General features: G+C 42.2%; 7 protein-coding genes and 2 non-coding genes across 11 annotated transcripts; 2 read left to right on the plus strand and 7 right to left on the minus strand.

Moving 5' to 3' along the window:
* Positions 1-6,385: 6,385 nt before the first annotated feature.
* anapc10 (anaphase promoting complex subunit 10) lies at positions 6,386-15,974 on the minus strand. Of its 2 annotated transcripts, none has more exons than XM_072458599.1 (6): positions 15,855-15,974; positions 15,315-15,429; positions 14,773-14,863; positions 14,148-14,268; positions 8,352-8,405; positions 6,386-7,546 (listed from the first exon to the last, which is right to left on the minus strand). In XM_072458599.1, exons 2-6 carry the CDS (start codon positions 15,427-15,429, stop codon positions 7,367-7,369), a joined length of 561 nt encoding a protein of 186 aa, XP_072314700.1. In that variant the 5' UTR covers positions 15,855-15,974; the 3' UTR covers positions 6,386-7,366. The 2 variants fall into 2 exon arrangements, with proteins under 2 accessions (XP_072314700.1, XP_072314699.1); XM_072458598.1 differs by having other exon boundaries at positions 15,315-15,432; positions 15,855-15,960.
* A 49-nt stretch (positions 15,975-16,023) lies between these two features.
* abce1 (ATP-binding cassette, sub-family E (OABP), member 1) lies at positions 16,024-27,154 on the plus strand. The gene is made up of 19 exons (XM_072458597.1): positions 16,024-16,156; positions 19,391-19,526; positions 19,619-19,704; positions 20,696-20,793; positions 20,871-20,988; positions 21,483-21,620; positions 22,098-22,167; positions 22,250-22,346; positions 22,434-22,523; positions 22,609-22,730; positions 23,138-23,262; positions 23,439-23,535; positions 23,657-23,716; positions 23,797-23,855; positions 24,240-24,350; positions 24,469-24,611; positions 25,091-25,213; positions 25,932-26,043; positions 26,477-27,154. Exons 2-19 carry the CDS (start codon positions 19,424-19,426, stop codon positions 26,522-26,524), a joined length of 1,800 nt encoding a protein of 599 aa, XP_072314698.1. The 5' UTR covers positions 16,024-16,156; positions 19,391-19,423; the 3' UTR covers positions 26,525-27,154.
* Positions 27,155-28,258: 1,104 nt separating this feature from the next.
* otud4 (OTU deubiquitinase 4) lies at positions 28,259-53,476 on the minus strand. The gene is made up of 22 exons (XM_072458641.1): positions 53,051-53,476; positions 50,565-50,648; positions 50,191-50,241; positions 50,002-50,048; positions 48,973-49,045; positions 48,796-48,877; positions 47,991-48,144; positions 47,336-47,375; positions 47,154-47,256; positions 46,262-46,326; positions 45,432-45,535; positions 45,251-45,339; positions 44,152-44,299; positions 43,935-44,058; positions 41,943-42,020; positions 40,727-41,203; positions 39,290-40,256; positions 38,334-38,374; positions 36,140-36,815; positions 35,845-35,912; positions 30,577-30,975; positions 28,259-28,921 (listed from the first exon to the last, which is right to left on the minus strand). Exons 1-21 carry the CDS (start codon positions 53,189-53,191, stop codon positions 30,610-30,612), a joined length of 3,978 nt encoding a protein of 1,325 aa, XP_072314742.1. The 5' UTR covers positions 53,192-53,476; the 3' UTR covers positions 28,259-28,921; positions 30,577-30,609.
* An 8,423-nt stretch (positions 53,477-61,899) lies between these two features.
* Positions 61,900-80,369, minus strand: LOC140371517 (uncharacterized). Its single transcript, XM_072458687.1, has 11 exons — positions 80,219-80,369; positions 77,542-77,588; positions 75,984-76,112; positions 75,647-75,914; positions 73,560-73,772; positions 69,785-70,414; positions 65,979-66,039; positions 65,827-65,897; positions 65,432-65,480; positions 64,376-64,570; positions 61,900-62,883 (listed from the first exon to the last, which is right to left on the minus strand). Exons 1-11 carry the CDS (start codon positions 80,367-80,369, stop codon positions 62,217-62,219), a joined length of 2,481 nt encoding a protein of 826 aa, XP_072314788.1. The 3' UTR covers positions 61,900-62,216.
* Positions 80,370-82,020: 1,651 nt separating this feature from the next.
* On the minus strand, positions 82,021-94,132 carry LOC140371473 (uncharacterized). 2 transcript variants are annotated; one of them, XM_072458639.1, is made up of 11 exons: positions 94,066-94,132; positions 93,544-93,695; positions 93,158-93,286; positions 91,495-91,597; positions 91,344-91,407; positions 88,941-88,984; positions 87,516-87,700; positions 86,070-86,156; positions 84,688-84,914; positions 82,650-82,754; positions 82,021-82,117 (listed from the first exon to the last, which is right to left on the minus strand). In XM_072458639.1, exons 1-11 carry the CDS (start codon positions 94,127-94,129, stop codon positions 82,102-82,104), a joined length of 1,176 nt encoding a protein of 391 aa, XP_072314740.1. In that variant the 5' UTR covers positions 94,130-94,132; the 3' UTR covers positions 82,021-82,101. The 2 variants fall into 2 exon arrangements, with proteins under 2 accessions (XP_072314740.1, XP_072314741.1); XM_072458640.1 differs by having other exon boundaries at positions 82,023-82,117; positions 93,544-93,632.
* Positions 94,133-116,770: 22,638 nt separating this feature from the next.
* On the minus strand, positions 116,771-132,880 carry slc10a7 (solute carrier family 10 member 7). Its single transcript, XM_072458649.1, has 12 exons — positions 132,706-132,880; positions 131,755-131,837; positions 131,173-131,309; positions 125,684-125,759; positions 125,565-125,603; positions 125,022-125,057; positions 124,518-124,601; positions 123,538-123,703; positions 121,711-121,762; positions 120,526-120,599; positions 119,502-119,647; positions 116,771-116,956 (listed from the first exon to the last, which is right to left on the minus strand). The coding sequence occupies exons 1-12, from the start codon at positions 132,803-132,805 to the stop codon at positions 116,930-116,932; spliced, it is 1,020 nt and encodes a 339-aa protein (XP_072314750.1). The 5' UTR covers positions 132,806-132,880; the 3' UTR covers positions 116,771-116,929.
* A 1,001-nt stretch (positions 132,881-133,881) lies between these two features.
* Positions 133,882-141,792, minus strand: ttc29 (tetratricopeptide repeat domain 29). Its single transcript, XM_072458688.1, has 10 exons — positions 141,734-141,792; positions 141,594-141,653; positions 141,353-141,516; positions 138,650-138,826; positions 137,490-137,687; positions 136,454-136,539; positions 136,294-136,385; positions 136,072-136,192; positions 134,784-134,873; positions 133,882-134,058 (listed from the first exon to the last, which is right to left on the minus strand). The coding sequence occupies exons 1-10, from the start codon at positions 141,790-141,792 to the stop codon at positions 133,882-133,884; spliced, it is 1,224 nt and encodes a 407-aa protein (XP_072314789.1).
* Positions 139,698-139,912, plus strand: LOC140372262 (small nucleolar RNA U3). Its single transcript, XR_011928597.1, has one exon. It is a non-coding gene; the product is annotated as a small nucleolar RNA U3 (small nucleolar RNA).
* LOC140372240 (small nucleolar RNA U3) lies at positions 140,554-140,768 on the minus strand. Its single transcript, XR_011928575.1, has one exon. It is a non-coding gene; the product is annotated as a small nucleolar RNA U3 (small nucleolar RNA).
* Positions 141,793-144,179: the final 2,387 nt, after the last annotated feature.

The following is a 144,179-nucleotide window of genomic DNA, read 5'->3' on the forward strand; positions in this document are numbered from 1 at the left end:
ACACAAGCTGCTAAACCAATGACGACTCCAATCAAGAATCCACTTTTAGAGCGATGAAAAAAGCCCGTTCATTCCAACGTTGCGGCTCCTTCACCGCTCTGACTCTTTTGAGCCGCTTTGTGGACAAACTGCCTCTGCTCGAGTTACTGTGAAAATCAATGTCTTTTTTTGTCTTTTCTCTCCGACAGAGCTTTTAATTCAGACGTGTACCGGAGGTGGAGGTAGAAGCATTTGCCAAGGGAAGCGAGCAAAAGGAAAACGCAACCTATGACCAAATATTCACGAGCGAAACTTCGAACGTCGTCGAACGCTAAAGCTACGTCGGATTTTTTTGAACGTCCGGCGCTTAGGTTGGTCACACTTTGCCAAAGGAGCTGCGGTTTAGTCACGTTTTCGAACAATCGCGATCGGTCGATGCGTAAAAGTGTAATCGTAGTGGTGTTTTAATAATCGCGATCGTTCTCTGGACTCTTAAACTCGTGCGAAAATACCAGAAAACCGCAGTATTAAATCAAAATGTCAAAAAAAGAAAACACTTTTTCTGAGTTTCGCCAAATTATCCACTTTATTTGTGAATACGATCCATCTAGAAATCCAGTTTGGTTCAAAAAAATTGTTTAAAAATGGTCAATATTCAAAAGAAATGGATGTTTTTTTTTTTAAACTAGTCGACTACTAAATTAATCATTAGTTGCGGCCCTGATTACGACTCTTATTTTCTATTATAAAACGTCTTCATCTTCAAAATACAGAGCGGCGTGTCAGTTCACGGTTAAATGTGTAGTTGTGCCAAACGTGTGCATAAAGCCAGCGTCACAAAGTATCTCTATATTTGTATATTTGTACATTTTTTGTTGTTTTCTGGAGTGCGGAACAACTTTTTAAAAACGCCAAATGCTCTTCCAAGCTCGCTCCCCTTCACCTATCTCCGCTCGGCACTAGATAACGCTCACTCTCGACGCATCACTGCCAGTTTATTGATCACAAATCCTTCCGCCGCGATCTACTTTCTCCATCTTTCTCCTGTTTGGTCTAGAAATCGTGTCTTTTTCCCGCTCCAACAAAAGGTTAGACTCTGAATAATTAAAACCTACTTTCTGTTTGTTATATTAATGCCGACTGCAGCCGCTGCAGTTTCTAGGCAACACCCGCTGCTGCCGTCGCCCATATATGGTCTGCTCTGGTCAGCGCTTCCCTTGGCATTTGGAGGTTGTGAGTAAATGGTGCAGAGTTTTGGAGAGAGGCGGAGTCTAATGGGCGCTGTAATCATGTAAAGTATTGTAAATAAAAGCAAAGACGATGTACATATCCTGTTTTATAAAGAGATACTATGGTCGTGAAGAGGGGGAGGGACAGCAATTGTTCAATAAAGATGAGTTTTATATAACGAGTGTGTGTGATTTTCAGAATGGAGAGTGGGCTCATGTTCTTTTCTCAGATGAGGACGAGAGACGATGTTTTGAAGGGCAAAATACTCAAAATGTGCGAATATTGAACACGAAGCAAAAGCTTCTATGAACAGACTGAAAGCTCTGGTGTTCCTGGTCTGCAGTGATTGTATCTTATCAGAGGGGCTTTAGACCTGGATTGGACCTGGTTTAGTCCTGGTTTAGACCTGGATTAGTCCTGGTTTAGACCTAGTTTAGACCTGGTTTAGTCCTGGTTTTAGACCTGGTTTTAGACCTGCTTTAGACCTGTTTTAGACCTGGTTTAGTCCTGGTTTTAGACCTGCTTTAGACCCGTTTTAGACCTGCTTGGTTTAAACCTGGTTTAGTCCTGGTTTAGTCCTGTTTTAGACCTACTTTAGACCTACTTTAGACCTGCTTTAGATCTGCTTTAGACCTGGGTTTAGTCCTGCTTTAGTCCTGCTTTAGTCCTGTTTTAGACCTGGTTTAGACTTGGGTTTAGTCCTGCTTTAGACCTGTTTTAGTCCTGTTTTGGACCTGTTTTAGACCTGCTTTAGACCTGGTTTGGACCCGTTTTAGACCTGCTTGGTTTAGACCTGGTTTGGACCCGTTTTAGACCCGTTTTGACCCGTTTTAGACCTGCTTTAGACCTGCTTTAGACCTGCTTTATACCTGGGTTTAGTCCTGTTTTAGTCCTGTTTTAGCCCTGGGTTTAGCCCTGGGTTTAGCCCTGGGTTTAGACCTGCTTTAGACCTGCTTTAGACCTGGGTTTAGTCCGCTTTAGACCTGGGTTTAGTCCTGCTTTAGCCCTGGGTTTAGTCCTGCTTTAGCCCTGGGTTTAGTCCTGTTTAGACCTGGGTTTAGTCCTGCTTTAGACCTGGGTTTAGTCCTGCATTAGTCCTGCTTTAGACCTGGGTTTAGTCCTGTTTAGACCTGGATTTAGTCCTGCTTTAGACCTGGGTTTAGTCCTGCTTTAGACCTGGGTTTAGTCCTGCATTAGACCTGTTTTAGACCTGCTTTAGACCTGGGTTTAGTCCTGTTTAGACCTGGGTTTAGTCCTGTTTAGACCTGGGTTTAGTCCTGTTTAGACCTGGGTTTAGTCCTGCTTTAGACCTGGGTTTAGTCCTGCTTTAGACCTGGGTTTAGTCCTGTTTAGACCTGGGTTTAGTCCTGTTTAGACCTGGGTTTAGTCCTGCTTTAGACCTGGGTTTAGTCCTGCTTTAGACCTGGGTTTAGTCCTGCTTTAGACCTGGGTTTAGTCCTGTTTAGACCTGGGTTTAGTCCTGCTTTAGACCTGGGTTTAGTCCGCTTTAGACCTGGGTTTAGTCCTGCTTTAGCCCTGGGTTTAGTCCTGCTTTAGCCCTGGGTTTAGTCCTGTTTAGACCTGGGTTTAGTCCTGCTTTAGACCTGGGTTTAGTCCTGCATTAGTCCTGCTTTAGACCTGGGTTTAGTCCTGTTTAGACCTGGATTTAGTCCTGCTTTAGACCTGGGTTTAGTCCTGCATTAGACCTGGGTTTAGTCCTGCTTTAGACCTGGGTTTAGTCCTGCATTAGTCCTGCTTTAGACCTGGGTTTAGTCCTGTTTAGACCTGGATTTAGTCCTGCTTTAGACCTGGGTTTAGTCCTGCTTTAGACCTGGGTTTAGTCCTGCATTAGACCTGTTTTAGACCTGCTTTAGACCTGGGTTTAGTCCTGTTTAGACCTGGGTTTAGTCCTGTTTAGACCTGGGTTTAGTCCTGTTTAGACCTGGGTTTAGTCCTGCTTTAGACCTGGGTTTAGTCCTGCTTTAGACCTGGGTTTAGTCCTGCTTTAGACCTGGGTTTAGACCTGGTTTAGACCTGGTTTGGTTCTGGTTTGGTTCTGGTTTAGTTCTGGTTTAGACCTGGTTTAGACTTGGCTTAGTTCTGGTTTAGACCTGGTTTAGTTCTGGTTTAGTCCTGGTTAAGTTCTGGTTTAGTTCTGGTTTAGACCTGGTTTGGTTCTGGTTTGGTTCTGGTTTAGACCTGGGTTTAGACCTGGGTTTAGTCCTGTTTTAGTCCTGTTTTAGCCCTGTTTTAGCCCTGGTTCAGCCCTGGTTCAGCCCTGGTTCACAGGAGCTGGGTTTACTGCAGCTCGTGCTTTGGTCAGATCTATAAAAGCACATGTTGTAGTTTATTCTCCTTCTTTGCTTGGCTGCAGCTCACGTGAAGGTAAAACGTAGAAGAATCTCCCCAGTGATGGCCCAGATTCAAGGTTTCCATAACAACTGCATCCGGGTCAGGAGCTTCTACGTCTTCTACAGCAAACTGGACATCAGCCGCTTATTCAAGACTTATAGGGTGCATTCATTTAGTCTACTTCTATCAATATTTCTGTTTTAATATGAAAATAAATAAGCGAAAAGGGTCAGAAGTTACTTTGATTTGAATGATAAAACGCAGCAAGAAAAGAAACGTTTAAGTGGAAAAATCAGTTTAGAATGAAAAGAGTAGAAACTGATAAAAAGACTGATTTATTTGTTTTTAATCTTATTTAAAAGTGAAAATTATGGCACAAACAGCCTTCTGACTAAAGTAACCAAGTGTTAATAGCTGTTCTTTCATTTCGTTTTGTTTAATCTTGCTTATAGAATTGTCTTTTTTGTGTTTTCATTCAGTATTTTATTTTTTGATTGGATAGTTGTTCTCTTGGTTTAGCTCTGGTTTCTTCCCTTCATTGAAAAACACACAGAAAAACACCTCCAAAGTGAATGAGGAATGACAAATTGCCTGTATGTGCTGATTCTAAAGACTGTATCTGAACATCCATGGGTTTCAGAGTGTTTACCACCGTTTCCATGGCAATTAGCTCTTCAAAACTAAATCTAAGATCTTCTGAATGGGCAAAAGTCCTCAAACTATCAACACGCCTTGCTATTTCAGTACATTTCTATACTATTAGTCAAATTAGTTGATATTAGTCTCTGTTAATTTAGGTTGTGTCTCGCGTAATAGAGTTCAGGTACTCATTACCCACTGGCTCCCTCTAGCGGCTTCACAGCAAATTACAGTATTCTCTTTTCCACCATGTTGCACCTTTTCACTTATGATCCATGCTCTGAACAAGCTGGACAATTATCATCTATAGTGTGGAACGTTTAGATAGTTAAATTAAAGTTAATAATTCTATTGACCACTGCAAACCGCACGCATAAAACTACTGTAGAGACGCTCAAACAAATATAATTAGATGATTTTCTAATTTGGACTTAAATTGGTGTATCTATTGTAAGAGAAGATAAGGCTTTATTTGTCCACACAATGGGGGAATTTTGGTGTTGCAACGCAAGTAGATACAGAAGTAAAAGAACAGATAACTTATAGAAAACTTAAAAAAAAAAAAAAAACTTTGTAGAAATGCTCTTATAAAAAAAACTCTTATAGACAAAACCTCTTATATTCTTAATAAGTAAAATAAGATAATAATAGTAACACTCTTTACAGCAGTTATATATACGGAGAATATTGCACATGAATATGACAGTATTGTGTATGAATATGACAGTATTGTGTATGAATATGACAGTATTGTGTATGAATGATAGTATTGCACATGAATATGACAGTATTGTGTATGAATGATAGTATTGCACATGAATATGACAGTATTGTGTATGAATGATGGTATTGCACATGAATATGACAGTATTGTGTATGAATGATGGTATTGCACATGAATATGACAGTATTGCACATGAATATGACAGTATTGTGTATGAATGATAGTATTGCACATGAATATGACAGTATTGTGTATGAATGATAGTATTGCACATGAATATGACAGTATTGTGTATGAATGATAGTATTGCACATGAATATGACAGTATTGTGTATGAATGATAGTATTGCACATGAATATGACAGTATTGTGTATGAATGATAGTATTGCACATGAATATGACAGTATTGCACATGAATATGACAGTATTGTGTATGAATAATACAGTATTGCACATGATTATGACAGTATCGCGTATGAATATGACAGAATTGCACATGATTATGTCAGTATTGCACATGGGTATGTTCAGGGCTAATGGTGTTAATAGTGTTTGTTGTAAAGAAAATGAGTCGCGGGTCGCAAGAATGGGAATCTTGCATGATACCACTACACCAGCGGCGCATGTAGAAAGCATTTGAATACTAATCAACACATTGATTGTGGAGAAAAAGTTTAAAAATATGGAAGTGACATCCCACTAGGGACTCAGTTTATGCATAATTTACACAAAGAAACCACTTCTTTGACTCTAATTATAACTCAACTAAATAAAGTCGCTCTCATTTATATTTGTCAAAAAGAAAGTGACATTAGATGAGTTTTGTCCTAGTGTTTGCTGGATAATTTCCAAGTGTAACGTCATCAAGTACAATCAGGAAGTGAAATTATAAACCTTAATGTGCTATTCTGTGATAAGATCTTTTTCAATTTTAGCAAGATTCAAAGTATATTTATCTTAACTGTGTTTTAGTTCAATGTGTCGTCCGACCTGTAGGGGGCGCTGTAAACATGACCACAGTTAGTCTTATACTTCTTAATTAACTGTGTTCAAGTTATTTCTTGTGTGCACCAATGACATTTTGTCAAAGTCTGAGAACTTTTTTTTAAAACCAACAAAAACGGTGTCGTAAATGGTCTGTAAGTCCCCGTCTGACTGGAAAGAAGTTCTTAAAGCGTGGCCCCAGTCCCTAGTTCCTACTCTGCATGAACACATAATAAACAGAGAGTAAACACCAACAACAAAGAGCAAAAAAAGCCTTAAATGTGGAGACTTTTTGTGTTCATCAATGCTGCTGCTTTCACTTTGCCCCAGGTCATCTTTAAACAAGAGGTTTCAGTGGGTTTTACCTGAATAAAGGTTCATTATAATAAAAATAATGTTATATGTGCCAAATGAATAGGAATAAACAACAGTTATCGTTAAAAAAAATCTTGGTAACTTTATTTCAAATTCACAAAACCCAAGACAAACAGGCAGGACATGTGTTTTAGCAGCGGTTTAGGACTTTTGACACAATAATATTCAGTTACGAGACGAAAGGCGAGGACACGATAAACGGATATCCGAGGATCAAACTCTGCACTGCTGATTCTTAAGGCTGGCACCACTTTCAGCGGACGACAATTTTCCGATTGAATAACGCCGCCGTCGCCTTAAGTCTGAACGCGCCGACAGAAAAGACGTCAGACATTGTCCCAGTTTGTGTTTAAATACAGACCAGTCACAATCATCACAATATCACCTTCAATATTCATCGTGTACACGGATTCTTTGCAACTGTAAACACATTTTTGTTCTTTTTGTTGGTAATACGATAATATTTAAGCTGTAGAGGCAACGTTTATGACTCATTGACACTAACGAACTATTTAAGTTTAATTCTGCCATTTATTTATGTATTTCCGTCACATTTTTAGCGATATTTTAAAAATTTTAAACAGGTTTTTGGGTCTTCTTTTGCGTTAAGTCGCATTAAGTAGTCTGTACATTATTGTGATCATTTCTATACCGTATTTTCTGGACTATAAGTTGCACCTTTTTTCATAGTTTTGGCCGGGTGCCACTAATACTTATATTTATACTTATATGTGATATTATTTGTTATTTTCACACTTGCAACTGCATTTCTTCTCTATTATGCACTTTTGGGCTGGTGCGACTTATACTCCAGTGCGACTTATAGTCCAGGAAATACGGTATTATCTTTTTGTGACAGGCCAATGTGATTATGGCAGTAATGTGACAGAATAATGTACAAAACCAGGACAAAATCTGCAATAGGACCAACTCTACCGTCCTCCACATCCGTTTTAAACCACGACGAAGTTTAAAAAATGAGCCGCATCATCTTCGTGTGTGGAGCGCGGGACTTGGAAGAGGCACGTTCCGGTTCAGTCCAGTTCTCCGGTCGGTTTCCCCGTTTTGGGGCGGGGGCGGGATCACCTGATGGTCCGGTACATCATGAAGTCGACCGTGGTGCACCGCGGGAACTTGCCGATGGAGCTCTCCTCCACCGGCGTGTAGACCTTGATCTGGCGCATGTGCGTGTCCCGGCCGTTCTGGTGATTGGCCAGGACCGCGATCTGGATCATGAAGGTGCTGATTGGCTCGTTCGTCCGCTTAGGGTTACAAAGAAAGCGACCGGCGTTGGAGCAACAGTAATAGAACTAGTAGAACGTGAAGATGGCTGTAACGCTTGTCTCAAATACATGTACCGTATTTTCCGCACCATAAGTCAACTATGCGTTTATTCATAGTTTTGGCCGGGGTGCGACTTATACTCCAGAGCGACTTATATGTGATATTATTCGTTATTTTCACACTGACAGCCACAAGAGGGCGCTCTAGGCTCTAAGCAACACAGAAGAAGAATCTGCACTTCCTCCTCCTCTGGAGTTTGTGGAGTTGTTTAGAAGTGACACAGAGGAAGAAGAATTCAATGGATTGAGTGATTTGGGGTAAAACTGATGCTTTGGTAAACTTGTTAGCATGTTCTTTGTGCTATAGTTATCTGAATAACTGCTAATATGTTACGTTAACATACCAGACACTTACCACAGTTCTGTCTGTGCCTCATGTAGCTGAAGGTGTTAGCGTTAGCATACGTACACCTATTCACCATGTTCTCTCATCTGTTATTATTTTAAACTGCATTTCAAAATGAAATGTCTGTTCTTGGTCTTGGATTTTATCAAATACATTTCCTCCAAAAAATCGACTTATACTCCAGTGCGACTTATATATGTGCCTCGTGTTTCGGGGCAGCTCTAACCATTAAAACAAGGACATTAAAGTTGTAAGTATTAGAACGTATGTATCCACTCCTCGGGACAATAGCAATGACTCAAAGGATAAATGTTAACGGTGGTAAATGAATTAAATGAGCACTTGCAGCTCTCTGGCGATCTTAACGTGGTTTTGTACCTGATTGAGGAGAGAAATGTGAATCCAGCCGCTGGGCTCCACCATCTCCAGCTGCTGCTCAGAGAGAACATGCAACAAGAACATGTGTCAGAGAGAACATGTGTCGGAGAGAACGTGTGACAGAGAAAACGTGTGTCAGAGAGAACGTGTGTCAGAGAGAACGTGTGTCAGAGAGAACGTGTGTCAGAGAGAACGTGTGTCAGAGAGAACGTGTGTCGGAGAGAACGTGTGTCAGAGAGAACGTGTGTCAGAGAGAACGTGTGTCAGAGAGAACGTGTGTCAGAGAGAACGTGTGAGAGAACGTGTGAGAGAACGTGTGTCAGAGAGAACGTGTGTCAGAGAGAACGTGTGTCAGAGAGAACGTGTGTCAGAGAGAACGTGTGTCAGAGAGAACGTGTGTCAGAGAGAACGTGTGTCAGAGAGAACGTGTGTCAGAGAGAACGTGTGACAGAGAAAACGTGTGTCAGAGAGAACGTGTGTCAGAGAGAACGTGTGTCAGAGAGAACGTGTGTCAGAGAGAACGTGTGTCAGAGAGAACGTGTGTCAGAGAGAACGTGTGAGAGAACGTGTGAGAGAACGTGTGTCAGAGAGAACGTGTGTCAGAGAGAACGTGTGTCAGAGAGAACGTGTGTCAGAGAGAACGTGTGTCAGAGAGAACGTGTGAGGGAACGTGTGTCAGAGAGAACGTGTGAGAAAGTGTGTCAGAGAGAACGTGCGTCGGAGAGAACGTGCGTCGGAGAGGACGTGCGTCGGAGAGGACGTGCGTCGGAGAGGACGTGCGTCGGAGAGAACGTGCGTCAGAGAGAACGTGCGTCGGAGAGAACGTGCGTCGGAGAGAACGTGTGACAGAGAAAACGTGTGTCAGAGAGAACGTGTGACAGAGAAAACGTGTGTCAGAGAGAACGTGTGTCGGAGAGAACGTGTGTCAGAGAAAACGTGTGTCAGAGAGAACGTGTGTCAGAGAGAACGTGTGTCAGAGAGAACGTGTGAGAGAACGTGTGTCAGAGAGAACGTGTGAGAGAACGTGTGTCAGAGAGAACGTGTGAGAGAACGTGTGAGAGAACGTGTGTCAGAGAGAACGTGTGTCAGAGAGAACGTGTCAGAGAGAACGTGTGTCAGAGAGAACGTGTGTCAGAGAGAACGTGTGAGGGAACGTGTGTCAGAGAGAACGTGTGTCAGAGAGAACGTGTGAGGGAACGTGTGTCAGAGAGAACGTGTGTCAGAGAGAACGTGTGTCAGAGAGAAAGTGTGTCAGAGAGAACGTGCGTCGGAGAGAACGTGCGTCGGAGAGGACGTGCGTCGGAGAGAACGTGCGTCGGAGAGAACGTGCGTCGGAGAGAACGTGCGTCAGAGAGAACGTGCGTCGGAGAGAACGTGCGTCGGAGAGAACGTGTGACAGAGAAAACGTGTGTCAGAGAGAACGTGTGTCAGAGAGAACGTGTGTCAGAGAAAACGTGTGTCAGAGAGAACGTGTGACAGAGAGAACGTGTGACAGAGAGAACGTGTGTCAGAGAGAACGTGTGTCAGAGAGAACGTGTGAGAGAACGTGTGTCAGAGAGAACGTGTGAGAGAACGTGTGTCAGAGAGAACGTGTGTCAGAGAGAACGTGTGTCAGAGAGAACGTGTGAGAGAACGTGTGTCAGAGAGAACGTGTGTCAGAGAGAACGTGTGTCAGAGAGAACGTGTGTCAGAGAGAACGTGCGTCGGAGAGAACGTGCGTCGGAGAGAACGTGCGTCGGAGAGAACGTGCGTCAGAGAGAACGTGCGTCGGAGAGAACGTGCGTCGGAGAGAACGTGCGTCGGAGAGAACGTGTGTCAAAGAGAACGTGCGTCAGAGAGAACGTGCGTCGGAGAGAACGTGCGTCGGAGAGAACGTGCATCGGAGAGAACGTGCGTCAGAGAGAACGTGCGTCGGAGAGAACGTGCGTCGGAGAGAACGTGTCAGAGAGAACGTGTGTCAAAGAGAACGTGTGTCAGAGAGAACGTGTGTCAGAGAGAACGTGTGTCAGAACGTGTGTCGGAGAGAACGTGTGTCAGAGAGAACGTGTGTCAGAGAGAACGTGTGTCAGAGAGAACGTGTGTCAGAGAGAACGTGTGAGAGAACGTGTGTCAGAGAGAACGTGTGTCAGAGAGAACGTGTGTCAGAGAGAACGTGTGACAGAGAAAACGTGTGTCGGAGAGAACGTGTGACAGAGAAAACGTGTGTCAGAGAGAACGTGTGACAGAGAGAACGTGTGTCAGAGAGAACGTGTGTCAGAGAGAACGTGTGTCAGAGAGAACGTGTGTCAGAGAGAACGTGCGTCAGACAGAACGTGCGTCGGAGAGAACGTGCGTCGGAGAGAACGTTCGTCGGAGAACGTGTGTCAGAGAGAACGTGTCAGAGAGAACGTGTGTCAAAGAGAACGTGTGTCAGAGAGAACGTGTGTCAGAGAGAACGTGTGTCAGAGAGAACGTGTGTCGGAGAGAACGTGCGTCGGAGAGAACGTGCGTCGGAGAGAACGTGTGTCGGAGAGAACGTGCGTCGGAGAGAACGTGTCAGAGAGAACGTGTGTCAAAGAGAACGTGTGTCAGAGAGAACGTGTGTCAGAGAGAACGTGTGTCAGAGAGAACGTGTGTCAGAGAGAACGTGTGAGAACGTGTGTCAGAACGTGTGTCGGAGAGAACGTGTGAGAGAACGTGTGTCAGAGAACGTGTGTCAGAGAGAACGTGTGTCAGACAGAACGTGTGTCAGAGAGAACGTGTGTCAGAGAGAACGTGTGTCAGAGAGAACGTGTGAGAACGTGTGTCAGAGAGAACGTGCGTCGGAGAGAACGTGCGTCGGAGAGAACGTGCGTCGGAGAGAACGTGCGTCGGAGAGGACGTGCGTCGGAGAGAACGTGTCAGAGAGAACGTGCGTCGGAGAGAACGTGCGTCAGAGAGAACGTGTGTCAGAGAGAACGTGTGTCAGAACGTGTGTCAGAGAGAACGTGTCAGAGAGAACGTGTGTCAGAGAACGTGCGTCGGAGAGAACGTGCGTCGGAGAGAACGTGCGTCGGAGAGAACGTGCGTCGGAGAGAACGTGCGTCGGAGAGGACGTGCGTCAGAGAGGACGTGCGTCGGAGAGAACGTGCGTCGGAGAGAACGTGCGTCGGAGAGAACGTGCGTCAGAGAGAACGTGTGTCAGAGAAAACGTGTGTCAGAACGTGTGTCAGAGAACGTGTCAGAGAGAACGTGTGTCAGAGAGAACGTGCGTCGGAGAGAACGTGCGTCGGAGAGAACGTGTGTCAGAGAGAACGTGTGTCAGAGAGAACGTGTGTCAGAGAACGTGTGTCAGAGAACGTGTCAGAGAGAACGTGTGTCAGAGAACGTGCGTCGGAGAGAACGTGCGTCGGAGAGAACGTGCGTCGGAGAGAACGTGCGTTGGAGAGAACGTGCGTCGGAGAGGACGTGCGTCGGAGAGAACGTGCGTCGGAGAGAACGTGTCAGAGAGAACGTGCGTCGGAGAGAACGTGTGTCAGAGAAAACGTGTGTCAGAACGTGTGTCAGAGAACGTGTCAGAGAGAACGTGTGTCAGAGAGAACGTGCGTCGGAGAGAACGTGCGTCGGAGAGAACGTGCGTCGGAGAGAACGTGCGTCGGAGAGGACGTGCGTCAGAGAGGACGTGCGTCGGAGAGAACGTGCGTCGGAGAGAACGTGCGTCGGAGAGAACGTGCGTCGGAGAGAACGTGCGTCGGAGAGAACGTGTCAGAGAGAACGTGCGTCGGAGAGAACGTGCGTCGGAGAGAACGTGTCAGAGAGAACGTGCGTCGGAGAGAACGTGCGTCGGAGAGAACGTGTCAGAGAGAACGTGCGTCAGAGAGAACGTGTGTCAGAGAGAACGTGTGTCAGAGAACGTGCGTCGGAGAGAACGTGCGTCGGAGAGAACGTGTGTCAGAGAGAACGTGTGTCAGAGAGAACGTGTGTCAGAGAACGTGTCAGAGAGAACGTGCGTCGGAGAGAACGTGCGTCAGAGAGAACGTGTGTCAGAGAGAACGTGTGAGAGAACGTGTGTCAGAGAGAACGTGTGTCAGAGAGAACGTGTGTCAGACAGAACGTGCGTCGGAGAGAACGTGCGTCGGAGAGAAAGTGTGTTGGAGAGAACGTGCGTCGGAGAGAACGTGCTTCAGAGAGAACGTGCGTCGGAGAGAACGTGTCAGAGAGAACGTGTGTCAGAGAGAACGTGTGTCAAAGAGAACGTGTGTCAGAGAGAACGTGTGTCAGAGAGAACGTGTGTCAGAGAGAACGTGTGTCAGAACGTGTGTCGGAGAGAACGTGTGAGAGAACGTGTGTCAGAGAGAACGTGTGTCAGAGAGAACGTGTGTCAGAGAGAACATGTGTCAGAGAGAACGTGCGTCGGAGAGAACGTGCGTCGGAGAGAACGTGCGTCGGAGAGAACGTGCTTCAGAGAGAACGTGCGTCAGAGAGAACGTGCGTCGGAGAGAACGTGTCAGAGAGAACGTGTGTCAGAGAGAACGTGTGTCAAAGAGAACGTGTGTCAGAGAGAACGTGTGTCAGAGAGAACGTGTGTCAGAGAGAACGTGTGTCAGAACGTGTGTCGGAGAGAACGTGTGTCAGAGAGAACGTGTGTCAGAGAGAACGTGTGTCAGAGAGAACGTGTGTCAGAGAGAACGTGCGTCAGAGAGAACGTGCTTCAGAGAGAACGTGCGTCAGAGAGAACGTGCGTCGGAGAGAACGTGTGTCAGAGAGAACGTGTGTCAAAGAGAACGTGTGTCAGAGAGAACGTGTGTCAGAGAGAACGTGTGTCAGAGAGAACGTGTCAGAGAGAACGTGTGTCAGAGAGAACGTGTGTCAAAGAGAACGTGTGTCAGAGAGAACGTGTGTCAGAGAGAACGTGTGTCAGAGAGAACGTGTGTCAGAGAGAACGTGTGTCAGAGAGAACGTGTGAGAACGTGTGTCAGAGAGAACGTGCGTCGGAGAGAACGTGCGTCGGAGAGAACGTGCGTCGGAGAGAACGTGCGTCGGAGAGAACGTGCGTCGGAGAGAACGTGTGTCAGAGAGAACGTGCGTCGGAGAGAACGTGCGTCAGAGAGAACGTGTGTCAGAGAACGTGCGTCGGAGAGAACGTGCGTCGGAGAGAACGTGTGTCAGAGAGAACGTGTGTCAGAGAGAACGTGTGTCAGAGAACGTGCGTCGGAGAGAACGTGCGTTGGAGAGAACATTTAAAGATATTAATATTAATAAATGCTAAACTAATTTGAATGAATATCGATAGTGAAAAGAATCACATAAAACGTCCTGAATAGTCCAATAATCCATATCAGGACTAGTATAAGAGTGCGTGTAAATATGAAAGAAAATGTGAAAATGACATTTCACGTTATTGTATTTCATAGTGTTGAGTCTTTTCCTCAGTGCAGAAAGTTATGTTTGTACTTTTTATATCTTAACTACTTCCTGATGATCCCACTGTATCTTCATGACAAATATACAAAAAGGAAGGAATCAAATGCACTCACATTCTTTTCTCATATGCTTTATATCAATCGACCAAATGAACTGCTCTCTCTCCTTCCCTCTTTCTCTCTCATTCTCACTCTCTCCTTCTCCGTCTTTCTCTCTCTTCTTCTCTCTGTCTTTCACTCTCTCTCCTTCTCGATCTCCTTCACTCACTCCTTTCACTCCTCTCTCTCTCTCTCTCTTTTTTTAAAAAGGTAAAACACATACTTTGAAGACATATGAAGTCTAAAGAATGACCACACACCAACACCAAAGAAGAAGAAGAACAGTAGGTGGCGGTGAATGCCATCAGCGCTTTACCCTGACTTCCTGCAGGTTGTGGAAGTTGTTCCCGACTCGGACTGAGATTTTACTGGGAGTGTAGCTCTCGTCGGACTTATAATCGGCGTAAATACACAGCATCTTCACCGTGGTCCTTCTCCTGAAAGCCAGAGCAGAGGATCAGATTAAGGAGCAGAGCAGAGACGACGACGACAACAACAGTCCTACAGAAACATACACCTCCCTTAAGCTACGTACACACCGCGGTGTCAAATTCGCGCCCGGCGCGGAAGTTGGACGCCTGTACATTTGAAGACAAACGCCCCGGACTCATGTCCATAAAATACACTCAGCAGCAGACGTGCGTCTGAGTCGTCCTGCACATGTTCAGTGGAGGAGTTGTGCTGTGTTGCTTTTCTCGTGGTGTAAATGGAGTTTAATGTTGGACCATGGCTTTGGTTTATTAACTTTACAAAGTCCAAAAGTGGAGGCGATGGGCTCCGGGGCCCGTCTGGGACCAGCATATACTTCAGAGCTGAGCAGAGTTTAGTCAATATCATTATTTGCTCCAAGAGCTGCGTCTAAAGATTTTTTTTATCTTGCGGGGTTTGTTTTAGGTCATCTGGAATGTCCCGTTTACCATCGCTCGGTACAAAGTCATCACCTGAACTGTATGTTGACGAGGTGTGGCTGGGATCCGTCCGACTGCCAGTACGTCTCCAGGTTATCGTCCCGGAGCTGATCTACTCCGAACCCTGAACAAAAAGATACATCAGTGAATACGCCACAAAGAAACATCAGTGAATAAGTTTTTGTCATGTTTATTTGTGCAGCGCTTAATGCCTTTGGAGATGTTTTGGTCCGGTCTGTGTTTAGTTCCGGATTGAGCCCGAGTTTAGTCGCAGCTTCCATGTGGTATGTGTCCAAGTTTGACTCTATCTTTAAAAGCACCAACAGTGTGTATAAAGTGCATGTAGAGGGGCAGTTCATTCCAAAATGTAGGAGAAACAGCTTTAAAAGATCGGTCCCCTTGCATTTTGAAACATTTGAAAGGAACCATCAAAAGATTTTGGCCCGCAGACCAACGTACGGCTTCATCAGATTGTATATATTTAAACTATTCTGTATTGAACTGTAGGAACGTGATGGCATTGGCCTCAGCAGCAGGAGTCTTTTGTTGTAGATGCTCTTGGTGCAGAGTCGGACCTGGTTTACACGACGACAGACTCCACACGGCCTGAGACCCGATCTCCCTCACTGTCCCGGTTCGCTCCAGTTGTTTTGGGTCGGCGCCGGGGGGAGTTTTACTGGGGGTGGCCATCTTCTGAAGACAATCAGAATAAGAATAAGGTTATTATTGATCTCATAATCATACACACAAAACACAGAGGTAAATACAGCAGTGTTCATATTCCTCAAGGACAAGTGTTTCCTTTTATCCTTAACAGAATAAAATCAGTACTGAAAGAACAGATAAATGTTATTTGTTGATAATTATTTTAACATTTATTATGTATTATTCAGCTGGGAATTGTGGAATGAGATTAACAATACACAGTATATAAACACATTTACATTATAGTACAATTTAGTATTTTAACTGTACAGAAATTATCTCATAATTCTTTTATTTGTTTCCAATTTGGGGATTTGTATTTTTGAATTGTAGCTGTATGTAGCTAACATGCTAAAAACAAGCACAACTAGTACAATTCATCATAAATAATTATTTTATGGACACCCTACCAGATGTGTTTATCTCTGGCGGCCCGGTGTTGTCCCGATGGGTTTAATCTTTGATTAGATCCATTAAAAACAGTTTAAAGATTGTTTTTTGCTTCTCTTCCACTTTGCGCCAAGTCGCCTGTCAATGACGTGCTGTCAGCGCTCTCCCTTCGTCGCGCTTTGATGACGCCACTCCCGCCATCTTTCCAACCGGCTCCAGAGGAACACGTTGCGGGGGAAAATAACTTTGACTCCAGATATTTGTCTCTAACTTGATCAAATAAGCAAGTTTCTTGTAGTCGATTGACGGGAATCCGGGAGGGGTAAGTTTACCACCCATTGACATGGATTTATGAACAAAACACTTGTTATTGTTGTTGAAACACGCGGCGATGCTAACTGTAGCAGTTGTCAGTGCGGGGCCTGGGCTAGCGCCATTGCTAACCTTTAGCCGCCGGATGAACGTACGCAACGAGCTTTTTTATGAGGAATATAACACAATCGGAAACAATGATGAACACAGTCTACGTTTTTGCCTTCATGGCCCTCAATGAATACCCAATATCTGCCTCTAAATCACGCAGTTTAGTGGATCTACTTCATCACTATCGTTAACATTCGACCAACGTTAGTCCTCTTAATAAAGTTGCACTGCCCAAACTTGTATCGACAGATTTAGCTCGCGTTTCATCGTGTCACGTCTCCATAGTAACACGCAGATGATGTAGACCGCTCACAGACCGTACAAGAGCCGTAAATGAAGCGGGTCATGTGAGGACAGGGCTCGCCTCCGCCCGCTTCACTGCAGCACTCCCGACTCAGGATCACAAGAAATAATCGATCCGCGACGCCGATATCTGCCGATATCTGCCGGTGTTTGTTGTGAAGTGAAACGTGCTCGTCACAGGTGCGTGGAGAGTGTTTGTTTGTCTGTGATGGCTCAGGGGAGGAAGGACAGGCCATAAAAGCTGCTCTGTGGCGGTGACTCATGATGTGGAGCTGTGGGAAAGGCCTGGACACGAATTTAGGACTTGAGTTTGGAGAATGAGACGTATTTGTTATAATTCACATTTGAGAAACTGCAGGTGTTTATATTCAGTAAGTGGTCAGTTTAAACGTCTGGACTGGGTAATTATTGTTAATACTAGCAATGTTTTGGTCATCAAATAGTCTTGCAATTATTATTTGGATTTAGTGATTAGTTGTTTGGAATGTGGAAGGCCTCTAAATATGACAGTTATACTCACGTTTCCACAGATAAAGCTGAACTGGGGGAGAATATTTACTGATCAAAGGGTGTTTACATCAAAAAAACAACATTTACATATTTGTCCGAGTAATAAAAGTGTTTTTCAGTCACTGTATGGACTGGTTTCTATACATTAAAGACACTGTTGTCCACTAATTAATCAATTAACTTGTTGCAGTGAAGGCAAACATTTAATGCATCGTTTTATTTTGATATTTTGAGTTCTGTTTGAATAAGTTAGTACGAAAACGTCACTTATGAACCAACAATTTGTGACAAAATATTGCCCAAGAATATTCAGAACTCTAACAAAGGACAAAATACTCTGTCAAGCATCATCCCAGTCTTACTTTTGTTTACACATGTGACTAATGTAATCCCGCTCCGTTAATGTATTCCATGTTATGATATTGAGTGGTAGAGGAAGGTCTGCGTGGAAGGGGACTCTGGATTGAGGTCTGCAGCCAGGTCAGGTAGAGTCGGGTAGTATGGGGAGGAAGAAGAGGGCTCAGGGCTGCGCAGTGGGCCGCCCGGAGGGACAAGAGATGGCGGAGGGGAGTGGCCTGATGGTCAGTAGCGAGCTGGACAGTGGGAGGAGCAACCTGCTGTCGATGCCGGTACCCGGAAACGTAAACTGTCCTTTGGCTCGTCTGTGTGGGATTTATTATGGTGGATGTTATAAACTGTGATGCTCAAACTCAAAAGAGAACTGAAAGGGTCAGGATCACTGCTGAAGCTGCAGGAAGATTCATTGGAACTTATAGGTAGAAATAGAAAGAGCACTAAACACGCTGCATGGGAGTCAGAGTAAAGGAAGTCTACTTTTGGATAATCAGAGTAAAGAAATGGAGGTGGGGGTGTGGCTGGTCTCCTGTCCACAGAAGATGCACAACAACAACAACGGAAGTAACTCCAGAAATCACAATTACAGTGGGTGGATGAACTGGGGAGGAAGAGGAAGTGGAGAAGACAAAACGCCAAAGAAGAAGAGGAAAAAGATGAGGAGGAGGAAGAAGAAGAATCTCATGTGCTTGTAATTTGTCTAAAGAATAAAGTCTGGCAGTAATATAACATTTGGACACCAGCCGCCATAAAACACCAGAGAAGAAGAAGAAATTTTCATGGCTTAGTAATATTTTATCTGGATAATTTCTCTATTTTTTTAATGAAAAAACTGGACCCATAACGGGAGCACCTGTTTAAGTCAAAGCTTTAGTTTTGAGATAAGCAAACGTCAAGGTTTAAACAAGAAAAACTTGACAGCTGGCCAAATACACATACACAAAACACAGAATAAACAACATCGAAGCCCTAGACATTAGACAAAAAGTCACTCAAGTTAAGAAGTGTTAAAACCAGTGCAAAAGCAACAAGAAATAACATTAAAAAACCTCTCAGTGTTGGAAAAAACGGTCTAATCTCTATTAGCAGCTTGCCAAATGTACTTATCTATGTCTGTACTTATGGTGCAACATAAGCAGCGTTAACGGCACAAAACTTGGGAAACACCACTACAACTCGCCTACACTTGTTTAAAATAGTTTAAACGTTCTCAAATAATTAACACTTGTCCATTAATAAAGGAGATATTCCCCCATCTCAACATGGACTTAAAATAACACCTTGTTGCTAATTGTGATCAAGCGCTTTGTCCCACTGCTGTAGTTTATCGCACACGGCTCGATTAAGAGGAGTAATATTGCTATTGTCGTGGAGGGCGAAGCGTCGGAGCCTTTTGTTGCTCGACGTGCGGAAGTGAATTGAAAGTGAGGCCTCAGCAAGAGCGACCCTCCGAGCGCCGCGCGAACCGGAGCAGAGGTCGACGACAACGCCCCGAGAAGAGTTCACAAACGCCCTGGACAACGGGTGCATATTTGTGCCGACGGAAAAGCAAACTGCGGCCTCAAACGTGAAGACGTGTTTTGTTTTATGCGTTTGCTTTTTGGAACTGCAGGAGATGTAACGTTTAATTTAAGAAAAAAAACTCTCTGGATCATTCTTCACAAGAACTCGTCCCAATCTTAATCGATATTACATCTAGATCCTCATTTTTCCTGAATAGTTTAAAAAGATACTTCAAAACTAAGATCGCGTGGAAGTATTAGAGAAACTTTCCTCGTTTTGGTCAACATTTTGATGATATTATATTAAAAAGAGTGGACTTACCATCGCTGCAATTGCATGAGCGTTGAAAACACTGCATTCTGGGATTTAAAAGATGATTAAAAGTGATACGTAAACAGCAAAATCCTCTGTTTTCTCTGATTGTGTTCCATGTCATTTAAATCATCTTCGTCCCGCCCTCCAGCGCGTCAGTCCCCGCCCCCGCCGCCTTCAGAAAATGGCCGACAAAAACACCAGGATCGCCATCGTCAACCACGACAAGTGCAAACCCAAGAAGTGCCGCCAGGAGTGCAAGAAGAGCTGCCCCGTCGTCCGCATGGGTAAACGCCCGCTCGATTTAACCATGACAGATGCGTGGGTCGCTCTGTCGCTAACGGAGATGGTTCTGACACGTGTTTCTTTTTGTTTGCAGGTAAACTCTGCATCGAAGTCACTCCACAAAGTAAAATAGTGCTGATCTCGGAGGGTCTTTGCATAGGCTGCGGCATCTGCATCAAGGTGAGAGCGAAAACAACTGTCCTTGTGTTTAGGGAGAGGTTTTGAAATGCTAAAAACGGCGTTCATTCATAAGTGTTCTGACTACAGAGAGAGAAGTGTATTTACACGAGTGACTCAGCAGTTTATCACGTCGTTCCATGGCTTTTCTGTCAGTTTTGTTTATATTATGTTATGGAGGATGTTTAGCACACCGGCAGATTACCACGGTAACGGTCCCGAGCTCAATCGCAGAACAGCTTATATAATAATCTATGGACCCTGTGATATTTTGCACATGGCAACATATGAATTGTCAAACTCGCACCTGCGTTTTAATAACTACAGTTCATTTGAAGGCAGCTAGTCTGACATCACAGCAGGACCTTTCACCCTTCAAAAAGATGGAGTATTTTGTTTTAAATTGTTAATTGCGATGTAAGAATCAAATCAGATGAATCTAAACCACGCACTCATTTGAAGGAGTATCGAATATCACATAAACTGGGACAAAATCTGACCTTTCCTGAACAGTTTTAAGACCATGTTGGCCTTTTATCAGAACCGGTAAAAGCAGCAAAGTTGAATCTGAAATAGGGATTTCGAGATTAACCGTTTTTTCAATTACTGCGATTATTTTTAGCCACGGTAGGTTATTTCGTGGGGGTTTTGGACCCTGCGGTGTACGACTAGTGCGAGCTGCAGTAGTTTAATGTCTCTGCTCTGTGAGTTTACACGGGGCAGAGCGAGGGGCCACTGTCTTTGTGTATTCTTTAATCCGTTTGTAGCAGTTATATTTGATTTTTAATATTATCTGCTGTATTAAATGGAAGATTTCCAAGTTTAGGCATAAAAAAAGTACTATATAAAAGTTTCCTCCTCATGACGGTGATGATCATTTACTAACTGTGGTACCGTGACTCTGAAACCCACAGATGAGCATTAGTAATAATAATAACTAATGCATGATCCTCCAGAACAAGTGGATTCCTCTGATGTGTCTGTGTTGTTCTAGAAATGTCCGTTCGGAGCCTTGTCCATCGTGAACTTGCCGAGTAACCTGGAGAAGGAGACGACCCACAGATACTGCGCCAACTCCTTCAAGCTGCACCGGTACCAGCTTTTACTCTGCTGTCACTTCTGTCCCACTCACGCGCCGGCTCTAACGCGCGGCGCCCCCTTGTGTTCAGGCTGCCCATCCCGCGGCCGGGCGAGGTGCTGGGGCTCGTTGGGACCAACGGAATCGGGAAGTCCACGGCTCTGAAGATCCTGGCGGGGAAACAGAAGCCCAACCTGGGCCGATACGACGTGAGTCTGTTTAAAAGTAGATTTAGTTTAGATTTAGTTACGGTTTGATCACATATAGTCATTTGAACTGGTTTGAGTCGTACTAAACAAGAACAAAGCTAAATACAGAACATAATAAAGAGAAGTCCAGCTGTAGTTGGTTTTAATCTTGTTTAATACCAGAATATCTCAAAAGATTGATCATTTAACAGGTAATGATACTGAAAATAAATGTAAAGATTACCATATGGTTCAAATTTTGCGTTATTTTGTGTTTAAAATCTCTTAAAAACCATAACTGACAGTGAAATTCTTCATTTTCTCTCATTCAAATTGATCTTTTTTTGTGACCGACTTTATGAACTCAAACGTTCTGAATGATAAAATGTGGAATAAACGGACAAAAACACTTTCTTCCCGTCTGTTTCGAGCAAAGTTTGATCTGAACTGGAGGAAATTGAGCTTTTCTTTGTCCCGACACGCGTCTGATGCCCGTCCCCTTTGCCCCTCCCCAGAACCCTCCGGACTGGCAAGAGATCCTGACTTACTTCCGAGGCTCCGAGCTTCAAAACTACTTCACCAAAATCCTGGAGGACGACCTGAGAGCCATCGTCAAGCCGCAATATGTGGACCAGATCCCCAAAACGGTCAAGGTACGACACAGGCACCGACCAGAGCAGCACCGCACGGTCTTCAGCGGAGCACGCTCGTGTTTACGTGGATTAAAAATCTAAAATAATCTCCGTTCATGTTTGGGATTTCATATTTAAGGCGAGGCACTTCATAAAACCTGAAGAGAAATCCATTTGAAACTTTAAATGTCACGTTTTCATTCATAAATTAGGAAATGCATGTGTAAAAGTGGCACATTTGGGCTTTAGTAATCATTTTTGATTTGTTAATTTTGTTGCCATTAGATAAAGAAGCATTTACTAAGGAGATTTTTAATTTCTTGTATAGTTTGAGTAAAGATTGTCGTAAAAATATTTCTTGGAGTTTAAAACGTTCATAAATCAGGTTTATAATGGGATGATTTAAATTAAAGAAACATATTTTTTAGGAACAGATTGGGCTCTTTTGTCGTCTGCCGCTTTATTACGTTCATCTGCAATTCTCCTTTTGCCCTGCAGGGGTCAGTGGGGGCCATACTGGGCAGAAAAGATGACACAGAAACGCAGACCATCATTTGTAAACAACTGGGTAAAGAAACAAAACTTATATGGTTTAAAAATGCGGGTTATTCCTTGTTTCCGGAGTGTTTTAAGTCTTTGTGCGTCTGCAGATCTGAGCCACCTGCGGGAGAGGAACGTGGAGGACCTGTCGGGAGGAGAGCTGCAGAGGTTCGCCTGCGCCGTCGTCTGCATCCAGCGCGCCGACATGTGAGAGTCACCATCGAGCGGGGGTTTAAGGGAGCGGTAACCGGGGGCAACGAGTAAGAACATGTGCCTGTTGTGTGTCTCCCGCAGCTTCATGTTCGACGAGCCGTCCAGTTATTTGGACGTGAAACAGAGGCTGAAGGCGGCCATCACCATCCGCTCGCTCATCACTCCAGACAGGTGAGGAGGACACGCCCCCACGCCACGTTCACGACACGGGCGCCACGTGGCATCGACGTGACCCGCCCGCGTGCTTGTGTTTCAGATACATCATCGTGGTGGAGCACGACCTGAGCGTGCTGGATTACCTGTCCGACTTCATCTGCTGCTTGTACGGCGTCCCGAGCGCGTACGGCGTGGTGACCATGCCCTTCAGCGTCAGGGAAGGTACGAGGCGGCACAAACCCGCGGACCGACCGGGGACGTTTGCCCACGCGGCGGAATCTGTCCCAGAGTGTAGCGCTGATGTGTTTTCTACAGTGTTTCAGTCCCAGTTTGTCCTCCGTGCATCTGATCTTATTTTATCTACATTTTTAAACAGATTAATGAGTAAAAATGTAAATGAAAGATGAATCCGGCTAAAAATATGTCTGTAACTTTACACAATTGTGTCACAAATGCGTTTATATTCCAGTGAAAAGTTAATTTGTGAATTGCACAATAATATGGATTATCGGCCACAGCGACAAGACAAATATGTCAATATATCTGTATCTAAATGTCAAAAAAATCCCTAAAACATAGATGATGTCAGTGTAAGTTTGTGTGTGTGTTCACTGTAGTTTGTCCTGCAGGGATCAACATCTTCCTGGACGGATACGTTCCCACAGAAAACCTGAGGTTCAGAGAGACGTCGCTGGTGTTTAAAGTGGCAGAAACGGCGAACGAGGAGGAAGTCAAGAGGCTCCGGCATTACCAGGTCTGTGTGTGTGTGTGTGCGTCATGTGTGTGTGACGTGTGTAACGTGTCATGTGACGTGTGGGAGGAGGATCTGTGGTGACCTGTGTGTGTCATGTGACCTGTGTGTGTGGGAGGAGGGTGTGTCATGTGACCTGGGTGTGTCATGTGACCTGGGTGTGGTCCTTTTCCGTGCAGTATCCGGAGATGAAGAAGACGCTGGGCGAGTTCACGCTGGAGATCAGAGCCGGAGAGTTCACGGACTCTGAGATCATGGTGATGCTCGGAGAGAACGGTACGGACTTTATCTTCACTTGCATCTCCATGACGACCACAACGTGTTTTAATGATAGAATGTGCTCTGGTTTTAAGGGAAAAGCTCAGAGTTTAAAACATTTCTGATGTTATTCCTTCAGGCACAGGAAAAACGACCTTCATCAAAATGTTGGCTGGAGGACTCACCTCAGACGGAGGAGGTGAGGCCACGTTACCCGCGGTTACCACAACGCACTGTAGAACGATTGTGGTCTGAATGTTTGTCTCGTGTGTTTTCCAGGTGAAGTTCCGATCCTCAACGTGAGCTACAAACCACAGACCATCAGCCCCAAGTTCAGGGTAAGAACTGTGTCATTCAGAGATGGTTGTGCTAGTTTGGTTTTGTATTAGTTTTAAGTCTCGTTTCTGTGACTTTTGGCAAATATTTATTTTAATTAAATCATTATTCAGACTCAAACACGTCCCAAAAAGACCATTTATGGCTAAAACAGAAGCGTGATTAAATAAACATGGCAAAAAGTCTGATTTTCATTAATAAAATACCTGCACCATAAATATTCTCTATCTAGAAACCTTCAATTATCAGATTTCAACAATTGGTTCTAAATCTTTTAACTATCACTGACTGACTGTAGTAATTGTCAGTTGCCGCCTTAAAGAGCAGATGTGTTTAGTCGACCCTGGATAACCTGGTTTGTTCTGAATCTCTTCTTCTGTTTCCAGGGCAGCGTGCGAGCTTTACTCCACGACAAGATCCGTGACGCCTACACTCACCCGCAGTTCATCACCGACGTCATGAAGCCCATGCAGATCGAGAGCATCATCGACCAAGACGTGAGACGCTTCAGTTCAGACGCTCCTGTCTGACCCCGTGTCTGACCCCGTGTCTGACCCCGTGTCTGACCCCGTGTCTGACCCCGTGTCTGACCCCGTGTCTGACCCCTGTCTGCAGGTGCAGAACCTGTCAGGAGGTGAGCTGCAGCGTGTGGCTCTCACTCTGTGTCTGGGGAAACCTGCTGATGTTTACCTGATCGACGAGCCCTCGGCGTATCTGGACTCTGAGCAGCGACTGATGGCTGCACGAGTCATCAAGAGGTCAGAGGTCACATTGTGAAGAGCTGAAGGGTTTAGGGGCAAAGCACGTGTGTAAAAGACTCATGTGAGGACAGAATCGGGTTCACACTGAAGTGACAGCACCAAATATGTAAAAGATATATAAAAATGTACTCTTACAACACTTATTGTTTTTGTGCAGCATTTTACAAAGGTCAAAATACACAATTCTCCATGTCATTTTGACACATTTTAAAAAGTAAGTTTAAATGTTTTTTACATTGGACAAAAACACTTTCAGATTGAAGTCAAACGTCTTCTCGTATTTTAAACTATGACTTTGTCCCTGTAAAAACCTGCTCTTGTCTCACTGAGTTCATCAGGTTTGACCCTAAACACACTGTAAACATGACACTGGAGTAGAACAAGTCCCATGTGTCCACTCGACCCGTCTCCAGTTCTAAATCCTCCATCTTTAACATCCAGTGCTCGGTGTAAATGTTTTAACCTTTGACCCTCAGGTACATCCTTCACGCCAAGAAGACGGCGTTTGTGGTGGAGCACGACTTCATCATGGCCACGTATCTCGCCGACAGAGTCATCGTGTTCGACGGAATCCCGTCCAAGTACACCGCGGCCAACACGTAAGAAACACGCAACACGCCAAAACACAACACGTAAGAAACACGCCAAAACACAACACGTAAGAAACACGCCAAAAACATGCCAAAACACAACACGTAAGAAACACGCCAAAACACAAAACGCAACACGTAAGAAACACGCCAAAACACAAAACGCAACACGTAAGAAACACGCCAAAAACATGCCAAAACACAACACGTAAGAAACACGCCAAAACACAAAACGCAACACGTAAGAAACACGCCAAAAACATGCCAAAACACAACACGTAAGAAACACGCCAAAAACATGCCAAAACACAACACGTAAGAAACACGCCAAAACACAACACGTAAGAAACACGCCAAAAACATGCCAAAACACAACACGTAAGAAACACGCCAAAACACAACACGTAAGAAACACGCCAAAAACATGCCAAAACACAACACGTAAGAAACACGCCAAAACACAACACGTAAGAAACACGCCAAAACACAACACGTAAGAAACACGCCAAAACACAACACGTAAGAAACACGCCAAAACACAACACGCAACACGTAAGAAACACGCCAAAAACATGCCGAAACACGCCAAGAACACAATGAAACTCATTAATGGAGCACAAAGAACCACACATGTTTGTATTGTGTAAGTTTTATTTCTAGCACGATAAGTTACAGTAAAGATGTTTTATAAGTTGTGGGTGAATCACGAGCGTTTGACCCGTTCCAGGCCTCAGTCTCTTCTGGCCGGGATGAACCGCTTCCTGTCGCTGCTGGAGATCACGTTCAGGAGAGACCCCAACAACTTCAGGCCCCGCATCAACAAGCTCAACTCCATCAAGGTACCACACGCCTTTCCTCACACAAGCCACATGTGTCTGCGACGCGGCCACAGCTCTTGTTACTAACGAACAAAACTGCCTGAAAACATTCTTAAAAACACTGAATAATATGAAAACTACCTTAGATTACAAAGGAAATTATTGGCATCCTCACAAAAACAAAAAGATGTGCTTGGAAGTTTATAAATTACTCTACACCTCGGGATAATAGAAAGCAAATCATCTATAATTAAAACTGCTAACTTGGTCAATTTGAACCTTAATCAAAACATTTAAGTACATTCCCGATGCAAATAAATTTCAGTAAGTGTGAACCTTGTGAACACTTTAAGCAATATTTGTCAGTCCTGAATTGAAACAAAGAACTATATTTAAACCTGAGCGTTGCTGTGAGTCCATATAATGCAGTGACCTGATGCTTGACCTTCCCCAGGACACAGAGCAGAAGAAGAGCGGCAACTATTTCTTCCTGGACGACTGAGACACTTCCTGTGAGACACAGTGACTTCCTGCGACATTGCCACACCCATCACCAGAGGGCGCCAACACGGGCTAGTTGGACGCCGGCGGACGCCAAATGAAACCGGAAAAAATCAAAATAAACTATCAAAGAATTAAATAAAATACTATATGAAGACGAGCGCGACGCGAACTGCGTTCAAAGCCAGGAGAATGTTGTGGAACGTTCAAGGTCTTTCGTATTCTGCACAATTCACGCTTTTTAAACGGCTTTTGGACACGTTAGCTTTTGGTATATGTTTTACAGTTTAAGTAACGTGTGGAAAAGAACAGAACAGCAGCGAATCAAAACTGTTGGAAGTCGAAGCATTTTTTAACACTAAACCGATCGAAACATTGGCTTTAAAAATGTAGTTAGTCGTTGACACCCACATGTTTCTAAGAATTTTGGGCCTAAAGCTTTTGATCTAGTTCAGGAACTTGAATCCATTGGCTTTAAAACTCGAGAGCTACGTAATGAGGTGGAACAGCTAAAAAAAAGGTGAATTTTGCAGAATACGGACCTTTTACTCGTTTGCTTTTCGTGAGTCGGTGTTTGTAACTTTCACCTAAACAATGACATCAGCAGGACATTTTAACACGCTTCACACCATTAAACGACTCAACTGCCTCTTATTGTCACGTGTTGTCCGTCTGCGGGTCATTTCTTATCAGTAAATGATTAAAGGTGCACCGTGTGTTTTTCTGCTTTGTCTGCCACGCCCGTCTGTTCCCATGGAGACGCTAGACCAGGTCCAGGTCAGAGCTGTGGAGAGGAGAACCTGCTCATGTTGTACAATAGTGGTATTTTTGTCCGTTCAATGCCTGTAATTGAGTAAAGAATGTTTAATGCCAGACTGGAGCTTTCATGGCAAAGCATCATCTCCATGGAGACGAGACCATCCAGAGGTTGCATTGTGAGTCTTTCAGAAATGGGTCAATTCATTGGGATTATATATGTAAAAGCAACATTGTCAATTTTTCCCATCAATAGATGAGCTTTAGTTTAAATTGTTCATTCCTATGGCAACGGTTCTAATGCCTCATTCTGATACCAAAGTATATATTATATTATGCTCTTTAAATGGTGTTGCAATTCTCAGTTAGTGGTTGTTTTGATCATTTTATCTCTTCAGACAGTTGAGGAAAAATGCTCAGGAATAGATAAAATTGTAGAAGCCTCAAAAATAGATTTAGGAAATCTTAAGAATTCAATTTATTTTCCTCAATGTTTTTAATGTTAGACTAAAAGGCGTTCTATGATTATTACATTCTAAAGACTAAGCGGTAAGGAAGGACAAAAAGGAGGCAAGGAAGGACCTGAAGGAGGTGTGGAAGGACAGAAGGAATGAGGTGAGGAAGGAAGGAAAGCGGTGAGGAAACAAAGGAGGCAAGGAAGGACCTGAAGGAGGTGAGGATAAAAGGAAGGAAGGAGGCAAAGAACGAAAGAAGCAAGCAACTGTGTTAGAGTTAGGAGGGAGGCGACTGGCAAATTTACACTCTTACCAAATATTTAGTCTTCAGCAGTTTTAAACGCAGGAAACAGTTCAAAAACACATTATATACACATTACGATCGTCGCGCTTTGTTAAAAACATGACAATACTTGTAGTGAGTAACCATGACGACATAAAAACTAGTTTGTGTTGCACGTTTGCCGTCTCAAAACGACGTGACGTTCAAGTTTGTGAACCAAGTTTTCTTTATTCAAGCGTTTACAAAGTTTACAGCAGTTTTATTTCAAATCAGAGAACTTTGCCCAAGGCACCAGGAAATCCAACAGACGTACAGACGACAGAACAGAACCGGAGGAAGTACACCAAAATAAAAGCACGCAAAACACACAGCGAAGACGACGGCTTCAAAATAAGAGAAAAACAAACAAATTAAGTGCTCGATTCCTTTTCGTACGAGAAAGCTCTTCCACTCCTTTTCCGTTTATATTTTTTCATAAACGTGGAGCGCGCTTACATTCATAGTCTGCCAGTTCATCGTCATGACAACACATTTTGGAATTTTATGCAGACGTTTTAAGGCATTTAAGATTTTACCCGAGATTATGATGCGTTTGTTGGGTAAAGCGACACGTAAAATCACCCGAATACTTCACTTGACAGAAAAACGAACGATTTTGCCGGTAAATATTCCTATAGCAGCGTTTTTGGGCGAACAGGAAGTGATGAACGTCGAGCGGGAGGAGTTTCAAAGTAAAACGGCGGCGATAAAAGCGGGGGGGAAACGGCGGATTATGCACAATAGTGTCTTAATGAAAGTAAAAGTAGCACGATGTGATACTACGGGACGATCGTGTGTCATGGGACCGTTTTGAAGACTTCGGATTCTTTGGTTGAAGTGGAGGACGACGCTCCGGAGACCCGATCTGTAAAAGGAGAGAGTGAGTGAGTACGTTTGTCAGGGAAAGAAATGTCACAAAAGGTTCATTTAACGCCATTTAAACTGAGCATTTTGGTTATTTAAACTGAAACGAGGTCTTTAATTAGTGTTGTCTTTAATTAGTGTTGGGGGAAAGTGGAAGGTAAATTCAGCAATAGACTTTTCTTGAACTTTCTACAGTTAAATTGGCAAAAAAATGACATAAAAACTTGTAGGTTCCGTTTTTTATCTATAAAGAAGTCAGTTTATGTGTGAAAATGGCCCAAATTGAACATTGTGGGGACGTGTACCGTATTTTCCGGACTATAAGTGGCACGTTTTTTCATAGTTTTGGCCGGGGTGCGAATTATACTTATATGTGATAGTACTTGCCATTTTCACACTTGCAACCGCATTTCATACTCCAGTGCGATTTATATACGTTTTTTTCTTCTCTATTATGCATTTTTTGGCTGGTGCGACTTATAGTCCGGAAAATACGGTAAATCAAGAAAATTGAGTCATATTTTTAGCCAGGAAAAAAATATTACATTTACCAAAAACGATGACAAAATAACCGACCAAAGGCTTTTAATCTGAGCTAAATTGAAAATGAACGTTTTATTTGAATGCAATTTAATTTCTGCTTAGTTTTATTTAAATCAACAAAAACATCTGCACTTTAAAACTAAACACAGAACGGTGGAAAAGGTTTACGCAGCGAAACTACGACAAATAAATACCAGTCGACATTATATTATGAGATTATTGATATTAAAGCAGCTCTAAAGGATTTTGTTGTCATCATAGTTGATAAAAATGTATCAGATGTATTAAAAAGTAGATTTTAGGGTCAAAATGAGACCGCTGTGTGCCGTCGGCCTCTAAACATGAAGCATTTTTATTGTCCGAGAACCTGGAAGTGTGCCGTTAGCATGCTAGTTACTGTTAGCTTTATTGTGGCGACTGAGGAGAAAACTGAGGAGTTTGGACACTTTCAAACCAACTTCCTGTTCATCTTTAAAGGAGACGTTACGCTGCCTTTAGAGTTGAAATAAAGAAAATAAATGAATAAATAAATGAATTTGACTTCTGCGTGTAACTTGGACCAGAGTTAATGCCGACAGTAAATTTTCAATTGGAAAAAGTTCATCAAAAGCATAAATCTAACCAGTTTTTTTTCCCATTTGTTAATTTTTGCTTAGTTTTTACACATTTTTATTCAGCCCATCTCAATTTTATTTTTGCTTTAATGGACAAAAATATTAGCTTGACCAAAATAATGACGCCAAAAAATAAACGTTAACACCGTCCTAAAATAACTGCAGGATTTTAAAGTGGATACACCGATTTTGTCCATGTAGTTGTCAGTTTTGTAAAAGTGGGGCAAAATGAGACCGCTGTGTGCCGTCTGCATCTTGTTATAAAGCATTTTTTTACCGTCCGAGAACCAGGAAGTGCGCTGTTAGCATGCTAGTTGCTGTTAGCTTTATCACTGGCCTCAGATTGCAGTCAAAAGCTCTTATAAACTCATTGTAATGAATAATTAGGACCCTAAGAATATGAGAGAAAGTGAGGAATGTGTTTAAAATGAACTGTTTGTCACGTTTTTACAGACAGTAATAACCTGATACGGTGCCTTTAAAGTGGAAATGACCTCACCCGTCAGCGCCCTCTGCTCTGATTGGCCGTTGCTCAGTAGCGCCCCCCGCCTCGCCCTCCTCTCTGTGAGTTCTGGTAGTTGTTGTTGTTGTAGTTGTTGTAGAATCCTCGGCCTCTGCTCTGGCCCCTGCCGCGGGCCCTGTACCCACGCCGGGGGCCCCTGTACGGGACCCTGTGCTGCTCCGGCTCTTCCCACTCCTCCTCGGTCCCGACGCTCACCGACATGGACTCCGCCGCCTGGAGGTGGTACGCGCCGTGGCCGCTCGGGATGTAGCTGTTGCTGTGATTGGAGGGTTTGTGGTGGTAGAACGGGGCGCAGTTCGAGTCGGACGAGTGCGAGGCCGGACTGTATAGAGCGGGCGAGCCCGGGCCGCTGCCCGACTTGGGCACCGTGATCACCTGCACAGAGGAGTTTACAGACTTTAAGAGGCAATATTCTGCATTATTCACCATTTCTATACATGTTCTTTTTTTTATTAGGCCCGAGCGCCACAAGCTGACGAGAGGCCTATTAATCTCATAAGGCCGTGCAAAGCACGGCTGCGAAAGTGCGCACGTAGTGCGCACGAAATCGAGCGCGAAGCGCTCGCCCACTTCCAAACACTCACTAACGCACTCCTTCACTCATGCACGCCCCGTGCATACTAATTAGTAGTAGGAAAATGGAACATTACCGTTGTAAACGGGCGAAGCCCGTGCAAAAGTGCACACTAAACGAGCACTTTACATTGTACTTATAAAGCACTCATTTGCGCCAAGTAGCTCACGAATACGTTCCCCATCTCTTGCATGTTCCGTGCATATAAGCATGTAATGCAAAAATAGAACATTATTACTGTTTAGAGGGCCAAAAACACAAAGTGGGCGGAGCCCACTCAAAATTAACGAAAGTACCCGTCAGTGACCAGGGACCCACACCATGAGGTAGGAAAGCGCGAGCGCTTTCCGAAAATGTATAGTTTATGATATTTGAAAAATGGGAAACATTGTTTTCGCATCGGAATATTATTAGGCCCGAGCCCCAGCAGGGCGGAGGGCCTACCCCGTCGCCCCTGGCAAGTACAGTGAACTAGCCCATGCCGAATGCATGGATCATGCATACTTACTCCTGCTATGACAGAAATAGTCAACAATTAGTGAATGGGCGTAGCCCATTCACTAATTGTTGACAACAGCAGCGCGAAGCGCTGCATTCCTCCAAAAACCCTCCTGGCATCGTCCCGTACGCGAGAATCCATGCCGCAGGCATGGGCCATGCTTGTATCTGCTCAAATCAATGGAAGTCTATGGGGAGTGGGCGGGGCATCCCGACGGAATAGGGAGTGACGAGCGCGTAAGCGCTCGTAATGATGATTCCACCCCATGGCGGCATCGGGAAGGCTTAGAGCTTTCAAACGATGTATAATTTGTTGTTATAGTGGAAACGGCTATATTGTTTTTGCTAAAAATATTATTTTTATTTTTTTTATTGTTCTTCTTCAGCGCTTTGAGCTCTAATTTGACCCCCTGAACATGCTCAAAAACTCACCAAACTTTGCCCAAAATTCAGAATCGGCGAAAAATTTTATTTTTTCTGTGCCATTTTTTTTTTCGTTAAAAAATGGCGCGACAGCGCCACAGACAAAAGTCAAAATACATTGCGCCTATGGGAGACGCCCCGAGGTCAACTTTGGCGTAAAGCTACGAAATTCGGGACACGTATTCCTCTCGTGAGGACAAAAAACAAAATATTATTGTGGCCACGCCCCCAGACTTACCCTATGGCCGCCATCTTCCTTTGAAAATGAAAACAAGCTGAGTTAGCCATTTTGTTTAGGTCAAACTGACGAACTCCTCCTAGGGCGTTTTGCCCACCGACTTCAAAATCGGCGTACGTCCTCTGAACAAGTGGGGCATCTAAAGTTATCCAATTTTTTGAGATACCTTTTACGGTCTGTGTGCGGCGCAGCCGCAAAGTTGGACAACTTATTTTGGAATATTGCAGATCTAAAAATTGCTCCCATTTGATCAAAACGAGTCCGATTAGGACCAAATTTGAATCAGTTGTTAAACTTTCTAGTTTGGACCAGTTTATGATGACAAAATTGAAATGGCCACGATAGCGCCCCCTACAGAGTGACCTTTAAATTAACATTGAAGGTCAAAAATTAGTTTTACAAAAATGTTCTAAACTTTACCCAAAATTCTATTTGGCCATCCCGATCAAAAAAGCCAATGAGACAAATGCCTTAATTTTTACGGCGTAGTCGTAGCGATGACAGAAACCTCCCATTTTATCCCTATGGGAAAACCGCAAAATCTCTCAAATTACCACATTTTTATGTTTTACACTTTAACAAACTCCTCCTAGTGCGTTTTGCCCACCAACTTCTAAATCGGTGTACGTCCTCTAGACAAGTGGAGCATCTAAAGTTATCCAAATTTTAAGGATAACTTTTACGGTCTCTGTGCGACGGAGCCGCAAACGTTTCCCTGAATTCTGACTATTTGGCCTTCAGAGTGGCCTATAAACAATAGAGTTTTTCCAAATGACATGATATTTTGAACAAAATTCTAATTTGCCATCTTGATCATACAAGTATGAGAGCCAAAGTCATATTTTGTACGGCGTAACCGTAGCGATGACAGAAACATCCCATGTTATCCTTATGGGAAAATTGCAGAATCGCTCAAATCACCACATTTTTACGCTTCACACTTTAACAAACTCCTCCTAGGGCGATTGTCCGATCAAGTTCATATTTGGAGAATATCATCTACACAAGCGGGGCATCAAAACTTATCCATATTTTGATTTTAAGTGCTACGGTCTCTGTGCTGTGGAGCTGCAAATATACTGTCACAAATGGGAAAACGCCAAATCTTTGAAATGTTCACATTTATGCTTCACACTTTAACAAACTCCTCCGTGGGCAATAGCCCGATCAAGCTTTACTTTGGGAATATGATCTACACAAGCGCGGCATCAAAAGTTATCCATATTTATATTCTAAGTGCTACGGTCTCTGTGCGGCGGCGCAGCAAATTTGACTGACACTTGTGTTCATTTGCACTGGATTGGCCATGTCCAATGTGTCCCTGTCTGTCAAGTTCTTTTTTAATTCAACACACAATAAGGGCGCCATCTTTATCAAGTCGAAAGCGCAGAGTCGGAAGGCCGGCGGCCCGCGAGGGCCGTTGGATGCCGCTTGCGGCTTTAATTCTTTCTTCTTTCTTCTTCTCGGGACCAACCCCCCTATTTTTCACCCAGTGAACATTGACGAAAAGTCACAAAAATGTTCACACCTCTAAAAATCGTGCCTCTCTACATTCTGGCTATTTCCCTTTTCTAAAACAAAAAAAATTGGCGCGTCAGCGCCCCCAAATGTACCAAAAATGCATTGAGAGATGGGAAATGACCCAAAAAAAATCTGATCGTAGGATCATGAAATTTGGCGCAGAGGTAGATGGTGACAAGAGAAGTAAAAAATATTACTACGGCAACGCCGTCCGCCCAACCAAATGTCGGCCATATTGCTTCAAAAATGGCTAAACATGACTTCGGAGTTTTTCCAAACGTCGTACTTTTACGAACTCCTCCCAGGGGGTTGGCCCTAAAACGCTGAAATTTGGTGAAAATGCTACTGAGGAGTGGGACATCAAAAGTTATTCAAATTACATTGATACCTGTCACGGTCTCTGTGCGGCGAAGACGCAAACTGTAGCTAGAATTTCAGAAATCTCCCAAATTTAAAATTTCTGCCGTTTGCGCAGATAAAGTCCGAATTGTGTCAAATTAGAATCAGTTGTTAAACTCTTTGCCCTAAACCTACTTGAAGTGAAATAAATTAATTTGGCGCCACAGCGCCCCCTACAGATTTTATATGGAGGTTAAATGTTTAGTTTTGCGAAATTTTATGAAATTTGACACCAAACTCAATTTTGGCCCCATCAAAAAAGTCAATGAGACCCATGTCATAATTGTTATGGTTTTGCCGTAACGATGACCAAAACCTCCCACGTTATTCCAATGGGGAAATCGCCAGAACATGTTTACACTTTATACTTTCACCAACTCCTCCCAGGGCGTTAGCCCTATTAACCTGAAATTTGGTGAGACTCATCTTCAGGACCATCAAAAGTTATCCACATTTTTATTCAAAGAGTCACGGTGTCTGTGCGGCAAAGCCGCACATTTTGCCAAGAATTCAAAATAAAATTGCTTTTTGATGGTAAAACAAAGGGCAGAAGATGTGACAGCGTCACAGATTCAGCAATAGGCGTAATAACCTCCTCTTGCGGCGTGGCGACGGCAGCGTGGCGAGGGCCGATCATTGCCGCTTGCGGCTTTAATTATTATTATTATCATTATTATTATTATCATTATTATTATTATTTTTTAACTAATAAAGAGAATAAGAGAAGGCCAAAGAAAGTAAAATGAAGGCACAAAGTCCAGACTAAAAGTATAATTTAGTCCAGTGTCAACTTGAGTCCGAATGTGATTAAAATAAACCTTTTCTGATTTAAACACATTTCCTCATCACAATTTCAATTCCAAACTCTGGGTTATTATTTCATGTTGTATAACTAGATTGATTTTTATAGAAAATATGTTAAGACATGTAAATAAACCATTAACATAAATCACACACGTTGATCTTTTTGTTCATTAAAACTGATCTAAAACAGCTTCATATTGTCATTTATGTGTAGCAAGCAGCAGATTCTAAATGACTGGAGTCTGAATCAAAGACTCACAAGAACAGAGTTGTGGGCGGGGACAGGTGGAAGGTGAAAATACATGATTATTCAAACATGCATGAATCACTCAATACAACTCTGAGTGATGATTATTGAGGGAAAACCATCAGAATAATAGTTAAAAGCTCTGTAATTGTGATGTTGCATAAAGTCTCCTTTACATTCTGTCCTAATATCACACAAATGTGATTTAAAATGCTAATAATCATTTACAAATTAAATTATGCATCATGTAACACAGTCAAATGCACAGAAGCCGTTATATTGGGCTCAAAATGAGACTGCAGTGTGTTTTTATCCTCTGTGAACCAGGAAGTGTGCTGTTAGCATGCTAGTTGTCGTTAGCTTTACTATGACGACACAACTCCAATCTGGACTTGAGAAAAACGCTTATAAACTCATCGCTATGAATAATTCCAACATACAAGGAATGACTTATGAAAGTGAGGAACACGTTTGGACCAAGTTTAAAATGAAAGTCGCATTTATAACAATTTGAAGACAAAATCAGTGGGACAAACTTACGATGGGTTTGTCCAGAGGCGGATCCACCAGTAACATCATGTTCTCCCCCACGTCCTGGTGGGCGTGGCCTGAGGAAGGAGATAAACAATGTCATTCAAAACTGGTTTAAAACTGGATTTAATTCCAGTCATTTTAAGTGACGACAGCTTTTGTATCAGAATCTACTCGATATCGATATTTGGAACGATCCGCTTTATTTCCGCCGTGTTTTAAACTCTTCATGAAATAAAGAGTTAAATCCGTTCATTCTTTGTCACGTCACAAACAAAACAACAGACTCTGAACACTGACTTACCAAAAGCGGCGACTCCGGGCGCCATTGCCATGTGCGCGCCGTTCAAATGGGCCACGCCCCCCACGCCGGCCGACGCCGACCCCTCCAGAGCGCCGGGGAGCCTGGCCAGCCTCAGCCCCAGCGCCGAGTCTCCGTTAGCGGGCTGCGGCGGCTCCATTGCCCCCTGGTGGCTCCTGTGCTGCGGCGGCGGCGGCTGCTGCTGCTGCTGCTGCGGGTAATAGCTCTGGCTGTAGGTCGGGTAGTTCACCGCGTAGGCCGGGCTCGTGTGGGCCGGCTGCCACTGCACGCTCTGGGCCGCGGCGTAGCTCTGGTGGTACTGCGGCTCGGGCGGGTGCGCGTGGTCCTGCGGCGGGTGCGCGTGGTCCTGCGGCGGTTTGTTGTAGGACGTGGTGTGGGCGTGTCTGTTGGGGTGATCGAACGCGCCGGGATTGAACGGGGAGTGGGCGGTTTCTGGGTTGGCGCGGGACGCGTCGGGGTGGTACGCGGCGTGGGGCGGCGGCGTGGCGTGCTCGGGGCGATACGGGGGCTGCGGCGGGGCGGGGTTGTAGGCCTGGTAGGGCTCTTGGGGGTGGCACAGGGGGGACGGGGAGCGGGACGGGGCTCGGGGCTGCAGCGTGTAGGCCTGCTGCAGCGGGTAGAGGTACACGATGGGAGCGTGCATCGGCATCGTGTACGCCTGAGGGAACAGGACAGATCACAGTTTATGTCAGAGTAAATCAGCTCCAGTTTCACACGTGAATATGTGCTGTACTTCAAATACATGTGGTACAATAAAGACAGATATACATTTTAAACACATATAACCACTTTTGTTGTGCGGTTTGATTTTATTTTTTGCCAATTCCTGATCCACCATCTGCTCAGGCCAAGAAGAAGAAATGGTGTGTTTCCTGTCACCCGACCGACCTGGATTTCAAAATAAAGGAAACCCGACTTAAACATTTAATCACATATTTACTGGCCGTACGTTTTGAGAATGTCAAAATGGGAGAGCGAATCCAAAAGCTGCGGGAAAAACAATCATCTGTGGCTGTGGGGATCGTAAGATATGAAAATTGCCGCACTTTTGACAGGTTTCATTTTACCTACGGGCGTTTCCATGTTTGCAGATGAAACCTGCGCAGATGCTCATATTTGGTCAGCGTGCAGAGCGGCTGCCATGGCGAGGGCCATATGCATGCCCGGTGTTTCAGCTGTGAAGTTATTTGACGTGACTGTCGACGTCGTCACGTGACAATGAGAAAAATAGTGAACGTAGAAGTTTGTGAGACATTTTTCAACGTTTTCAAAGAACATCATGGTGAGGCATCAGATCGTTGTGACGGCAGAGTGCGCCCCGGACTACAACAACAACGCTCACACTGTCACGCTGTGGGCGGGGCTAAGCAGAACTTCTGAACGAGGAAACTGAATTTGACAAACACATTAATCCTGTACTACTAAGCTGTTTTTTCAACCCACAATGGCAGGAGGAGATATCGATTTGGTCGAGGATATAATTATAACGCCTTTATCAAGACAAACTTTTCAAGAAAAGTGAGACATTGTAAGAAGAGGTCGTCCGACACCGACGCTGCAAAGCCTGAGCAAGTGATTCATTTAGTCAACGAGACTCCAAAGTACGACAAGGTAATCACAAGCAATGGTGCGTTGTAAAACATTTGGGGACGAGTGGATCTGCAGCTCAAGAACTCGCGAGCAGGGCGACAGTGCGGACCACATCGCGGGGGTCAAGAGAGAGGTGATTACTAAAAAGTCGTCTGCTAATGGCTCTTTTCCTGTGGTTGGACTAGTTTAGATGTAGAGAACTATTTTATTCAATATCTGTATCAAGCTATGAAGCCGATCTGACCAGTCAAGACACTAAATCAAATGCATGTGTCTGGAGTCTTCTATAGCCACACAAATCAGTTCGGAGAAAAGAAAACTGTGCAAAACCTGTGCGAGGATTTTAAAATATATATAAAAAACTTTTAAAAATCCGACCTACCGACCGGAAATCACACCATTATTATTTTTTGGCCTCATCCTCTACTAGACACAGTTATTCACAACAAAAACACACCTAAACTTAAACCGGTCAGACCCGTCAGATCAGGCCTTTATTAAACACAACTGTGATATTTAAAGTGGTGAAGACTGAGGCCAAATGGTGAAAAAGATCATATTGCAGAAGGAATACGTAAACTTGTACCTTTATCCCGAGGTTGTAGAAGAATCTTAAAAGGGTCGTGTCTGAAAGAGAGTGAAGTCATTAAACTCCATTTATATGAAGATTAACATCAGGACTAAAGCAGGTCCTAATCAGGTCTAACCCAGGACTAAACCAGGTCCTAATCAGGTCTAACCCAGGACTAAACCAGGTCCTAATCAGGTCTAACCCAGGACTAAACCAGGTCCTAATCAGGTCTAACCTAGAACTAAACCAGGTCCTAATCAGGTCTAACCCAGGACCAAACCAGGTCCTAATCAGGTCTAACCTAGAACTAAACCAAGTCTTAATCAGGTCTAACCCAGGACTAAATCAGGTCTAACCCAGGACTAAATCAGGTCTAACCCAGGACTAAACCAGGTCTAACCCAGGACTAAACCAGGTCCTAATCAGGTCTAACCCAGGACCAAACCAGGTCCTAATCAGGTCTAACCCAGGACTAAACCAGGTCCTAATCAGGTCTAACCCAGGACCAAACCAGGTCTAACCCAGGACTAAACCAGGTCCTAATCAGGTCTAACCCAGGACCAAACCAGGTCCTAATCAGGTCTAACCCAGGACTAAACCAGGTCCTAATCAGGTCTAACCCAGGACTAAACCAGGTCCTAATCAGGTCTAACCCAGGACTAAACCAGGTCCTAATCAGGTCTAACCCAGGACTAAACCAGGTCCTAATCAGGTCTAACCCAGGACTAAACCAGGTCCTAATCAGGTCTAACCCAGGACTAAACCAGGTCCTAATCAGGTCTAACCCAGGACTAAACCAGGTCCTAATCAGGTCTAACCCAGGACTAAACCAGGTCCTAAAGCACCTCTGATATCCACCACTACAGACCAGGACAAAAGCTGGAGTCATGGAGCTGCTCTCAGCATCTCTTGCGTTTTCCTTGTTCTAACCCGTCTGAAAACATCCAATCACACCGTTCCCCTGTGCTCACCTTGAGGCAAGTCGTCTCCCGATTGGCTCGTGGACATGGACGGAGGCGGGACAGGCTGGCCCTTGTCCCCCTGAGGAAAGCCGGGGTAAAGTGGATCCTGGAAGAAGTGAGCCAACTGCTGCTGGAGCGGGATGGTGTGGGCCCCGAGAGGCAGGAAGTGGTGCTCCTGTTTGGGGAGCTCTGTTTGGGACTGTGGGGCCGGCGGAGGGAAAGGCTCCTGGTTGGAAAAAGCGGCCGGGACAGAAGACTGGTTTTGGGGGCGAGATGGAGCGTAAGAGCTCTGGAGGGAGGAAGGAGCGAAGGCGTTAGTTTGAGTAGGAAAAGAAGGCATGGACTCAGTTTGAGAGATGCTTTGGTGGTTTGAGACTGGGGCAGGTTGAACTGGAACAGGAGCCGGAGTCTGGAATGTTCTCTGCTCTTGGATTTGCTCCTGGGTCTGTTGGTGGATCTGGTTGTGGTGGATCTGATCTTGGAGGATCTGGTCTTGGATCTGGTTGAGGTGGATCAGATCGTGGATCTGATCCTGGATCTGGTTGAGATGGATCTGATCTTGGATCTGGTCGTGTTGGATCTGATCTTGGATCTGGTCGTGTTGGATCTGATCTTTGATCTGGTCTTTGATCTGGTCTTGGATCTGGTTATGGTGGATTCGGTCTTGGATCTGGTTATGGTGGATCTGATCTTGGATCTGGTTATGGTGGATTCGATCTTTGATCTGGTTGGTTTGGATCTGGTTGTGTTGGATCTGATCTTGGATCTGGTTGTGTTGGATCTGATCTTGGATCTGGTTGTGTTGGATCTGATCTTGGATCTGGTTGTGTTGGATCTGATCTTGGATCTGGTTGTGTTGGATCTGATCTTGGATCTGGTTGTGTTGGATCTGATCTTGGATCTGGTTGCGGAGCAGGTTTTGTGGTTGATTGGTTGCTGCTACTTGAGACTCCGAGACTTCACAGTGAGCTGGCGTCTGTAAATTACCTGTGATAAATTAAATACAAAGGAACAATTTATGCACAAAACATTAACACGAACAAACGCTAGCTCCAACATGTTAATGTGAGCACACTGTTTAATTAAAACACAAATTGAGGACATTTGAAACAGAAGAAGAGGACCTTGTCAACAGAATGAAACCGTGTGAAGGAAGCTAAACACAAACACAACATGCGTAACATCTCAAAACATCATAAACATGTCAGTGTAATCCTCATTAATAAACATATTATGCAAAATGGTTTGGATAATGTGTTCTCTGATTCCCAGCAAATAGAGATCCTCGATCTAAGATTCTGTCATAATTACCTTTGAAAATGTGTTGTTTTTTAGTTTAGTTCAATGAGTGATATTTTATGATATTTATGAATATATTTACCTTATGTTTATCTAGTTTATAGAATATGCTTTAGAATTTAAACAAACAAATCAAACTGAACAAACATTACAGCTCTTACTTGCGTTAGAAGCTCGAACCAGAGTCTCTGTCAACACCGGAGGATTGTGGGTAATCGTAGAGGCAGATGAAGGAGGACTCGGCGTAGTTCGACCAATCAGATTCTGAGCCGCGACGGGCGACAGAGCGATGGGCGCGATGAAGGTAGGAGCCGCCTTAGGAACCAGCGAAGGAAACGAGGAGGAGGAGGAGCCTGAGGAAGCAGAGGAGTTGGACGCAGCCGGGAGAATGGGAGTCAAGAAAGAGAAATGGGACGCAGACGAGGGGACCATGCCGGACTGAGAGGGTTTGGAGGCGGGAGCGGTGGCGCAGGAGTGTGCGTTTGGTTTGGGGACAACCGGGGCGGAAGGGACAACAAAGGCGGCAGGGACAGTGGGAGACACAGAGGGAGGAGGAGGAGTGGAGGATTGGGGCCGGTCTCCACTAGAGGGCGACGCAGATTGGACTTCGTCAACTGGACTCTTCTGAAAAACATAAATTAAAGTATTTCAGGGCCGTTACCGTGGATCTATTCAAATATCTGCACAAGGTTCTGGTTCAAAAGAATAAAAAACTGCTTTTAAATGTGGAGGTTTCCGCTCCAGCAGCTCTCCCTCTGATTGGTCACGTGACGCTACTTCTGGGCTAGCTAACCTGGCTACATAGACCAGCGACACGGCCCATCCACTTCAGTGCCGCCATGTTTGTTTTGGTTCAGTTGTCTGCAAACTATTTAAACTAGTTCAGTTGTTTCTCACGTGTTTAAGACAAAAAATAAAGTACAGCACCTTTAAAACAGATTCTGACTGTGGGGGAAAACTTACTAATGCAAAACCGCAAAACAAAAGTAGACAATAAGCTGGAAAAATATTGACTTGATACATTGTAATTTCATTTAAAAGGTGATTAAGTAAACTATCTGGGGGGAGGGGCTCAAAGATGAGGTGAGCTTGTCTCCATGGTAGAGGTGGGTGATATTGACTAGATCATTTGTGATATTTTAAACAGGAATGTGCTAAAATGTGTATTTTTACCATTTTTTGATTCCTCGAATATGAACGTTGCACATCTACAATGATTCTGAACCATTTAATTACACGTTCCTGTTCATTTTATCTTCAATCATTCATTATTAATAATTACAGACAATACACATGATATTTAATGCCATACATTGGACCAAAGCCATAACATCTCCATGGAAACAATAGGTGTGTTTTTTACCCTGGTGGTGTTCTTCAGCGAGCGTCTCTTTTCTGCTCCTTTCTTCTTCACTGCTTCGCTCTGAACTCCAGACTGAGTCTAAGACAAACACAAATATTAATAACAGTCTGCACCACTGTGAGAATCCAGCTCACATTAGAATTGTATGAGTTAAAAAGTAATAATTGTGGGAATTTTAGAGGCAAAAAAAATTAAATGTTTGTACAATTTACACTCTAAAAAAGTCAACATAAGAGATTACTCAGCAGTGTTTCCGCCAGGATTTCAGAGGGGCGGAGTGGGATTTAAAAAAAAAAAAAGGGGCAAACCTCCCTACAAAAAGGGCACATAGGCACAAATAAAGAATACTATAACTTTATCAACAACAATGTATTAAATTACATGCTATATTTGGGGAGGGTAGTGCAACAAGTCAATAAGAGGTATTTATATTTCAATTCTTCTGTTTCTCTTGCATTTCTTTTTATCTGCTAGTGCTAGTAGTAGTAGTGCTAGTAGTAGTGCTAGTAGTAGTAGTGCTAGTGCTAGTAGTAGTAGTGCTAGTGCTAGTAGTAGTAGTAGTGCTAGTAGTAGTAGTAGTAGTGCTAGTAGTAGTAGTAGTAGTGCTAGTAGTAGTAGTGCGAGTAGTGCTAGTAGTAGTAGTGCTAGTAGTGCTAGTAGTAGTAGTGCTAGTAGTGCTAGTAGTAGTGCTAGTAGTGCTAGTAGTAGTAGTGCTAGTAGTAGTAGTGCTAGTAGTAGTGGTGCTAGTAGTAGTAGTGCTAGTGCTAGAAGTAGTAGTGCTATTAGTAGTAGTGCTAGTAGTAGTAGTGCTAGTAGTAGTAGTGCTAGTAGTAGTAGTGCTAGTAGTAGTGGTGCTAGTAGTAGTGGTGCTAGTATTAGTAGTGCTAGTAGTAGTAGTAGTGCTAGTAGTAGTAGTAGTGCTAGTAGTAGTAGTGCTAGTGCTATTAGTAGTAGTGCTAGTAGTAGTAGTGCTATTAGTAGTAGTGCTAGTAGTAGTAGTGCTAGTAGTAGTAGTGCTAGTAGTAGTAGTGCTAGTAGTGCAAGTAGTAGTAGTAGTGCTAGTAGTAGTAGTAGTGGTGCTAGTAGTAGTGCTAGTAGTAGTAGTGCTAGTAGTAGTAGTACATCATCATCTACATCAGGCCTCCTGCAGTAGCAGTGCTGGTGCATCATCTTTTTACCATCTATTTCACCTTTTGGTTTCCTATAAAATAACAGAAAATTGCATCAAAAGCTTTTTTCACATTACGTCTGAAGAAAGAACATTAGTAGCAGCTGTTTGAGAGCCTGGGTAACATGGAGTAGCACATTATTGCTCTTCTTTGTAGCTTTTTCTTGCTCAGCTTTCCCCTCGTCGTTTCCTCTTCGCTGTAGACATTTTGACTGATTGCATCATCGTGCAAAGCCACCTCACGACCGCGTGTCAGCGTCAACCACGTACAGTCCAATTGTGTTGACGAGTGGAGGTGATGAACTGATTAGCGCCCCGACCTCATCAGTTAAGACAGAATTTCTGGGATTAAATCAACAACCCCAGGCTCAATTTGATGAGATTTGATTGTTTTCTATGAATGGTGCTTTTGTGATTTTTGAGGTATCGGCCGCTACGCACAGCAGATAAATTAGGGCCGTGTCGCGGCTTTTGATTGATTCAGGATAAGGGCATATCGGCCCGCTACGCTAAATAGGGCTGGGGAAACACTGCTCCAGTACTAACAAAGTTTCCTTTCATAAAGCTGGCCACATACTAAAGGAATGGAGATATTATGGTGCCAATAACTGAGAATGACTGGAAAATCACTTTCTTCTCACAATAAATGTAACAGGGACATTTGATCCTGTGACAAAGAATCATCTATAGCCACAACTGACACACAGATCTCGTTATATACCGCTTCATCACGAGCATCAGACAGTTTAGGGTTTGGTGGTAGAAACTATCAGCAGACATAATGAACCCGATCAGACTGACACACACACATGGTTGGAACTCACTCCGAGCGCGGGGAAGCTCCTGTCGTCCGGAAACTGCAACTCCGCTAAAGCTGCGTTCCTTTTCGCTTCTTCTTTGGCCAATCGCTGCTCCGAGGTCAAACCGAACAACACCGGCTCCGCTTTACTGCAAACAAACAACCGGATGTTACGCTTTCCTCCCCTAAAACCAAACACTGTGAGCTTCAGTAAAAGGTAAACTCGACGACTCTTCTCTAACCTGCTCGGCGCGTCCCGCTCCTCCGCGGCCGGCTGCAGGGGCCACGCGGGCGGCTTCGAGCCTCGTCCTGTAGGTGGCGCTGTGGTCTGAGGGACGCCGGCGGGGACGGAGGCGGGCTTTCCTCTGCCTCGGCCTCTGTGCTCCCACTCTGAAACGGGAAAGGCGTTTCTTTGTGACGTTTCGGCTGTGGGAGTGTCTGTGCCGGGGAGCGTTCCGCGGTACGGCGTGTCACTTTGCGATCAGGCCGAGCTACAGGTCAGGTCTGCGAAGAGGCGGACCCATTCACGGTGAGGATGTTTTTCAAGGATGAATGGAAGTATTTGAGCAATAGAATACACAGGCAATTGAATAAATGCTTTGCCATACAGTGGAACATACTACGAAAACGGTAACATCGCTACGGAGACCGGCACTCACAAGAAAAGTTACATGAGAAGCTTTAAAGAGACAGATATGCATCAATTGTACTGGTATTTGCATTTAAACATACTCTTCAGTATTTTTACTTTGACATGTGTGCGTGTTTTAGAATGTAAAATAATGTATGTACTAGGATTCGGTTTTAGCACTCCATCTACTGGCAGTGGAGGGAATTACAAAGACAGACCAACCTAGCTTTCTACCTCAGGACTTAAACATTAATAAACTTTAAAAAAAAAAAAAAAAAAAAAAAAAGACAAAATGGGACAGTAATTCAGAACTAAATATGCTCCAATTCTTTTTATTTATTTCTGATGCCACTCCCATATTTTCTACTTTTACTACTTTACTTGCTTCATTTTCTACCTGGTCCAGCTCGTTCTTTACGGTATTTTGTTGTAGTTTTCCTCCCTTTTTTCTGTTGTTTTGATTGTATAGGTCTATGTTCTAAGAAAAAATGAAATAGCAATACAAAAAAGAAAAGAAAAAAAGGAAGCATCATCAAACGGCACATGTCACAAATTTGGGAAATGCGTTTTGTTTTGTTGATTCTCCGAGATGAAACGGCCTCAAAATCAGGACTTATTCATGAAACGATCGCGGGTGAGACAAAACACAACTGGCTTTATGCTTTTGACGCGTCCTTTATTTAGCTCGACTGCAGCGCGCGCGTTCTCACCTCCGGACCCGTTGCTGACACGTTTCTCGCGCACCACCGTGCTCCAGGTCGCCTCCGTGGGCGGGCGCAGTTTCCACACCGGGACTTTTCTTCACATAAAAACACACAATGGTTAGAACGGGGAGACATGTAACCGCCTGACGTGGTAAAGGCGGCGTGCGTGTGGCGTCGTGTCACGTACAGCTCTCCCAGTTCTTCGCTGTAAACCGTCACAGGGCCGCTGTTGTCGGGAGACAGCTTCTTCACCGTGGCAACAGTGACCAGCCCAGTGGAGTTAACTTTCACCTGACAAAGAAACACAAACGTCTGTCACCAAATGTGGATATAAAACAAAGGGCAAGATCTTCTATGACAGAACTAGAATTGGATAAAGTAGTTCCTTGTGAGCGACGTCAATAGTTGCTACAAAACTTTGATACACTTTTTCCATTAAATTCTGTATATTTTCTATGGGTCTTTTTCATAGAGTTAGTCAAAGTTTGGAGCAGAATTTGTAAGAGAAAATTGGTAAAATGTTGTGTTACATGGCTCTGATTACCGTATTTTCTGGACTATAAGTCGCACTGGAGTATAAGAGCCAAAAAATGCATAAGAGAGAGGAAAAAAACATATATAAGTCGCACTGGAGTATAAGTCGCACCAGCCAAAAAATGCATAATAGAGAAGAAAAAAACATAAGTTGCACCGGAGTATGAAATGCGGTTGCAAGTGTGAAAATAACAAATAATATCACATATAAGTCGCTCCAGAGTATAAATATAAGTCGCACCCGGGCCAAAAATATGAAAAAAGACTTCCGGAAAATACGGTAAGCAAATGTCTAGTTTATGTCCCTGAAACTAAGACAAAATATAATGTTTAATTGTTTGAATCAATAAAACGTGACTCATTTCCTGTCCAAATATCGCCAGACTGACTTTTGTGTACGTTCCTTTAGTGCAAGTACGACCTGTGCTGTAAACGTCGTAAGAAAACGCTGCATTCTGTCTCGTTTGGTGAATTGGCACAAACCTGGCAGCGGTCGCCCACATTGAACTGCATCCCAGAAGCGATGCAGAAGTCCATCTTCTGCTGAGCTAAAAACAAAAAACACAGTGAAGGCGATTTGAAGAACATGGACTTTAGCGCTGTAAAGCTTTAGTTGTTAAGTCGATTTTTCGATTGATAGCGTCTTAGTCAACAGTTTTATATGAGCTATTATTGACTAATTATGAAATTTTATTGGGATTGTAAAAGCTTTATTTGCACAACGGCAGAAAGGAGAAGGGACGAGTTAGCTGGTGTTTTTGTGGTGGGTTTAATCTTGTTTTTTACATCATTTACAGTATTGCAGAGCTGTTAATCCTCCATATTTAGGCTCCAAAGCTCAAAACACTTGTCATGTTTAAACGTCTAAACGACTGGTTTGAAGGTTTTACTATAAGAAACATGTATTTTGCTGCGTTTTTCTGGTATTTTTGCATCTATGACACATATATCACTATTTTGTTCATTTAAAATTGCGATGTTGATCCAAAATGGCTTAATAATAATGAATAACAATAGAAACTGTAAAAAAAATGTATTTTGCTGTGTTTTTCTGGTATTTAGGTCAAATCTATGACACACATATCACTATATTGTTCATTTAAAATTGTAATATTGATCTAAAATGGCTTAATAATAAAGAATAACAATAAAAACTATGGAACTGCTTCTGCCCCGCCCCTTTTTATTCGTAACACATCCGACTGCCACGCGCTGCAACTTTGTGCGTCGCCGTTAGTAACAGAGCAGTCGGTGAAACACATGCAGGGCTCTCTCACAATACTAGAGCTTAATACATAATATATTTAAATAATTAAGCCGGAATGGAGCTGTAAAACGAGGATATTACAAGAGTTTGCGCAGCGTTGTTCTTCACCTTTCTTGGAGCGTTGCCACACGTCGTACTCAACGTTTCGGAGCAGAGTCGGGTTCAGCGACCGCTTCACCCGGTCGGACAGCTGCCGGCCGCGACCGCGCCCCTACAAAGTGAACGAATAAACTACGTGAGCGGCACCGAAACGCAGAAATGTGACGTAACATTCTAAGAGCTTTTCTCACCTTCGACTTGACAACAGCGGCGCACGTCCCATTCTCTTGCCTGAACACAACACGTTTGAGAAAATGAGTGAAAAGTAAAGAACATTTTCAATCCTCGCACAAGAATAACAGTAACGTTTAATTTCCTTGTGCCAGTCCTCATAAAGTTTATTCTGGCCGTCTTTGGGTGTGACCTGGATGATAAAAGCCGGGCCAAGCCTTAGAGACACAGGCTTCTGTTCTCACAAACACGTCACACTTTTGATGAGATAATTATCCAACTGATTTAAGTGAAGGAGATTTTAGACTCTTATTTAGATCAGATACTAAAACTAACTATTAAAATGCAACAATACCATTAAATATTTGTTGGATAGAATGCACATATTTAGGCTAGAATTGCCAAATACAACAGTGTGAATCCAATTGCAATATAATTGTCACATTTTAATAAGACTTCTATTTTTTGTTTGTCATTAAATAAAACAATAAAAGTAAAAAATGTAATAAAAAATAAAAGAATTTCCTTAAAATTTGGATTTTGTAAGTATAGATACACATTATATATATTTAGGTAAATATGGATAATTTCAGCATAATGGCTCTCGAGAGGACAGTGCAGCTTGACATAAGAATGAGACTGGGGAATGACACGCAGCCAACTGTGGTAAGTGACCTGAGCGTGTCGGTGTCGGACTCCTCGCTGCTCGGGCAGGGCCCCATGCCGTCATCGATGAGCTGATCCGACGCCTTTGAGGGTCTTTGACAGACGCCCAGCTGATTCCGCTCCACGCCAAAGACTTTGTCATACAGCAGCTCGTACAGGACGGCTGAAAACCAGGATAAACAAGGATCAGCATCAAGTACAAGGATAAAGAGACGCGTTATACTCTTATCAGGTACTTAGTGTTGGACTATTACAGAAGAAGGTGATCATTTTACACTTTTGTTCATTGTAAACAACAGTATTGATCTAAAACAGCTTTGTAATAGAAACGAGTCCATTGACTTCCTGTTCAGAACTGATAAGCTCCGCCTCTTCAGAGTGACGTTTAACTCCAACAAGCAGTAGATTGTCATTTACGTATTTTTATTTTTGAAAAGTGCATACGTGACATTTTAGAACCTGAGGAACTTGGGAGGGGACAGGGGGTAGGTGAAAACAGGAATTTTCAGTTGCAGGACAGTACAGGAATGAATCAAAATACAATTTGGAGCAAACTAACCATGTCCCCTTTAATGTGGGGTTGAAAACAATAATAAAATCTTCAATTCAGCCGTGTGGATCAAACGTATGTGCAAAAATGTATTTAGGTGTAAACCAAAAGGCCAAAACAAACCCAAAAACTACAAAACGAGCCAAGCACATTTGTAGCTCTTTTCTCGACACGCGTGATCCAGTTTCACGCAACATTCAAATCCCAAAGGCCAAACTCAATCTCTACATAATAATAATAATAATAAAGCTGATGATCACTCACATTGGCACATGGCAGAGCCCTTGACGCGGCTGATGGGATAAACGCTGTCGTAGTGGTTTCCGTTGAGAAAACACAGCTGCACCTGAACCATAAACAGAGGAATTCAATTAACTTTCAGTCACAGAACACTTGTCACGTTATGCATGTTTTATTTTTTATATTATTATATCTTCTTGCCGTGTCTCTGAAGTTGTTGGCCGTGATGTTGACGGCGGCTTTCCCGGGCTCCTGGAAAATCCAAAAGTCCCTCCTGGCAGAAAACAACATTATATTTTTACAGCGAAACAGCGCGGACCACCTCACCTTTCTGCTCTTCTTTTAAGCCCCACGTTTCCCCGCAGCTTTAAACTCAACTTCTTTCTATGTACCGTATTTTCCGGAGTATAAGTCGCACCAGCCAAAAAATGCATAATAGAGAAGAAAAAGCATATATAAGTCGCACTGGAGTATGAAATGTGGTTGCAAATGTGAAAATAACAAATAATATCACATACAAGTGGCTCCGGAGTATAAGTATAGAAGTATAAATATAAGTATAAGTCGCACCCCGGCCAAAACTATGAAGAAAGGTGCGACTTATAGTCCGGAAAATACAGTATATAATCGTGATACTCCTCTGTTCGTGTCCAAACCTTCTCAATCTGGACACGTCCGGCTTCTAAAACGCCAAACCTTTCTATGCACCCATTCCTAATCCCTTAAACAGCGACAGTATTAATTAAATAAATACAAAATACGTTTAAATTTGTATTACATTGTCAAGTTTTTCTAAAGATATGCAAACTTTGAATATCCAGTACCGTATTTTCCGGACTATAAGTCGCTTTTTCATAGTTTTGACCGGGGTTCAACTTATAGGTGATGTTATTTGTTATTTTCACACTTGCAACTGCATTTCATACTCCATTGAGACTTATATATGTTTATTTCTTCTCTATTATGCATTTTTGGCTGGTGCGACTTATACTCCGGAAAATACGGTATATCGTTTGTAATATGAAAATGCGACAGAAAAAGGTGATACTTCTGCACTTGAGTGATTTGTCTGATAATTAAACCTCAACTAATACGTTTAAAGACATGTTTTAACACATTGCCGTTGGACTGACATAATATTGCCTGGTTACAGTTATCGGGATGCGCCAAAAAATCTCGAGAATGTCCATTTCTGTCAATACGTCCCACTTCTGAATAGATGTTACTCACTTGTACATAATGGCCAGCGCGTTGATCTCCACTTCTCCGACCCATTGCTGGAAACAAATGACAGAGGTTAAGTCAGAACTAGTGATTAACGAGTTACTAAAAAAAACATTGTAAAGCACCGTAACTGTGACCAGCAAACATCCGATCAAACGTGACATTTTCTAAACTCTGCAAGTGACAATAACTTACCTGTGGGTCCCGTAGTTTGTGCAAATACTCCTCAAAGTCTCCTTCGATGAACTAGGGACAGAAAGACGTCTGTTTAGTCTTCTTTAAAAGTGATAGAATATACTGACTGTGATGGGCGAAAAGATAACGTATTTTCCAGACTATAAGTCGCACCTTTTTTCATAGTTTTGGCCGGGGTGCGACTTATACTTATCTATACTTATATACTTATACTCCGGAGCGACTTATATATGATATTATTTGTTATTTTCACACTTGCAACCGCATTTCATACTCCAGTGCGACTTGTATATGTTTTTTTCTTCTCTGTTATGCATTTTTTGGCTGGTGCGACTTATAGTCCAGAAAATACGGTATTATAACTAGACACTTACAGCTTCATAGCTCTTGCGATTCTTCCTCAGAAACTCCACACATCTGGATCGGACCTGCGAGTGAAGACTTTGGCTGTGCAGCACCTACAAAGACATATTTACAGCTCTAAAGTTATGGATTTACGTGCGTGTATCAAGCGTTTCTTTTGAACTCTGAAAAGGTCAAACAAAAAGTGCGGCGAGATGAAAGTAAAGATCAAGAAACCGGTCAAACGAAGGTCCTCGGAGTAGAGCCGCTGCTCCGCTCTTCGATTACGTTATGAGTGGAACGTTTTAAGACGCACAGAAACGGACTTGACACATTACCACTTCCTCGTTTACCCAAAGAGGCTGTTTTTACTTCTTAAAACAAGTGTGTGCCTCATATATAAGGATCCAGAACCGTGTGAAACAGTCGTGTGACATTACGTTTCCGGTTAGTTCATTTTGGTGATATTTACGACCGCCCAGTCCCTCCAGTTGCAACACAAAGATTCTCAGCAGGCTTGAAAATGTTTAGACCTACAGCCGCCGCTCCTACAACTGGGGTACGATTCTAAATGAAATCTCTTTTGGCATGGAGCTCACGAATGGTGTGGCGTTTCCAGGGGGCAGTTCAAGTAATGGGAAACTTCACTCCATCAATTTGTACGATCGGAATCAGAAAAAGGTTTATTGCCAGTGAACAAAATTGACAAACTAAGAACTTGTTTCGGCGTTAGATGCAACATACAACAATGAATAATAATAATAATAGCAGCAAAGTATATAAAATAAACCATTACCAGGCGAGAGTTGACTAACGTGCCTTTACACAGGTCAATATCCCAATCTCCAGAAGTCTTTATCTATGGTCGTGCGCCATTGACCTTTATCTAACCAGGAAAGTTATGGTTATTTTTTAATTTAAAGCGCCCCCTATAGGTTGGACAACTCATTGAGCTAAAATGCAGTGAAGACAAATATATTTTGAATTTTGCTCAAAACTGTTTTAAAAATGTTATCACAGAATAGCACGTTTTTTTAGATTTATAATTTCACTTCCTGTTTGTAATTACCCAGCTAACACTGGGCAAAAACTCATCTAATGTCACATTTCTTTCATTTGACAAATAAATATATATGAGAGCGACTTTATTTTCGTAGAATTAATGTTTAGAGAGTCAAAAAAGTTGTTTCTTTGTGTAAATTCTGCATAAAATTTAATGAAATTTTATGAGTGTTCCTGGTGTGATGTCACTTCCTGTAATTTCCTACAGATTTTTCAACGTTTTCTCCACAAGTACCTGCTCGATTGGGGCAAAACTATAATTTATATGTACAACAGGTACAAATACACCAAATAAAGTCAACATTAGAACATCGTAAAACCCTGTCAGAGGCACTTTAAAGTTCTCACACTTATCGTCAGGATTCAGGTTGTTGAGCGCAGCACAAGTGGCTAAACTGGGTCCATTTAGTTTGTGTACAAATGAACTAAACGGGACCAAAGTGGAAACCGTCACTGTCAGTGTCTTAAAACTTACTGCTATGATGCACCAAGAAGACACCAAGAATTAACTACAGCATGTCACGTTACCTGTGAATTCCAGCGGGAAAACACAGCGGTTGTTAGTCCTACATTGACGGCGACAGAGCTTTTTCGTGTCTAAAGCTGTAACTTCAGCTGGGCTCGCCGCACGTTTACGTTCACACTGCACCACACACAGCGTTTGTTTGTCCAATCTCCAAAGCTGGAGTGTGTGGGCATCTACTCCGGCCGTGCCAGGCTTTCCCACGGCGCTGCTGGCGTCTGATGTTTGCCCCGTCGCCGGGCTGAGCGAGGAGTGACAGGAGGATACTCTGATACCTGGATGACCGACGGTGAGAACAGACTATTGAACAAATGTAGGACCAAGATTATCTGGAGAACGCCACAGGATTTACCCCGAAGGAAGAAGTGTGTGGAAAGGGGAAGTCTGGGCATGTTTTTAGATCGCTGCCCGGGCGGTTTCCAGATAAAGATTAGAGAATAGATGCATAGCTGTGAATCTTTATCAGTTTACAGCTATTTATTCAAACAGAACAGAAATAGAAAAACATTTAACTGCATTTTGTTGTATATATATATATATATATATATATATATATATATATATATATATATATATCGTTTCTGGCTATAAATGTCCAATAATGTGATGTGTTTGTGTAGAATTAAGGCCATAATAAAATGGAGCTTAGGCCTACATCTGGTCATGGACAACATTATATTGTGTTCCCCATAAAGTGAAAATAAAAGATTACGTTTTAGATACTTAATGTTTGACAGAGAATGTTACTGATTGAAAAAAAAAAACATTTAAAAAGTACAAACAATGTGTATAGAAGACGTCTAAACCCAAGGCTCATTTATTCCTTGTTGTGTAAGTTCCTGATGGGCGGCTTAGTCTGTGGAATGAGGCATTTTCATAATACAAACGCAGGTAGCGCCCCAAACTCAAAGGCTAGTTTCGTGTGCGTTTTACCTGCTCCGCCACGGCCCGGAACAGGCACGACCCGTCTTTGGCGATCTTTTTCCGCTGCAGGCCGATAGATTTGAGGTAGTCATCCATGTGTTTCTCGGCTCCCTTCTCCTCGTTACTTCGCATGTTTCCGCCGCCGTCCATGCTAACGGCTACAGGCTAACCGCACGCAACACAGTTTGACAGCGAATACCGCAAAACTTTACAAACACTCGGCTAAAGGGAGCGAGATCGCACCGAGTAATCATCTATTCTTCGCATTGACCGCGCCGGGGAGTCGCCACGGAGCCGCGCCGACAGTAATTAGTTTCGTTTCTCCGGAAGGCGCTTGTTTAGGCGCCAGGACAGACTCAAAGTGAAAGTACAAACTTTAGCATTTAGCATCGGGGCTAACAGCACAAGCGGCACCCGGATAGGCCACGCCCACTTCACAACAGATGTGACGTCATCACGTACGTTTTGTGTGCGTCAATTACAGGGGATTTGGTGCGTTTGACGGTTCTCTCTGGGTCTAACAAAATAAAGTCTAAAGCCTAAACAATAAAGTCTAAATAATAAAGTCTAAATAATAAACTCTAAATGATAAAATCAAAATAATAAAGTCTATAGAATAACTACAGTAGGTGGCGGTAAATGCATCTTTTCAGGTAGCTTCCAACAGCAATTAAATGTAACACAACAAATAAACTTAGCTTTTATAAAGAATTATCTGGCTATAAATAAAAGTCTGCGTTGTAAAATTATATTTTTAGTTAAATTGTATTCTGTATTATGTGGGAATTGTCATGACCAAGGTTTAGGCCAGAAAATAACATTATGAAGTTATTATTTGTTGTTGACCATAATTGGTAATCAGACAATCCTTCGTCAATTGTAAGAAGCATTCGATGTAATCTAAATAAGTAATTTATAAACGATCCTGGGGTGGGATATGTGTGCGTACAATGGTTCCAAAGTGGGGGGCGCGAGATAACTTGGAAGATATAATTTTGAAATTATGACACTGTATTGATCGTTTTGTTTTAATTGGAAACTTAATATTTTAGAGTAATTAGCTTTGATGGCACAATAAAATACTCAAATGCATACAATTCAATCTGATTTGAAATGTTTTAGATCTTAAAATAATCACAGATGTAATTTTCAATTTGAAAAGTGTGGGGACCTCTACAAACATACAGTAAGTATAAAGCAGCCTACATGATTCAAGAAGGAAAGATTAATATAGTTCACAGATCAGGAAAATACATCTATCTAGAGTCACTCCTCATCCAGACACATTGAGAGGAACCAACCCATGAAAAATAATAATATTGGACTTGATATGATGTTCTTGCTTTGCCCGAAATGTCCACATAATGCCATTAAACTGATTACATAGACATGTCCTTTTTGCTATATTCTATATTCATGTAACTTGGTCAGTTTGTGTCACATACTTGTCTCCATGGAGATGTATGCGTTTAATGCCATATTGTGGAAAAGACAAAAGAATGACATCTCCATGGAAACAAGCACCCTCCACTAATTAATAGAAAAATATTGTATTTGAACACTTATAATAATTATCAGTTCTGATGCTTCTTGGGAGGTAAAAGATAATTTTTGAAAAGTATAAAATCTCAGGAAACTATTTGAAACATATATTAAATAAAAGTCCTTTTAATAAGTCCCTAACATACAGTTAATAAAACAGTTAAAATGTGAACTAAAGGTCACCGTGGTTTGACATTGGACGGTGTGAACGTGCACATTCACACCGTCTGAACATGTCCGCCTCTTCTGATCTCTCGCTTCATCCTTCACCGCTGAAAAGACAATAGGTCAAAGGTCACCACTGCAGTATACTACAGAACGAGTGTGTCTGTGAGAGCTGCGACTGAGCGAGCCAGAGCTGTCTGTTCTGTTTACACACATGCATTTTCACGTTTGCAGCTTGTCAATACTGGCAAGTAATTCAATCAGATTTTTATTTGGATGCATTTTATATTTCTACTAGAGTCATTTTAATTTGAGGTGTTGTGTGTGAGTGAAGGGTTTGAGTTGATCCTAGCTTTAGAGCGCTGTAATTAGGGTTTTGCCTGGTAAACTAAAGGCTAATGGCTCTCATTTATTTCTTATTATTATTATTATCAGTCAAGTTGCAGTTTGTAATGAAAAAAAGTAGGGCTGAATTCTAAAACAGAAGTCCTCCGTCTATATCATCAATAAGCGACATCCCACTGAAGAAACAGAGACAATTTACACACAATTGACACAACGTTCTGACAGTTTGAACATCAATTAAACTATAAACATGTTGTCAGGTCTTGTTATTTGTGAGCTGATATCTATGGTGTAATTCGATGTGGTTTTGGCGCTGAAGTCCAACCAGGAAACACACACACCTCACAGCAAGAGGGTCCCACTTCAGCGAAGGATGTCCTGACCAAGCTTAGCACAAAGATCTGGAGAGAGATAGCGCGTTGAGGTCTAGGGACGGTCAAACATGGGAAAGAATCAAAATAAAAGCGATGTGCCCATCCCGGAAACGCTTGTCACGCTGGTAATGTCAAATAAATATGGGAAAGAATGCCTGAAGATGTGTCCCACTGCTGAAGGATGGGTCAAATGCAGAGTACCATAACCTCAACTTGACCTTACATCTGAGTGAAAGTTGTCGTTGAACCTGTCATATGCACATTAAATACATAGTGGTGAAGATTGTTGTCATCCAGGCCGAGGTTTCACCACCAACCACTCGGCTTCTTCAGAGTTTATGTTGGGTCACCGTGACTCCCAGTAGATTTACCCGTGAGCAGTGACCCGTTCTACTCCCGGGGATGCATCCTTTGAACGTCTCTGTCCCTGGTGGGCAAGAGCTGGAAGCGCTGTCCTCCGCGCTCAAGGCCAGCCTCAAATTTGCAATAAATACGGTTTAAACCAGGACTAAACTTGAAACTGAACTTGGACTAGATCAGGACCAAACCAACTCCACGTCAGGACTAAAAAAGGATCAATTTAGCACCAAATAACAAGCATAAACACACCCTTTTGTGAATGAGTGTTTTGTGTAAGTGACTGGTTGTGGTCAGAGACACAGTTGTTGCGCATTTGCAGCCTTGCTTTTGTCAGCCTTCCCCAGGGCGGCTGCGACTTCAGAAGCATCTGGAAGCAAAAGAGCAATGCCTGAAATTGTGGAACAACTTTGACGACCTGGGAGGGAGTAAAACAGCGTACATGACTAATGCATCGTCCCCGTCGTCAGCCAATGGGCGAGCCTTCTGAAGCTGTCGCCATGGAAGCCGCCTCTGTGTCCTTCACCCTGGAGTCTGTGGGGACTCGTGACCGACACATTTCTCGGCATGCTGCCCCCGCCATCCTGCCGTCCTGACCTTCACGTCCCGCTCGCACCTGGGAGAGAAGAAAAGACAACTCAAAGGTCAAGTGACATCAGAACACTAAAAGGGACGGCATAATTTCACGCTAAAAGGCATGGAATTTGCCTTTAAAGGTGCGCTGTACGTTTTCTTCTGCTTGTCTCTGTAGTCTCTCTTGTAGATGTTGTTGATCTGCTAAGGATGTTCCACAGAACAGCATTAAACCTGCTTAGCTCCGTGGTGTCAAGCAGGTGTCGAGGTCAGATCTGTGGAGATATAAGATACAAAAGCGCCACACATAAGGTGGAGGCGTCGATGAGAGAGTCGTGGTAAGAGTACATACGCTCAGCACAGATGTGTGCAGAGGCAGATAGCGCGTCGACGTCTAGGGATGGTCAAACATGGGAAAGAATCAAAATAAAAGCAATGTGCCAGTCCCGGAGACGCTTGTCATGCTGGTAATGTCAAATAAATATGGGAAAGAGTGTCTGGAGTGTCCAATAGATTAACAAAATGTATGATTTATGTCAGCAAAACTGTTAAATTGAATGAATAGAATTTTGAATAGAATTTTGAATAGAATTTTGAATAGAATTTTGAATAGAATTTGTCATTTCTGTCATGTCTTTGTGATTTTAATAATTTTTTTCCTGTTGTGTGAAGCACTTTGAATTGCCTTGTGTATGATTGATTTGTGCTCTACAAATAAACTTGCCTTGCCTTCTGGGGCGTCCTGTGAAAAGCCCGGCAGCAGAGGTTTGCACACGCTGAAGTCTGTTAAGAGCGGTTTCATTAAAGCAGGAAGTTTCATTAAAGCAGGTAGAAACAAAATTACAATAATCAAGCCGTGATGACATAAAAGCATGAATTGTCTTTTCCACGTCAGACTTTGAAGCCATTTTGAGCACTTTAGCAATATTCCTCATATGATAAAAGCAGTTTTTTTTAGCATTTTGAGTAGGCTTTTAATTGGCTTTTTATGTGTTTAATACTACCACTGGCAATTGAGTCAAAATGTTCTTTAATTCATGAACAGCAAAAGGCATTAAAAGAAAAATTGCTTCATGTTTTTTTGGTAAATGAAAAATCCTCTCACGTCAGAAGCATATGTAGTGTGTTGAGTAGGCAAATGTGCATAAAATATAAAGAAAAATGGACACTATCAAAGTTAAAGTGCCTCTGACAAGTTGGACGACCCCTTGAACTAAAATGCAGTCAAGATAAATATATTTTTACTTTAGGTTTATAATTTCACTTCCTGTTTGTAATTGATGACATCACACTAGGAAATTACCCCGCAAAAACTCATCTAATGTCACAGCTTTTTTAATATGACAAACACAATTATATGAGAGACTTTATTTTGTTAAATTCATGTTTAGAGAGTCAAAAAAGTTGTTTATTTTGTGTAAATTCTGCATAAACTTTGAATGGAATGAGTGTCCCTGGTGTGATGTCACTTCCTGTCATTTCCCACACATTTTTCCAACTTTTTCTCTACAAATACCAACTCGATTTGTGTAAAACTATAATGTATATGTTCAGCAGGTACAAATATACCAAATTAAGTCAAATTTTGAAAATCGTAAAAAAAAACTGTCATGGGCACTTTAAGGTTTTGGAGATGCACAAAGTCTGATTATCAAATATGGCTTATACGACAAAAAACATATATATATATATATAGATATTTCTGCACTTTTGTGGTTAACATTACAGTTCATTCACTTTAAACCTCAGCAAAAACATCTACAAGTACAATTCCTGATGAATTGCAAAACCGTTGCGATGTAAACACTGTTGATCGGGACGACAAAACCAAATGTAGAGATGTTTAAAGTTTATTGATCCCCGTGGGGAGACTTCTGCAGCAGCAAACAGTAACAGCTCAGGGGAAATACAAAACAAATGATGAACAGAGGGGTCTAAGAAGCTGTGGTTACGTTTTTCATGCTTCTCCCTTAATAAAACATGCAAAGAGTCCTCAGGCTCACAGAACCTAGCACCATTTATACATTTCAGATACATGTGCAGCGTTTCGCGAGGATTTACTCCCAAAGTCTTTTTCAAAACAAAACAACCTCACGACTTGCTATTCCTCTAACATAACTGTATCGTCTGCTTATATTTGTTAGTTTAATCTTTGATCTTTACAGCAATTCATTTATTTTATACTGGACAATTAGAGCGCTCTGTAATAATAGTGTTTCCAATAAATGTACTTTATTGCACAACAAAAAAACAGTTGAATTATTGGTGGAATTTGATCAAAAGTGTGATATATTTTAAAAACGTTATATATTCGGTACCATTGTGTGTAAAAAAGAAAAGAAAAAAAGGGGCAACGGTATCTTCAGCCACAAGAGGTCAGTGGTTTCAGAGTGATGAGACTCTAGCACCTTCGCCATGGCAATCAACAATTCGAAAAAAAAAATCTGTTGAATGGGCAAAAGTCCTCGAACATCACCTAAGAAAAACGGGGAGCTGGAACGCACGAATAAGTTCAAATGAGTTTATAATAATTGTAAGACGAAGTGGCACAACGCATTTACAACAAGTGTGGCAATTAAAGGTGCGCTGTGTCACTTTTTTTACCGCGGTTTGCCGGGAGCGACGACGTTTTTTAAGGTGATTTTGAGCGTAATTGCGATTCGGCTCGAGTTCAATGTCTTTATGTTGCCATAGTTTACATTTTATCGTTATATTTTAGTGTTTTATGTCGTATCACGTCGCAAATTCAACAGATTTGTTCACGCGCAACGGCGACAACCGAGTGGTGTCTCCTCCAGCGGGTCACACAGTGCACCTTTAAAGCCAGAACGGACGCTTTTTTTACCCCAATATAGTAAATTCTCTTTGGACCGCATCGTTACCTAGCTGCAGAACCAGCCAGTTGTGCATGTTTTAGGTTGATGAAGTAACCAGGGCTAACATTGAAACCCCCCCTTGGAGATCGCTAACCCCCGTGTCAAATAAAATACACTTTGCAAACACTATTTTTGCGACTTCATGAAAAAGTTGATTATTCCCGTTTCACGTTCAAACCTCTTCATTTTATCGCACATTTTTCGATTGCAGCATATTTTCCGTTGGAAGTTTTTTTGTTGTTGTTGGTTTTTTTGCTCCGAAGCTTAAAGTGCAGAGTGTTGAACCTCTACCTCTCTTCACAAACAGGAAATGACGTCAGAGCACGCGTTCAAAATAAATGTCGTCTGAATGTCGTCTGCGTTTCTGCCTCGAAATCCAAACGACATCCGGCGCGACTCGGGACGCTCCGAGCCTCGTGTAGTTAATGTAAACACAAACACGTTTTTTCAATTTACAACACAAATATTAGAAGTATTCGCGGCGTTGTCGGTTCAGAAACGCACTGCTTTAAGAAAACACACACTGGGGGTTCGAGCGAGTGCTGGTTCACGGTTCTGGTGGTAAAGACGCTGAACCCAAAGAAGAAGCTTGGGTATGATTGTGAGTAAATAGAGTACTATATTCTTTTAAGGTCAAGACTTGTGTGCGATTTTACAGCTACAGTGACACGTATTGTTGGTTCACGGTGACCAGAACTGAACAATATGCAGTTTTTTGGGGGGTTTCATGTGGATAATCGCTGCCAAATGTGAGCTACGTCTTCCGATCTGCGACAACAATAGAAAAACATGTCTCTGTCTGGTAAATAACCTGTCACAACATTGGGGGATTTTCATTTCGGATGTGGTTGACTGGGGAGGAGCGTTGGACATAATCATGCGTTTGGTTCATAAAGCTGTCTTTGGCGCACTCAAAGACGGCGTGCACGTTGAGATGTTCGTTCGCTCCACGGCGGGCGATGCTGCGCTACGACTAAGGATGGGCAACGGGTGAAATTTGAATCGAGATCGAGATCCAGTCATGTGTAATCGTCAATCGGGAGGGTTAAGACACGACAAGATCCCATCGTGTCGTGTTTAAATGGGTGTACCGTATTTTCCAGACTGTAAGTTTTCAGAGTAACTTATTTGTGATATTATTCGTTATTTTCACACTGACAGCCACAAGAGGGCGCTCTAGGCTCTATGCGACGCAGAAGAAGAATCTGCACTTCCTCTTCTTCTGGAGTTTGTGGAGTTGTTTAGAAGTGACACAGAGGAAGAAGAATTCAGTGGATTTAGTGATTTGGGGTAAAACTGATGCTTTGGTAAACTTGTTGGCATGTTCTTTATGCTATAGTTATCTGAATAACTGTTAATATGTTACGTTAACATACCAGACACTTACCACAGTTCTGTCTGTGCCTCATGTAGCTGAAGGTGTTAGCGTTAGCATACGTACACCTATTCACCATGTTCTCTCATCTGTTATTATTTTAAACTGCATTTCAAGATGAAATGTCTGTTCTTGGTCATGGATTTTATCAAATACATTTCCCAAAAAAATTCGACTTATACTCCAGTGCGACTTATTTGTTTTTTTCTTCTGTATTATGAATTTTTTGGTTGGTGCGACATACTCCGGAAAATACAGTAAAAAGCAAATTGCTGAGGCTAGTTTTTACCTAGCATTAAGCGCAGACAGCAAAATATCCGTTATTTTGTATAGAACTTGCAGAAGAGGGAGATATAGAACATTTTATAATATCACGATTGTTGTTTTGGTGATTTACAGTTAAAATATCTATAAATCAAACTATTAAAAATGACCTCAAAAAGCGACAGGAACGTCTAGTGTTATTTATGCCCTTTTGGGGTTAATCAGATCATCGTCTCATTCAGTTTTCGCACACTTTATACAATCTGAAAACAACCCTTATGGACACGTGTTTTCCCAAAGCAGTGATTTCGAACGGACAAGGCCGAGCAAGGCAATAAATATGTCACAAGTTTAAATAGCTAAAAGTTCAATGATTATACAGGCAGGCAAAAAACCGCGAGCAAAAAACAAAACCGAACCAAAAACAAAAGGCAGAAAAAGTTCAATAAAAATGTGTGTTGTTGGTGAGTTCAGTGCATTGTAACGGGAGCTGATTGACATTCTCATACGGTTCAGTGACAGTACGTCCGATTTACCATTTACATCCATCGCAGAGGAATAAAGGAATCAAAAAGTAAAAAAAACAAAAAAAAACAAAAATGCAATACATGGAAATAGGCCAAATTTTAAATAATTATTTCAAAGATCCCATATTAACTGACTTTTTTTTAATGTTTTGGTTTTTTTTTTAGATTTAGTTCTGCCATCTGCTCGTCTCCATGGAGATGTTGCTGCTTTGCTGAAATGTTCCACAATATGGCCTTAAACTCATTTCATCGTAAGAATGCCTGTTTCAAATGTGTTCTTGAGCAACGAAAATGTCTGTGTAATCAAACAAACTGTATAGCTATACTGTGGAAGACTCTGAGCAAAGCAACACCATCTCCATGGAGACAAGCTTCACCAGAAAGTTACACGGTGCATCTTCGTCAACCTGCCTTGAAATCATCTGAATTGAAACACATTTGAATCATTTTGATATCCTAACAACTAAAATGTGAAATGACAATAGCAGTGTCAAGTGTCTAAGTCCAGAATAAAGCAGAATATGGGACCTTTAAAAATACCTTGATAAAACATGATAAAAATGGACATAAATTTGACAGTGGAGATTTTTGACGGTAGGCAGTGCTTTGAAATGCCAGTAAAAGTCTCTATATTTGCATTGATAGTTTTAGTTGGAGACTATACCAGCAGCTTGGGCCCTGAGGCGGGTTCGACCTGCAGTGTGGGACATTCACGCTCACATTCACGCTCTGTGGGTCACTGCCTACAGTAAAAATCGAATGACTAAAGAGAGACATTCAGAGCGACGCCAGTCCGAGGTAACACATGTACGACTGTTTAGAGGAAGACGCCACAGCGGGACACGAGGGTTCTGATTGGTGTGAGAGGTCAGCGGGGCGGGGCTCTGATTGGTCTGAGGGCCGGGGCTCTGATTGGTCAGGCTGGTCGGAGGGGCGGGGCCTGATGTTGAGCAGGACTGTGATTGGCAGCAGAGGGGACAGCTCCCGCCACAGCGGCCGGTCCCACAGCGGGGGGCTTTGGGGCGGTAGAGAGAGCGACGTGTGCAGCCGCTGTGTGTGCGCGCGCTGATCGTCTCTGTGCACGTGGCCGGCGGCGTGCACCAGTCCGTTGGCGTGCACGTGGGCGGTGAGGGCGTGCACGGCGGTGGGGTGCTTGACCTTGCAGTGCAGCCGCAGACTGTCCCTCCTCTTGGCGCTGTAGGGGCAGAGCGTGCACGTGAAGGGCCGCTCGCCCGTGTGCACGCGCACGTGCTCCACCAGTTTGTTGGCGGTGCGCGTCAGGTGACCGCAGCGGTCGCACCGGTACTGGTTACCCTGGCGATGACCCTGGAAGTGAACCAGCAGCTCCTGTTGCCCTGGAAACGACCTCTGGCAAATCCTGCAGCGATGGGCGCTTGTCTCCGGGGCCGTCACCACGGCAACCACAGGAGAAGTGGGAGGGCATCTGGAGGAAAAGAAGGAAGATAAGATACGACCTCAGAGACATGCTGAGGTTTGTTCAAAATCACATGAAAAATCACAGCGTTAAAGTGAAGAGAGTTCAGTGATTTATCCCAAAGACCTTCAGCTGCGTGAAGGTGAACACAGCCCTGCAGCTACTGCGGAAGAGTATTTACACCTTATGTATCATAGTACATCTGACCTTATGTATCATAGTACATCTGTGTGGACCTTATGTATCATAGTACATCTGACCTTATGTATCATAGTACATCTGTGTGGACCTTATGTATCATAGTACATCAGACCTTATGTATCATAGTACATCTGTGTGGACCTTATGTATCATAGTACATCTGACCTTATGTATCATAGTACATCTGTGTGGACCTTATGTATCATAGTACATCAGACCTTATGTATCATAGTACATCTGTGTGGACCTTATGTATCATAGTACATCTGTGTGGACCTTATGTATCATAGTACATCAGACCTTATGTATCATAGTACATCTGTGTGGACCTTATGTATCATAGTACATCAGACCTTATGTATCATAGTACATCTGTGTGGACCTTATGTATCATAGTACATCTGACCTTATGTATCATAGTACATCTGTGTGGACCTTATGTATCATAGTACATCTGACCTTATGTATCATAGTACATCTGTGTGGACCTTATGTATCATAGTACATCTGACCTTATGTATCATAGTACATCTGTGTGGACCTTATGTATCATAGTACATCTGACCTTATGTATCATAGTACATCTGTGTGGACCTTATGTATCATAGTACATCAGACCTTATGTATCATAGTACATCTGTGTGGACCTTATGTATCATAGTACATCTGACCTTATGTATCATAGTACATCTGTGTGGACCTTATGTATCATAGTACATCTGACCTTATGTATCATAGTACATCTGTGTGGACCTTATGTATCATAGTACATCTGTGTGGACCTTATGTATCATAGTACATCTGTGTGGACCTTATGTATCATAGTACATCTGACCTTATGTATCATAGTACATCTGTGTGGACCTTATGTATCATAGTACATCTGACCTTATGTATCATAGTACATCTGTGTGGACCTTATGTATCATAGTACATCAGACCTTATGTATCATAGTACATCTGTGTGGACCTTATGTATCATAGTACATCTGACCTTATGTATCATAGTACATCTGTGTGGACCTTATGTATCATAGTACATCTGACCTTATGTATCATAGTACATCTGTGTGGACCTTATGTATCATAGTACATCTGTGTGGACCTTATGTATCATAGTACATCTGTGTGGACCTTATGTATCATAGTACATCTGTGTGGAGACCTTATGTATCATAGTACATCTGTGTGGAGACCTTATGTATCATAGTACATCTGTGTGGAGCCGTATGTATGTTTATTAGAGTACTTTTGTGTGTACATATAGAAGTACACAGCCTCTGCTCCGCGCGGCTCGTACCTGATCTGAGCCCTCGCATGTGCGTCGCGGTGCAGGTGGGTGTCGACGTGCGCCGTCATCTCTGGCTCCTGATTGGTGGAGAGGTCACACACGCAGCAGTGCAGGGAGAACAGGTCGCGCTCCCATTGGCGGTGCTCGGTCATGTGACTGTGGAAGAGACTCCGCCCCTCGGTCTCAAATCCGCACACATGGCACCTTAGGGAGCAGATGGGTCAGGGTTTCCATGGCAACATGAAGCTCCACACAGACTGAACCTAAGATCATAGAGGGCTGGTGCTGGATAGTACGCTCCGGAGGGACGATCAAGTGTCATTTGAAGTAATAAAGTTGAGTGAACGTGTTATAGTTGTTGAGAAACAGGGTTATTATTATTACTTTTAAATATTATTCCAAGGAACTATCAAGACCCAGGGCATGGAACCAAAGTGAAAAAGCTATAACCCAATCTGTAAAGAATCTGAATCAGTTTGTGCACCAAATCCACAAGTAAAAAACAAAACCTAATTTAATTTTGAAGTTTCAATGGCTCTTTCCTGTGCGTTCTGCTCGGGCTTTTATTTTGCGTGCGATATTGACTTCAATCAGTCATCAAACATCTCCCAACAGCAGCTTTACTCCTCCTGACACGTTGACATCTCAATGTACAACATAATAAGATGTAAAGCAGTCAAAAATATAACAGTTGGCCTGTTCAGAGCAACAGAAGGTTACGCATCGCCGTGGCAACCAGAGCCACGTCATGAAGCCCTTCTCTCCGGAGCTGACGACTATCGCACTAACGTCATCAGAACACGCTCGGCACTGACAGCTCCACGAGGACGCTCAAAACGACACAAACACATTTAAATTACACGGTCAGCTAAATATTTAAACCTAATGAGTCTTTGCTGCTCCAAAACAGAATCCATGCACTGGTTTTTGCACCTTTGCTTTGCCTGGAATGTGCCACAGTACGGCATTAAACTGTGGAACATTCCAGACAAAGCAATAACACGGCCTCCACCAGAGAAATGACATCTATTATACTATTATTATCACACACAAACTGTATCTCACCTGTAAAAGTAGGTTCCGCCCGTGCTCTGATCTCTTCTGAGGCTTGTTTCTGTCGAGGAAAGTCCGTTTTCAGTTTTCAAACACATTTATAAAACGCCGCTCCTCGTTTGATCCCAGTGGCGGTCGATTATCTGTCTAAGCTCATTTTTATTCTGCATTTCCAGGCTTTTTAAAGCACTTTTGAACGCCCCATCGTTGGTATTTCATGTACTGTTTTTTTTTACGCCCTATAAGGCGTCGGAACGCGATGACATTCTTGTCCCATTTTCCCGTTAGTTTAGCGTCTCACATTTCAAACGTGCTTAGGGAATGAGTCTTGATTCCAAAACGTAAATAACTAAATAACCCGCGAATCATACTTCCTCTTTTTCTTTGTTTCATTTGGTTGGTTTTACCTGGTAGAGGCTGGCTGGTCGCTAATGAGGGAGTCGAGCAGTTTTGTTCCACTTTCAGCGCCAGCGGAGGACTGTGGGAAGGACACGGGGCCGTTAACAGCGTTTCCGGGATCCCGCAGAAGAAAATGAAAGGTTAAATGGAGTGAAAATACCTGGTTCTGACCGGAGTCGGTGTCCTCTCGACCATCTGCGTGCTGGACTTAACGACCCTTTCTGTTTCAAGCCGGAAACATTCACAAAAAGAGATGTTAAACGGTTAAAAATGAATCATTATTGCAATATCGTTAGCACCGTCGCTCTTCAGTGGTGGCTACCCACGAGTCCGAAGGTTCACGAGTCCGAAAATTCCGACATTTTAAGGTCCACTAGTCCGAAGGTTCATTAATCCGAAGGTTCACGAGTCCGAAAATTCCGACATTTTAAGGTTCGCCAGTCCAGAGATGTGAGTCCACGCAACGGGCTCTACTCGCGGCTCTCCTCGCCGAAAGTGTGACTCCAGACCACAGGGTGACGTCATCATTCAGGCGTGTTGGTGCAGAAATGTAAATGTTTGCTCACCTGTTCATCTGATCCAGCCATTATTAACAGGTGAGCAAACATTTAAATTAGTTTCCCTCGTCTCTAACTACTACAAAAAAATAGGGTTAAGGGTTATTTATTTTGTGGTCAAACACTATCTTTGAGCAGACTCTACTACGTGTGAGGTGGAACAGACTGTAATGCAATGAAAAAAAGTGTAGCTGACTCCTCCCAAAACTATATATAAGTTAGAACTAAGGTCAGCGCGGGACCCGAACTGGGAGCTCATAAGATTATCAACACCCGAGGCCGTGTCTTTAACCGCTAGGCCAATACGTCAGACAGTTTACACTATGATCGAGGAGCCCCTAGTGTCTGGAATGGTAATGACACCCTTGTCCTAACCGCACGTGAGCCCCGTCTAGTCGGTGTCATTCTTCTGACAATAAGGCGGATATTTCATCGTCTCCGGGATTAAACTGTTTTCCAGTCGGCATTCTTCAAAAACTGAATTTCCTTTTTGACTACCAAGACTACGGTGATCGGATCACGCGTATTTCTATACTTATGATCAAATAAAGACATAAAGCGGAGGATTCGATATGTTCCCTTGTTATTTTTATATACACAGTACAACTTGCTGTGTATAGTTGTGAGCAGCTGGTACATTAAACGTGACGAGCCCCAGCGCGTGTCTTCGTGCGCATTTTACAGTCTGACTACATCCCGATGCCGTCTGCACCTTCACTTTAGCCCAATGAGGAACCAATGAACCTTCGGACTAGCGAACCTTCGAACCAATGAACCTTCGGACCAGTGAACCTTGGGACCAATGAACCTTCGAACCAGTGAACCTTCGGACTAGCGAACCTTCGGACTAGCGAACCTTCGGACTAGCGAACCTTCGGACCAATGAACCTTCGGACCAGTGAACCTTGGGACCAATGAACCTTCGAACCAGTGAACCTTCGGCCTAGCGAACCTTCGGACTAGCGAACCTTCGGACTAGCGAACCTTCGGACCAATGAACCTTCGGACCAGTGAACCTTGGGACCAATGAACCTTCGGACCAGTGAACCTTGGGACCAATGAACCTTCGGACCAATGAACCTTCAAACCAGTGAACCTTCGGACTAGCGAACCTTCGGACCAATGAACCTTCGGACCAGTGAACCTTCGGACTAGCGAACCTTCGGACTAGCGAACCTTCGGACTAGCGAACCTTCGGACTAGCGAACCTTCGGACTAGCGAACCTTTGGACTAGCGAACCTTCGGACTAGCGAACCTTCGGACCAGTGAACCTTCGGCCCAATGAGCCTTCGGACCAGTGAACCTTCGGACCAATGAACCTTCGGACCAGTGAACCTTGGGACCAATGAACCTTCGGACCAGTGAACCTTCGGACTAGCGAACCTTCGGACTCGTGGGGGGTAACCCTCTTTAGTTGGGTTATTATCAGCATTGTTAGGCCAGTTCATATATTTACTGGCTAGTGTGCGTCTCATAATGTTTGAACTTTATTTAGACAAAGTTTTGTAGGATACAGAAGTTACATGACATATTTAGAGCAGATGTTTAAGTAAAATAAGGCTGAATGCTCCGGTGCGCTGCGTCTGGACCGGAAAGCGAGAATCTGCCTCAACAAACCACACCGAGTCAACGTTTTGAACAGAAAACTAAAGCGTAGGTCATGGTTTTAAGTGCACTGGGAAACAGACGCCCGACATAAGAGTTTGCCTCTAAAACCACAAAAATATCCCCCCTAAAATGCACCAGGACATGACAGGCCATTTATTACATTTTGTATCATTCTAAAAACAAACATGTAAATGCTGAGCGAGTAAATGGCCCGTTTCTCTAGATATCCTGAGTCTTTTCCCTCTGAGTCGGCCTCTGATTATTAAACAGTGTTTGTCAAACAGTGGGCCGCGACCAAAGTCTCGTTTAGGTCTGTCAAACACCTGGAGTCAAATAATGATGTTTTTTTAAGGTTAGGCTATACATATGTTCCAGTATCGGTATCGGCTGATATCGGACTATATTTGCCATATCGTTATTATTTGTTTATTAGATATGGTGCAGATGTGAAAAAAACTCATAAAATCAACAGCCTAAAGAGTAGAAATGGGAAAAGAAGAGCAATTAGGCTAAAAATAGTCGAAAATTTACATAATCATGCATTATTCGGTTTCCCAGATAAATACATTCTGTCCATTAATTTTGTTATTTATTTATTTATTTATTTATTTATTTACAGGTGAAACTTTTAATTTGTGAACTTCACTTCAACTTCTATTGAGAGTGTTTTTTTAAACTTCTTATATTCTGTGATCTGTCCTTTTCCTCTGTATCTACTGCGTTGTATCAATGAAATTTCCCCATGTGTGGACAATAAAGGATTATCTTATCTTATCTTATCTTAACTTAAAGGCGGTATGGACAATTTTTCGGCGATTTGAGAACGCAGGTGGAAGTGCGCATGCGCACTCCCCCGTGCGGACTGATACAACACACACGTGCGTTTGTTTATTAGCGCAACGGAGCGCATCGCATCTCTCGTCTCCCGTAGATTTCTGTCCACTTCTGCGTCAGCTCGAACTGTCTTTCTCCGTCTTCATTTTGCCCCGTACACTGAGGGAACTATATTATGATAGATCCATGCGCTTAGACACACGGAAACGTGGGGACGAACCGCACGCGGCTGCAGGTGAGGCGATAGGTGTGTTTTATGATTGATACGTGGCAGGACAAATGATTTATCCACGCCACGAGGAAATATGATAAAAAATTTGCTGAAAAAAATCGTCCATACCACCTTTAAAGTAGATTTGTGGGCCTTGCTATGAATTTTGAAATAAAATATCGGCAGTTATCGGTTATCGGCAACAGCAGCAAGACAAACATAGGATATTGGCTCAAAACATCCATATCGGCCCATCACTTTCATCAGGATCTAGAAAAAACATGCTATACAGGCCTATTTTTACTTTTTTTTTTTTCTTTTTTAAAAAAAAATGTTTTTGAAAAACACAGCAACAAAAATTACATAACACAAAATGACCTATTTAAAGATTTAGGGAAGAAAGTTAAATAATTAGCGGAAAAAAATATTTATACATACATGGATGTACAAATTTAAGTTCACTTATGCACACACACACACACACACACAAATATATAATAATAATAAAGAAAAAAAAGATAATTTTTTTAAATAAATAAAAATGGGGGTTGGACTGAGTAGGACATAGCGAATTCAAAATATGTAAAGGGTAAGGGTTAGCAGATAGTGAACTAGGTTGCATCTAATGGAAAAAAGGGGTTAAAGCATCTTATGGCGAGCTATTTTTACTTTCTGAATGATTGATTAGCGGCGAGTTCGTTGGGAGTAACTGTTTTACACCCGTCCAGAGTGAGCGGGTTAAACGAGGGCCTCACCTGAGAGCTGGTGGAGCAGCGTGGAGGCCAGATTCACAGACATGTCCTGCCACAGCACCGCTCTGAGGCACTGGTCGGCCATCTTGGGTCCCGCGGCGAACTGCTCCTCCATCTTGGCCCCGAAGAACAGCAGCTCCTCCGTCTTTATCGGGAGCAGGTCGCTCGCTCGGGCCCCGGACGCCACGTAGCGACTCAGGTCAACCCCGGACGCGCGGCTGTTCCTCTTCTTCTCCACGTTGAGGTGCTGCTCCGGCGCTTTCGCTTTGGGGAGACAGTCCGTCCTGGCGCCGGACAGAAGCTGCTCCACCGTGACGGCCCCGCCCCCGCCGCCGCCGTCTTCGCGTTTCACCTGAACGTCGAACGCGCTCTCCCGTCTGTAAAGGCCGCCGAGGTCAAAGACGCGGCGGTCGGACATTTTGGCTCCGGCTTGCGTCTTCGTCTCGCTCTCTTCGGTTTTGATGTTGAAAAGTTTGCGGTTGATGGGCGGCGGCGGTGGCGGCGGGCAAAGCGAGAGCTGCTCTGCGATTGGTCGGTTGTTTCGGCTCAGGTCAAACGCGGCCAAAGAGTCGACCTCCATTGGCTCCTCTTCCTCTTTGACCCGCACCGATTGGCTGTTCATTTCTTGACGTTCTGTGAATAAAGACGGAAAAGAAGTGCTTTATTTTCTGAAAATCACTTCTTGCTTAAAGGCGTAATGGACGATTTTTCGGCGATTTGAGAACTCAGGCTGAAGTGCACATGCGCACTCCCCCGTGCGGACTGATACAACACACACGTGCGTTTGTTTATTAGCGCGACGGATCACATCGCATCTCTCGTCTCCCGTAGATTTCCGTCTTCTTCTGAGTCAGCTCGAACTGTCTATCTCCGTCTTCATTTTGTCCCGTACACTGAGAGAACTATATTATGATAGATCAATGCGCTTAGACACGCGGAAACGTGGGGACGAGCCTGACGCGGCTGCAGGTGAGCGATAGGTGCGTTTTATGATTGATACGTGGCAGGACTAATCAACAGTCCACGCCACGAGGAAATAAGACTCAGATTTTGGGCCAAAAAAATTCAACCATTCAACCTTTAAATATTCTCAAGGGCAAGTCACGTAATATGGATTCTTGACCCACGACCTTTTTAAACCGCAAAAAAAGGACAGACGTGTGTGGATTAGGGATGTCAAGGTTATTCAGGTAATCGATAATCGTGATTCACGTCACAATCTAATCGCAAGAACTAAAAAATAACGACCGTGAGAATTTTAGACGCAAAATGTGTCCTTTTTAAATTCAATCTTTAGTCCCAAGAAATACAAATAAATATGAGAACTTTTTTAATTTGGCTGTTTTTGTCACATTACGTCAGGTTTTGATGGTGATAAATGAAAATGTTTGTACAAATGTGTTTTCCGCGTTGTTTACGATTTCCAGTTTCAGATTTTAATTTGAAACTGGAATTTGAAAACTATCAAACTGCAATTTTTCTGACAAGAATTGCGATTGAGATGAGATTTGTGATTTGTGTTTTAATGATCAGATTCTGTTCAAAGTCCAAATGAGTCCAGGAGAAAAGAGCTACGGCGAAATAAGTTTTTATTTTACGCAGAATAAGGCAGATGATTGTTGTTTGGGGAGGAAATTATGGCACTTCAAAAATTGCTGCCTTTGTTATTTGTTACAATTTAAGATTTTGGTCATAACTGAATCGCAAATCTGGCTTAAAACTGCGCAAAAAATCCTCTAAAATAACACTCTAAACTAATGACTGTTTATGTTTACTTACATATAAATATGAGACAATTTAAATGAAAAACAAATAAGTGTTTTATAGGGCTGGGCAAGTTAACTCGTTATTATCGCGTTAACTCATCACTTATTTAACGCGATCAATTATTTTAACGCGCATTAACGCAGGTGGGATTCCCCTGGTCCGCACCGGTTCTAAAGCCTCGTACAAACCACTGCGGACGAATCGCGCCGACGCAGAATTTGAGCGCGTGAACATTAGAAAGACAAACGCACCGGACGCGCGTTTTCGACGCACCGGACTCATGTAGAATACACTCAGCAGCAGACGTGCGTCTGAGTCGTCCTGCACATGCGCAGTGGAGTCGAGTCGTCCTGCACATGCTCAGGCTCAGGAATACTTAATATTTGCTACTGAATAAAAATGCTGATGCACTTTACACTTCTTTTGAATTCCTTTTGAATTGTGCACGTAAAAATGCGATTAATCGTGATTAAACATATTAATCGTTGCCCAACCCTAGTGTTTTAGTGTCGCGTGGTGTCAATGATCATGAACAATGGTCAATGATTAATTAATGATAGTTTTACACCAATTGAGCAGGTATTTGTGGAAAGTCGAAAAAAACTGTAGAAAATTACAGGAAGTGACATCACACTCATTCCAGACAAATCTTATGCATGATTTACACAAATTGAACTACTTTTTTGACATTCTGAACATAATTCAACAAAATAAAGTCACTCTTATATAGCTTTGGCCCAGTGGTTGCTGGGTAATTTCCTGGTGTGATGTCATCAATTACAAACAGGAAGTGAAATTATAAACCTATAAAATGTACTATTCTGAGATAACCTTTTTGAAATAATTCTTTATCAAATGTCAAATATATAAAACTTAACTGCATATGAGCTCAATTAGTCGTCCGACCTGTAGGGGGCGCGTTTAACGATCCAAAAGAAGTTCTGTACGACGCTGTGACCACCGACAATCTGCCAAACTCGAACAAGGACGGTGCCAAATGGACTGATTAAGCTAAAATGTTTGATTTCTTTAATGAACATTTTATATCGGCTGGTCTGCTTTTTGATTCTTTATGGCCGGCCAATCAGGGACGAAATCAGTGGCTGTTTCTGAAAAAAATGTCTGTGCTTTTACATGTAAATTACCGTATTTTCCGGACTATAAGTAGCACCTTTTTTCATGGTTTTGGCCGGGGTGCGACTTATACTCCAGAGCGACTTGTATGTGATATTATTGGTTATTTTGACACTGACAGCCACAAGAGGGCGCTCTAGGCTCTAAGCGACGCAGAAGAAGAATCTGCACTTCCTCTTCCTCTGGAGTTTGTGGAGTTGTTTAGAAGTGACACAGAGGAAGAAGAATTCAATGGATTTAGTGATTTGGGGTAAAACTGATGCTTTGGTAAACTTGTTAGCATGTTCTTTATGCTATAGTTATCTGAATAACTGTTCATATGTTACGTTAACATACCAGACACTTACCACAGTTCTGTCTGTGCCTCATGTAGCTGAAGGTGTTAGCGTTAGCATACGTCATGTAGCTGAAGGTGTTAGCGTTAGCATACGTCATGTAGCTGAAGGTGTTAGCGTTAGCATACGTCATGTAGCTGAAGGTGTTAGCGTTAGCATACGTACACCTATTCACCATGTTCTCTCATCTGTTATTATTTTAAACTGCATTTCAAGATGAAATGTCTGTTCTTGGTCTTGGATTTTATCAAATACATTTCCCCCAAAAATGCGACTTATACTCCAGTGCGACTTATATATGTTTTTTTCTTTTCTATTATGCATTTTTTGGCTGGTGCGACTTATAGTCGGTATCTTTTTAACCTCTTTCTTAAATGTCTTATTACTGTTTTGATGCTTTTGTACGCTGTCGATTCTTTCCCTTTGCCCCAGGTCACCCTTGTAAAAGAGCTCTCGATCTCAATAAGTTTATCACCTGGTTAAATAAAGGTTAATAAATACTACAAATCATAAAACGGTAAAACGGTCGTTGGCGTTCTCACCTGCCAGTTTGCGGAGCAGATCGGAGGCCAGTATCTCCGAGGCGCAGTTCGACTCCGGCGTGTGGGACAGGGACGGCGGCTCGGGGCTGGCTCCGGGTCCGTCCGGGGAGAGTGCCAGGCCCGGCTCGTCCTGCTGCCCGCCTCTCGCCTCCTGTCGCCGAGGCCGGGGCTCGACTCCGCCCCCCGGCGGCGCTCGGGCCTTCTGGGTGGCCTCTGAAAACCAGCGGAGAACGGATGAGTGGAGAGTTGATTCACGGTAAACGGATTATAGACGGGCTTGGATTGCAGCACTCAAGTGGAGGAGCAGGGAAAGGCCCGTGGGCGGGAGGACATTTGATTATTGTAACAGAATAACGATGGATACTACGATTGAATATGGAGAGATACAGCACGAGATGCGAGCAGGGCGGGGCATCAAGATGGAGTCATTTCTAATCGCCAATAATGCGCTCGGATCTTTTGCACCGAGAGGTCGAACGGCAATGAAATCATGTGGTTTGGGGGAAGAAAATTTACAATTTTTTCGTGTTGAATGGCAATATGTAAAAGTCTGTATTGTTTATGTTCAGGAAGTTGATATTGAAAGTCGTTTTAAATCCGTCAATATCACTTTAAATCACTTTATCTTTCCCGGGTGGGCAGTAAAAAAAGAAAAGTCTGTGGTGCCAAGTGAAGCTCTCGTCTCAGCCTCACTCAAAACGATTTCCTCTTGAAGGTCTTCTGCCGAACAACAACTCCGTAGCGTTTCCATGGATACAGGGGAAACAACAATACAGCCCTTAACTTCTGTCCCGTGAACTGAGCGCGCTGCAGTCGGTCAAAATTGGCAAAAAAAACGTGAGATCATATGAACAGAAGTGGAATAAAATCACGAAAAATACAGTTTTATTTCAGTGTAAATTAAATGCAGTAGGCCTAGTGTATTTGTGTGTTTGATTATATTTTTGGGACAACCGTGAAGTACAATAAACTGCGATATTGCGTAACCTGGCCTGTTTAACCGTAAACACCACGTATTTACAGGTATTTATAACATAGGTGAAGTATCAAATGAATAAAGAGTGCTTTTTCTCGCTTTGAAGATGACTTGTGTAAAGGTGCAAGGTTACTGTTCTGGTGCTGAGGTGAGCTTGCTCGTTTCCATGGTGATGCCACTGCTTTCCACTAGGCCTGCTACAATAACTACTATAAAGACTTCAATAAATGACATTTTCTTTGCATACAAGGGACGTTTGAGCTGGTTTTGTGAAAGGAAAGATAAGATTTAATGGATTAAATAACTCCAAAGGCTCATTTATGATACTTAAGTATTTAATGCTGCTGTTTATTTATTGCAGCTCATGAGTTTTAACAATATTTGTCATTTAGAAAAAGGTTTTCTGTGATTCTCCTGCTTTAGAGTCTGTGTCACTGGCATAAAGCGGATTCAATTATCGTTTATAGTTTTTGCAGCGAGGGATGAATGATCATATTGTGACCTGAATTATCATATTGTGACCCGAATTATCATATTATGACCCGAATTATCATATTGTGACCTGAATTATTATCATATTGTGACCTAAATTATCATATTGTGACCTGAATTATCATATTGTGACCTGAATTATCATATTATGTCCCGAATTATCATATTGTGACCCGAATTATCATATTATGACCCGAATTATCATATTGTGACCTAAATTATCATATTGTGACCCGAATTATCATAATGAGACCTGAATTATCATATTGAGACCCGAATTATCATATTATGACCCGAATTATCATATTGTGACCTAAATTATCATATTGTGACCCGAATTATCATAATGAGACCTGAATTATCATATTGAGACCCGAATTATCATATTGTGACCTAAATTACTATCATATTGAGACCTGAATTATCATCATAATGTGGCCTAAATGATCATACTGTGACCTGAATTATCCTGAATTATAACGATTGCCAATAAACCAAATAAATCTCGACATCCCCCTTTGCAGCCGTCCATCGCACGTCCACAGATCTGACCGGTAAAGTGACGGTGTCATGACTCTAAACGTGTTCTGGAGCAGATCTGTGTGTGACCCTCTGGCACCTGAGAGCCGGATGAGCAGGTCGGACGCCATCTTGGATCCCACGTCGGGGCTGAACAGAGAGGTGGCCGACGGCGGCGAAGGCCCCGTGGCGCCGCCCTCCTCGTCCTCCCCGCCGGCGGCCCGCGGCAGGACGCTCGACCCACGCTTCATCCTCTTCCCACCACCACCACCACCACCACCACCCGTGCGGAGCTGTGACACGCGCTCAGAGGAAACGGCGGGCGCGGGATGAGCGGGAGGAGGAGGAGGAGGAGGAGGCCGCCGTGGCTAAATTAAGAGGAGCGCGGTGGAAAGCATACAGAGCGGGTTGAATCATCGCAGGGAGGGCGGCCAAACGTCGGGGCGCGCCTGGACGCCGTGGGGAGACGCTGATGCTGAGCGGCCGTTCGGAGCTTCAGTGACCTGCAACGGAAAGAGCGCCGTGGAAAAGGAGCGATTATTTAACAAGTTCGACCGCACGTGCCACTGAAACGGAGTGAACAGGATTATATTTAAGAATGAACTCAAATATTTGCCTGTTTCACGTCAGTTTGCCCAGTTTGGTGACGTTTACGATTGTACTTCCTGGTTGGGCATGAGCAGGAGAGCGTGACCTAGCAACCAGACCGTAAACAAGGGCCAAAATCCATGTAAAATACACAATAGTTATGATTTGGGAAATATTAATACCTGATATAACACCTGTATGGTTCTTCTTCTTTGATGTTTTATGGCGGTTGGTATCTGAGTGTCACAATACCGCCGCCTACTGTAGCTGTACGTCTTCAAAGTATGTGTTTTACGCTATACCGTAAAAATAGAGAAAGAGAGAGAAAAAGAGAGAAAGAAAGAAAGAGCTACTGTAGTTGTAGATTTAAGACTTAATTATTTTTGTTCGTTTTGATTATTGTTTAAACTGTCAGAAAGAATGATCCTTTGAGTGTAAGCTGCCTCCGCTTTTTGTGATGTAACGTCGCATATTGATGACATCACAAAAAGGGAGTCTGTTGTAGAACTCCCGTGTCATTTTCCGCGGTTATTTTCTTTCATATTTCGTCATAAACTGCAACTTCCCGGATGTAAAACCATGACAAATGTTTACCCGAGGTGCCGTCCCACTAAACGAAGTCATCATTTGAAAAACATGAGAGCACTTTAACCAAATCTCTGTCAATCAGCCCCAGGGCAGATGTGGCTGCAGAACGATCTTCCCAAGTGTGAAGAGGGATTTAATACGTTTGTCTGATCAAAAAAGCGGTTTATTTATAGTCATGGTCGGTTTGCGCTTCCTGACACATGCAACATTTTGAGCACTTTTTTTTTTTCCATTCAAAACATACGATATTTTGTTTTGAATTGTTAGTTGCCACGGCAACCGTCCTAAACTCTGATGATTCTGAAACGAAACGCACACGTTACAAACAAAAGCCGCTGCCAAAGTGCTAACAGTGCTAAAGCTTCCATAGTGAAATAAAACCCGCAAACCAGAATAAAAACATCAGAATAGAAAATAAGACAATAGAATAAACGAGTAACTATGTGTTTTCGCGTATGAGAAGATGCGAACAAGCAAATGGTGAGAGTTTATGGTTATTCCTTGAGTCAAGCTTGTTCAGGCTAAAAAGGCTTAAAATGATGCTCTTTTTATGTCATTAATGTAAGGTACAAGGCAAGCTAGTGATGTCCCGATGCTAAAATGTCAATATGAAGGAAAAGGCTAGATACTACAACGAAACAAAAACCTCTTTACGACACAATAGAATGTAATTTTCCAACACAAAGTAATAATACTGCGGTACTTTCTTTAAAATTATCATGTCTTTTGCCAGTTCTGATCTGGAAAGTTCCAATGTTGTCTTGTTTATGCGATTTCAGCTTCAGTATCGACATCTAGTTTCGATACACACGGCAGTACCTTTGTGACCCACCAGGGGGAGTCCTCATTTCGGGAATCGTTGAATACTTAAAAACGTAGAAAACGACATAAAAAGATAAAAGATATCGGACACACAATATCTCCACAACTCTCAACGACAAAACAGACGAACAAATCAATCGTCACATGATTAAGTCATGATCGCCGGCTGTAGCTATGGAGGTCACGCGCGCTTCTTGGCACAGGCAGGTTGAGCAAACGCCATTTACTTTGACTGCACTCGCCACTGGAGCGATTTACCACGTTCGATAGCACTTTTCCACGTCCACTGGGCCCAGCAGTCGCACATACAAAGACGGGAAATGTATCCAAAAAAAAAGCATAATAACGCAAATGTTTTTTGGCTACATGCAAATTTAGAAAGTTAATTATGAGTATTCCGAGAACGATATTCAAACGGTGTCACGTGGATCCGAACGAAAAATGTCAAAACGAAGCGGTTGAGGTTCAATTAACAGACAAATGTGAAATGTCTATACAATTAATCCCAAAAGTGCAGAAATATCAGCCTCATTTGAAGTTTTTACATTTTTAATCATCTCTTTTTGTAGCATTTTTTATATTTCTTTTAAATATAAACAATGAATTAAATATCAAAATTTATCATTTCGTCAATACAATGTGATCTAAATTTCGATATATCGCACGCCTCTAATGAAAACGATTAAAAATGACTTGGAAAAAGTCTTATTTATCATGATATTTCTGCACTTTTGTGGTTCAGTTGATGGTCAGTTCTGTTTTTGTGCCAAGCTTGAACCTGCAAAACGACATTTACAGCCACATTTTTGCACATTCCTGATGCAGCGTTACAATATCGTCCGAATATCGTCACCGGGAGACGCCAAAACAACACCGAGACGTTTGTTCTTGTCGATATCGCCGGGATCAAACCAGCGACCTTTGAATGTGTGAACAAAACGCTCAACTGAGGACTCAATTCTCATCGATTCCAGCAGAACACTCGTCCGTAGACTGTCCTCTCGTTCCTGACCACGATAGATACTGAAGTCGGACACGGCGTGACGCTATCTTCACTACGTAGCGAGCTTAACGCCTTATAATGACACGGAACAGATGGAAAGTGCAGAATTTGTGGTTCAGAACAAAGCGTGACTTTGGCTACATTTGGTGAAACGAGACGGGCCAATTAAAAGGAGGGATGATTTAGAGAGTTGGCTTCAGTTTGGAGGGCGGACTGGACCAAGGGCGCGAAGGACAGAGGAGACAAAGTGTGTTTGAGGGAATCGTGGACTGAAAATGTGCTGTTCTGAGAGACAATTATGTATCGCGGCCAATAAGAGCGAGGGATTCTTCATCGTGACATCGAGGAGATAAACAGTCGAAATCATCTGAGAGGTGAAAACAGAGGTGCCACATTTTGGGTGGAACGAGGCACAATTAGGATGATTAGTGTCAAGGATCCAGTTTTGGGAGCACTTTGAGCATGAAATGTTGAGTAACTGCAGAATCAGAATCATAAAACTCATTAAAGGTGAGAGATATATCGGAGAAATATGTAACACACTTGGTATTTTGGAATTATACAAAATAAGAACGTTGAAACTCAAAAAGAGACAGAAACATCTCCCAAACAAGGTTTATGGTCCATTCATGACACTTTAACCTCAACAAAGACATTTACAGGCACATTTTAGCAAATTCTTAATGCATTGTTAAAATAATGTCTGCATATTGTTATGGAGACAATGCAAAAAAAAAATCTAAAATAAACAGATATATTAATTATAATTAATCTAATAACTTGTATTGGTCTATTTGCATTCAGGCATATATATATATAACTACACAAATAACATAGGCTTTGCTATATATAATACATAAATAATATAAAAATATAAATAATAGACTACGCAGCCAAGTAAAATGAACTAGACCTATGGCCCATTGTGCAACAAAAAAATAATAATTAAATAAATCATGAGTCAAAGGGGTCTCTGGAGCAGTCTAGGTCAGATATGCTGTGATTGTAAGTCATATTCGTGCTGCTGTGTTGTGTGCGTGTCCTGATAATGTCCTCATTGTGCTCCTCAAACCTCGCTCGACCCCGCTCCGGTCTCCAGGCGACACGGCTCCAAAACCCACCCCGCACCTCCCTCACTCTGCTGCGGCCACGAGACCTCCAGCACCTCCCGCCGAGCCTCCCCACCGCACCTCCCGCACCTCCAGCACCACCACAGCGCCTCTTTCCCCCGGTGTCAGAGCCCCGGAGCCCCGGAGCCCCCCCGGCGTCCGCGCTCATAACCCCCGCCCGCCCGCGCGCCGCCCCGCGATGCTCCTCTCTCCGGCGCCGCAACATGGCGACCCATATAAAAGTCATCCCGGCGGTGTCAGCGTTAGATAACCGGCCGAACACATCCGCGAACCGCTATTATACGACGCGTGTCTCCTCCGGGTACAGCCGGGTACAGCCGGGTACAGCCGGGGCAAGTGTCAGGACCCCCCCCCCCTCCCCTCCACACGGCCGGGCTGCACCGTAACCCGACCTCACAGGACCTCCAAAGTCATTTTCACGGGTCATTTCACGTTCTGCCCCGGTCAAGAGCGGCCGCCGTGACGTGCGCAGCCACAGCCGCGAGACGCACACGAGCCCCGGGGAGAGCGTCTCTCCAGAAAGGTCTGGTCCGGGACTTACCAGCGCAGCGGCGGCGGCGGCAGCGGCAGCAGCGGCGGCGGGAGACGCGGGAGGAGATGATGCGGGAGATGGTGCAGCAGTCGTCGGGGGCACAGCCTGGATGCGCCGCGGGGCTCACGGGTGCCATGCTCGCCGCCGGGTGCACGGGCATCGCGCTGCGGCGGCGTCCACCGAGGGCTCTCTCTCTCCACGCGGGGGCTTCGGTCACCGTGTCTGCCCCCGGCGCGCGCGTGGGTGGACGGCCGGAGCGGGGAAGGGGGGTAAAAGAGAGCGAAGGGGAAGAAACAAAACAACAAAAGAAAAAGAAAACGGGATGAGGAGAAGGTGGCAGCGCGCGCGCGCGGCGGCGGCGGCGGCGGAGGAGGAGAGGTGCGGGAGCCGGGGGGACGCGGGGGATGGAGATGGAGACGAGGGTCGGTCACGGAGCAGGGCAAATGGAGGGTTTCTCTTCTTCTTCTTTTTTTCCCACCTCTCTCTCTCTCTCTCTCTCTCTCTCTCTTTGACCGTGCGCGTGCGTGTGCGTGTCACGGCACAAGGGCAGGACACGCGTGAACCCGCACGGACACGCGCGCGGGGATGAGACGTGTTGAGAGCAAAAGGCACAGGTTGGTGGAGGTGGAGGAGGTGGAGGAGATGGAGGAGGTGGTGGAGGAGATGGAGGAGGTGGTGGAGGAGGAGGTGGAGTAGGTGGTGGAGGAGGAGGAGGTGCAGGTGGTGGAGGAGATGGAGGTGGAGGAGGAGGTGGAGTAGGTGGTGGAGGAGGAGGAGGTGCAGGTGGTGGAGGAGATGGAGGTGGTGGAGGTGGTGGAGGAGGAGGTGGAGGAGGTGGTGGAGGAGGAGGAGGTGGATATGGAGATGGAGGTGGAGGAGGAGATGGTGGAGGAGATGGAGGAGATGGAGGAGGTGGTGGAGGTGGTGGAGGTGGAGGAGGAGATGGTGGAGGAGATGGAGGAGGTGGAGGAGGTGGTGGAGGTGGTGGAGGAGATGGTGGAGGAGGTGGAGGAGGTGGTGGAGGTGGAGGAGGTGGACAACGGGAAAGCCCAAATAAAAGACAAGAGTGTTCTATAAAAGTATGAAAACCAAAGCCAAATCAGATTAAATTTAAAAATAAATTTAAAAAATGCTTTTTATTTGAAAAAAACTTATACTTTTCTTATTTTATCATCTAAATTGTAGTTGTCGATGTAGAAACAAATGACAATATACAACATTGCCTTTTTACCGCAATAAAGGGAGTTATTTGCCTAAAGACTGATGTAGTAATTTTGTTATTTGCTAAACAATTAGACCTATAAGACCCTTGGGAACTGTTTGTAGACGTTATAGGAGATTATATATTTTTTATTTATCTAACAATTAAGATGTAATTTCAGAAAGAAAGCTTAAAATAAGTATTATTAGATGTATTTAAGAGCATTGTTTTTATACGCTTTTATTACGCTTCGTGTCCTGCAGAGGGAGACAAAGACGGTTATGAAAAAAGCGTGTTGCGCAAAGATACAGGGCCCACGTGACTATTACACAGTTTCACAATGTTATTTTGAATATGTACTTACTACATAAAAGTATAATTCTCCAGTAATCATTTAAATCATTGGCTTTTAATTATAACACAAAATGACAATAAAAAAGACACAAAAAAGTAAAAAAAACAACAAACAAACACAATAATAAGAAACACATGTTAAATTCATCCTTTTTTTACTCAAAACAGAGGATTTAGTGGCAACACTTTCAGACGCAAGAGTTGCATTTTGTTCAAAGTTATTACGTTAAATACTCCTCTATTTCCATGTTCACTTTAGTTATACAAAAGGCTTAAAAAGGCTTAAGTCTGTGATGGAGCTCATGTCGAGGTCAGAAAGAAAAGTTGACTTCTTCATTCATTCTTCACATTCTCTGAAAAAAAAAAGATTAATGACTCAAATTAGAGGTTCTCAAACAATTATGAAATTATCTTCCTTTATTGTTGTTGTTGTGAGTTTGGTCTAGTCCTGCAGTCCTGTCTTAGTCCTGTCTTAGTCCTGGTTTGGTCCTTCTTTTGTCCTTTAAATATTGTTAATGTTTTATCGACACTAAACCTGGTCCTGGAATAACCTGAACCTAGACCAGGTTTAGACTAGAGAGAACAAAAGTACTCCTTCAGTCCTGGTTTAGTCCTCATTTAGTCTTGATTTAGTCCTGGTTTAGTCCTAATTTAGTCCTGATTTAGTCCTGGTTTAGTCCTGGTTTAGTCCTGATTTAGTCCTGGTTTAGTCCTGATTTAGTCCTGATTTAGTCCTGGTTTAGTCCTGGTTTAGTCCTGGTTTTGTCCTGGTTTAGTCCTGGTTTAGTCCTGGTTTAGTCCTGATTTAGTCCTGGTTTAGTCCTGGTTTAGTCCTGGTTTTTAGAGAGACCGTTCTGGTCTTAGTGGAGACAGTTTTGTCCTCACGTGTTCTTGTGGAGACTCTTCTGGTTCATCATGTGATGTCTGAAGACGTTGATGGATTTATAAACGTCCATTTTATTTTGGTAATTCTCAATCACGTCTTTGAATCTGACACAAAACACACAATTCATATTTCAAATGTTAAATTATATGATATTAATATGATGTTATATGATATTAATATGATGTTATATTATGTGATATTAATATGATGTTATATGATATTAATATGATGATATATTATGTGATATTAATATGATGTTATATGATATTAATATGATGATATATTATGTGATATTAATATGATGTTATATGATATTAATATGATGTTATATTATGTGATATTAATATGATGTTATATGATATTAATATGATGTTATATTATGTGATATTAATATGATGTTATATGATATTAATATGATGTTATATTATGTGATATTAATATGATGTTATATGATATTAATATGATGATATATTATGTGATATTAATATGATGTTATATGATATTAATATGATGTTATATTATGTGATATTAATATGATGTTATATGATATTAATATGATGATATATTATGTGATATTAATATGATGTTATATGATATTAATATGATGTTATATTATGTGATATTAATATGATGTTATATGATATTAATATGATGTTATATTATGTGATATTAATATGATGTTATATGATATTAATATGATGTTATATTATGTGATATTAATATGATGTTATATGATATTAATATGATGTTAAATTATGTGATATTAATATGATGTTATATGATATTAATATGATGTTATATTATGTGATATTAATATGATGTTATATGATATTAATATGATGTTATATTATGTGATATTAATATGATGTTATATGATATTAATATTATGATATATTATGTGATATTAATATGATGTTATATGATATTAATATGATGTTATATTATGTGATATTAATATGATGTTATATGATATTAATATGATGTTATATTATGTGATATTAATATGATGTTATATGATATTAATATGATGATATATTATGTGATATTAATATGATGTTATATGATATTAATATGATGTTATATTATGTGATATTAATATGATGTTATATTATGTGATATTAATATGATGTTATATTATGTGATATTAATATGATGTTATATGATATTAATATGATGATATATTATGTGATATTAATATGATGTTATATGATATTAATATGATGATATATTATGTGATATTAATATGATGTTATATGATATTAATATGATGTTATATTATGTGATATTAATATGATGTTATATGATATTAATATGATGATATATTATGTGATATTAATATGATGTTATATGATATTAATATGATGATATATTATGTGATATTAATATGATGTTATATGATATTAATATGATGTTATATTATGTGATATTAATATGATGTTATATGATATTAATATGATGATATATTATGTGATATTAATATGATGTTATATGATATTAATATGATGTCATATTATGTGATATTAATATGATGTTATATGATATTAATATGATGATATATTATGTGATATTAATATGATGTTATATGATATTAATATGATGTTATATGATATTAATATGATGATATATTATGTGATATTAATATGATGTTATATCATATTAATATGATGATATATTATGTGATATTGATATGTTATATGATATTAATATGATGTTATATTAATATGATGTTATATGATATTAATATGATGTTATATTATATCAATATGATGTTATACTATATGATATTAATATGATGATATATTATAAGATATTAATATGATGTTATATTATATGATATTAATATAATGTTATATGATATTAATATGATGTTAAATGATATGATATTGATATGATATTTCTGTCATTTTCCAATTTTTCTTCCCATCCCTTTGTATTGAGGATTGTATTGTCTAAATTACTTATAATGACTGAAAACCAAAAACGACACCACGAAACGAAAAATGTACTTTAAAAACGCGCTGGGTCCGGGACGCTCACCTCTTCGCTGACTGGACGTCCCGCTCGCTCTCTTCTCTCCATCTTTGGTACAGACGTCTGGACTCGGCGCTGGGCACAGACCCCGGCAGAGGCAGAGACTCCAGCACAAAGCTGTTCAGAGCCTCGCGAGCCGACAGCGCCACCAACAGGTAAAGCGGGTCGTCTACAACTACAGGGTGAAAGGACAGCAGAGCGAACTGCAGCCACTGGGGGGCAGTAACGGGAGCCTGCAAGAGCCAGCAGTTATACATTTGAACTGCGATTACAGGGCCAAGGCTTTCCAATGTTGAGGCTGATTTAGGACATTAATTAAAACTATAATTATCTGTATTTAAACTAAACAATAACCTGATATTTGAGCAAACAAAACACCACAGTTACAAATACAATGCACGATAAATAAAGCTGTAAATAAGAAATGCTAGATGTGAAATAGCTCGGCTGTAAGGGACGACAATTTAAATAATGCAATGATTTGAGTGAGTCTGGGTTAGGTGAATGGACTTTAAAAACACAGAGGAGCGTTTCCGCAATGGCCTTAAATGTGGAAATGAGCGTTTTGAGCTTGAGGGAGGGAGAAGAATTAAACAGGGAACTCTGGGTATTTTTCCTTGAGGGAATGGCATTAATTATTTAATTAGTTAGTTTGTTGGTTAGTCAATTATTCACTTAGTGTAAAGGACTGTACCTGATTTTTCTCTTCTTCATGTATTAAAATATGTTTTGCCCTAGTACAGATATATTGTAAGAGCAGCTCTTAGGGTCAAAAAGAGACCACTGTGAGCTGTCTACATCTAATATCATCCGAAAATCCGAAAAAGTGCACTGTTAGCATAGTTGATGTTAGCATAATGCTAGTGCAAAACTCTGCTCTGGTGTCAAAGTTGTGAAAAGCACGTATAAACCCATCTACGAATTATTAAACTGTTTTTGACACTTTCAAGTTCAGATCAGGCCTTTCAATTTGCAATTAAATAACTAAATAATACACCTGGAATGAAAAAAAAAGTCATTTCAAATATACTGAAATTATTTTTGTAAAATGATTATTTATGGATTTTTCAATATTGTGATTATCAAATTTTAGCGTTACAATTATTGCGAGAAAAAAATCACGATTTTAACGATTATTCACGATTATCGAGACTGTGACTAAAACAATAGCAAAAATCTCTCACATTCTGGAGGTCCGACATGTCACTGTTGCTCAAGTTTGTGACCGACTTTACGAAATTAGACTTTCTGAACGACAAAATCACGTAAAATTGGACAAAAACAGCCACGTAGCCGTGGGTTATTTACATGTAGGTCTATTTTCCGGACTTTAGACTGAAGCTTTTGTTGTGTATTGTTGGTAAAGAGACAGTAGAGCCCGGCCTCACCTGTTTGGAGTATTTGATCTTGTAACGTTCCTTTGTGTCGAGCAGCAAAGATCCCACGTCCGGATTAATGCGCTGAAGGTCAAACGCCTGTGAAAACAAACATGTTAAGTACACGTGACACAGTTATGATTGTCAGGAGCTAAACAAAACTTAAAAGGTGTAAGTGTGTATGTCAGTGTTCTGGTGGTGGGCATACATGTCAGTGCTGTTTGGTAATGTAATGTATGTGTGTGTAGTTACAGAATGCAGAATACCCGCATTAAAAAGTATTTTGCAAATCTATGGTAAAATGCGTCAAATCTTTGTAAAATTTTTGTCTGTGAAGCATTCGTTTTGCTTAATACTTGAAATTGAATTGAAACAAAGTCGTTTTTCGGCTGTCGCTGCGACTGTGCTGTTTAGCTAGCTTGTATGCTAACAGTGGGTCGAGATTTTGTGACACTTTAGCACAGGGGCGGGCAATTATTTTCCTCCGAGGGCCATATTCGAATCCAGGCAAGTAGCGGAGGGCCGGCCACAATCATTGGTGTGAGAAAAAATAAAAAAAAAATAATATCAAATAAAATATCACTTTTCTGTCAAATATAGGCAATTTAATCTATTATTTAATTAATTTCACATCATATTTATTAAGGACACAAGAGCAGACAGATGCCTGAGGGCAAAAAAAAATAATTAAATATTACATGGCATGTATGGGCTGGATTATAAAGACAAACGGGCCACATGTAGCCCGCGGGCCGTAGTTTGCCCACCCCTGCTTCAGCACAACAGTTAATTTCCTCAATACGCGACTCAAAAACATCTTATTTATAGCGAGAAAGACAATAAGATCAACCACAAAGTCTGTCAGAGATAAATGTGATGTAGCTGCAGTGTTCCTGTTGTTCATCTGGTTTTCTACAACTGTTTACTTCTCTTAGACGTCAGGCAAAACTAAATATTTTGTAAAGTTGTAGCCTTTTATATTTTGTAAAGTTGTAGCCTTTTATATTTGGTATTAGATTAGTTCAGATTAAAATGTCATTACTCATTGTGGACTTTAATGCGTTTTGGCAACTCTAAAATGCTAAAATCCAGAACGCTGTGACGTCGCCTTCGTAATGCAATCCTACTGTTACATTACGTTACAAACAACATTTTCTTTTAGTTTTACTTTTTGTCACGCGTTAATCTATAAACTACAATCACAAATTAAGGGAAAATCGCAAATGCGCTCACTGTAAGCGCGGCGTTTGCTATTTCTCTCTGATTCAGTGCAGTTCAAAGCCTAAATTTCATGAGCAAATACCAGCGTTGTGGTATTTGGTATTGACTGTATTTTGAGCAAAGAAAAGGGAAAATGACACAAAACACGTAAACCAATCACATGACAGGAATGACAGGTGCGGACAGTAGGACTCTCACATCAAAGAGGACATTTCATGCACGTTGACCAGCACTGACCTCCAGCGTCTTGTACACCAGGCCCACGTAGAGCGCCTCCTGCCGCCTGAACAGGTCGTAGCAGCTCCGCGTGATGGAGCCGGACGCGAGCCGGAGGAGGAAGGAGGAGGAGCGAAGGATCTCGTCGGCCACGGGCTCGCTGTGCGACCACATGGCGGCGACCAGACCCACGCCCGGCGACAGGTCTAAACGCGAGACACGAGCGTTAAAGGAGCCGATGTCGTGGGTCCATCTTTTCGAGCATTTTCGGACACAGTCAGTACGCGACGCTGGGTAAAGCCCTCGAAACGATTGGGTATCCCCTGTGATGCGACCCAAACCGCACGCGCAAGAGTTCCCACAAAAAGTAGTAAATAGCGTTTTTGTGTTAAAAAAAAAACGGCGCTCAAACTCACAGCCGCTGCCAAAAACGCTGACTCTTTTCTGCTGTGGTCCACAAACAACGCTTAGAACCTTGATTAGCTTAGCGAAATCGGCCAAAAGCGCAGCATGGCATTAAACATATCTGTCTGGCACGGTTATGGGCGTTTTATTGTGAAAAACAAAATGCTCTCACTGCGAATGGGCTTGCTTCACTTCAATTGACCCGTAACTTGGTTGCCTGACCCGCCGGCCCCGCCCACATTCTGTTTGGATGCGTAAGGGTCTGGAACCCGAGTCAGAGCCAATGAAGTCGTCGGTCATCCATTTACCGCCCAATCCCAGGCGGAGGTTTTAACGCGTCACATTGGGATACGGAAGTAGCGCTTTCCACCCCCCGTTCCAAAACATTCAAGATGGCGGACCCGGCTCGTGACTCGGCTCGTGACCCGGCTCGTGACCCAGTGTTTACTTCTGCTCTCGCTCTACTCACCATGATGAACGTGCGTTAGATGCGGTTATGCAAAGGGCGTCATCGCGATTCAGGAGACATTTTCTGCGTTCGGGGACGGATAACGCGGAACACGCCTCGTTGACACGGGCTACGTAATATCCGGTTAAGCGTGTTGCGTTTTTTGCGTCACTTCTGGGTTTACGTGATTGGTTCTGTCTCTGCTCTCTAAACTCCGCCCAAGAAATTAAACCTCAGTGGTCGAGCCCCAGACCCACACACAGTTTTGATAAGTAGTTGGCCAAAACGTGTTGGGAATGGCTGGTCAGGCAAGTAAATTGGAGGCGTCACCTGCTCGTCTCTAGGAAGTTTAAGTTCAAACTTACACCGCGGGACAGGGCCGCACGAGAAACGCTACATGCAGTGCGCCTTTAAGCAGTTGCACGTGCGATTATGTCGAGCCACACGATCAAAGAGCCATAAAATGATGATGCCAAACGCCAGAGAGTCCTGAAAACAACTTACCTGACCCGCCAGCCCCGCCCACATTCTGTTAGACTGCCAAAACGTGTTGGGAATGGCTGGTCAGGCAAGAAAACAACCGTGCCACTCACTGAAAGGAGCTGCAGCCTCTTCGTTGGCGTCAGGTCGCTCCCCACTGCAAACGACAAAACCAGTACTCAATTTAGCGGCGGCAGTAGCGGCAGTTGTAACATATATTTGTTGTTGCTGCCATTTTTGAAGACGTCACGCACACGCTGTTGTCGCTACGCTGTTCGATCGTCATGGGAAACGGTGCATGAAACTGAAAATGTAAAGGAGTTGCTACTTGAAATGACAGAATGTATAGGGTTTGATCTTTATCTACAGGAGAGTGTCGCTGAAAACATTTAAAAGCAGCGACAACTTGTCACAACAAACTTATGCAGACATTTTCATCTGCGCTTCCTCGTCCACAAGCTCTCTGCACCGGACACGCCCACTGCACCGGACACGCCCTATACACCGGACACGCCCTCAAAGCTTTCAAGAGCACGGACTTTGTGTCTGATCCTAAAATATAACACCTGGACAGTGGGAGATGATGCTCGTTAAAACTGTCTTCACATAGGCTAACGTTTATTAGCAAAGCCACTCAATAATATGTGAAATAGCCTTAGCATTGGCTGCTAACTGCCTGAAACAAACTGCTCCGCCTCAGTCTGGAGTTATCTCTGTAAGTCCTCTGGTCCCTCTTGAACACAGTCACACATTTCTGGTCAAATGGGTTTTTTGGGGATGTTACAGAAGAGAAAGAATCCTATATTTGAGACTTATGTCGGAACAGCCCACAGCGAGCATGCAGCTATCGTCCTCAAGATGGCAGCAGTAACGAAATGTGTCACGTCTCTTCGAATCCATGGATAAGAAACGTTCAAGTACGTTTTTTTGTGTTCTTACAGGATTCTGCTAAATGAACTTCAGTGGGATTGAAGCTTGTTGTTTCCTCACCCAAAACGTGCTACGTTTCTTTTGTGCGTGTTTGAGGAAACCTGCATTAGGCCGCCCCCTTGTGACATCATGAAAAATAAGATATTCCTTTATCTATTATATATCCTTTATCTTTATATTACCTAAATCCAGGAAATGCTCTTCTCTGTGTGTTTATTTGACATATTCTACATCTATTACAGTGTTTGTTAGCCTCATTTTTAACTTCCTCATAATTGTTGATTGATTGATTCGTGCATTTTGAGTAAACCCTGTATTGTCCTGTAATCGTCATAAGGCGCTAGTACAGCTAGCAGCCCGGTGTAAACGCTCTCTCTTCTTTCTCACACTTATTGTGCTTTATCTCCTATATTTTGTAAATATAGTTAGTATATTTTTTCTATTTTACTGTACGATAGGGACACGCGCTGGAATAGTTTTTTAATTCAACTGTTTTTGACTTTTTTCGGCTGGATTTGAGCGTTTTTCGTTGTGTTCGTTGTGTTGTTGTGACGTGAGCTAGCTCCGAGCGAGCCCACCAGCCCCCCCCCCCCCGCGCCCTCCGGCCGCGCTAAAGTACGGCGTGTCGTCGGTACACGTTTATATACACGTTTATATGAAAGAGGAACTTCACGAACGATCGGGACACAAACTGGAATCGCTTTAAATTAACTTGTTTTGACTTTATTCGGCTGGATTGAGTGTTTTCGTCGTGTCGTTGCGATGTGTCTTGGCTCTGAGTCCCCCGGCTCCGGCCCCGCCCCCCGGGGCCGGCGCCGCCCCCCGGCTCCGGCCCCGCCCCCCGGCCGGCGCCGTACCGCGTTTCCACAAAGGAGGAACTCATGAAACTGCGGAGAACAGTCGTCTTACCCGGAGATCGTCACGTTATCCCGTCGCAATACTGACCTAACCTAATACTGATGTGCAATTCTGTCATATGTGCAATTGCTGTTGGAATTCATGTGCAATTACTGTGAAATTCATGGGCAATTACTGTGAAATTCATGTGCAATCTATGTGCTGTCGTGACACATATTCATGTGCAATTACTGTCGGGATCACACGCAATGGTATTTATTTATTTATTTATGTGTCTATGGGAGTTTTTATTTATAGGAGATCTTCTACTGAAAGTGTTTTTCAGACTTCCTATAAGTGATCTGTTCTTCTGTATCTACCTCTGTATCTACCTGCGTTGCACCAATGAAATTTCCCCATGTGGGACAATAAAGGAATATCTTATCTTATCTTAAAAATATCACAAATGACCTCAAAACGAGACAACAATTTCCCAAACAAGGCATAAAGTGACATTTCTGCACGTTTGTGGTTAATTTAATGGTCAGTGCATTTTTTGTGTATTCCATGAACCTCAACTAAGCCATTTACAGGCACGTTTCAGCGATATTGAAGCATTGTGTAAATATTACAATATGCCTGAACAATATTTAGGTATTAATTTGTATCTCACTCCTAAATGCAGACGATATTCAATTTAAATCACAATAGCTAATGCAACACTTAGCACGTAGCAGCCGTACTCTCACCTTATATGTCTGGCGCAGATGTAAAACCTCATCTCACCACAGGGGGCGCTCCTCATCTCGCTATCTGTTAAAAACACAGCAAACAGAAAACGGGCCGCTATGATTGGCTTCTGTTTTAGCGCTTTCAGTTGCATAAATGTGCAAATATTACCTTCGTTTCCCATTCCCAAACACGCCGCGTCGCTGTCATTCTTCCCAACAGTCCAGACGTCTAACCTAAAATCGGACCCATCGCTCCATAACCACGAGTTACGCTAAAAAAATGACAAGAAAAATAAAGTTACGCACAAAACGTACGTTAACATGATTTAAAGAAGTTGTTTTTTTATTTTATTTCAAACTCTTTCGTTCGACATGCCTTCAGAGCATCCTAAACATTTACTCCTCTGTTTTTACAAGCGTTTCACAACTGTAAGAGCCTAAAGCAGAGTTTTGTCGTCACGGTAAAGCTAACAATAACTAGCATGCTAACAGCGCTCATTCCCCTTTTTGAGCCGTTTGCCAAACTTGCGTCAATCACGTAATCACAAGTCGCCAGCTTGACAATATCTTCATCATTAAAACAGTCAGAAATGGTTAAAAATTGAAACAAAAAAAAAGGTTGTTGCCTTAGTTTACTAGTCATTAAGTTAACTAGAGTATGATGCGAATTCGGCACTGACTCAAATTGGGGAATCACGAGCACACTCCTTAATAAAACGCTCTGTAATTCGACGCAGAGAGCACACAGCGATCTCATTTTCACCCGAATAGATGCTTTTACAATATCTGCAGTGGGCAAAACAGATTTAACTTTAACTTTACTTGAAAATACACTGTGTACAGCCCCTTGAATTGATTGATGTTGACTGGTTATTCTATCTATGAGTTTTGGAATGATGATAATTAAGATCATTAATTATGATAATTAAGATTGTTGCCAAATGACAATGACAACGATTTAAAATCAAAGTTTGATCTTCTGAACTGTGAACATTTCTCAAAATGTCATCTATAACAAGAACGTGAAACCCATGAATCACAGCGCTACAACATGGCTTTAACACTGCATGAGTCGCGTTGTCTTCTGTGTTTTTAAATTGCTCTCTTGTTTGTTTTTTTTAAAGGATTTTAGGGTTTAGGGAGTGGGAAAGGTTCATAGGTTCATAGTTTGCCAATGAATCGGCCTGCTGTTCGGTGCCAACAGCCAAAGCAATATATCTGTATGATAAGATTCAAGCATGATTCACAAACATGTTGGGCCACGCTTTGCCCCAAGACTAAACGAGAGGCTTTTCCACGGGACGGGGCCAGGCTGGTGCCAGTCCATATATGGCAATAGTGTTTATATATACACACCTACACACCTACACACACCTACACACACACACACACACACACACACACACACACACACACACACACCTACACACACCTACACACACACACACACACACACACACACACACACCTACACACACACACATACACACACACACACACACACCTACACACACACACACACACATCTCTGCTTATAAACCTGATTTGTGTTATGTATGCACATAATGACGGTTGTTTTATTATAGGTATCTGGTCCATTGGAGTTTCCTTATTGTGGGACAAATACACGTTATCTTCACACCTCTTGTTTAGAGTTCCAGTCCCTGCGCTGTCAGCAATTACGCTGACGCAATATCTGACTAAATGAGCTCCACAGCGCCAAAGTTAACGCTGACTCCAGGGGCAAAATACGACCCATTGACTTTGAGCCGCGATTAAAGGCCTGGTTTTGGGTCCAATTTAAATTTAGAGGTTGAACATTCATGAGAGACCTCATGAGCAACAGAATATCCTCCGGTCCAGACGGGAACGCCGAGTTTAACCGTGATTTTCTGAAGAAATTCCATGTCGTCGTTGGAATGGAGCGAAAAGAGGTGAGAGTTGGACTGAGCACAAAGAGTCTGTGGGAAAAAGGAATTACAAATTAATACAAAACTATGTGTGAATTAAATAATGTATAATTCATCTGTAACAATGTCAAAATTATCTATTCTGTTTTTTATTTTATTTGTATTGTGCTCTGGTTCTCTAAAGCCCTTTGTGTACAAAACGTGTTCCACAAATAAACGTGCTTTGTGTTGTGAAGTTTGAACGTAGCTGAACAATCTGAGCTTTCATTTAACAAAAGAATAATGTTATTGCTAATACTCTTTGGTACCTCTGCGTCGCTCCACGTGGCCCAAACTGGATACGCTGCCACGCATCTGTCTCTTAAACACAGCCAGGGATCGGGGCACCAACCGTCCGCTAAAGGACCGGGGCACCAACCGTCCGCTAAAGGATCGGGGCACCAACCGGCCGCTAAAACCACTGTGAAAACACATACGACTTTAAACATACAACAAAAGAAAACACACAATAGGCAACTCAGAGCTTATAAAAAAGAATTAGACTCTAAAATAATCCATCTCCATTAAGACAAGCTCCACTGCAATGTTTTATGCTATGTATTCTTAGAAACAAAAACACACGCAATTGACTGAATGCAATATAGATACATTTGATTCCATACTGTGGAACATTTCAGGCGTCATCACAGGTGCAATCGCTCGTCATTCAGGACTGCAAACAAATCTCACTTCATTGGGTGTTACTTTCTTTTGAAATTAATAAATAATATTCTGAAAAAGTTTCAAAAGCCTCAAACATACAAAGTAAAACAGTGTAAACAAACACTCACCTGAGCTTAGAGTAAACAGGGTAAACAGGCGGGACACGAGGTGCAGACAGCACACGGCGCTCATCGTGGAACTACAGAATCAACAAAACCAGGTTCAAATATGAAAAGGACATTCAAATACGTGTGGACTGTAAGGTGCTGGTTCAGGAGTGTCGCTGTCACTGGTCTGGAGTGGTGGCCGGAGCACTACTTAAGGCCTGGATGGATATTCGGACAGGTGGAGACAATGAGGAGACACGGTGACAGGTTCAGGAGCTTTAGGAAAGGACAGGAACACTAAAGGACTCTATCCTGCAATCTCCATCTGTTGGTCTTGGATCCAACCCACACTGTCACCCTCCATCTCACATGGTGAAAGAGAGCGAGACAACAACTGAGTCCTAGTTTGAAATGATAAAGAACTAAAGACAGACTACGACGACAGACTATGAAGACAGACTATAAAGACAGACTACAAAGACGGACTACGAAGACAGACTACAAAAACAGACTACGACGACAGACTACGACGACAGACTACGACGACAGAAAGACTATAAAGACAGACTATAAAGACAGACTACGAAGATAGACTACGAAGACAGACTACGAAGACAGACTACAAAGACAGACTATAAAGACAGACTATAAAGACAGACTATAAAGACAGACTATAAAGACAGACTATGAAGACAGACTATAAAGACAGACTATAAAGACAGACTACGAAGATAGACTACGAAGACAGACTACGAAGACAGACTACAAAGACAGACTACAAAGACAGACTATAAAGACAGACTATAAAGACAGACTATAAAGACAGACTATAAAGACAGACTATAAAGACAGACTATAAAGACAGACTATGAAGACAGACTATGAAGACAGACTACGAAGACAGACTACGAAGATAGACTACGAAGACAGACTACGAAGACAGACTACAAAGACAGACTATAAAGACAGACTTATAAAGACAGACTATAAAGACAGACTATAAAGACAGACTATGAAGACAGACTATGAAGACAGACTATAAAGACAGACTATAAAGACAGACTATAAAGACAGACTATGAAGACAGACTATGAAGACAGACTATGAAGACAGACTACGAAGACAGACAGACTATAAAGACAGACTATGAAGACAGACTATGAAGACAGACTATGAAGACAGAATAAAGTCTGGCGGTAATGCAACACTCGGATGCCAACCGCCATAAAACAACAACAACAACAACAACAACAACAACAACAACAAGACAGACTACAAAGACAGACAGACTATGAAGACAGACTACAAAGACAGACAGACTATAAAGACAGACTATAAAGACAGACTACGACGACAGACTATGCCAACTGTGAGTGCCAAAAAATGGCACTGAGAGCGTTGATTTGTGCAGAATCATGGAGCGAAGCACTAAACTGTGATTGTTAGTGTATTTTAAGTGAACAAAATGTGTTGTACAGTGGAAGAAATAAAAAACATTTAAGCCATTTTATCAGGAGCTTTTCCCCACTTGTGATTTACCCAAAACATTCAGACGTTTAGACTTCATTAAAGTATTTTTGCATAGTTTTCCATAACAAAAATACGCAGCCAAAGATTTAAACATATCACTCGAAAAAAACAAACATTGACCTGATGACTGCGTTTCACTCAAGTGCATCTACTACATATAAATATACTGCATACTTACAAGTGATGACTGCTACTGCACTACATATACTACAACTGCTACATCCATGATCAATCGTCTTTAAGCTACAACAAATACTGAGCTAAAAATATGTATAACACAGAACCGCAGCGCTACAGCAATGTGGTTTTACCTGTTGCGTCCGGCGCTGTGCTGCGAGCTGTGCACAGGAGGTGATTGTTCAGTGGCTTTTATGGAATGGCAAGTGTAAAAGGAGTCAGAGAGAGAGAACGAGAGAGAGAGAGAGAGAGGGAGGGAAGGAGTGAGAGCGAGCGAGACATCACAACCGGTATAATTTAACTTTAACATTTGTTGACCTGGTTTACGGCTCTTATCGCTGTATTCACTTTGCAATATCTGCCAAAAACATGACGCCAATGTCTGTTGAAGCACAAATAAACAGACTTAAAAACTATTCTTTAGAGACAAGTCCCTGTTTGTAGCTGAGGCTCTGCTCGCGTGTCCTCGATTTGATGTAAATGAGAGTTTATTTGTAGAGCGCAAGGCAATTCAAAGTGCTTCACACGACAGGAAAACGTGCATTGAAATCACAAAAGCAGTTTAAGGCACAAGTATTGATGGACAACCCAAGTCGGCTGCGTGTCCGTCCATAAAAGTCACTGCAGACTTTATAGATTTGAGTTTATAGATAAGTAGAGTCACTGAAAGGGCAAACGTTTGTTACAGAGAATCTTGGACAACAAGGTCGAACATAGTAACATTTCTGAAGCTCAAGAGCGAAGGAAGAGGAAGTGGTGTGAGAGTAAAGAGAGAGAGAGAGAGAGAGAGAGAGAGCAGAGTGGAGGAGGAAAGGAGGAAAGGAGAGCAAGAGCATTATTTATTTACTTTAAGATTAAGGCTGAGCAAAATAATAGGTCTGTTCGCCGTAACCCGACCGACTTTGGTATTAAATTAGCCGATTGAAACACAAATATCAGCATTTTGTCAAAATGACGCCAAATTCTTTTATTTTACTAATATTTCGCCGACTCACCGACCGTACTTTCCTGAAACGCCGTGTAGAATAATTTTGTGAACTTATCTTTCATCCTAAGGGACTAATAACGCATAGCCCGACGCATGTGCGCTCACATATTCAGTCCTCCATATGCTTCTGTGTTAAACAGACCATGCAGGATGGAACCTATAATGTCTTTTGTTGTTGTTGTTGTTGTTGTTGTTGTTGTTGTTTTATGGCGGTTGGCATCCGAGTGTTGCATTACCGCCAGACTTTATTCCTTAGACTGTTGTTGCTGTTGTTATTGTTTTATGGCAGTCGACAGCCGAGTGTCGCGTTACCGCCAAACTTTATCTGTTAGTTCGCCTCTGGCCACCGCTCATGCCGTTCCGCGTCATGGTGTGGCTTCATGTTAAATTTGACCTGCGCTTTGCATTCTGGGATATAAACACGCCCAGCAACGTCATCACAACAAACATGGCGGCGCCCGTGTCCCCCGCATGTTCCGCATGTTCCCCCCGCTCGCCTTCGTACAAAAGGTCGATTGAAATATCTTAAAATTTATAAGAGACGTTTTCCGTCATTGACTGTTGAACCCCGACCCCTGGACTGTTGAAGCCTGACCCCTGGACTGTTGAAGCCTGACCCCTGGACTGTTGAAGCCTGACCCCTGGACTGTTGAAGCCTGACCCCTGGACTGTGGAAGCCTGACCCCTGGACTGTTGAAGTCTGACCCCTGGACTGATGAAGCCTGACCCCTGGACTGTTGAAGCCTGACCCCTGGACTGTTGAAGCCTGACCCCTGGACTGTTGAAGCCCAACCCCTGGACTGATGAAGCCTGACCCCTGGACTGTTGAAGTCTGACCCCTGGACTGATGAAGCCTGACCCCTGGACTGTTGAAGCCCGACCCCTGGACTGTTGAAGTCTGACCCCTGGACTGTGGAAGCCTGACCCCTGGACTGTTGAAGCCTGACCCCTGGACTGTTGAAGCCTGACCCCTGGACTGTTGAAGCCCGACCCCTGGACTGATGAAGCCTGACCCCTGGACTGTTGAAGTCTGACCCCTGGACTGATGAAGCCTGACCCCTGGACTGTTGAAGCCTGACCCCTGGACTGTTGAAGCCCGACCCCTGGACTGATGAAGCCTGACCCCTGGACTGTTGAAGTCTGACCCCTGGACTGATGAAGCCTGACCCCTGGACTGTTGAAGCCCGACCCCTGGACTGTTGAAGTCTGACCCCTGGACTGTGGAAGCCTGACCCCTGGACTGTTGAAGCCTGACCCCTGGACTGTTGAAGCCTGACCCCTGGACTGATGAAGCCTGACCCCTGGACTGTTGAAGTCTGACCCCTGGACTGATGAAGCCTGACCCCTGGACTGTTGAAGCCCGACCCCTGGACTGTTGAAGTCTGACCCCTGGACTGTGGAAGCCTGACCCCTGGACTGATGAAGCCTGACCCCTGGACTGTTGAAGCCTGACCCCTGGACTGTTGAAGTCTGACCCCTGGACTGTGGAAGCCTGACCCCTGGACTGTTGAAGTCTGACCCCTGGACTGTGGAAGCCTGACCCCTGGACTGATGAAGCCTGACCCCTGGACTGTTGAAGCCTGACCCCTGGACTGTTGAAGTCTGACCCCTGGACTGTGGAAGCCTGACCCCTGGACTGTTGAAGTCTGACCCCTGGACTGTGGAAGCCTGACCCCTGGACTGATGAAGCCTGACCCCTGGACTGTTGAAGCCTGACCCCTGGACTGTTGAAGCCCGACCCCTGGACTGATGAAGCCTGACCCCTGGACTGTTGAAGTCTGACCCCTGGACTGATGAAGCCTGACCCCTGGACTGTTGAAGCCTGACCCCTGGACTGTTGAAGCCCGACCCCTGGACTGATGAAGCCTGACCCCTGGACTGTTGAAGTCTGACCCCTGGACTGATGAAGCCTGACCCCTGGACTGTTGAAGCCCGACCCCTGGACTGTTGAAGCCTGACCCCTGGACTGTTGAAGCCTGACCCCTGGACTGTTGAAGCCTGACCCCTGGACTGTTGAAGTCTGACCCCTGGACTGTTGAAGCCTGACCCCTGGACTGATGAAGCCTGACCCCTGGACTGTTGAAGTCTGACCCCTGGACTGTTGAAGCCCGACCCCTGGACTGTTGAAGCCCGACCCCTGGACTGTTGAAGCCCGACCCCTGGACTGTTGAAGCCTGACCCCTGGCGGTCACTCAGAGTCAAAAAATGGCAAAAATTTGATTTTTTTTTTGCCTTCAAAGTAAAAAAAATAAGAATTTATCTACCGACCGACCCACTTGAAAAACGCTGGGTCGGGTTCCAGCAAACAGACACTTGGGGTAGCCTGATAGTGGTTATATAATAAATGTGTCTAAATGTAGAATGTGCTTTTTTTGTTTGTGTGCAAATGTCTAACCCAAACCCACGATTAATAATGAATGTAATGTGATCTTTCCTGTGACATAACTGTGCTCATAAGTAGCCCACGGCAACAGTGGCAAGACACTTCTCCCAATTATGCACCTTATTCCATCTGACACAACCCTTCCTCCGGTTCCGAGTTAGCGCCGGGCTCCTCCAGAGACAATAACTTCTACTCAGACTAAAAAGTCGAGTCCAGGGAATCCGTGCATTGTAAAATAAAGTGTCCGAAACACTTTGTTTTAAGGATAAACTTATTAAAATCTCACTGGATGCTAATGAACATACTAGTGAGTGGTTAGCATACATCGCACTTAATCTCAAGTCAGCAGATGATTTTAATCTCCCGGTTCTGGTTCATTCATCTGCGTAACAAACGTACATTTACATCGCAAACTCACTGTGTGTTACATCGTCCGATTCTATTCGTCCTCATTCAGAGGTCAGAGGTCATGCAAGCAACATGATCTCTGACCTCTGGAATTTTAGGTATCAAGGAAAACCTGTTTCCAACGGCGTTTAACTACGTGTCTCATGCCGCTCGGACAGAAACGTGTTCGTCATCTCAACTTTGAGCTTCAGGAATATTGCAATTTAAACTGATGTATTATTCAGAATTAAACCAATAATACACAATAAAGCCAAAAAGCTTCTTGGAACACGTTCGACGTATTTAAAATAAGTAATTTGTGAATAAACTTCAACTAAACTAATGTAAAACTCCATAAAACTCCAAACTCTGAAGAGAAAATGTTCAAATAAGGCTAAAAGCAATAGCTGCAACTTATATCTCTCACGAAACATATTAGTGAAGATAATCTGAGAGGGGAAAAAACAGGTAACTGTGAATGTACTTTAAAAACACTGAGGAGCAGATCATGGGGGAGGATGGCACCACCACCACCACCTCATGACATCAACAGGTGGAACAGAGCGTTTTGAGCCCTTGAGAATGTGACTAATTGAGCTGAATGAAACAACATTATTATGTTTTTTGACGACGGAACCACTTTAAAACATGATTAAAAGAGTTTCGTTTAACAGAATAGACTTTTTTGGGGGGTTTAATTTCCATGTTTGTAGAGATTTCCGTGGTGTGAGGGAGCACAGCTGGTCGCACATCCTGGTCCCAAGATAATCCTATTCAAACACGGCACAAAAAGGCCACGGCGGTGATCCAAGAGACATCAGAGCAAACACGCTCGGTTTATCTGCCAAATCCTTCTGAAACGATGCTCCAGCCACAATACTAGAATAGCAGAATACAGAAATACACACATTTGAACAGAAACAAATCTAGTTATTCAGTGAAAAGTGTGTAATATATTGGAAAAGTGGATTGAACAAATGAAGAGGGATCCTTTATTACGTAATGGATATTATATGAACACGTTTTTATCACAGTTAAATCGCCATCAGGCTGAACAAGTCTTGGCTGAATGTTGTTTTACATGTACTAAACTCTATAATAATACATTAAAGTAACAGAACTCTTCTCTACGTTTACGTTTACAGTTTTACTATGAGAAATCCTTTAATTTTATTGCCAAATGGACCAAAAATTACAAAAAAATTGCACGTAATTGTGTCGATTTCATCATTGCCGTAAAAAAGATCGGATGAAAAATGCTCATATTTGTAGGTGATCGATGTATTTATGTACATATTATATTGTCAAACCATTTAAAAGCACAGTTTTGACACATAGCCGTTTACAAATGACAGAAAATATCACATTTGAGGCAAAACGGTGAAGAGTTTGGGGGCTTGTGAGCGTGCGTTTGGGCCCCTCCCTCCACATCCTGGACCCCCAACGACCGGGACCGATGACCAGACCAGAGACGCTCACACCACCGAGAACACAGAGCGACGTTATGAGGCTTACTCCGGAAATGGGTGAGAATAATCCACATTTTCCACGACATTTGAGAGTGTATTTCACCGAGCTAAAGTCAATAAGGAGTTTTAAGTCGTTTATTGTGATGTAATGTGTACTTTTTACTGTCGCGTGCTGCCCGGCGACTGCAGATGAAAAGCAGAAGTAGATCAATTCGGTTTATTTTGCATTCTTTTTGTTTGAGCGTCATATCTTTAGCTATAATCAAATATTTGTCGCCGACTCGAGGAAAAATAAAGAATGATCCTTGTGTACCGCAAATACACACAAAACACTTTGCACGCCTTTCTTTTTCAAATAGTGACTACATTACAAATATTTATTGTCATACCATTTTTGTTTTGTAGAGATTTAGTACAATAAGATATAATATATTACATGTTTTTTGGTAACATGATTTAAACTAATAATATTTAACAGTAAAACCTTTAACATAATGAAGAGCAGAGGTGGGAAGTAATTAACAAATGCTCAAGTTACTGTAATGGAATAAGAGTAATCCGCTCACCGTCCTGAAGACATGCACGTGTGGGGTGAATTGGAAACTTTAAAATTGCCCCCCGTGATTTGATGTTTGCCCGACGTGCCAAGACCACACGCTTTGAAAATACTTGACAAAGACGTTTTGGGCTGGGATCCGACTCACAAAGGGCGTGATTGACAGGCGGGTCGACCAATCAGAGAAGCGCATGGTCCGTTTGTGTCTAAACAAACATGGCATTAAATGAAAATAACACGGAGTGACATATTATAATAAATCCGTGGGAGTGACACACACTTTACATCCGGTTTCATACCCTTCAAAATAATATATCCGGTATTTCAAAGTAAAACATTACAGGCATATGAATAATAAATTGCACTATGCCGTTTTTGTAACTCACAAACAATAGACACACAAATAGTTACAACGCGGAGGACTGAGAAACGTTGCACAGCACTTGAGTTTTGCTCCTTCCTCCCACACTCGTGATCTCCTGCACACAAATTAGCGGCGGTGGTTGGACCGGAGAGTTTTTTTTGACGCCCCCTATGGTCCGATTCCAGTCACTACTGCGTTTGAGCAGAATGTAGGAGGAACTGGCCGCTCCAGCGAATTGAACGTGAGAGTCTGTGTGTCTTTGGGTTAACCCTGTGACGAGCGGGCCCCTGTCCAGGACCCAAAGTAACGGGGACGGGCTACAGTTACTCGTGAACGCTAAAGGGAACAAGTGGTAGAAGATGAAAGAAAGATCTGCCGCAAAATCATTACAATAAGGAACTAAAGGTGAATACCAGCTTGTCAATGCCTGGTCTCGTCAGATCTCTGAAGCTAAGCAGGGATGGGCCTGGTCAGGGCTGGGCCTGGTCAGGGATGGGCCTGGTCAGGGCTGGGCCTGGTCAGGGATGGGCCTGGTCAGGGCTGGGCCTGGTCAGGGATGGGCCTGGTCAGGACTTGGATGAGGGACCACTGAAGGCCAGGTGCCACAGGGGGGCGCTCATTGTGTCCCTGGGAAAGACACGTCACCCTGCTTGCCTCCGGGGTCCGTGTGTGCTGGTGCGTGCATGAGAATCTGTCTACAATCTGGTGTGTTTATCATGTTGGTTCAGTACCATGCATGAATAATCATAAAAGGGAAATGGCACTAAATAATTAAATCAGATGTTTGACGTTGACTGAAGTATCTGAATCTACTCTAGACAGGATCATTTGCAGTCTCAAGAGCCAAAGATGCATTTGGCTCAGATACCACATTTTTGAAAGACCACAAGTCAATAAGTCCCTTCAAGAATAGGGTATTAGGTATTTTTACTGGAAAGTTAGAGTCATCACATCAATTTTCAAACAGGGGGATCCCACATTAATAAATAACCTCAGGCCATTGCACAGTTTCATGTCATCTCAAAAAGCAGCTGAAGAGTGGGTCACGGGGCTATTTCCTGAGCCCCTAAACTGACTTTCACCAATACCACTCCACAGACACTGCACCGTGTTAAAAAAGTCCAACGTCGATGTTGGTGCAGTTTTCATCGACCTAAAACAAAGACATTTGACACTATGAACCATTTAACGCTTATAAAAGCTCACTCACTTCAAGAAACACATTAAACTGGCAGAAATCCTGTCTAGCTTTTGTGTGCATGAAGTGAAATCTCCAATATCTCAAAACAGTCTTGGCGTGCCCCAAGGATCAGTATTGGACCCGTTGCTCTTCAGCACATACTGTACATGAATGACTTGCCCACACGATTGTCCATCGAATGTGGCCTGTCAGACGCACACAGACGATGCTGTTTTGGATGTTCACTAAACATAAAGCTGCACAGGCCCATGTCCAAAGCAGCAAACTGTCTTTCTGTCTTTCATATTTCCCCCTCAGGCCCAAAGTCTGGTCTACCTGGTCTGGTCCTGGTTCAGTTCCTGGTGCAGTCGCTGCCTCTGCCCTGCCTGTCGTTCTCTCGAGGGGCCAGCCTTTCCTCGTGTGTGCGGATGGTCCCGGGTCACGTGCACGCTCACCCTCACGACCCCGCCCTCAGCCACGTGACACTGCACACGTCCAGCACATACTACCTCCCGGGACACCTGCTCACCGGTGAATACCTCCACCATCACGTAACGTTACATCGGTACAGAGCGGCAACAAAGCAGCGGCAGTCGAATCAGAATCAGAAAAGGTTTATTGCCGTTGTCAATGAACAGAATTCACAAACATAGAACTTGTCTTGGTGATTCGGTGCAACATAAAACAATGAACAATGAATAAGTCAAAAAGATAAACAATTTAAGTCTGCTATGGGATAAAAATAACAATAAGCTATAAGATACAAAAATTAAATTAAAAATAGACTTAATATGTACACATATTTACAGTTGAATTTTGCAGTGCAGAAAGTGAACAGTCAAGTGAGTGATTACATTTCTTGAATTGCAAAAGGTATAAAAATAAAAAGGAGAAATTAAGATAAAAAAATAGGCCACTTAAAATAGACATTTTAACAAATCAAAATATACTTAAAGGGGAGTGACGACAGGCCATTTGCCCAATCTTCAGCTAACACTGTTTTATTACTTCATTTAATCAGATATAGACTCATAGACTGGCTCGATCAATAATTCAGATTTATGTCCCAAATATGTGTGCTTTTGGAACTTTTTTCACACTAATGCCTTATTAATCACAATGAATAATCCTTATATTAATTTTCTTACATTTTGTTAAGTAAACTACAAAAGACGTTTAAAATGCACATCTCTACACGACGTTTCCAGACAACAAACGTCCCTTTTATGTTTATTTTACTGCTTTTGAAAAAAATGTAAAAATTGAAATGCAATCTTGAGTAAGAGTAAGATGTGTATTTAGTGCATAGCTCACCTGCTCGTCTGAAATGTATTGTTTTGTCTGGAATGTTTCATTTTCATAAAAACACCAGCTCAGAATCGCCTCAGCTCTTTGTTGAGTATAACAGGAGGAAACACGAGGCTTATGTGAACATCCGACTCTAACAGTATTATTCTTTGTGACAAAAGTGTTTCGTACTAATGTGACTATATCAGACGGTGAAAGGGCAGATTTTAAGATATAGAAGGATCTAATTCAAGATGCATTTTGTACTTTCTGGAGAGTCTGACATCTTTTTTTCTGCACTTCAGCTGAATTGTTTCGTGAGGAAAGAGACTAAACAATGAAATCACTGACATATTTAAACACTGGAAGTCAACAAAAGTAGTTTGCAAATACATTTAACACACTTTAAATGTAGGTTTCAACACTTTTCGGGGTCAGCAAGGGACTTCAATCAATTTTCTAGAGACTCATCCTGACCATAACCAAAGATAGTAACCAATAAATGTGCTCCAGGTTTTCCCCAAGTCATGTTTTTAATAAACTAGTTCAAGCCAAGTCGGGGTGTAATGGACCACAGTTTGAGTTCCTCTTCTGTGACTTCAGTGACCGTCAGGAGTTCTCGGGACTTCATGGGTTTCCTGCTCCAGGCCCGGAGTGCGGCGAGACCCGGATTCCCCTCTCAGTCCCCGATCCAGGGGCGAGCTCAGGCGGGGCCGAGCGGGGCCGGTCCGGGCGCGCTACTCCTGGGCGGGTCCTGGACTCTGACTCCGCCGGGGACCCACGCCGTCCGCTGCATCGCCGACGACGACACGGCGACGCACTCCGACAAACAGCTGAAGAGGAACCTGTCGTTTGTGTGGAAGGCTCCGGACCAGCCCATGGGAGACGTACGCTTTTAGTAAGTCAAACCGAACCCGGGAACTGTAGTATCCGAGTCCCGCGCGGCAGTATAGCAGAATACTTACCTTATATTCTTTATATTGACTGTGGGCCACTTTTCTGCATCGTCTTAAACGCAGAGGGTACAACCTTTTTACCTCCATCCTCATTCTAACACTGTCAATATAAATCTGTGCTGGATCTGGGGTTGATTCAGCGATTTTGTTCTAAAATCATTTATTCGTTAGTGTGAGAAAGACTGAGTATTTGTACTTTTACTCATCGAGGAAGCAGCAGCAAATTCCCAATCACTTTTTTTGTTCAGTAAGTTGATTTGACAACTACTTAGAACACGTTTCAATACAAAATGATAAAAAGAAAATCAAATATTAGCGCAATAATATTAAAGGGTTTTAAGCGCAGTGTTAGCTTTACTATTTTTTACTCAAATCCAAGTGATAAACTACTCTATGGGTTTGTAGTAGAAAAAGCTTCAGTTGTAGTCATCTGGACTCAGTTTGAAAAAATAGACGTTTCGACTCTCATCCAAGAGTCATTGTCAATAACAGAATTTAGGTCGAGTGAGGGATTACACCGACATACTCTATGGGTTTGTTTAAAGTTGCAAAATTAGAACTAAAGTGGAACCAAACCAGGAGCTAAATCTGTAGTACGCATGATGTAAATCAGGATTAATTAGAAGCGGGACTACGGCCAAACCTGGTCTACATAAGGAGTCGAGACGAAACTGGGCTCAAACCAGGACCAAACCAAGACGAATGCAAGCGCCGCCCTTTAGTACAGTTTTTACTCTAGTATTTGTGATCGACTTACCACCCACTGCTTTGGAACCGGTTTGAAACATTAACCTGTTGATCTGTGTCTGTTTTGTGTGTGGCCAGCATCACCGTGGTGCAGTCCTACTTCGTTTACTGGACGGGGATCCGGTCTCCAGTGTTGCATGATGGGACTCGTAGTCGCTGGAGAGGAAACTCCATGATGCAAGGTTTGTTCTGTCTTCATTCCTAAACTACATGCATCTTTTTACAAGCGGAACTGAATTGATTAGGCTTTTCCTTGTACTGGGCAAGATGGCAAAAAATAATACTGAAACGAGATTTGAATCAGTGGCCATTTAATGCTGAAGATAGTCGTGTTTATTCTGTCTGAAGTCAACCAAAAACCACATTAAAACAACTGAAACTGGTCATTGATGATTTAAAAGCATTGGGTTTGGATTCAATTAAAATGTGATTAATTACAATATAGTCCACAATAGTCTCGAAAGCATTCATACTGACTGAAGACTTTTTTTTCCTACTAGTTCAAACATTTGATGACGACTCAATTCAAGACAACGAAGAAGAAATCGCCTCTGCCATTAATGCTACCACCAAGAGAGCTGCAAAGATCAGCGTCACAACCGCTTACGAAAGTAAAACTCGAACTCAAAATAAAACGACTTCAACTTTTCTACTTAACCACAGGGGAATAACTACTGCGAACGTCAAGAGGAAAGCAAAGGATGAAAATGGACCAAAAGACGGTGGGATTGGGGCATTTGTAAGATCAGAAAGGTTGTTTGAAGATAAAGCTTCTCAGACCAATACAGAGGATGTCGATAGCGACGGGTTAGCATCCATATTCAGTGCTATGAATGAATCTGCAGTGTTTCCCAACGACACCAGACCAAGTGCTTTAATTCTAAACGATGAACAAATGGGAGGGAAAAATGCAAACGATGCAACGCAAGATCCAATAATTAGATCTAATAATGTCCAAACTACTTTACCTAAAAGTTATTATACGATTTGGAATGAAACAGGAGACAATACGATGAGGGAACGTGTTGAAATGCATGGAAGTTTAGAACAACAGCCTATAAACAATGTGCAAAAGCCTAAACTTGGCACATCGACCAACACAACGCTGGTTCAAGACTCAACTTCTCCAACAATTCATTTAGAAGCAAATCCAGAGGAGTCTATACTACACAGTTCAACACAATCTCCTCAAACAACGTCACTAAACAAAATCGTTGATACTAAAATGCGTACGACGGTTTCCAATTTGGAAGCTAGTTCAGCAACGGTCAGTTCAACGAATCAAAACTCTGGCGACCAACTGCATTTTTCTAATTCGACCCAAAACGGCACAATCAGTCAAACCGAAGCCGCGATAGTTTCATCTGCAACCGACTTTGGCCAAGATCATTTATTGCAAAAAAAACAGACCTTTTCTTCCAGTTTGAGTGATGTTACAGAAACTAGCAATTTACAAAATCAAACGTTCGCAAAACCAAATGTCGATGCTCAAAGCGAGATCGAGATAACTCCACCGACCAATAAACGATCGGCAAATCAAGATGAATTGTTAGTGACATCAAAATCTTCACCACTCAAAGGTATAAAAGATCTGCTATTACATTTGGATTCTCTATTGGCAGAAGACACAACCACTACTCCAAATTTGACGGCTGCTTCAAAGGTTTCCCAAACATTTTCAAACGGTAACGATCTCGAAAATATAACATTAGTTGGTTCTACTAGCATTTCTGTGCCAAGTTCAGCAACTAAAATCACATCAGAATCAAATTATTCCACTAGCAGTTCGATAAGTCCTACATTAAATCAGGTTTTGACGAGCACCAGCCCATCTACCACTCGCTCAACCGTTTCTGCTCCTCCATCGAGACATGAATCCATCTCGACATCGCAAGAGTCGAGAAGCCCGTCGACAAACGATTCCATGTCCAACTTAAACCAAAAAGTCCTAAATCCTCCAAAATTGACCACACTCCCAACAAGTTCGTCTGCTGTTCATTCAACCACTTTTGCCTCAACTTCTAGGCAAGAATCTATGACTCAAACTACTGCAAACGCTTTATATCTATCCACGCCAACGAATTTCAAACTTCCTATTTCTGAGCACGTCACAAGATTGCCAGTCCTCCGAAATCCAACTTTGCACCGGTTTAAAGCCACAACTGCAAGCCAAACAAGCCCGATATTCACATTCGTCCTACCTAGATCTACAACTTCACGCGGTACAAGTCAACCCTCCCCTTTGGCTTCGACATTAACGCATTCTTCAACCGATTTACCGTACAGTTCTATTCACGGACTTAGCACTTTACGTACAGCTACCGAACCAACGCACCAATATGTTAGATTTCCATTCGGAGAAACTTCGAGCGTCGCACCAGAAGACACAACCCCTGATCCGAAATTAACGACAGATTCTACTTCAACTATCGCGATCGACGATGTTAGCTTAATTTACAAATCAAAACCAGCATCTAGGACTTTGTCAACCAAGGTTACCTCAGATGTTGCAACGTCTTCTATTAGAAATAACGAGCCCATTTTATCAACAACCTCTGATCAACATTTGAGTACAATTGCTAATAATTTGAATCAGTCAGCCAAAACGTCAGAAACCGAAATTGCTCCAGACGTTGCAAAATTTCCCAGTTACACGCCCACTGCTTTAAAATTCCCTAAAAGCGCGTCTACAGTTGGTTTTGCCCATTCGAAATCCAGTTTGGGACAAAATTCCAGTCTCAAATCAATCAATTCATATACAACATTTTCTACGATAGCGCCTGAAACTTCTACTTCTTTTACTTCTTCTTCTTCTACTGTGTCCAAAGATTCCATTGTCAGAACAACTCATTCAACCGAGTTCTATCAAAGATTTGTCACTTCTTTTACAGATATCGCTGTAGCTTTAAAAAACATATCAATCGTTAATTCAACACCTAATCTTGCATCAGAAACGTACGATAACAGATCAAGTCGAGATAGCGTTCATTCTTTGATTGCTGGATTGACACAGAAACCTAAAACTAGTGAAGCATCAAAACCCGCAACCACTGGTAGAATTGAACAATACAATTCTTCCACCAAATTTACTGATATTAGCAATACAAACAAAGCCATACCAGGTCCATTGGCAGATAATTTGAGAGTTCTTGCTGCTATATCTAATCAAAAAGAGGCCTTAGAAAGAGAAAATGACCCAACAAGGGAGTCTTTTTCTGGTACACCAAGTTTCAAATTAAATAGTACACGGATTCGTCCAAGTTTTTCTTCTGTTGCAACAAATTTTCATCAAAAAACAGTGTTAGAAATGAGCACTATCACTTCAAAAAGTCAATATGGCAAGGAATTGTTTAAATCCAAGCCTAGTGGTAGCACTTCGACAACTCCTGACGCAAATTCACTGGCAAAATCTCATGACAAATTAGCCATCGGGGAAAACACAGAAAGACCTACCACAGCTAATCATGGTCAACTTCCAAATGTTAAAGGTTCAGCTACCGACCCAAAAAGTCAATTTAGCAATCAGTCTTCCATTTATAATATTAATACTAGATCAAGCCCTGTTTCAGAAAGTGAAACTCCTACCAGCAAAAAGCCAATTGCTTTTTCATCTATGGAAACATCTGATTCCAAGACAAGTTTAGCCATTGAAGCTAAAACAACTCAACCTACAACGCAATATAACAGCAAATTACATTATTCTGTTTTCACTCCATTAGAAGTAACTACTATTGCACCAACAAGTTCATTAATCAATCAAACGTTATCTTCAAAGAGTACTAGACAGACACCAAGCAGAGTGTCAAAAAGCACAATAAATGGTAGAACTACTCCAATAAATACTAGACAGACACCAACCATAGTGTCAAACAGTTCAATAAATGCTAGAACTACTCCAATAAATGAAACCAATTCCTCTCAAAGTTTGGCGTATGTTCTAAACACAGGCAAAAGTTCGTCAACGATGCGATCACGTTCAACCAATGGACTAAATGGTAAGAACATGACTCCAACAAGCTCGAACGCAAATTTATACCAAAAATTAGTCACAGACGATGAAGCTACAACTGTTGTTCCATTGCGTAGACACACACTACCCACAACTTTGAACGAAAAATTCTCTATCATGTCGAAAAACGCCACCAAAGTCTCACCCGGGTCTGTATTTGTCAATTCCTCAACCAGAAATTACCATCCGACGTTCAGCAGTTTTTCAAAGATGCCAACGTTTGTCGTAACAAGTCAATCACAAACTCCTTCCAATGCACCCGCATCAACAAACTTGTCAAAAAGTCCAACTATTGCTTCCCTTATAAATAACGAATCGGCCACAAATACCAACGACAACGAAAGATTCACAAATTTAACAAAAAATAGCACAATTCAACATTTTCCATCAGTTTCTGGCCTTTTGAAAAACAATACTTTAACCGTTGTGAATTTTTCAAAGCTTCTAATTCCTTTGCCGACTTCAAGTCCTCCGAGTGCGTCACCTTTCTTTGTCGCTCAAACTTATGCAACGCCGAAAACCAGTTCTTCATCTTCAAACTACACCAGTCCCGACAAATCTAATTCTGGTCGGCTGAAGTTCAAACCGTCCGCCGCCCGACAATCGTTCTTAAACCACGTCCCGACCTTTAAACCGACGTTAGCTCAAAAAACGCTCATCGAGGCAGCTTTGCCGAACTACAGCGCGAAACCCAACCCGGCGATCTCTCAAATCTCCGACAACGTGCATCAAAACGTAAAGCCAAAGGTCGAGGTGAAGGCCAAACTCCCGCCCAACATACACCCGGACAGAGGAGGGAAGTACCCCGACATCGTGCCCAGGCATAGCGCGTGGGAGCTGGGCATGCTGCTCGGGTGCTCGGCCGGTCTCGGGATGGTCTTGGTGGTCGGCATTCGATACGTTCACCGAAAGGCGTGCGGCAAACGGACACAGGTGACGCTGCACGACCGGGAGAGAGAGTACAGCCGCGGGGAGAGAGGGCTCATACACGTTCAAGAGTGCGGCGACCTGGTGCGAGTCCGGAGGATACGGGAGAACAGCTTCGTGCTGCTGGCGGAATACGACATACTCGCCAGGCCGGGGGATTGAAAGGCGGCCATTTTGTATCCGTAGCGGCAAATCTGACTTTTAGCTTGGAAAATAATGCAACTGTATGTATTACTTCAAATCAGGGGTGTGTCCAAACTAAGACAATAGGCCCGAATGATCATATGGCAGAACTTTTCGCTGCACTGCAAGTATTTCTGCCACAGTAACATCAATAGTGCAATACAAACGATCTTCCATGATTTAGTCGAGGTCCAGTGGCTCTGTCAAGGCTACGAAAATAAACCGGAATGGCCAAGTGTGCTCTTATTGTATTGCTATTGTCATGCCAAATATTTCAAATCAGTATGAACTCCTTATGCCTGAAAGCTATGAATAGGACAAGTATATGAGCAGTTATTGAGTACAACGGTATTGAAATGTTAGTGTCCTGACAACACTCCAGTTTGCACAATCTAACAAGGAATAACTGAAAGATTAAAATTAAAATGATAAAAATATGTATGAAAAGGGTTAAAACCATTAACAATGTTTTTATTCACCTGGAGTAAGTATAAAAACAAAGTAAATTTTCTAAACTGAAACATCGGGATAATGGAAGCGTTTGCAGATGTATGTACGAGGTTCTCTCATTTGACCCGTTTAACCTTATGATTTTTTTATGACATATTTTTATCTACTGCATTTTCTTAGCCAGTTGAGAACAATTAGCATATTTGTAAAATGTTGTTCTTGTAACTCATGACAACCACTTATTTGGTGGAATAAACAGTGGCGCTGTGACGTTGGTTTTTCGTACGCTTTTTGTATAGTTGTGATTACTTTATTATTTGTTCTTATTTGTAGTGCATTGCTCGGTGTGGTTTTTTCAGTTTGTCATAATCAAACTTGCATGTGATTTGAATGTTACGTGTCCCGGAGAACTATAAAACCAGTTTGGGAAGTTTCACATGTGTGACATCAATGTGAGCACTGTTTCTTTGTTTGATTGGTCTTCCTGGATCATCTGATCCTGTAAAAGTTCCTTTAGACCTGGTTTAGTCCTGGTCCTGACAATTATTAATGTCAAGTTCTATTTCACGTGGGTTGGTTTAATTAGATCTGGCTTAGTCCTGGTTTTGTTCAAGACTGGTATTGCTTAAGAGGTTTAATTTAGTTCTAGTTTAGTTCTGGTTTGGTCCCAGTTCAAACCGACATCTTCTTGAGCTTAAGAATAGACGACTACTACTTACTTACTACTACTTACTACTTACAACTTACTGATTACTTACTACCACTTACTACCTACTTACTACCTACTTACTACCACTTACTACCTACTTACTACCTACTTACTACCACTTACTACCACTTACTACCTACTTACTACCACTTACTACCTACTTACTACCACTTACTACCACTTACTACAACTTACTACCTACTTACTACCACTTACTACCACTTACTACCTACTTACTACCACTTACTACCACTTACTACCTACTTACTACCACTTACTACCTACTTACTACCACTTACTACCACTTACTACCACTTACTACCTACTTACTACCACTTACTACCTACTTACTACCACTTACTACCACTTACTACAACTTACTACCTACTTACTACCACTTACTACCACTTACTACCTACTTACTACCACTTACTACCTACTTACTACCACTTACTACCACTTACTACAACTTACTACCTACTTACTACCACTTACTACCACTTACTACCTACTTACTACCACTTACTACCACTTACTACTACTTACTACTACTTACTACCACTTACTACCACTTACTACCACTTACTACCTACTTACTACCTACTTACTACTACTTACTACCTACTTACTACCTACTTACTACCACTTACTACCTACTTACTACTACTTACTACCTACATACTACCACTTACTACCTACTTACTACCACTTACTACCACTTACTACCACTTACTACCTACTTACTACCACTTACTACCTACTTACTACCACTTACTACCACTTACTACAACTTACTACCTACTTACTACCTACTTACTACCACTTACTACCACTTACTACCTACTTACTACCACTTACTACCTACTTACTACCACTTACTACCACTTACTACAACTTACTACCTACTTACTACCACTTACTACCACTTACTACCTACTTACTACCACTTACTACCACTTACTACTACTTACTACCACTTACTACCACTTACTACCTACTTACTACCTACTTACTACTACTTACTACCTACTTACTACCTACTTACTACCACTTACTACCTACTTACTACTACTTACTACCTACATACTACCACTTACTACCTACTTACTACCACTTACTACCACTTACTACCACTTACTACCACTTACTACTACTTACTACTACATACTTACTACTACCACCTACTTACTACTAACTAACTAACTAACTAACTAACTAACTACTAACAAACAAACAAACAAACAAACAAACAGACTACTAACTAATTACTAACCAACTACTAACTAACTAACTACTTACTACTTACACTACTAACTACTTACACTACTTACTACTAACTACTTACACTACTACTACTTGCACTACTACTACTACTTACACCACACTACTTACACTCAAGTAACTTTATATAAAAATATGACTCCAGTAGAAGTAAAAAAGTAGTGAAATAAATAATTACTTAAGAGAGTAAAAACGTATTTGGAGGGACAATCATTTCCTGCTGAGAAACAGTTTGGAGTTAAAATGTGATTTGTTAACGTCTGAACGAGAGTGTGTTTGTGAATGTGGGATGGAAATGAAACCATGGCAACAATCTGTGTTTACAGCATGTTGACAGCGCGTGTGTCATGTGTGTTCATTAACATGCACAGTCCCCACCAATAAACTAATAATAATAATAATAATGGTTTATGAGTTCATGTTTTTGGTCAAATATTAAATACTGCACATATTCTGTCACTTCTAAAAAATAGACACCAAAAAAATTAAACAAATCATGTCTGTGTAAGTGTTCAAATAATTCAATATTGTCAACATGTTCTAAGCTGCACATTAACAAAGCAAGTTTTTAGTTTACAATGGCAATAAAACCTTTCATGACTCAGATTCTTTCACCAGGAAGAGTCACCAAAACCTTCACTCAAGTAAGAGTATTGTTACCGTCTCGGGTGTAAAAAGTATGACATCAGAAGAGAAAACTACTGTGAAAAAAGTCGCACCTTTTTACATAGTTTTGGCCGGTGCAACTTATACTCCAGAGCGACTTATGTGATATTATTTGTTATTTTCACACTGACAACCACAAGAGGGCGCTCTCGGCTCCAAGCGACGCAGAAGAAGAATCTGCACTTCCTCTTCCTCTGGAGTTTGTGGAGTTGTTTAGAAGTGACACAGAGGAAGAAGAATTCAATGGATTTAGTGATTTGGGGTAAAACTGATGCTTTGGTAAACTTGTTAGCATGTTCTTTATGCTATAGTTATCTGAATAACTGTTCATATGTTACGTTAACATACCAGACACTTACCACAGTTCTGTCTGTGCCTCATGTAGCTGAAGGCGTTAGCGTTAGCATACGTACACCTATTCACCATGTTCTCTAATCTGTTATTATTTTAAACTGCATTTCAAGATGTAATGTCTGTTCTTGGTCTTGGATTTTATCAAATACATTTCCCCCAAAAATGCGACTTATACTCCAGTGCGACTTATATATGATTTTTTCTTCTCTATTATGGATTTTTTTGGCTGATGCGACTTATACTCCGGAAAGTACGGTAATGAATTAACCCTCTTATCTATGATTCGACCCATATTATAATAGTGTTAAATGCTTTACAACACCGTCTCTGAACACTCGGCTGTGGAATCTAAATATGTTAACCATTACTATATTGTATAATCAACTATATTCATTTTACAAAACTGTATTAAAAGTATAACCAACTATATTCATTTTAGACTGTGTTACACTTGGGTTAAAACTCCTTATACGCACAACACATAGTCCATTGTCCCATTTGAGACACTCACTGCTCCTTTTGAGACATTCTCTGATAAGGACGGACACTTTCCCGGAGCTGCAGACTTCTAGGCCACGGACGTGTGAAAGAGCTCATGGAGGAAGACTGGAAGGAGGCGTCAATCGTCATAGTCCGCCTAATATCTGAACGTTATAATTTTGTATATGATGATGATGATGATTTTGAATATAATGTATATAATTTTAATAACTGATGACAAGTTTATTGATGAGTTTATTTTTCCATTGTTATTATTATTAGTAGTATTATCTTGTCTTACGCTGTTTTTTATTTAATATTATATTTTTATATTATATTTAATATTAATATTAATACTTATTTTTATTTTTATCTTTATTTATTTTTCCCCTCCATCCTTTGTTGGGAAGCGGCTGGGATGAGAATCAGCACCTCCAAATCCGAGGCCATGGTTCTCGACCGGAAAAAGGTGGCTTGCCCTCTTCAGGTGGGTGGGGTGTCCTTGCCCCAAGTGGAGGAGTTCAAGTATCTTGGGGTCTCGTTCACGAGTGAGGGAAGGATGGAGCGTGAGATTGACAGGCGGATCGGTGCAGCGGCTGCAGTGATGCAGTCGCTGCATCGGACCGTTGTGGTAAAGAAGGAGCTGAGTCTAAAGGCAAAGCTCTCTATTTACCGATCGGTCTACGTTCCTGCCCTCACTTATGGTCATGAGCTTTGGGTCATGAGCTTTGGGTAGTGACCGAAAGAACAAGATCGCGGATACAAGCGGTCGAAATGAGTTTCCTCCGCCGTGTGGCTGGGCGCTCCCTTAGAGATAAGGTGAGGAGCTCGGCCACACGGGGGGAGCTTGGAGTAGAGCCGCTGCTCCTCCATGTCGAGAGGAGCCAGCTGAGGTGGCTCGGGCATCTGTTCCGGATGTCTCCTGGGTGAGGTGTTTCAGGCATGTCCCACCGGGAAGAGGCCCCGGGGAAGACCCAGGACACGCTGGAGAGACTATGTCTCTCAGCTGGCCTGGGAACGCCTCGGGATCCCCCCGGAGGAGTTGGAGGAAGTGTCTGGGTAGAAGGAAGTCTGGGAGTCCCTGCTCAGACTGCTGCCCCCGCGACCCGGCCCCGGATAAAGCGGCTGAAAATGGATGGATGGATGGAGTTCTTCTATAAGTTATCTGTTCTATAAGTTATCTTTTCCTCTGTTTCTACCTGCGTTGCAACAATTAAATTTCCCCATGTGTGGACAATAAAGGAATATCTTATCTTATAAATATAACGCAGAGCAGGGATTTTGGCGCGTCCGGACTACGCCCGTGTACGTCGCCGGTCACATTTGCACAGGGACAGATTTGGTAAGCGCTCTGCTATCTGTATTAGTCTTGTACATGGCAGGGATTAAACATCTGATTGATTTTAACTTGCCTTTTCTTTCATAAACGAGCACGCCGACAGTGTCTACGGGGGCAGTCTGACGGAGAGGTGGCTGTAAATCTACGCCGACGGCCTCAAAACCAAAAAACACACGCTTTAGATGAAGAAAGACGCACAGCCACAATGTTTCCCTCAATAAATGTATTCATTCGTTACCAAAACACAAAATAACACTGTAACAAGTCACCCAAATGTCAAAGCAACACGTTCCCAGTAACATTTCATCTAAATACTCTAAAATTTACTGTAAAAAGTAACAAAATACTCTTATTAAATACAAACTCGTGTGCGCGGTTGCTTTTTCCATTGTTCGTCTGAGGTCGTTTCGTTTTGGAATAAGGCACGGGAAGGCAAAGGTCCAGGAACAGCCCTCGGAATCATTCAAACGGAGTCGACAAAGGAGTGCGCCTGCGGAAACAACAAAAGGACAAAATATTACCAGAAAGTATCGGCGAAATGTGCTACGTTTTTCACCCCCCGACACCGCCATTTACTTCGATTGCAGAGACGTGATTGTAAGACGGACAGACCCCGATTACAATGATTCAAAATTGTGAGTTTGTGAAGCCGATCCCAGACAAAGAAAACACCAACGATGAGGACAAAATGAAATAAAATGAAGAAATTAAACAGTCCATTAAAGTGACTGTATGTGTGAAAGCAGAAAGTTGTTTTATTCCATCCAAACCCAGAAGTTAGACCGAGTGTAATGGAATAAAGTCATTGTTTTAGTACTTGTTTAGACCTGGTTTAGTTCTAGCCTGGTCCATAACGGTTTAAAAAAGTAAATATACTAAATGACTGAATTCAATGCGGTTTATGAATGTTTAAGCGCTCCCTACAAGTCGGTCGACTCATTGAACTAAAACGCAGATAAAATAAATATATTTAGAACTTTGCTAAAAATTATTTTTTAAAAATTATCCCAGAACATCAATTTTTATCTTGGTTTATAATTTCACTTCCTGTTTGTAATTGATGACATCACAGTGGGAAATTACCCAGAAAACACTGGGCAAAAACTCACCTAATTTCAGAATGTTTTTTATTTGACGAATAAAAATATATGAGTGACTTTATTTTGTTGAATTCATGTTTAAAGAGTCAAAAAAGTAGTTTTTTGTGTGTGAATTCTGCATACACTTTGACTGGTCTCTGCTGTGATGTCACTTCCTGTCATTTTCTAAAGATTTTTCTACGTTTTCTCCACAAATACCTATTCGATTGGAGTAAAACTATAATTTATATGTACGACAGGTACAAATACACCAAATAAAGCCAATATTAGAACATGGTTCTAACATTCCTGAAGATGTGAGACAGGCTTCTACTCTGACAATGTTCAAATCTAAGCTAAAAACAGTTTTGTTTAGCTGCGCATATGACTGAAAGGATTTTTTCTTTGCACTCTTCTCTTTTGTTTGTGATTTTATTAGTTTAGAAAATCAGTTGGATTGATCATTTTTAATTTAGTTAATTTTATTGTATTTCTGTTTCTGTAATTTCTTTGTGATTTGAATGCATTTTTCCTGCTGTGAAGCACTTTGAATTGCCTTGTGTATGAAATGTGCTCTACAAATAAACTTGCCTTGCCTTGCCATGGTAAAATTCCGTCATACGTCACTTTAATTTGATGAGTCCTGACCAGTTTTATTTACTTAACCAGGTCAGAATATTTGCGTTTTTGTTCCTACTCCGCCTACAGATGACAATTTTGAAACCTGCAATTCATTGAAATCAGATTTAAAAAAAAAAAACTTTCAAAAGAAACTACAAAAGAAAGAAGAAAAGGGTGATAGATTTTTTTCTTAATTCATTCAATTTGTTTTTTGACCAATTCCGTGCTCAATTAAGAAGCAGGCACATCAAAAGTGCATTTGACAGTTTAGACTAGGCAATTTCACTAAAACCCCATTAACACGGTTTTATTGAGGATTTTGCTAAATAATAAGTCAAAATAAAGCCTGTCATATGCACTTTTTGGACACTTTTGTTGTTTTTACTCACTGGAGACAGGGCAGACTATCTTAACAGGAGACTAGACTGTGGAGGACATACAAGCAGCGGTTAGTCACAGAACAGAACTACAAACCAGGAACAGAACTACAAACCCAGGAACAGAACTACAAACCCAGGAACAGAACTACAAACCCAGGAACAGAACTACAAACCAGGAACAGAACTACAAACCCAGGAACAGAACTACAAACCCAGGAACAGAACTACAAACCCAGGAACAGAACTACAAACCCAGGAACAGAACTACAAACCCAGGAACAGAACTACAAACCCAGGAACAGAACTACAAACCCAGGAACAGAACTACAAACCCAGGAACAGAACTACAAACCCAGAACTAAAAAGAAAGAAAAAAGGAGAAGTGTCAACGAAAAACAACGCCTCGGTGACGGATGTTAAACCCGCACTACAAACCACACCTTTTGTCAGAAAATATTTCACATCGTTTATCGTAATGATTAATTAGAACATGAGTCAGAGTGTTTGTTTTAGATCATATTGAAAAGAAAAGCAAAAGTGCTTGAAACGTCGGTGGAAAAAGTGTGTGCGGGAATTCACTTTAAATTTCAGTTTATCCATAGAAAAATAGATGTTGTTTAAGCGATACTTTGTCCATTTTTAAAGCTGTGGAGGGTCGCCGCCTGCTCGTCGCCATGGAGATGTCATTGCTTTGCCTGGAAAGTTCCACAGTGTTCCATTTGTGTCTGATGCACATTGTAGTTTCAATATAACTGATATGATCGTGTTAAAGAGAACATTCAAATAATACAGATTTGACCTTATCGCACATTATCGCATATCGCGGTCTTGGGACGTCCCGGGCAGAGCGACGGCATCACTATGGCGACGAGCGAGCGAGCGAGCGAGCAAGGGGAAAGTTACACTGCCTTGTGAGGTTTGTGGGCCCTTTGTGTTTTCCCCGCGGTGGCCGTACCTTCTGCCTGGAGGTCATCCACACCCTGAGGCTGGGCACGAGCACCGACCCGAGCAGGATCTGGGCCGGGTGGTAGATGAGCAGCGGGACGGAGATGAGGGAGAGGTGCTCGAAGCCCGCGAACACGATCTTCAACATGGGAATGCCTGAGGAAGAGGGAGAGACGGGACAGGAAAAGGCTTTAGGTGCCATGAAATACAAGGTGCCAGAGTCAGGACTAAACATGGACCGGCCTCCTGCTGGTGCCAGAGTCAGGACTAAACATGGACCGGCCTCCTGCTGGTGCCAGAGTCAGGACTAAACATGGACCGGCCTCCTGCTGGTGCCAGAGTCAGGACTAAACATGGACCGGCCTCCTGCTGGTGCCAGAGTGAGGACTAAACATGGACCGGCCTCCTGCTGGTGCCAGAGTCAGGACTAAACATGGACCGGCCTCCTGCTGGTGCCCAGAGTCAGGACTAAACATGGACCGGCCTCCTGCTGGTGCCAGAGTCAGGACTAAACATGGACCGGCCTCCTGCTGGTGCTAGAGTCAGGACTAAACATGGACCGGCCTCCTGCTGGTGCCAGAGTCAGGACTAAACATGGACCGGCCTCCTGCTGGTGCCAGAGTCAGGACTAAACATGGACCGGCCTCCTGCTGGTGCCAGAGTCAGGACTAAACATGGACCGGCCTCCTGCTGGTGCCAGAGTCAGGACTAAACATGGACCGGCCTCCTGCTGGTGCCAGAGTGAGGACTAAACATGGACCGGCCTCCTGCTGGTGCTTCTGACGTCTTCCTGACGATGTGAGACAGGTTCTACTCAGACAATGTTCAAATCTTAGCTAAAAACTGCTTATTTAGCTGTGCATATGACTCTTTTATGTCTTAAACACTTTTGTGATTTCAAAGCATCTTTTTCTTGTCGTGTGAAGTACTTTGAATGGCCTCGAGTATGAACTGAGCTGAACTTCCTCACCCTTATCCAATCAAACTAGTGGAATGACATTTCATATAAAAAAGTTTGACAGAAGCGTGTTTACCTAAAGTGAGTGATTTGTGGGTGGAGCAGAAGACAATGGCCACGGTGTCGGCCGGGCTGAAACTCGAGCTCGCTCTGGGAAAGTGAACATTTAAGCATTAAACACATTAAAGAAGACCCACAGTTTATGGTGGACAAGCGACACACCTTCAGAGATATGAGTATGCAAACGATAATAACATGTAATCATCAACAGGACATTTCCTTATTGTCTCCTGGTCGGTCTCATATAAAATAGTGCTGAAGTGATGACACAGAACGGTCACTAGCCCCACACGCCATGCTCCAGGGAGATAATACACATAACATAAAACATAAAACATAAAACTATATTTTAAAAAGTGAACAAAAGAGCAGTGGACTTTGATTTTGAGACAGAGAGAGGAGAGAGAGAGAGAGACAGAGAGAGGAGAGAGAGAGACAGAGAGAGGAGAGCGAGAGAGACAGAGAGAGGAGAGAGGAGAGAGGAGAGAGAGGGACAGAGAGAGGAGAGAGAGAGACAGAGAGAGGAGAGAGAGAGACAGAGAGAGAAGAGAGAGGGACAGAGAGAGGAGAGAGAGGGACAGAGAGAGGAGAGAGAGGGACAGAGAGAGGAGAGAGAGAGACAGAGAGAGGAGAGAGAGAGACAGAGAGAGAAGAGAGAGGGACAGAGAGAGGAGAGAGAGGGACAGAGAGAGGAGAGAGAGAGACAGAGAGAGGAGAGAGAGGGACAGAGAGAGGAGAGAGAGAGACAGAGAGAGGAGAGAGAGAGACAGAGAGAGGAGAGCGAGAGAGACAGAGAGAGGAGAGAGGAGAGAGGAGAGAGAGGGACAGAGAGAGGAGAGAGAGAGACAGAGAGAGGAGAGAGAGAGACAGAGAGAGAAGAGAGAGGGACAGAGAGAGGAGAGAGAGGGACAGAGAGAGGAGAGAGAGGGACAGAGAGAGGAGAGAGAGAGACAGAGAGAGGAGAGAGAGAGACAGAGAGAGAAGAGAGAGGGACAGAGAGAGGAGAGAGAGGGACAGAGAGAGGAGAGAGAGAGACAGAGAGAGGAGAGAGAGGGACAGAGAGAGGAGAGAGAGAGACAGAGAGAGGAGAGAGAGAGACAGAGAGAGGAGAGGGAAGAGAGAGGAGCATCTTAAAACCTGAATGGGTCAGGCTAACGGAAAACGATGACAAAGTGTGACGACTGCGGCGTAAGAAACTGACCTGGTGGAGAAGGTGAAGGTGAGGAGCATGAAGCTGATCTGGAGGGAGAAAACTGGAACAAACAAACAAACAAACGTCATTTTTAGCAGCACTTCCTCTCCACTCGTCTTCCAACCATAACAACGCCGTCACAGGAATGCAGTAGTACTTACTGATGAGTACTATGAGTGTACTTACTGATGAGTACTATGAGTGTACTTACTGATGAGTACTATGAGCGTACTTACTGATGAGTACTATGAGTGTACTTACTGATGAGTACTATGAGCGTACTTACTGATGAGTACTATGAGTGTACTTACTGATGAGTACTATGAGTGTACTTACTGATGAGTACTATGAGCGTACTTACTGATGAGTACTATGAGTGTACTTACTGATGAGTACTATGAGTGTACTTACTGATGAGTACTATGAGTGTACTTACTGATGAGTACTATGAGTGTACTTACTGATGAGTACTATGAGCGTACTTACTGATGAGTACTATGAGCGTACTTACTGATGAGTACTATGAGCGTACTTACTGATGAGTACTATGAGCGTACTTACTGATGAGTACTATGAGTGTACTTACTGATGAGTACTATGAGTGTACTTACTGATGAGTACTATGAGTGTACTTACTGATGAGTACTATGAGCGTACTTACTGATGAGTACTATGAGCGTACTTACTGATGAGTACTATGAGCGTACTTACTGATGAGTACTATGAGCGTACTTACTGATGAGTACTATGAGCGTACTTACTGATGAGTACTATGAGTGTACTTACTGATGAGTACTATGAGCGTACTTACTGATGAGTACTATGAGTGTACTTACTGATGAGTACTATGAGCGTACTTACTGATGAGTACTATGAGTGTACTTACTGATGAGTACTATGAGTGTACTTACTGATGAGTACTATGAGCGTACTTACTGATGAGTACTATGAGTGTACTTACTGATGAGTACTATGAGCGTACTTACTGATGAGTACTATGAGTGTACTTACTGATGAGTACTATGAGCGTACTTACTGATGAGTACTATGAGCGTACTTACTGATGAGTACTATGAGTGTACTTACTGATGAGTACTATGAGTGTACTTACTGATGAGTACTATGAGTGTACTTACTGATGAGTACTATGAGCGTACTTACTGATGAGTACTATGAGTGTACTTACTGATGAGTACTATGAGCGTACTTACTGATGAGTACTATGAGCGTACTTACTGATGAGTACTATGAGCGTACTTACTGATGAGTACTATGAGCGTACTTACTGATGAGTACTATGAGCGTACTTACTGATGAGTACTATGAGTGTACTTACTGATGAGTACTATGAGCGTACTTACTGATGAGTACTATGAGCGTACTTACTGATGAGTACTATGAGCGTACTTACTGATGAGTACTATGAGTGTACTTACTGATGAGTACTATGAGTGTACTTACTGATGAGTACTATGAGTGTACTTACTGATGAGTACTATGAGCGTACTTACTGATGAGTACTATGAGTGTACTTACTGATGAGTACTATGAGCGTACTTACTGATGAGTACTATGAGCGTACTTACTGATGAGTACTATGAGCGTACTTACTGATGAGTACTATGAGCGTACTTACTGATGAGTACTATGAGCGTACTTACTGATGAGTACTATGAGTGTACTTACTGATGAGTACTATGAGCGTACTTACTGATGAGTACTATGAGCGTACTTACTGATGAGTACTATGAGCGTACTTACTGATGAGTACTATGAGTGTACTTACTGATGAGTACTATGAGCGTACTTACTGATGAGTACTATGAGTGTACTTACTGATGAGTACTATGAGCAGCAGGCTGGTGGACTCCAGCTCGATGCTGGGGTGGCTGAAGGTGTCGCAGAAGGTGGTGTAGATGATCATGAGCAGCACGCAGGAGCTGACGGTCCCGAACGGAGGCTTCCTGCGATCCAGGAACTCTCGCAGGAACCTACGGCACACCTACGAGACAACAAACAAACAAACAAACAAACAAATATGTGTAATTATCCTCCACAAAGCAGACCATCTGAACCACGACCAATCATGCTGTTAAGAAGCTGAGAAAATCACACAAACTCCACAGAGCGCCCTCTAGTGGTGCAGAATGTGCCAGCTCTAAACCAGGTCTAAACCAGGACTAAACCAGGTCTAAACCAGGACTAAACCAGGTCTAAACCAGGACTAAACCAGGTCTAAACCAGGACTAAACCAGGACTAAACCAGGTCTAAACCAGGACTAAACCAGGTCTAAACCAGATCTAAACCAGGACTAAACCAGATCCAAACCAGATCTAAACCGGGTCTAAACCGGGTCTAAACCAGGACTAAACCAGGACTAAACCAGGTCTAAACCAGATCCAAACCAGGTCTAAACCAGATCTAACCCAGGACTAAACCAGATCCAAACCAGATCTAAACCGGGTCTAAACCAGGTCTAAACCAGGACTAAACCAGGACTAAACCAGGACTAAACCAGGACTAAACCAGGACCAAACCAGGTCTAAAACCGGACTATTCAAGGTCTACACTGGGTCTAAACCAGATCTAAAACAGAACTACACTAGAATTACAGGATTTCTAACTAGAACCCAAAGGAGGTCAAAAAAAAAGAGCTGCGCGTTTAACTAAAGCTGCTCAGAGTTAAAATAAAAGCACTTTTTATTCGATCAATTCACTGTTGGGTAGAATCCCCTTCGCGGCGTTTAATGACCAGAAGAAAAGCAAAAGTTGACCTTTATCTTTAACAGTTATTAAAAAAGCATGGGTGGTGTACCTGTCCGAGGATGAGCGGCACCACCACCGTCATGAAGAGCTGAGAGAAGATGGAGGAGAACGGGACGGAGGACGACGAGCCCAACTGCAGGAGGAAAGATCTCACAGTGAGAAAACAACACACTTTCACCAGTAACATCATGTTCACACCAGCGTTAAAGATCTCACAGTGAGAAAACAACACACTTTCACCAGTAACATCATGTTTACACCAGCGTTAAAGATCTCACAGTGAGAAAACAACACACTTTCACCAGTAACATCATGTTTACACCAGGGTTAAAGACCTCACAGTGAGAAAACAACACACTTTCACCAGTAACATCATGTTTACACCAGGGTTAAAGACCTCACAGTGAGAAAACAACACACTTTCACCAGTAACATCATGTTTACACCAGCGTTAAAGACCTCACAGTGAGAAAACAACACACTTTCACCAGTAACATCATGTTCACACCAGCGTTAGTCATGTGGATATGACTGACACTATAACAATACTCACAAACAACAGGAGCAGCAACGGCGTCACTATGATTCCCTAAAGAAATAGAAAGAAAATATATATATCATTATTTGTTTTACATTCACTTTTTACAGCACTTTTAATCAAGTCATATTTTTAAAAATCAGATAAGTAGAATAATCAAATCACTAGACTAATCAGATAACTGAATAACAGATATGTAGAATAATCAGATCACTAGAATAATCAGATCACTAGAATATCAGATCACTAGAATATCAGATCACTAGAATAAGAATAATCAGATAACTAGAATAACCAGATAACCCAATAATTAGATGTTATTCTTGGTGTTTGATCTTTCGATTTGTAACATTTTCTCTTTCATATTTGTCACATTATTTGCCAGTTGTTATTTTTTTGTTGTCACATAATTTGCCTCGTCATAAAAGGCGAGAACAATCAAAAAGAAATCAGATTACGGCAGAAGTAAAATGATGATGACGCTGCAACAACAGTGTTCTTTTAATGAATGACCATTTCCTGTTTGGGCGTGATAAAGAAGTGGGGGCGTGTCCTCACCAGGAAGCTCCCGAAGGCAGAGTTGAAGATGGCCGCCGCCTGTGACACACGAGTGAACGAGTCTGAGCCGAGTCAGGACGGGAAATATTCACATGTTTGTTTGTCTTTAAAGTGTTTACCTCGTTTCCCCCGACAGCTTTGGTCAAGATCACAGCCGAGGAGACGGGGGGAGGCATACAACTCACCGTCTGTAACCTGGAGAGAGGAGGGAGGAGGGGGAGGAGAGGGGAGGGGAGAGAGAGGAGAGGGGAGGGGAGAGAGAGGAGAGGAGGAGAGAGGGAGGAGGAGAGAGAGAGGAGAGAGGAGGAGGGAGGGAGGGAGGAGAGAGGAGGAGAGAGGGAGGAGAGGGGAGGGAGGAGAGAGGAGGGGAGGAGAGAGGAGGAGGAGGAGGGAGGAGAGGGGAGGGGAGGGAGGAGAGGGGAGGGGAGAGAGAGGAGAGGAGGAGAGAGGGAGGAGAGGGGAGGGAGGAGAGAGAGAGGAGGAGAGAGGAGGAGGAGGGGGGGAGGGGAGGGAGGAGAGGGGAGGGGAGGGAGGAGAGGGGAGGGAGGAGAGAGGAGGAGAGAGGAGGAGGAGAGGAGAGGAGAGGAGGGAGGGGGAGAGGAGAGGGGAGGAGGGAGGGGGGAGGAGAGAGGGGGGGAGAGGGGAGGGGAGAGAGAGGAGAGGAGGAGAGAGGAGGAGGGAGGGGGAGGAGGGGGGAGGGAGGAGAGAGGAGGGAGGAGAGGGAAGAGGAGAGAAGAGGGGAGGAGAGAGAGGAGATAGAGGGAGGAGAGAGGCGAGGGAGGGGGGAGGAGAGAGGCGAGGGAGGGGGGAGGAGAGAGGTGAGGGAGGAGGGAGGAGAGGGGAGGATGGAGGAGGGGGAAGAAAGAGGAGGGGGAAGAGAGAGGAGGAGGGAGGAGAGGAGAGAGAGGGAGGAGGGAGGAGAGGGGAGGAGGGAGGAGAGGGGAGGAGGGAGGAGGTGAGGGAAGAGGAGGGAGGAGAGAGGAGGAGGGAGAGAGGAGAGAGGAGGAGGGGGAGGAGGGGGAGGAGAGGGGAGGGAGGAGAGGAGGAGGGAGGAGAGGGGAGGGGAGAGAGAGGAGAGGAGGAGAGAGAGAGAGGAGAGGGGAGGGGAGGGGAGAGAGAGAGGAGGAGGAGAGAGGGAGGAGAGGGGAGGGAGGAGAGAGGAGGGGAGGAGAGAGGAGGAGGAGGAGGGAGGAGAGGGGAGGGGAGGGAGGAGAGGGGAGAGAGAGGAGAGGAGGAGAGAGGGAGGAGAGGGGAGGGAGGAGAGAGAGAGGAGGAGGAGAGAGGAGGAGGAGGGAGGGGAGGGGAGGGAGGAGAGGGGAGAGAGAGGAGAGGAGGAGAGAGGGAGGAGAGGGGAGGGAGGAGAGAGAGAGGAGGAGGAGAGAGGAGGAGGAGGGAGGGGAGGGGAGGGAGGAGAGGGGAGGGGAGGAGAGGGGAGGGAGGAGAGAGGAGGAGAGAGGAGGAGGAGAGGAGAGGGGAGGAGAGGAGAGGGGAGGAGGGAGGGGGGGAGGAGAGGGGAGGAGGGAGGGGGGGAGGAGAGAGGAGGAGGAGGAGAGAGGAGGAGGAGAGGAGAGGGGAGGAGGGAGGGGGGGAGGAGAGGGGAGGGAGGAGAGAGGGGGGGAGGGGCGGAGGGGAGAGAGAGGAGAGGAGGAGAGAGGAGGAGGGAGGGGGGAGGGGGAGGAGGAGGGAGGGGGGAGGGGGAGGAGGGGGGAGGGAGGAGAGAGGAGGGAGGAGAGGGAAGAGGAGAGAAGAGGGGAGGAGAGAGAGGAGATAGAGGGAGGAGAGAGGCGAGGGAGGGGGGAGGAGGGAGGAGAGGGGAGGATGGAGGAGGGGGAAGAAAGAGGAGGAGGGAGGAGAGGAGAGGGAGGAGAGAGAGAGAGGGAGGAGGGAGGAGAGGGGAGGAGGGAGGAGAGGGGAGGAGGGAGGAGGTGAGGGAAGAGGAGGGAGGAGAGAGGAGGAGGGAGAGAGGAGAGAGGAGGAGGGGGAGGAGAGGGGAGGGAGGAGGAGAGAGGAGGAGGAGGGAGGAGAGAGGAGGAGGGGGGAGAGAGGAGAGGGGAGGGAGGATAGGGAAGAGGAGAGAGGGAGGAGAGAGGAGAGGGGAGGAGAGAGAGGAGATAGAGGGAGGAGAGAGGCGAGGGAGGGGGGAGGAGGGAGGAGAGGGGAGGATGGAGGAGGGGGAGGAAAGAGGAGGGGGAAGAGAGAGGAGGAGGGAGGAGAGAGGAGGGAGGAGAGGGAGGAGAGAGGAGAGGGAGGGGGGAGGAGAGAGGAGGGAGGAGAGGGAGGAGGTGAGGGAAGAGGAGGGAGGAGAGAGGAGAGAGGAGAGAGGGGGAGGAGAGGGGAGGGAGGAGAGAGAGAGGAGAGAGGAGAGAGAGGGAGGAGAGAGGAGAGGGAGGGGGGAGGAGAGAGGAGGGATGAGAGAGGAGAGAGGAGGAGAGAGAGGGAGGAGGAGGAGGAGGAGGAGGAGGAGGAAAGAGGGAGGGGGGAGGGAAGAGGGGGAGAAGAGAAGGACGTACAGACAGGGGGAGAGAAAATATAGGAAAGTGAAGAGAGAGAAAGAAATTAGAGAAAATAAAGGATAAAAAAAGAGAAAGGAGAGGATAAAAGAGAGAAGAGCAAAAGGAGAGAAGAGGCGAGAAAGGAGAGAGAAAGAAAGAAAGAGGAGAAAACAGAGAGAAGAGAGAAAGGAGGAGAGAAAAGTGACAGGAGAAAAAGCAGAAGGGAGAAGGATGAGAGAGAGAATAAAAAGGCAGAGATAGAGGAACAGAAAGAGTTGAAAAGGAACGAGGTCAAAAGGTCAACAATTAGAGGGATTTCTTCCCTTTTTTTACAAGGTTACAGCTCCCTCTAGTGGCCAGTACATGTCCTATTACAGCTCGCTTCAGTGCATTTACCACAAACTTCCACTACTTTCTTCTGCTTGAATGATTATTTTATATATTGGTTCTCTAAAATGTTTAGTCTCCGTCTTCTGAAAGACTTTTATGAAGTTTTATTTAAAAAAAAGAGTAAGTTATTTTTAAATATGGACTGAAGTTGATTAATTGTACATGTTGTGTCCAATTTCCAGACTTTGATCAAGTATTAATCAGTACAAAAACAATTTATATTCCAATAGTATATTTAATCCATCAAATCTCAAAAATTAGGTCAGACCCAAAGTGCGGTTACCATAGCAACTTCAGCACTTGGGCCCGTGCAGCTTGAAAAACGCCAAATCTATCGCCAAGTTCTCCGTGTACCTGGCGCTCGTGTTCCGTTACAAAATAAAGTCGGCGCGACGCACAAGGAGCCAGGACTTCGCTTTCACTTCCCACCAAACGTTTCTGAACTCCCGGTGGGTTTAACTCAGGCTGAATGAGGGTCTTTATGCCCCCCTGGCCCCCCCCACAGGCCCCCCCACAGGCCCCCCCACAGGCCTGCACACATACGGCTCTGTGCTAAGTCAAATGGAGCCTTTTCCCTGCTAAACCGCATTATAACGCTGTACCCTCCTCACCAGAAACACACTCGGAGTTTTGCACATTTACCTTTGGCTAATCCTTCCATTTTCTGCACATTTCATCAGCGGGTTTAAAGATATATATGATTAACTTAAACTAAACAAATAGGCTCAAAATATGGCTGCACGTTTACACGGTCATGCAAGTAGTTATTTGACTGTGTTTCCAAGATTAATACAATTTTGCTAATACTTGCACAAAAGCAGAACGCTGAAGGGTTTTAAAGTGTTGTTAATAGTGACAGAAATGTTATTACCGTAGGTTCTGGTAAAAGCAGAAGCAGTAATAGTTGTAGTTATGACACTAGGATAGGATTATTAATAAGATAAGATAATCCTTTATTGTCCACACATGGGGAAATTTCATTGTGTCAACGCAGGTAGATACAGCGGAAAAGGACAGATAACTTATAGGAAGTTCAAAAGACGAAGATAATACTAATAATGATAATGGTAAAATTATATATATGCATTATGTATATATGTTATATGCACATGAATATGACATTATTGCACGTGACGTCAGGGTTCAGATTAAGGATTTTCACTTGTACAGCAGCAGCTGCTAAACAATCCGTTCATTTTTTCAAATTTGTACAGCAATTTGATAATTGCATAGCAAAACACGAAAGTGACTAACAATCAATATTTTCCATTGATGTAACAAGATTATTTATTTTAAATGTATTTGTAAACATTCTATTTAAAAAAAAAACTCCTAACAAATGAACTTTTAAACACTTTATAAACATTTTTTTTTTTAAAAACCCAGAAAACTTGCGAATAAAATTAGTTTTTGAACAAATAAATTAACACCAAGTTAGATTAACTTATTTACAACTTTCTTCCATATCATCAATCAGATGACAATTTGCAGGAGTCTCATTTACATATTAATTGTCTTTACACTCACAAAAAATATGTGTTAAAGGTGGAATGGACGATTTTTTTCAGATTTTTTTTTTAATCATATTTCCTCGTGGCGTGGATAAATCATTTGTCCTGCCACGTATCAATCATAAAACGCACCTATCGCTCACCTGCAGCCGCGTGCGGATCGTCCCCACGTTTCCGCGTGCCTAAGCGCATGGATCTATCATAATATAGTTCCTCAGTGTACGGGGGGAAAATGAAGATGGAGAAAGACAGTTCGAGCTGACGCAGAAGTGGACAGAAATCTACGGGAGACGAGCGATGTGATGCGCTCCGTTGCACTAATAAACAAACGCACGTGTGCGTTGTATCAGTCCGCACGGGGGAGTGTGCATGCGCACTTCCACCTGCGTTCTCAAATCGCCGAAAAATCGTCCATTGTGCCTTTAAGCTTCTGATGGAAAAATAAAGGTTGCTGTGGTGTTTCCATCATGGTGTATTTATTGTGTTATTCAAATTGTACCGCTCTATTTGACGTTCCATTCCAGCTATAAAACGTTTTCATTTTTCGTTTTGCTATTTGATGACGGTCCCTAAGCACTTATCTAGGCTCCGGCTGCACATTCGGATCAGTGTAATTCGCTGCGCCCAAAATACGCATCTGATTGTTAAAACGAGGTTGTGTCACTGCAGTGTAAATATGAGTATTTTGGCATGTGAATGATCTGCAAAGACTTTTGCGTTTAGGAGCTATTGACCTTGGAAGTCTGTATCTGTGACACTAACTTTACCGCACGTGGCTCCTCCCACTTTCAGACTCGATCTGAGACAGCAGTGGGACTCGTCATGACAACATAGCGTCCACATGTGTCATGTCGTTATTGACGATCGATTGACGAGTGATCAGTACTTTTAGGCGCTTTGGTTATACAATTGAACACACATTTTTGTATCGCAAAAGCTGTGATACAAAAGCACTTTTTTATGACAAACACATCGCATTTGAGAGAAATTGCGTTGCATTTTGCGATGCGATACCGCTTGTTCTGAACCCTGGAGTGCGACAGTAATTGTACATGAATATGACGGTATTGATGATGTAGATAGTATGATGTAGAATGAAGTAGAATGATAGTAGAAGCAGCAATAGCTAATAACAATAGTAGTGGTAGTAGTAGTAGTAGTAGTAGTAGTAGTAGTAGTAGTAGTAGTAGTAGTAGTAGTAGAGCGATACCGTACCCTCTGAGCAGCCATTGGTCGATGTTGCTGAGGGCCAGCACTCGCAGCAGCAGCCACACACACACGGGGAAGAACACTAGAGTGAAGCCCTGAACAAACAGGTGCAGCCGGATGTGGAGCAGGGCGCTGGTCAGCTCCTGGACACACACACACATGCACACACACACACACACACACACACGCACACACACACACACACACACACACACACACACACATACGCACGCACACACGCACACACACACACACACACACGCACACACACACACACGCACACATGCACACACACACACACACACACACACGCACACGCACACATGCACACACACACACACACACACGCGGAGTCAAACAGCAGCAGGACACTCGCCTCACAGCAAGAGGGTTCGGGCGTGGCTTTGCTGTGTGGAGCGTCTCTTGGGTTTCGTAGCTCGGGTCGTGCGCTGCTTCTGTTCCGACATGCAAACGCCACACAGCAAAGCACCGCTCGGCCCCGGAGTCGAACCCGAGACCTCCTGGATGCGAGGCGCCCGAGCACCTCCGTTAAGGGTCGGACAGTTGCCCGGGTCACACAGGTCTCACCTCCGTTTTGAGTGACAGCCCACTGTTGAAGAAAATGAGCGACACGGCGATGTAGGAGACGGTGATTTCTGGCTTCAAGGGACCTGAGGACAAGAAAGAGACAAATAAACAATAATGTGGACAATTTTATACATTCTATTGAAAGGATAAATCTCAAAATGCACCCTGCAATAATAGAAACAGAACAGAAATAATAGAAATAGATTAGAAATGCCTTAAAATGTCCTTTTTCTTGATCTGAGCTACTGTGTACATTCAGTTTGACATCGGGTCCGAATAGTTATTATGGAAATATTGATTAAATTAAAAATGTGCACAACAAAAATGTAAATTAAACCAACAACGAGCAACAAAAAGTGTGTTATTCTACATTTTACACACTGCACTTGAAAGCTGTAAAACCAGTAGCAGCAGATGACAGATGTATCTCATACTTGGATGAGATAGAACAAAGAACAAGCTTTACTAAATAAACTGATAAAGACCGGAAAAACCAGCATTACTTCCACGTCGACGCGTTAATATGCAAGGGCTTAAAATAAAAATGTCAATATGCAAAGGCTTGAAATGTCAATATGCACAGGCTTAATCATTTAATATAAGCAAACACTTAAACGTCATGTTCACATCTGCAAATGCAACGTGTCCTTAAATGTGCAAACACGCATCACGGTTTCACGCACAGAGGACGCACTGTTTTGTGGAAATCCATTCATAAAAATGTCAAATGAAAACGTGAATTAACTGAATATTTTAAGGAAGTAACAGGTTCCAAAAGAGATGACGTGAAAAAGAAGTGGAGTAATCAATGATAACACGGTTGTTTTTAAATCAAACATTAAATGAAACGCTTAGAAAATATTTAAATGTATAGAATTGTGCCTGTATCTTGATGAATACACTATTTATTATTATTTTTTCCAGACATCCAGACTTGTTGGCGGCTCTCACCTCCCTTGACGCCGAAGTTGGGATGCACTTTGGCGGACAGGATGACGAGCACGATCCCGATGATGAACCACTCCTTCCGGATAATGGAGATGAGGCCCATGTTTCGGACCCTGCCGCCGCCGCCGCACGCCGGCCTCCAGTGTCTCTGGTGCCGGGGATCCGCACCTCCAGCGCCCGCGGTGTCGTGTCGGTGCCGCGGAGGAAGCGGAGGATGCGGAGCAGGCGGAACACTCCGGGGCAGGAAGCAAAACACAACACGGGAGCGAGCACTTCCGGACACGTGGGCAACGGCGTGGGCGTAATGACGGGAGGAAACGCGCAGGAGCTTATTACGGTAATACAAACAATACAAAAAATACTTATAGTATTAATAATACAAATAATACAAATACTACTAATACTACTTATAATATTGATAATACTAACAATGCAAATAATACTAATAACATGTATGGTACAAATAATACTAATAATACTAATAATACAAAAACTACTAATAATACCTGTAATACAAATAATATTAATAATAATAATAATACACATAGTACTAACAATACCTGTAATACAAATAATACTAATAATACTAATAACAGTTATAGTACAAATAATACTAATGATACAAATACTACTAATACTTATAATAGTAATACTACTGATAGTATTAATAATATTTTATGTATTATTTATTTATTTTATCTGTAGAATTTATCTTGAACTTGTCAAAAAAAATTGCTTTTTTCAAAATACATTTTATGGAAGTGATAATACTGCCTAATTTGAATAAAAATAAAATGTGAAAATAACACCGTCACAAGGTATCAATATTAATAAAATTCTCCTGTAATACTGTTTGTTCTTTATTTGGACAGAGCTTTAAATACACATACAGTGCACACAAATATTTGTTAAATGGAAATTATTTGACACATTAATGACTCTTCCTTTTGTCTTCTGTATTTTAATGTTATTCAAGTATCAGAAGTATATGTAATTCTCTCATGAGATCTTAAGTTTTATTGTTTATTACATGCCTTTTGCAAGCTGGCCTTTGAACTACACATGGCAGAAGTATTTCTCTGTTAATACTAATATTGGTGACATTAAAAACTGACAAAATACACCATTATTAAGCCTCAGATTGATCCTTCCATTTATTTGGCCAGTCATAATTCGTAGTTATTGCTGAGGCGACGTCTCGATGTCAGTAGAGTGTGAAGCTTCTTGAACGCTCGGGTCCCACTCCCTTCTGTCCTTCCAGTGGATCAGTCTGCGGAGCGAAGGGCGCGAGGCCGACCGCACGGCCCAACTGAACTGTCCGATCATAGAGTGGGCTTTGGCGCGGCCCAGCAACACCTGCACGACAACGACACCAACACCGTCATTTCCTCTGAACAAATACCGTATTTTCCGGACTATAAGTCGTTAAGTTCTTTCATAGTTTTGGCCGGAGTGCCACTTGCACTCATAGTTATATACTTACACTCTGGAGCGACTTATATGTGATGTTATTTGTTATTTTCACACTTGCAACTACATTTCATACTCCAGTGCGACTTATATATGTTTTTTTCTTCTCTATTATGCATTTTTTGGCTGGTGCGACTTATACTCCGGTGCGACTTATACTCCGGAAAATACATGGGAAAATACGGTACATCAATGACATAAACAAGATGGTGACGTTTTTTGTTTTTTTTAGGCAAATAAGTGTTTTCACGTGACAGAATTTCACCATATTTTTGATATTTTTGGTATTTTTCAACTCTATGCATTTCTAGGCTTTCAATTTCTGTCACTGCATCTGATTTTTTAACATGAACTTTTAATAATTGCCATTTTAAAGCCCCAAAAACGTTCAATTCGTTCTTCCAAAGTCTGAACTCGGCCCCAAACCATTTGCTTCTACCGACAAACGATTCGCTTCACAACAATAAATGCACTTAAGTGAAACGGAATATATGGCATGCATAGAAATCACACATATTGAGTAAATGTGTATCAGTAAAAATATGAAGCTATCGTTTGGCAAGCGCTGAACGTGAAAGCAGGAAAACTTGACTAAACAACGAGACACCGACCTGAGTCTTGTGCAGTAGCGAGACGTCCCCCAGATCCACGGCCCCTTCATAACTCCTCTGATAATACTCACAGGCCAGAGCAGACTCTTCCTGAAGAGGACGAGTGTGTTAGTGTCACTGCTGTCGCACAACTGTGAGCTTAAAACACTCAAGTCGCACAACTGTGAGCTTAAAACACTCACGTCGCACAACTGTGAGCTTAAAATACTCAAGTCGCACAACTGTGATCTTAAAACACTCACGTCGCACAACTGTGAGCTTAAAACACTCAAGTCGCACAACTGTGAGCTTAAAACACTCAAGTCGCACAACTGTGAGCTTAAAACACTCAAGTCGCACAACTGTGAGCTTAAAACACTCACGTCGCACAACTGTGATCTTAAAACACTCAAGTCGCACAACTGTGAGCTTAAAACACTCAAGTCGCACAACTGTGAGCTTAAAACACTCAAGTCGCACAACTGTGAGCTTAAAACACTCAAGTCGCACAACTGTGATCTTAAAACACTCAATTCGCACAACTGTGAGCTTAAAACACTCACGTCGCACAACTGTGAGCTTAAAACACTTAAATGTCAGGATGTAGTTTACTTTTCAAACATCATATTTAATGAAGGATGAAAGCGATGTATATCAATGTCTTTAAAATTATTTTTTCTATTTAAAAAAATCTGACGAAAAGTAAAGTTACTGGCAAAAAGAATAGGAAAAATTAAAAAAATTGTATAATAAAATAAAAATAAAACAAATAAATATAATTAAACAAAATAAAATAAATGAATATATATATATATATATATATATATATATATATATATAAATAAATGAATATATATATAAATAAAATAAACAAAATAAATAAAATAAATAAAATAAATAAAATAAATAAAATAAATAAAATAAATACAATAAATACAATAAATAAAATAAATAAAATAAATAAAATAAATAAAATAAATACAATAAATACAAAAAATCATGAAACTAATAAATCAAAAAAATAATAATAATTAATCAAATTAAATCAAATTAAAAAATGCCATACTTATGTAGACCCTACATACAGTAACAAAAACATTGTAAAACCAAGATAAAAAATGTCATGTCACAGAGCTGCCTTTGTCTGCTCAGCTCCTTTTGCTTGGAACATGCAAAACCTGAGCGTCATCATGTTATTTTACTGTCGTTTGCTGCTTGAATAAAGATTAAATTAAATTTAAAAAACATCCATGCATTACAGGGAAACACATTTGAACACGTTTGAAGTGTATTCGTGCGTGGTCGGTACCATTTTGGAGTAGATATCCCCCAGAATGAGACAGGCGTCCACCAGGTCACGCGGGAGACTGTTGGTGGACGGGTCAGTGAACCTCTGCAGACACAGCACCGTCTCCTCTACGTTCCCCTCGCTGGACACACCAAACATACGATTGTGTATCACTGCGGCAGAGTGGTCAGCCTGCGTCCTGCCGCTCAGCAAGCAGAGGGACGACCTGAACGCGTCACGCACCTTTGTAAACACTTGGCGACCGCTTTGTAGGCCTTTCCCAGTCCTGCGGCGTCGTCCAGCTCCTCGCAGATCTTTATGGACGCGTTCAAGTGCTGAAAACACACAAGTGACTGTTCAGAACGATGCCAGAGCTTTCCCTAAATAATGTGGTAGGCGTCACCTTTTTGGCAGTCTTGTAGTCTCCGGACAGCTGGTAGGCGGCTCCCAAGTTGTACGTGGCCTCTGCTTCAATCTGTTTGTTCCCCGCTTATGAAAAAAACAAGCAAAAACATAGATTCTTACACAGACTTAAAGGTGCATTGTGTGAATATCATACACACAAGAGTAAAAATGCATCAATGCATTTTTTAAGAAATAAAAACAGCTGTAAATGAATACATTCGAGAAAGAAGTTCATTGTCAAACTGTGGACATTTCAATTCTATAGTGTCTCAAAGACGTAGACTGGTATATCGAAAAGTGACATAATACACCTTTAACATTTGTACAAAGTAGCGTATTATTATGCAAAATGATTAATGCCATTATTTCGACTCGTTGTTTGAATAAAAGCCGGCGAATATGAGGTTTTTACATAATTATTTTTTCCTCCACTTCTTTATTTCGCCCAAACAGGAAATAGTCATTCATTAAAAGAACACGGTTGTTGCGTCGTCATCATCATTTTATTCCTGCCGTAATCTGATTTCTACACCAAACATACGTAAAAATATGTTTCCTGAGTCATTTTGATGGAATTGCTGCTCTTCCTGACACACATAACCTCTTATCTCCGCACAACATGGTTTAAAGTACCGTATTTTCTGGACTATAAGTCGCACCTTTTTTCATAGTTTTGGCCGGGGTGCGACTTATACTTATATTTATACTCATATACTTATACTCCGGAGCGACTTATATGTTTTTTTCTTCTCTATAATGCATTTTTTGGCTGGTGCGACTTATACTCCGGAAAATATGATATATGTATAGTCCAGAAAACGATAATTTGATGACTAAATTAGTTGACAATATTTGATTAACTTCAGACTTAGTGCAAAGTTTGATTTCGCACACACATCTGTCACATTAGAAACAAAATACACCAGATAATTCATTTAAAGCGAATCAAAAATGTACCTTATTCGAAAAAACAAGAAACGTAATTGCACTGAATGAACTGTCGAAAGGCGAATGGAAAAGGGCGTGGCACTCACAGTCCTTGGCGATGTCCAGGGCCCGCTGCAGGAGTTTGGGGGTCTTCGTGTACCTCTTGTGGTGGAGTTCCGTGTAGATCCTCCACAGCGCGTGTTGAGCTCGGGTCCTCAGGGACGCGCCGGAGGAGTCCAGCCAGCACCCCTCCACCGCCTGGTCCAGACAGAGCTCCGCCTCCTGCAGCGCGTCCTCCAGCTCACCTACGGGACAGCGGGAAGAAAACGGCGCAAAAAATGGTACAATTCGTCACAATAAAAGTAAAGAAATCACTGAAATGCTACATTTTGAGTTGATTTTTCTCTGCTTTTTGTGCAATATTTTAACATTAACATTGACAGCTACATTTAGGCACATTTCTGATAAGATTGTTGCAAATGTATGATCTGATTATTGTTATTGGGAGACAGAAATCACAATAGTAACACGCAAACAATTCCCAAGAAATCGGGTACACGAACTTCCTGATAAATAAAGGATGTGGTTGAATCTGTTTAGTTTTTCGCTGTCGTTGTCGTTGTAGTAACTGTAGCTTCTCAAACAGGTGTAATTCAACGACATTAAACCCTTTTTTTTGTCTGAATCTGATGTAAACACAAGGGAAAAATCTCATGAGGCCCTAATCTTCATGTGAGCTCAATCTGGTCACAATTTCATCTCCCTAATATTAACGTCTGACAATATTAGTATAGTTATAACTGTTTTTACGAAATGCCAGGATGGAGAATCTACTGTAATTGAAAAACAAATAATAACTAATGTTGTAATATAAAATCAATAAAATCAATAAAATCAATAAAATCAATAAAATCAATAAAATAAAAATCAATAAATCAATAAATAAAACAAATAAAATCAATAAAACAAATAAAACAAATAAAATAAATAAAATAAATAAAATAAATAAAATAAATAAAATAAAATTAATTAAATTAATTAAATTAAATAAGCAGCATATCCTTATTCCCATATGTTTTTCTTTTGCTCCCATTTTAGACTTGTTTTACCACTCTATTTGCTCTTTATTATTTGGAACTGTTTGTATATTGTAACTTTTGAGCCACTTAATCCAAGACCTTCCCCTTGTGGACCAATAGCGTGTGTCCAGGTCTAAGTGCGACTGACAGAGGCGGGTTCACAGACACATGACGGGCGTGGCACTGACCCTGTTGGAGGCAGATCTCGGCGAGGTGGGCTCGGGCCTCGGTGGCGGCTCTGGATTTGTTGCCGTGCTCTTGGTCGGCGCACATGTGGAGGAAGTGCTGCCGCAGCCACAGGTCTTTCGTCGCCGAGAAGTAAAGCCCCAGCGACAGGTAACTCTCACAGATCGCCGACCAGGACGCTGCGGGGGGGAGCGAAATGAAGACTGACTCCTGGAGGAGGTCTCTAATGTAACGTCTTATTTATGGTAATAGAATGGAAGTAAACATGTTAAAATCACATGTTTTGTTCACATTTTAGGGACAAAGTACAACGAGCACCATCAGCAGAAAGCAATTATACTATGAAATAACACCCAGTCAATAATGAATAATGTCTAATGCTGGTTTATTCACTGTTTAACGCATTTATGATATAAAAGACGTTAACGCAGAATGAGCTTCCTGCGTTGCTGGCCAGAGTCTATGGCTTAAAACCACCACTTTAATTATTGATTATTACATTTGTGATTTTGGGTGTAACAATATGCATTGAATTGAACTGAATAAGTTTGTGATTATTTTTTTATGAGTCAAATCGTCAAATTATTATTTCTAGTGCATATTGAGGCTAATTCTTAACCAAATAAAGGTTAAGTTTATGTTGGCTGATTTTTTAGATAAATATTATTTACAAATAAAGTGTATTATTGGTATTAAAAAATCACAGTGTTTATGGTGTTTATTAATTACTTTTTGACATATAGATATATTGTTTTGTCTTTGGAAACACTTCAAACTGAGCAGCCGAGAGGCGAGTTTAGTGACCGACTTCACCTCTACATCAACTTTAAAATAAAGATATAAGTAATATTATAATATTAATGCACTTTTGTGACTGATTTTCACATTTGTCTGATAATTAAACCTAATCTAACATTTATAAAGACATGATTTAACACATTTGTGTTGAATTGACATAATATCCTCTGGATATTGTTATTGGGAGACTCAGAGTATAACACAGAGTGACAGTGTGAGGCTCTAGTGTCTGCTGCAGAGCTGTCCAACATTAAGACTTTACTTTCAGGGATCATTTCTATAGTTTGTGACTTGAGAAATGTGTTTCTAAAGAGTTTGGTCTCGCTGATCACGATGAAGAGTTGGCGATACTTCTTCCTGAACATGAAGCAGACAGAGAGACCTGGTTTACTCCTCATGCTCTCTGCTCTTGATGACTCTTCACTGTTTCCTCTGACACTGTGAGGAAGAAATATGATCTGAGTGACCAAGATTTGATGAAAGATATAAGTTATTGCACCGAGAGTAAAAAAAGAAATATTAACACCAGAGTGAAGAAATTACGTAACAAATGTTAATTTTGATGTAATATTAACACTCCTGTTTGACCATTGACCAACACTTTGGCTGATTTAAAAGAATAATTGAACTATAAACCATCTCATAAATAGTTGTTTATTGTATTTGGTACCTTGGTCCTCCAAAAAATCTGGACCTCTGTAAACTTAAACTGAACAGTCCTGGTCTAGAAGCACAAATGCATCAATAATACAACTCAAATGTGATGCTATTTTATTGGTGACCACAGCACATATGATGTGGTTCAAACCACTGTGGATGTTGTAGTACTAAAACACACCACTATGTGTCACTCTGGAGACATGTTTCACTGTCTGAAACATTTGGGTCAAATACTTTGCTTTTTCACGAAGCTTCAATTGGACTTTCTCTCATTAAATTACATCTAAAGTCTAAAGTGTAGAAAAGAGAGAGAAACATTTAAGTTTCTCATGGTTTCTAGACATTTTCCCATGAAAGTCACATCTAATTTCATTACGCTACATAAAATACACAGTAGGGATTATTTTACCAACAACATGTTCAAACCCATTTGAGTTTTCAATGTTTAGTCACTCAGATCATACTTCTTCCTCACAGTGTCAGAGGAAACAGTGAAGAGTCATCAAGAGCAGAGAGCATGAGGAGTAAACCAGGTCTCTCTGTCTGCTTCATGTTCAGGAAGAAGTATCACCAACTCTTCATCGTGATCAGCGAGACCAAACTCTTTAGAAACACATTTCTCAAGTCACAAACTATAGAAATGATCCCTGAAAGTAAAGTCTTAATGTTGGACAGCTCTGCAGCAGACACTAGAGCCTCACACTGTCACTCTGTGTCAGAAGGTAAACATGCATTCAATTGAACTGAATAAGTCTGTGATTCTTTTTTACGAGTCTAATCGTCACATTATTATTTCTACTGCACATTGAGGCACATTTTAACCAATAAAAGTTAAGTTTATGTTGGCTGATTTTTTTAAAAGTGCATTATTGTTTAAAAAAATAAAAAATCAGTGTTAATTCATTATTTTTGACATATTGATATAATATTGTTGCTGTTTCTGTTATAAAATGTATGTCACTTGCAGTCAAATGCAATGCTAAAAAATCCTTTAAACAAGTATTTTTGCATGTTTTAGAGTTTATATTCATGGGTTTTACAGGGATATGACTCCTTCCTGAGTTGAAGGATCGTATGAGGACTTCTCCCCATTCAAACGATATAATTAAACATTTTAATCATCATTTGGCCTTTGATTAGATGCTGTATTCACTATTAAATGCACTGTGCGGTAGTTTATGAGCTTGGGTTAGGATTAGTCACATTGACAGTAAGTGCACTGAATGTAGCCGTGTCCTGGTCGGTACCGGAGCGCTGCGCGTGCTCGGCCTGCGTCAGCCGCTCCTTCAGCTCGCGCAGGGCGTTGGGCCGGTCCTCGAGCCGCGGCGGCAGCGCGTCCACCAGACCCGGGTCGACCGCGGCCCGTCGCTCCTGGTCCCGGCTCAGGACGTAAAAGAACTGCGAGAACGACCTGGAAGACGGAGGTTGTAGGACTGAGACAAAAGGGACAAAACGATGGTAAAAACTCATGGTAAAGAGTAAAGTCACCTGGGGAAGCCGTCCTGCAGCATGTCCACGCACAGGTTATGCTTCAGATCTTTAGTAACTCTATAAACATGAAATACAATCAAATTAAATCATATAAATCAAATAAATGCCTTATATTTGATGATATAAATGGGCTGTACCGTAAGATCTCACGGTTGGACAGATACTCGCGCGGTTTCTCGATCACGGGCTGTTTCATCCTGCTTTAAATAAGATAAGATATTCCTTTATTGTCCACACATGGGGAAATTTCATTGTTGCAACGCAGGTAGATACAGAAGAAAAGGACAGATAACTTATAGGAAGTTTAAAAAACACTCTTAATAGAAGAACTCTTATAAACAAAAACTCCTATAGACAAAACCTCTCATTTCTTATTAAGGAGGGGAAAATAAAGATCAAATAAAAACAGCTGGCGTAAGACAAAATAATACTAATAATAATGGTAAAATAAACACTCTTATGACATTTATGACTCTTATGACACAAACACATATGACATTTATTGCACATGGTTAAGTCAGTATTGCACGTGTTCAGGGTTAGCAGTGTTTGTTATAAAGTTTGTTATAAATGTGTGTGTTATAAATGTGTGTGTTATAAATGTGTTTGTTATAAATGTGTTTGTTATAAATGTGTTTGTTATAAATGTGTTTGTTATAAATGTGTGTGTTATAAATGTGTTTGTTATAAATGTGTGTGTTATAAATGTGTGTGTTATAAATGTGTGTGTTATAAATGTGTGTGTTATAAATGTGTGTGTTATAAATGTGTGTGTTATAAATGTGTGTGTTATAAATGTGTTTGTTATAAATGTGTTTGTTATAAATGTGTTTGTTATAAATGTGTTTATTATAAATGTGTTTGTTATAAATGTGTTTGTTATAAATGTGTGTGTTATAAATGTGTTTGTTATAAATGTGTTTGTTATAAATGTGTTTGTTATAAATGTGTTTGTTCTAAATGTGTTTGTTATAAATGTGTTTATTATAAATGTGTTTGTTATAAATGTGTTTGTTATAAATGTGTTTGTTATAAATGTGTTTGTTATAAATGTGTTTGTTATAAATGTGTTTGTTATAAATGTGTTTGTTATAAATGTTTGTTATAAATGTGTTTGTTATAAATGTGTTTGTTATAAATGTGTTTGTTATAAATGTGTTTGTTATAAATGTGTTTGTTATAAATGTGTTTGTTATAAATGTTTGTTATAAATGTGTTTGTTATAAATGTGTTTGTTATAAATGTGTTTGTTATAAATGTGTTTGTTATAAATGTGTTTGTTATAAATGTGTTTGTTATAAATGTGTTTGTTATAAATGTGTTTGTTATAAATGTGTTTGTTATAAATGTGTTTGTTATAAATGTGTTTGTTATAAATGTTTGTTATAAATGTGTTTGTTATAAATGTGTTTGTTATAAATGTGTTTGTTATAAATGTGTTTATTATAAATGTGTTTGTTATAAATGTGTGTGTTATAAATGTGTTTGTTATAAATGTGTTTGTTATAAATGTTTGTTATAAATGTGTTTGTTATAAATGTGTTTGTTATAAATGTGTTTGTTATAAATGTGTTTGTTATAAATGTGTTTGTTATAAATGTGTTTATTATAAATGTGTTTGTTATAAATGTGTGTGTTATAAATGTGTTTGTTATAAATGTGTTTGTTATAAATGTTTGTTATAAATGTGTTTGTTATAAATGTGTTTGTTATAAATGTGTTTGTTATAAATGTGTTTGTTATAAATGTGTTTGTTATAAATGTGTTTGTTATAAATGTGTTTGTTATAAATGTGTTTATTATAAATGTGTTTGTTATAAATGTGTGTGTTATAAATGTGTTTGTTATAAATGTGTTTGTTATAAATGTTTGTTATAAATGTGTTTGTTATAAATGTGTTTGTTATAAATGTGTTTGTTATAAATATGTTTGTTATAAATGTGTTTATTATAAATGTGTTTGTTATAAATGTGTTTGTTATAAATATGTTTGTTATAAATATGTTTGTTATAAATGTGTTTGTTATAAATGTGTTTGTTATAAATGTGTTTGTTATAAATGTTTGTTATAAATGTGTTTGTTATAAATGTGTTTGTTATAAATGTGTTTGTTATAAATATGTTTGTTATAAATGTGTTTGTTATAAATGTGTTTGTTATAAATGTGTTTGTTATAAATATGTTTGTTATAAATGTGTTTGTTATAAATGTGTTTGTTATAAATGTGTTTGTTATAAATGTGTTTGTTATAAATGTGTTTGTTATAAATGTGTTTATTATAAATGTGTTTGTTATAAATGTTTGTTATAAATGTGTTTGTTATAAATGTGTTTGTTATAAATGTGTGTGTTATAAATGTGTTTGTTATAAATGTGTTTGTTATAAATGTGTTTGTTATAAATGTGTGTGTTATAAATGTGTTTGTTATAAATGTGTTTGTTATAAATGTGTTTGTTATAAATGTGTTTGTTATAAATGTGTTTGTTATAAATGTGTTTGTTATAAATGTGTTTGTTATAAATGTGTTTGTTATAAATGTGTTTGTTATAAATGTGTGTGTTATAAATGTGTTTGTTATAAATGT

The sequence above is a fragment of the Eucyclogobius newberryi genome, unplaced genomic scaffold (assembly GCF_026437365.1).
Source record: "Eucyclogobius newberryi isolate DKJ021-1_F unplaced genomic scaffold, fEucNew1.0.hap1 SCAF_22, whole genome shotgun sequence".
Lineage (NCBI taxonomy): Eukaryota > Metazoa > Chordata > Actinopteri > Gobiiformes > Gobiidae > Eucyclogobius > Eucyclogobius newberryi.

Coding starts and splice junctions, on each gene's coding strand:
- anapc10 (XM_072458599.1), bottom strand. CDS start 15,429: ATGGCCACCCCCAGTAAAACTCCCCCCGGCGCCGACCCAAAACAACTG. Junction 14,864..15,314: donor TCTGTCGTCGTGTAAACCAG/GTCCGACTCTGC, acceptor CTTTTTGTTCAG/GGTTCGGAGTAGATCAGCTC. Junction 7,547..8,351: donor ACATTTCTCTCCTCAATCAG/GTACAAAACCAC, acceptor TGTAACCCTAAG/CGGACGAACGAGCCAATCAG.
- abce1 (XM_072458597.1), top strand. CDS start 19,424: ATGGCCGACAAAAACACCAGGATCGCCATCGTCAACCACGACAAGTGC. Junction 22,731..23,137: donor GCCCTTCAGCGTCAGGGAAG/GTACGAGGCGGC, acceptor TTTGTCCTGCAG/GGATCAACATCTTCCTGGAC. Junction 23,263..23,438: donor AGAGGCTCCGGCATTACCAG/GTCTGTGTGTGT, acceptor TTTTCCGTGCAG/TATCCGGAGATGAAGAAGAC.
- otud4 (XM_072458641.1), bottom strand. CDS start 53,191: ATGGACGGCGGCGGAAACATGCGAAGTAACGAGGAGAAGGGAGCCGAG. Junction 42,021..43,934: donor GGAGCTTCCCCGCGCTCGGA/GTGAGTTCCAAC, acceptor TGTTTGTCTTAG/ACTCAGTCTGGAGTTCAGAG. Junction 36,816..38,333: donor TCTACAACCTCGGGATAAAG/GTACAAGTTTAC, acceptor CTGTTCCCTCAG/GCGTACACGATGCCGATGCA.
- LOC140371517 (XM_072458687.1), bottom strand. CDS start 80,369: ATGCCCGTGCACCCGGCGGCGAGCATGGCACCCGTGAGCCCCGCGGCG. Junction 75,915..75,983: donor GCGTCCAGGCGCGCCCCGAC/GTTTGGCCGCCC, acceptor CTCTTAATTTAG/CCACGGCGGCCTCCTCCTCC. Junction 73,773..75,646: donor CCTGCTCATCCGGCTCTCAG/GTGCCAGAGGGT, acceptor GCTGGTTTTCAG/AGGCCACCCAGAAGGCCCGA.
- LOC140371473 (XM_072458639.1), bottom strand. CDS start 94,129: ATGAGCGCCGTGTGCTGTCTGCACCTCGTGTCCCGCCTGTTTACCCTG. Junction 91,598..93,157: donor GATATTCTGTTGCTCATGAG/GTCTCTCATGAA, acceptor TCATTTTTTTAG/CGTAACTCGTGGTTATGGAG. Junction 87,701..88,940: donor AGAGGCTGCAGCTCCTTTCA/GTGAGTGGCACG, acceptor TCTCGCGTTTAG/ACCTGTCGCCGGGCGTGGGT.
- slc10a7 (XM_072458649.1), bottom strand. CDS start 132,805: ATGGGCCTCATCTCCATTATCCGGAAGGAGTGGTTCATCATCGGGATC. Junction 123,704..124,517: donor TGCCGCTCATCCTCGGACAG/GTACACCACCCA, acceptor GTTGTCTCGTAG/GTGTGCCGTAGGTTCCTGCG. Junction 119,648..120,525: donor CCACAAATCACTCACTTTAG/GTAAACACGCTT, acceptor CCTCTTCCTCAG/GCATTCCCATGTTGAAGATC.
- ttc29 (XM_072458688.1), bottom strand. CDS start 141,792: ATGAAACAGCCCGTGATCGAGAAACCGCGCGAGTATCTGTCCAACCGT. Junction 141,517..141,593: donor CTGCAGGACGGCTTCCCCAG/GTGACTTTACTC, acceptor TCCGTCTTCCAG/GTCGTTCTCGCAGTTCTTTT. Junction 136,540..137,489: donor CCTGGACATCGCCAAGGACT/GTGAGTGCCACG, acceptor TTTTTTCATAAG/CGGGGAACAAACAGATTGAA.